The sequence below is a fragment of the Trichosurus vulpecula genome, chromosome 1, assembly GCF_011100635.1.
Source record: "Trichosurus vulpecula isolate mTriVul1 chromosome 1, mTriVul1.pri, whole genome shotgun sequence".
Lineage (NCBI taxonomy): Eukaryota > Metazoa > Chordata > Mammalia > Diprotodontia > Phalangeridae > Trichosurus > Trichosurus vulpecula.
In genome coordinates, this window is record NC_050573.1 from 526,775,178 (window position 1) to 526,900,110 (window position 124,933).

At 37.9% G+C, this 124,933-nt stretch overlaps 1 protein-coding gene and 1 pseudogene across 2 annotated transcripts; both read left to right on the plus strand.

Annotated features, from left to right (window-relative positions):
- Positions 1-822: 822 nt before the first annotated feature.
- Positions 823-1,506, plus strand: LOC118841277 (annotated as a pseudogene).
- Positions 1,507-19,550: 18,044 nt separating this feature from the next.
- LOC118833859 (cytochrome P450 3A4-like) lies at positions 19,551-94,865 on the plus strand. Of its 2 annotated transcripts, XM_036741275.1 has the most exons (13): positions 19,552-19,727; positions 29,983-30,076; positions 31,931-31,983; positions 48,515-48,614; positions 49,535-49,648; positions 50,108-50,196; positions 56,389-56,540; positions 57,105-57,232; positions 59,141-59,213; positions 64,067-64,227; positions 65,884-66,110; positions 92,493-92,655; positions 93,333-94,865. In XM_036741275.1, exons 1-13 carry the CDS (start codon positions 19,651-19,653, stop codon positions 93,426-93,428), a joined length of 1,527 nt encoding a protein of 508 aa, XP_036597170.1. In that variant the 5' UTR covers positions 19,552-19,650; the 3' UTR covers positions 93,429-94,865. The 2 variants fall into 2 exon arrangements, with proteins under 2 accessions (XP_036597171.1, XP_036597170.1); XM_036741276.1 differs by lacking the exons at positions 92,493-92,655; positions 93,333-94,865 and adding an exon at positions 73,060-73,123 and having other exon boundaries at positions 19,551-19,727.
- The last annotated feature ends 30,068 nt before the right edge of the window (positions 94,866-124,933 follow it).

The following is a 124,933-nucleotide window of genomic DNA, read 5'->3' on the forward strand; positions in this document are numbered from 1 at the left end:
CTAGTCCTGTAATATGGCAAATGGTACCTCTGGCCTCAGATCCTTCTTTAGTTATCCCCTCTGGCCTGGAACAGAAACCAAGACCTCCAGCCTGCTGTAAGTACCCACAGATAGATGCATCCCCACGCCACTGCTTATGCACTCACCAGGTGTCTACTGATTCCTTCTCCTCCAAGGCCATATCTCAGCAGCACATCTAGGCCTGGTTTCCTTTATCCATAAAAGTTCCCTCAATTTCCACAGATGCCTGGCTCTCCATACTGTTTGGGAGGTGAAGATTCCTGTGCCTGGGTCTGAGGCTACCTTCCAAACCAGCGAGCCCCAGGGCTCACCACTTGCTGTTTCAGCTGATCTAGGCTAGAGGTGTTTAGACTTCACAGGGGGACCAACTGATTCTGGAATTTTTCTTTGGATCTTCACTGGTTTTCCCAGGGGGACTACTGTACTGCCAAAATTCTTGATTTTTTGTTTGTTTGTTTGTTGTTACTGCTCCACATTCAACCTGAGGCAATATTTTGTCATATTTGTAGGGGAAATCTGCAGAGCTTGGAATTTTCTGACCTACATTGCCATCTTCTCAGAATTTTCTCCAAAGGTCTCATTGCTAAGATATGCAGGGAACTTATACAAATTTATGAGGACAGAGCCATTTGTAAATTGATAAATGGTTATATGATCTAAATAAGAATTTTTCAGAGGAATAAGACTATGCAATAAAAAGTCATATGAAAAATCCTCTGTCACCAATAATTAGGGAAAAGCAATTGAAAACAACTCTGAGGCTTTTCTGCAGCCATCTTGGATCTGTGTTCCTCTCTTAAAATGCCCAGCAAAAAAACAGAAACTGTCCCAGCCACAGAAAATGAGTTGCCACAGCCCTAGGCTGAGACAGGGCCTGGAACAGAATCTGGCAGTGATTAATTAGTACCAGAGCTTGAGGAACAGGATTCTACACAGACAACCACACAACAGGCCCAGCTGGCAGCAGCCACTGAGATCAATGAGTAACCAGTCAGTAAAGCAAAACAGTCAAAATGAAAAAAAGTAAGAAAGGCTATGTCCAAACTGGGACTTTGACAAGTGACAGGGGTTACTAAAGTCACTATCCAGTAATCTAAGAATATCCTCTTTGTAACCACAACATCAGATGTCTACAAGAGCCCAGCTTCAGATAGCTACATAGTCTTTGGCAGGGCCAAGACCGAGAATCTCTCTCAGCAGGCAAATCTAGCTGCTGCTGAAAAAATCAAAGTTCAGAGTGAAACTGTTTTAAACATACTGGAAAACACACAATCTCCAACTGTACAAGAAAGTGAAGAAGAAGAGGTTGATGAAACAGGTCTGGAAGTTGAAGACATAAAATTGGTCATGTCCTAAGCAAATGTATCCGGAGCAAAGGCTGTTGGAGCAGTAAAGAACAACAGTAATGATATTGTAAATGCCATTATTAATGATGTAACAATCTGGAGACAAAGACATTTTTTTCAGTGTTTCAGAGAAGATTAAATGCAAATTAATTTGAAATTTGTACTATTTCTATCAATAAATTTTTGGCTTCTTGTTGCATGAAAAAAAGAAAAAAAGAAAACATCTCTCAGTTACAGTCTTGTACCCATCAGACAGGCTGCATTGACAAAAGGGGGAATGTCAGATACTGGAGTGGCTGTGGGAATAGAGGTACTTTAATGCACTATTAGTGGAGCAGTGATCTGTTCTCATCATACTCTAAAGCTATTTGGAAGTATGAACAAAAAGCTATTAAACTCACCATATACTTCTAATTCTTCAATAGTGGCCCTAGGTCTATATTACAAAGAAATTAAAGAGTAAGGAAAAAGATCTACATGTACAGAAATATTTACAGAACCCCTATTTATGATAGCAAATAATTGGAAACTGAGGGGATATCAATTAATGGGGAATGACTGAACAAGTTTTGGTAAATCAATATGATGGAACAAATATTGTGCTGTAAGAAAAGATGATGGAGATGTTTTGAGAAAAACCTGAAAAGCATAGTTTGAACTCATACAGAGTGCAGTGAGCAGAATCAGTAGAACAATTTATGCCATCACAGCACTATAAAAATTCAACTTTAGGGCGGAGCCAAGATGGCGGCTGGTAAGCACTGACTAGAGTGAGCTCCGTACCCAAGTCCCTCCAAAAACCTATAAAAATGGCTCTGAACCAATTCTAGAACGGCAGAACTCACAGAACAGCAGAGGGAAGCAGGGCTCCAGCCCAGGACAGCCCGGATAGTCTCTGGGTGAGCTCTATTCCACACGGAGCTGGGAGCTGGGAACGGAGTGGAGCAGAGCCCAGCCTGAGCGGCGTGGACGATCCAGACCGGAAGCCGGGCGGAGGGGGCCCTAGCGCCCTGAATATGTGAGCTGCGGCAATTACCAGACCCCTCGACCCACAAACACCAAAGACTGCGGAGAAGGTTAGTGGGAAAAGCTGCGGGAGTGGAAGGAGTTCGTGGTTCGGCTTCCAGCCCCCGGGGCAGCGGAGGTGGGGCAGCTACAGCTGTTGTTACTTCCGGCTCCAGGCCCACCTGGTGGGAGGAATTAAGTGGCGGATCGCAGCAGGGGTGCACAGCCTGCCGAAGATCTGAGCCCAGTCTGGACTGGGGGTCCTTGGGGAAGGAGGAGTGCGGCTCTGACAGAGCTGGCACCTCCCCCCCAAACGTAGAACATAGAACTCTGTAATCTACAAGCAGTCATACCCCACTGAAAAACTCAAGGGTCAAGTTAGTTAGTTGGGAATATGGCCAGGACGCGAAAACGCGCCCAGATTCAGTCTCAGACTTTGGATTCTTTCTTTGGTGACAAAGAAGACCAAAACATACAGCCTAAAGAAGACAACAAAGTCATAGAGCCTACAACCAAAGCCTCCAAGAAAAACATGAACTGGCCCCAGACCATAGAAGAACTCAAAAAGGATTTGGAAAAGCAAGTTAGAGAAGTAGAGGAAAAATTGGGAAGAGAAATAAGAAGGATGCGAGAAAACCATGAAAAACAAGTCAATGACTTGCTAAAGGAGACCCAAAAAAATACTGAAAAATACACTGAAGAAAACAACACCTTAAAAAATAGACTAACTCAAATGGCAAAAGAGCTCCAAAAAGCCAATGAGGAGAAGAATTCCTTGAAAGGCAGAATTAGCCAAATGGAAAAGGAGGTCCAAAAGACCACTGAAGAAAATACTACTTTAAAAATTAGATTGGAGCAAGTGGAAGCTAGTGAATTTATGAGAAATCAGGATATTATAAAACAGAACCAGAGGAATGAAAAAATGGAAGACAATGTGAAATATCTCCTTGGAAAAACCACTGACCTGGAAAATAGATCCAGGAGAGATAATTTAAAAATTATTGGACTACCTGAAAGCCATGATCAAAAAAAGAGCCTAGATACCATCTTTCAGGAAATTATCAAGGAGAACTGCCCTGATATTCTAGAGCCACAGGGCAAAATAGAAATTGAAAGAATCCATCGATCGCCTCTGCAAATAGATCCCAAAAAGAAATCTCCTAGGAATATTGTTGCCAAATTCCAGAGCTCCCAGATCAAGGAGAAAATACTGCAAGCAGCCAGAAAGAAACAATTTGAGTATTGTGGAAACCCAATCAGAATAACCCAAGATCTGGCAGCTTCTACATTAAGAGATGGAAGGGCTTGGAATGCGATATTCCGGAGGTCAATGGAGCTAGGATTAAAACCTAGAATCACCTACCCAGCAAAAATGAGTATCATGTTCCAAGGCAAAATATGGAGTTTCAATAAAATAGAGGACTTTCAAGCTTTCTCAGTGAAAAGACCAGAACTGAATAGAAAATTTGACTTTCAAACACAAGAATCAAGAGAAGCATGAAAAGGTAATCAAGAAACGGAAATTGCAAGGGACTTACTAAAGTTGAACTGTTTTGTTTACATTCCTACATGGAAAGATGATGAGTATGATTCATGAGACCTCAGTATTAGGGTAGTTGAAGGGAATATGCATATATATATATATGTTCAAGTATATATATAAGTGAATGTGTATGTATGTATGTATCTATGTGTATATGTATGTATGTGTATGTATGTGTATATATAGATATGTAAAAGAGAGAGAGCAGACACAGGGTGAGTTGAGGATGAAGGGAAGATATCTAAAAGAAATAAAATGAAATTAAGGGATGAGAGAGTAACATACTGAGAGAGGGAGATAGGGAGAGATAGAATGGGGTGGATTATCTCGCATAAAGGTGGCAAGAGGAAGCAGTTCTTTGGGAGGAGGGGAGAGGGCAGGTGAGGGGGGAATGAGTGAACCTTGCTCTCATCAGATTTGGCCTGAGGGGGAATACCATACATACTCAGTTGGGTATCTTACCCCACAGGAAAGAAGAGGGAGGAAGATAAAAAAAAAATAATAAAAGGTGGGGGGATGATGGAGTGGAGGACAGATGGGGGTGGAGGTAATCAAAACAAACACTTTGGAAAGGGGACAGGGTCAAGGGAGAAAATTCAATAAAGCGGGATGGGTTGGGAAGGAGCAAAATGTAGTTAGCCTTTCACAACATGAGTATTGTGGAAGGGTTATACATAATAATACATGTGTGGCCTAGGTTGAATTGCTCAACTTCTTAGGGAGGGTGGGTGGGAAGGGAAGAGGGAAGGGAATTTGGAACTCAAAGTTTTAAAATCAGATGTTCAAAAACAAAAAAACTTTTTGTATGCAACTAAAAAATAAGATACACAGGCAATGGGGCGTAGAAATTTATCTTGCCCTACAAGAGAGGAAGGGAAAAGGGGATGAGAGGGGAGGGGGGTGATAGAGGGGAGGGCTGACTGGGGAACAGGGCAACCAGAATATACGCCATCTTGGAGTGGGGGGGGAGGGCAGAAATGGGGAGAAAATTTGTAATTCAAACTGTTGTGAAAATCAATGCTGAAAACCAAATATGTTAAAGAAATAAATTGCATTTAAAAAAAAAAGTATTTGCTACATAGTATAGCTATCTGGGTGGGGGATATATTTGAAAATGAAAGCAATTTTTAAAAGATATTAATGAAAATTAAAATGAATAAATTGTTAAAAAAAAATTCAACTTTAAGGGCTATGAAGCTCTGATAAGCACTATGACAATCACATCAAAAAGACTAATGATGCTGTACCTGTTTAGGAAACAGAGCTAGCAGACAGAGTGCAGATTGAAGCAGATTTTTTAAAAAAAAATTCTTTTTGATTTTTGTTTTGTGGATATGGCTAAGCTGGAAATTTCTTTGACATCAACATGCATAAGAGTAACTGATTTTGTTTTTCTTGCACACCCAATAGATAAAAGTGGAAGGAGAGAGTAGAAGGAGAGAATTGGAACTAAAAAGATAATAAAATTTAAATGAAAGAAAGAAAAGGGAAGGAGGCAGAGCCAAAATGGCAGAGTAGAAGCAGGGACTCAATTCAACTCTCATCCCAAACTCCTAGAAACACTTGTAAAACTAACTGTAAACAATTCTAGAGCAGCAGAAGCCATAAAATGATAGAGTAAAGCAAATTTCCATCCCAAACAATCTGGAAAGCCAGTAAGAAGGGTCTATCACACTGGGTTTAGAGCTGAGCACAGCCCAACATAGGTAGCAACAAAAAGATTGGAGCAAGCCTCAGGGCACTGAATCACTGGCAGTTGCAGTGGTTGTCAGACTTCTCAACCCACAAACACCAAAGACAACTTCAAAGTTCAGTGGGAAAGCTCTCTTACATGGGTGAGCAGGAGCAGGGTCCAGCCATAACCCCATCTCAAGCCCCAGGGCAGCTGCCACCACTTCCACATCAGAGGTTGCTTCTTGAGCTCTCAGCCTAAAGAAGGTGGGAAAACCAAGCAGCTGATCTGGGTCTCAGTCCTGGGTGGTGGTCCTGGGGTGAAGAGGAGCACTGGCTTAGCAGAGCTGGTGGTGGCTGTGGAGAGGGAACCCTCCTCACAGTTCCAGAGCAGAAAAGAGTGCTTGCGGTGGCTTGGGGACCACAGCCAGGCCAGTAGAGGAGTAAAGACCTCTTTTTTGATCATACCACTTTGGAGGAACTGAAAATTTACAGGTCTCTAGAGACATATCTGATAACAGCTGCACAAAACCCCTGAAACTTGGGGAAGTACCCGTGCAACTTAAAGGCTCAAAAGTCAAATAATTGTCTTGGAAAATGAGCAAATGGGGAAAAGAGTGAGACTATAGAAGGTTGCTTTCTTGGTAAAAAGATGTTTTCTTGCACACTTACTAACGAAGAGGATTAATGCAAACAGCTAGAAGAGGACAATGAGGTAAAGGCTCCTACATCCAAAGCCCTCAAGAAAAATTTGAAATGGTTTCAGGCCCTGGGAGGGCTGAAATGGATTTTGGAAATCAAGTCAGAGAAGTAGAGCAAAAATTAGGAAGAGAAATAAGAGTGATGTAAGAAAATCATGAAAAATGAGTCAGCGGCTTGCTAAAGGAGAGCCAAAAAATGCTTAAGAAAATAATACCTTTAAAAATAAACTAATCCAGGAGCACAGCCAAGATGGAGGCTGGAAAGCAGGGACTTGCCTAAAGCTCTCCCCCAGGACCCTACAAACACCTATGAAAATGGTTCTGAACAAATCCTAGAACTGCAGAACCCACAAAATAGCAGAGAGAAGGAAGGCTCCAGCTCAGGACAGCCTGGATAGTCCCTTGGTAAGGTGTATTGCATGGAGCTGGGAACAGCGCAGAGCAGAGCCCAGCATGGGCTGTGGCCAAACCAATCAGACCGGGAGCTGGGAGAAACAGGCCCTAGTGCACTGAATGAGTGAGCTGTGGCAGTTACCTGACTTCTCAACCCACAAACACCAAAGACAACAGAGAAGGTTAGTGGGAAAAAAACTGCAGGGACAGAGTGAAAGGAGTTCATGGTTCAGCCACCCCTGCAGGGGCAGAGGAGGTAGTGCTGCTACAGAACTACAGCTGCAGTTGCTTCCGGCCCCAGGCCCACCTGGTGGGAGGAATTAAGTGATGGATCAGAGCAGGAGTGCACAGCCTGCTCAGATATGAGTTGCGGTCTGGGTTGGCGGGTTTTGGGGGCGGAGGATCACTGGATTGGCAGAGCTGGCTCTGTGGAAAAAGCTCTGAAAACAACAGTGCAGCCCCTCAAGCTTGGGACAAAGTACTCTACACTCCACAAGCAGTCATACTCCAATGAAAAACTCAAGGGTCAAGTAGTTGGCTGGGAACATGGCCAGGGAGCGAAAATGGACTCAGATTCAGATTCAGAGTTTGGAATCTTTCTTTGGTGACAAATAAGACCAAAAAATATAGCCAGAAAAAGTCAACAAAGTCAAATTGCCTACATCAAAAGACTCTAAGAAAAACCTGAACTGGTCTCAGGCCATGAAAGAGCTCAAAAAGGATTTTGAAAAGCAAGTTAGAGAAGTAGGGGAAAAGTTGGGAAGAGAAATGAGAGTGATGTGGGAAAACCATGAAAAACAAATCAATGACTTTCTAAAGGAGACCCAAAAAACTAAAGAAAATAACACCTTAAAAATAGACTAACTCAAATGGCAAAAGAGCTCCAAAAAGCCAATGAGGAGAAGAAAGCCTTGAAAGGCAGAATTAGCCAAATGGAAAAGGAGGTCCAAAAGACCACTGAAGAAAATACTACCTTAAAAATTAGATTGGAGCAAGTGGAAGCTAGTGACTTTATGAGAAATCAAGATAATATAAAGCAGAACCAATGGAATGAAAAAATAGGAGACAATGTGAACTATCTCATTGGAAAAACCACTGACCTGGAAAATAGATCCAGGAGAGATAATTTAAAAATTTTTGGACTACCTGAAACCATAATCAAAAAAGAAGTTAGATATCACCTTTCCAGAAATTATCATGGAGAACTGCCCTGATATTCTAGAGGTAGAGTGTAAAATAAAAATTGAAAGAATCGACCAATCGCCTCCTGAAAAAGATCCTAAAAAGAAAACTCTTAGGAATATTGTTGCTGAATTCCAGAGTTCCCAGATCAAGGAGAAAATACTGGAAGCAGCCAGAAGGAAACAATTTGATTGTTATGGAAACACAATCAGGATAACACAAGATCTAGCAGCTTCTACCTTAAAGGATGGAAGGGTTTGGAATATGATATTCCAGAAGTAAATGGAGCCAGGATTAAAACCAAGAATCACCTACCCAGTAAAACTGAGTATCATGCTCCAAGACAAAATATAGATTTTTGATAAAATAGAGGACTTTCAAACTTTCTCAATGAAAAGACCAAAGCTGAATAGAAAATTTGACTTTCAAACAGAAGAATCAAGAGAAGCATGAAAAGGTAAACAAGAAAGAGAAATCATAAGGGACTTACTAAAGTTGAACTGTTTTGTTTACATTCCTACATGGAAAGATGATGTGTGTAATTCATGAGACCTCACTATTAGGGTAGCTGAAGGGAATATACATATACATGTATATATAGACAAGTGGCACAGGGTGAGTTGAATATGAAAGGATGATATCTAAAAAAAATCAAATTAAGGTATGAGAGAGGGATATATTGAGAGAGGGAGAAAGGGAGAGATAGAATGGGGTAAATTATCTCACATCAAAGTGGCAAGAAAAAGCAGTTCTCTAGGAAGGGAAGAGGGGGCAGGTGAGGGAGAATTTGTGAATCTTTCTGTCATCGGATTTGACCTGAAGAAGGAATAACATACACACTCAATTGTGTATCTTACCCCACTGGAAAGATGAGGAAGGAGATAAAAAAGGGGAGATGATGAAAGGGAGGGCAGATAGTGGGGGGAGGTAATCGAAAACAAACACTTTTGAAAAGGGACAGGGTCAAGGGAGAAAATTGAACAAAGTGGGAAATGATAGGAAAGCGCAAAGTATAGTCAGTCTTTCACAACATGAGTACTGTGGAAGGGTTTTGCGTAATGATGCATGTGTGGCCTATGTTTAATTTCTTGTCTTCTTAGGAAGGGTGGGTGGGGAGGGAAGAGAGGAGAGAATATGGAACTCAAAGTTTTGAAACAGATGTTCAAAAAAGTTTTTGCATACAAGTAGGAAATAAGATATACAGGCAATGGGACATGGAAATCTATCTTACCCTACAAGGAAGTAAGGGAAAAGGGGATGGGGGGGAGTGGGGTGACAGAAAGGAGGGTTGACTGGGGAATGGGGCAATCAGAATTTATGCCATCTTGGAGTAGGGGGAGGGTAGAAATGGGGAGAAAATTTTTAGTTCAAACTCTTTTAAAAATCAATGCTGAAAACTAAATATATTAAATAAATAAATTTAAAAAATAAATAAACTAATCCAAACGGCAAAAGAGGTCCAAAATTCCAATGATGAGAAGAACGCCTTGAAAACCAAAAATGGCCATGTGGAAAAGGAGTTCCAAAAGCTCACTAATGAAAATAATTCCTTAAAAATTGGAACAGAGCAAATGGAAGATAATGACTTATGAGAAATCAAAAATTCAAAAACAAAACCTAAAGAATTAAAAACAGAAGACAATGTGAATATCTCATTGAAAAAACCACTGACCTGGAAAATAGAAACAGGACAGATAATTTAAAAATTATTGGACTGCCTGAAAACATGATCAAAAAAAAGAGCCTAGACCTCATCTTTCAAGAAATTATCAAGGAAATCTGCCTTGATATTCTAGAACCAGAGGTTAAAATAGAAATTACTATCACCTACTTAAAGAGATCCCAAAAGGAAAAATCTTAGGTAAATTGTAGCCAAATCCTAAAACTCCCAGGTCAAGGAGAAAATATTACAAGCAGCCAGAAAGAAACAATCCAAGTATTGTGGAAACACAATCAGGATAACACAAGATTTAGCAGCTTGTACCCTAAGGGACTGAAGGGCTTGGAATATGATATTCCAGCGGTCAAAGGAGATAGGATTAAAACCAAGAATCACCTACCCAGCAAAACTGAGTATAATATTTCAGACAGAAAAAATTGAATTTCAATGAAATAGAGGACTTTCAAAGATTTTTGTTGAACAGACCGGAGCTTAACAGAAAATTTGACTACAAAGTAGAAGAATCAAGAAAAACATGAAAAGGTAAACAGGAAAGAGAAATCATAATGGACTTATTAAAATTGAATTGTTTACATGGAAAGATGATATTTCTAACTCGAGACCTTTCTCTGTATTAGAGTAGTTAGAAGGAGTACTCGTAGACCCACACATATTTATGTATATATGTATGTGTGTATATACATATACGTATGTGTATATATGTGTGTGTCTATATGTATATATGTGTGTTAGTATGTGTGTATATATGTACACACACACACACACACACACAAACATATAGACCTAGGACACAGGGTGAGACGAATATTAAAGGATGATACCTAAAAAATAAAATTGAGCATTGAGAAAGGGAAAAAGAGAAAGGGAGAAGTAGAACATAGAAAAACTTCTGACATAAAAAAACAAGAAAGAGTTTTAACAATGTAGGGGAAGAGGGGGAGGTGAGAAGGAATAGTGAGCCTTACTCTCATCAGATTTGGCTTAAGGAAGAAATAAATGTACACATTCAATTGGGTATGGAAATCCATCCTACCCTACAGAAAAGCAGGGGGAAGGAGGTAAGAGAGGGGCAATAACAGAAGGAATGGCAGTTTGGGGGAAGGGGCAGTCAGAAGCAAGCACTTTTGTGGAGTGACAGATCAAAGGAGAGAAGAGAATAAATGGAGGGCAGGACAGGATAGAGGGTAATATGGTTAGTCTTTCACAACATGGCTGTTATGGAAATACTTTGCATGACTACACATGTATAACCTATATCTAATTGCTTTCTTTCTCTATGAGGTTGGGTGGGGAGGGAGGAAGGGAGAGAATATGGAACTCAAGACTTTAAAAATGAATGTTAAAAGTTGTTTGTACATGCAACTTGGAAATAAGATATGCAGGCAATGGGGTATAGAAATCTATCTTGCCCTACGGGAAAGTGGAAGTGAAGGGGATAAGAAAAGGGTTTGGGAGGTAGTAGAAAGGAAGGCAGATTGGAGGACAGGTTATCAAAGTGCACACTGTCCTGGGGTTGAGGGAAGGGTGAGATGGGGAGAAAATTTGAAATTCAGAATCTTGTGGAGGTGAATGTTAAAAACTGAAAATAAATAAATTTATATCAAATAAAAAAAGAAATGTAATTGGGAAATATTTAATGAAACAAATAAAAATATAATAAGAAGGGGGGCGGAGCCAAGATGGCCGCATGAAGGCAGTGTCTTACCGGAGCTCTCTCACAAGGTCTGTCAGATTCCTATAAAAAAGTGAATTTGAGCAGATTTGAGAGAGTCAGAAACTGCGAGCAGTCGGCGTGGGGCAAATTTCCGAGTCAGGAGAGTTTGAAAGGCCGGAGGAACGAACCTGCAGGCTCGGAGAGTGCTCGGTGCCGAGCTGCTCCAGACCAAGGCGGAAGCGGCTGGCCGAGAAATCCACGTGGGAGACGGGCTGGGAGAAAGCTGGGCGCCCGAAACCGGCGGAGATCCCCAGGCCTCCCAACACAGGACGGCAGTCTGTGGGAGAGACGAGAGGCAGCGCAACGCCACCAGCCATGAAAACACCCACTCCTGACGCCTGCAAAACCCAGGAACGCGGCTTCTTGAACTTCCGGAAGACTCAATGGCCAGGTAAACGGCTCTAACCCCTCCCCCCCTCACCCAGAGAATTCCTCGGGGAAAAAAAAAAAGAGAACTGAAACAGAGGAGAGAGTAGTGGGGCCTCACAGGACAAATACTAGAAAGGAGTCAACGCCAGGAGCCCAGACGTAACCTTGCTCCCCCAGGGGAAGTGCCAGACATCAGCTCAAAAAACAAACAGCTGAGACCATTGCTGAAAAGCAAGTGCTGGAGAGCACCCACAGGGAGTGAGACGCCAGGGAGCCAGACCCCTCCCCCACACCTCAGGAAACTGAAGGTTTTAATTCTAGACTCACAACCCCCAGAATAAGAAAGCTGGGACAGAGAGCCCAAAGATAGAAATTCGTTGTAATGCCAGGAAAAGGGAAAACAATAAATATGAAGAAGAATACAAAAAAACCGAGGACAATAGATTCTTTTTATGGAGACAGGCAGAATCAAAATATCGACATGGAGGAGGACGGCATTGACACGGTAGATACATCAGATACCTCAAAAGCTAATATGAACTGGTCTCCATCCCAAAAAGCACTGCTGGAAGAGCTAAAGGAGGATTTTAAAAACCAAATTAGGGAGGTGAAAGAAAACATGGAAAAAATGGAAAAGTCCCTAAAGAATAAGATTGGTGAAATGGCTACGGAGATACAGAATTTAAAGAGAGAAAATGACACCCTGAGAGGTGAAATCAACCAATTGAAAATGGAGGCTCAAAAGCAAAATGTAAACACTAACTCATTTAAAATTAGACTTGAGCAAGTGGAAGCTAATGAATCTATGAGGCATCAAGAAGTAATAAAACAAAACGTAAAGAATGAAAAAATAGAAAAAAATGTGAAATATCTGATTGGCAAGACAACTGACCTGGAAAATAGATCCAGGAGAGACAATTTGAGAGTTATTGGTCTACCGGAAATCCAGGATGAAAAAAGGAGCCTTGACAGCATCTTCGAAGAAATTATCAAAGACAACTGCCCAGAGGTCCTAGAACCAGAGGGCAAAATAGTCATTGAAAGAATTCACCGATCACCCCCTGAAAGAGATCCCAAACTGAAAACACCAAGAAATATTATAGCCAAATTTCAGAGCTATAAACTGAAGGAGAAAATACTGCAAGCAGCCAAAAAGAAGCAATTCAAATATCGTGGAACTACAGTCAGGATCACGTAGGATCTCTCAGCTTCCACATTAAAAGACAGGAGAAATTGGAATATGATATTCTGAAGGGCAAAGGAGCTGGGACTACAACCAAGGATCAACTACCCAGCAAAACTAAGCATAATTTTCCAGGCAAGGCGATGGATATTCAATGAAATAAGGGAATTCCAGACCTTCCTGATGAAAAGGCCAGAACTCAACAGAAAATTTGATCTCCAAATACAAAACTCAAGAGAGACATAAAAAGGTAACCAGGAGGAAAACCCCACAAACCTCATTAACCAATAAGCTTAGGTTGTTTACATCTTTAAGTGGGATTATATCATCTTATGTATGTTTTCTATGTATATATATATATATATATATATATATATATATGTATATATATGTATATATATGTATATATATATATGTATATATATATACACACACATATAAGTCATTCTTGTGAATGGTACAACTATTATGACAAATGAAAGGGATATACATAGGTTGTGAATGCCTGTATAAATTAACCGATGTAAAGATATAAAATATAAATAAGAGATATAAAGGGAGGGCTATGAGGGAAGTGGTAAAGAGGTAGTAGAAAAGGGTAAATTACACCAAAGGAAGTGGCAAAAAAACATATTATAGTAGAGGGAAAGAAGGGAGGGAGAAGAGCACTATTTGAGCTTTACTGTCATCTGATCTAGTTCAAGAAGGGAATAACATACTCTGATAAGTTTAGAAATCTAACTTGTCCTACGGGAAGTGGAAGGGAAAGGGGGGGAAAAGGGAGGGGGGAGGGCAGAAGGAAGAGGAGAAGTAGCAAGTGGGTAACGGTTAGATAAGGGAGGGGAATAAAGAGGGAGGGTTAACTGAGGAAAGCGGTGGTCAAAAGCAAAACTTTGTTGAGGAGGAGAAGGGGAAAGGGAGAAATAAAAGCATAAACAGGGGCAATTAGGATGGAGAAAAAGACACAGATAGAAATCATAACCCTGAACGTGCAGGGGATGAACATTCTCACAAAACAGAAGCAGATAGCAGAATGGATTAAAAACCATAATCCTACAATATGCTGTTTACAAGAAACGCATCTGAAACAGGGGAATACACATAGGGTTAAGGTAAAAGGCTGGAGTAAAATATATTGTGCCTCAGCTAAAGTAAAAAAAGCAGGTGTAGCAATCCTAATCTCAGACAAAGCAAAAGTAAAGATAGATCTTATTAAAAGAGATAAGGAAGGACATTATATCCTGCTAAAAGGCACCATAAACAATGAAGCAATATCATTGCTTAACATATATGCACCAAGTGGTAAGGCATACAGTTTCTTAGAAGAGAGGTTAAGGGAGTTACAGGAAGAAATAGACAGCAAAATTATAATATTGGGAGACCTCAACCTCCCCCTTTCTGAACTTGATAAATCTAACCTCAAAATAAATAAGAAAAAAGTTAAGGAGGTAAACAGAATTTTAGAAAAGGCACATATGATAGACCTCTGGAGAAAACTGAATGGGGATAAAAAGGAATATACTTTCTTCTCCAAAGTACATGGCACATACTCAAAAATTGACCATGTACTAGGGCATAAAAACCTCACAATCCAGTGCAGAAAAGCAGAAGTAGTCAATGCATCCTTTTCAGATCATGATGCAATAAGAATCATTTTTAATAAAGTACCATGGAAAAACAAGCTAAAAACTATTTGGAAACTAAATAATTTAATTCTAAAGAGTGAGTGGGCCAAAGAACAAATCAGAGAAACAATTAATAATTTCATTCAAGAGAATGACAATAATGAAACAACTTACCAAAACTTATGGGATGCAGCAAAAGCAGTTCTTAGGGGGAGTTTTATATCTCTAAATGCCTACATGAATAAAATAGGGAAAGAGGAGATCAATGATCTGGGCATACAGCTGAAAAAGCTAGAAAAAGAGCAAATTGAAAACCCCCAATTAAATACCAAATTAGAAATACTGAAAATCAAAGGAGAGATTAATAAAATTGAAACCAAGAAAACTATTGAATTAATAAATAAAACAAAGAGCTGGTTTTATGAAAAAACCAATAAAATTGACAAACCTTTGGCCAATTTGATTAAAAAAAAGAAAGAAGAAAATCAAATTACCAGTATAAAAAATGAAAAGGGTGAGGTCACCTCTAATGAAGAGGAAATCAAAACAATAATTAGGAATTATTTTGCCCAACTGTATGCCCATAAATTTGACAACCTTAGAGATATGGATGAATATCTACAAAAACATAAACTGCCCAGACTAACAGAGAAGGAAGTGAAATTTCTTAATGACCCCATATCAGAAAAAGAAATTGAGCAGGCCATCAACGAACTCCCTAGGAAAAAATCTCCAGGGCCAGATGGTTTTACATGTGAATTCTATCAAACATTTAAAAAACAACTAATTCCAATACTTTGTAGACTATTTGGGAAAATAGGTGAAGAAGGAGTCCTACCAAATTCTTTTTATGACACAAATATGGTACTAATACCCAAACCAGGTAGAGTTAAAACAGAGAAAGAAAATTATAGACCAATTTCTCTAATGAATATTGATGCAAAAATTTTAAATGAAATATTAGCAAAAAGATTGCAGCAACTCATTACGAGATTAATACACTATGACCAGGTAGGATTTATTCCAGGAATGCAAGGCTGGTTCAATATTAGGAAAACTGTTAGCATAATTGACCATATCAACAACAAAACTAGCAGAAACCATATGATCATCTCAATAGATGCAGAAAAAGCCTTTGACAAAGTACAACACCCATTCCTATTAAAAACACTAGAAAGCATAGTAATAAGTGGAACCTTCCTCAAAATTATAAATAGCATCTACCTAAAACCATCAACAAGCATTATTTGTAATGGGGATAAACTAGATGCATTCCCAATAAGATCAGGGGTGAAACAAGGATGTCCATTATCACCCCTATTATTCAATTTGGTACTGGAAGCATTAGCTGTAGCAATAAGAGAAGAAAAAGAAATTGAAGGAATTAGAATAGGAAAAGAAGAAACTAAATTATCACTTTTTGCAGATGATATGATGATTTATCTAGAGAATCCTAGAGAATCAAGTAAAAAACTACTTGAAATAATAAACAACTTTAGCAAAGTTGCAGGATATAAAATAAACCCACATAAATCCTCAGCATTCCTATACATTACTGACAAAGCCCAACAGCAAGAGATTGAAAGAGAAATTCCATTCAAAGTTACTAAAGGCATTATAAAATATTTGGGAGTCTATTTGCCAAGACAAACCCAGGGCCTATATGAACATAACTATGAAACACTTTTCACGCGAATAAAATCAGATCTAAATAAATGGAGAAATATCAGTTGCTCATGGTTAGGCCGAGGTAATATAATAAAAATGACAATTCTACCTAAATTAATCTATCTATTCAGTGCCATACCAATCGAACTACCAAAAAATTTTTTTACTGAGCTGGACAAAATAATAACAAAATTCATTTGGAAAAACAAGAGGTCTAGAGTATCTAGGATATCAATGAAAAGACATGCTAGAGATGGTGGCTTAGCCACACCAGATATTAAACTGTACTACACAGCAGCAGTCATCAAAACTGCCTGGTACTGGTTAAGAAACAGGGGTGTGCATCAGTGGAATAGGATAGGTACACAAGTAGGTGAAATCAACAAGTTTAGCAATCTACTTTTTGATAAACCCAAAGAGGCCAGTTTCTGGGCTAATAATTCACTATTTCACAAAAACTGTTGGGAAAATTGGAAAATGGTAGGGCAAAAACTGGGCATAGACCAATATCTTACACCATATACCAAAATAAAGTCAAAATGGGTTCATGATTTAGGAGTAAAAGTTGATACTCTAAGTAATTTGGGAAAGCAAGGAATAGTTTACTTATCAGATTTATGGAAAAGTAAAGAATTCATGACCCAACAAGGGATAGAGAGCATTACAAAATGCAAAATGGATAATTTTGATTATGTCAAATTGAAATGTTTTTGTACAAAAAAAGCCAATGCAACAAGAATTAGGAGGGAAGCAGAAAATTGGGAGAAAATCTTTGCAACTAGTATCTCTGATAAAGGCCTCATCTCTAAAATATACAGGGAGCTGAGCCAAATATATAGGAATACAAGCCATTCCCCAATTGAGAAATGGTCAAAGGATATGAACAGGCAGTTTTCAGAGGAAGAAATTAAAACTATCTACAGGCATATGGAAAAATGCTCTGGATCGCTGCTGATTAGAGAAATGCAAATCAAAACAACTCTTAGATACCACATCTCTCCTGTGAGATTGGCTAAAATAACAAATCAGGAAAATGATAAATGCTGGAAAGGATGTGGGGAAATTGGAACATTGTTGCATTGCTGGTGGAGTTGTGAGCTGATCCAGCCATTTTGGAGGGCGGTTTGGAACTATGCCCAAAGGGCTATAGAAATGTTCATACCCTTTGACCCAGCAATTCCACTTCTAGGGTTGTATCCCAAAGAAATCACGCAAGCGGGAAAAGGACCCATATGTACAAGAATATTTATAGCGGCTCTCTTTGTGGTAGCCAAGAATTGGAAATCAAAGGGATGCCCATCAATTGGGGAATGGCTGAACAAACTGTGGTACATGAAGGTAATGGAATACTATTGTGCCATAAGAAATGGGGATGATGCAGACTTAATAACAACGTGGAAAAACCTACACGACATAATGTTGAGTGAGCGGAGCAGAGCCAGGAGAACGTTGTGCACAGCCACAGATATATGGATTCCGTGAGGACCAACCCTGACAAACTGTGCTTTTCTCAGCAACCTAAGGGGCAAGGACAACTCCAGGGGACTCACGATGGAGTATGCTATCTTCATCGAGACAAAGAACTGCGAAGTTTGAATACAGACTGAGGCACACTACATGCTCGCCTTTTCTGCTTCTCTTTTGTTTTTGTTTTTTGGGTTTTTTTTTTTTTGGTTCTGTTTCTTCTTTCTCATGATTCATTCCATTGGTCAAAATTCTTCTCCACGACTTGACTAGTGCATAAATTAATTCAATGTGAAGTTATACATGACAGTTATATGAGACTTCATGCCGTCTTGGGGAGGGAGGGGGGAGGGAGGGGAGAAAAACTGGAACTCAAAACTATGTAGAACCGTGGGTGGTAAACTAAAAATAAATAAAGAAATTTATTAATAAAAAAAATATATAATAAGAAACTTTAAAAATGCATGTTTGGTGCATTATATCTTGGTCAGAAGGTGGAAAGTATGCTTCCTATTGTGTTCTATGGAATTGTTATTGACCATTGTACTAATTAAATTCTTACATTTACAAGGTTGTTCATTTTTACAATGTTAACATTAAAAGTTAGTCTCTTGGTTCTATTCAAAAAAATAACAAAAAAGGGTATTAGGTGTTGCATGGGGAAGATATCAGTTATGCTGTCCTCCCTCCAAGTCATATCCAATATGCAATATTGTGTCAGTCATGGCCTCCATATTTGAGAAATGCCCCTTTAAGACAAAATATGTAAAGAAGGTCAACTAAGATTGGCAAGGAGCTTTAATTTATGCCATCTGAAGTTCAGTTAAAGGAAGGGAGGATGAATTTCTTGGGACAGTGAGAATTTAGGAAGGGGTGCTATCTGTCTTCGAATTCTAATTCCGGGTAAATCACCTCACCCTGTTATCTTAATTCCTCATCTATAAAATTAGGTAGGAAAGGAAAGAGCAAACCACTCCAGTATCTTTTATAAGAAGGCCCCAAATGTGGTCACAAAGGGTCAGACGAGACTGAAATGATACAACAAATAAAAAGAGAAAGGCTGGATGAGCACATGCTTGGTTTGCTGCAGACAGGAATTTGTTCTTGTGTTTGCTGCAGGAAGATGGCCTCTACCTATGTATGATTCCCTATGGATGATGAGAGAACATATGGTGGGCACTTCCCCCCTCCTCTTTAGCAGAGGGCAATCTTACTAATGGCTAATGTTAATATACCATTTAAAGTTTGAGAAGTGTTTTTTTACATTCTATTGAGTTTCACAAGAAACCTATCAGGAATGTACCATAAATGTCTATTTCAGATTTCTTATTTGATGAAGTTAAGGCACAAAGATGGCACACCCAGGACTTAGAGAAACCTCTGTGCTCTCTACGTTTCTCAATACTGATGTTAGATATTGTAATGTTAGATCATGCAAAGCAAATTTGCCTTGGTCCTAGAGGACATAGAGGGCAGACTTGGCAGACTTTAAGTTTAAACTTAAGCCTAATGAATCTGAGTTCACCTCTTTTTTCATGGTTCTATGACTCATGACTTTCCTGTGTTCATACATTTATTGTCACAGTTAGAATTTTCATCTGTGTATTTCAAGGACTAAGTGTGGCATGCTGAGGCACTTCATGAATGCTTGTTGACTGCTTTATTTGTACTTTAGACTTCTTTAAAACTTAAACTTTCCTTTAGTTTTGCAACCACTATTTGTGAGAAGGATTAAAGATTTTGTGTCATTACCCCGATACTTTTAAAATGTTGAGGTTAATTATTGTTATCTGAACCATCTGACCATCACAGAATTCCATGAACTTTTTTACCCTGTAATAGATCAATAATGATAAACTCTTGTGGCTCTGCAGATGAAGATTTGTGTAGGATCCAGAAAACTACCCAGCTGGATCATAGTTTCACTGGATGTCCCTTTAACTCCACCCCGCTTTTTTAACAGCCTATATATTCCTTTCAGAATTTGTCAGGGAATTACAAGAGCATTTAAAGTTGAGGCATTAAGAACAAAGGGTCAAGAGAGACGAGGAAAAGATACAGAAACAAAAAGCCAATCAGAGGGCATGACAATGAATATTGTCCCAAGCTTAAGTGCTGAAACCTGGGCACTGCTTGTTTGCTTCCTGACTCTCCTGTATCTGTAAGTGACAACCTCATTTTTCACCCTACAATTTATCAAGAGTTTAGACCAAGTTCCTTTGTGACTATCAAAGGACATTTCACTGTGACTGGTTTTCTAGATGCTCTTATTCCTTGCTTTACATAGATAGATAGATAGATAGATAGATAGATAGATAGATAGATAGATAGATAGAAAGATATAGATATAGATAGATAGATGGATAGATAGATAGATAGAAAGATATAGATATATAGATAGATACAGATAGATAGATATAGATACATGGATGTATCTGCTATTTAGTATTGCTGTAAATGAAAATACTGATTTTCTTTGTTTATATAAATGAATTGACATAGTTTACTAGGAAAAGTACCAAGGAAAAGTTATAAACTCCTTGATCAAAGCCTCTATTCTGTTTTCCCAAAAGAATTGACTTTGAAGTTATTCCTTTGGTATTGGTCATGTGATTCAAGAGCAAAGAAAATGCCTTAAAGAAACCTCAGTTCACATGAACTGTTGGTTTTTCTTATTACGTTTCCAATATTGCTCCCTATTATTTTACTTTTCACACTTGAAAAAGTATTTCATTATGTCCAAAAACTTATAGCTCATTTGTTAATGCTCATCTTCACCAAACACTGCAATCTTTTCTACCCACCTGTTCACAGGGATACTGCGTGACATATTGGTACATCTTCTTTTTGAAAGGCTTTGGGGTAGGTGTGTCATCAGATGTTTAGCATTCCTATTCTGCCCTATGCATCTCTTTTAGCTAATCACTGTCCTGGAATGGCAGAGAAGTAGAAAACTGACCAAAGTGTCAGAGATGGAGGCATTTTTGCACAAAAACACAGGTTGATCAATTATATCCAATGTCGCAATCCCCCCAAACTGATGAGTCCCAAGGATCACCCTGGCAGGAGAACAGGTAGAGACTCCACCTCAGATATTGCAACCTCCTAAATCTCAGCATTTACTGTCTTTATTTTTGGAGACTTCTGATGGTTTCAAGGTCTATCATCTAATTGTGCTGTGTAGCATATAGATGTTCTGTGCTTTTGTGATGCTACACTTAGTCAATGTTGGTTAACTTACCACAAAATGTGACAGTGATCACAGCTCAATGTTAGAGAAAAATTCATGAAAATTTGTACATTTTCTTTTATATTTTACTCCAGTCTCTGAATCATTCTAATTCATTCAGGTAGTAGAAGTTGATATTCATATGGTCCTTATGTACTATGATTTTGAAAATCCCCTGTAAATGAATAGAGAGTACTTGTTAGTAATTCTCCATAAGGATGTAAAATATGACCAGTTTTGAAAAAAAATGAAGTTATTATTGAACAGGGAGATAGTTTTATATCATAACCCAAGTATCCAGGTTTCTTCCTCAGAGCTATCACAAAACACTGGAAGGTCAAAAACCGAGGAAATACAAACACTAAATGCCACGGGATCCTTCTGCATTGATTCATGCTAAAATCACAGCAACCTGGGTGGCTTAGGAGGCTCCTAGCAAGGTACAATGATAATGTGCTCTGGAGTGAAAGGAACTAAATTCAGATCCTTTTCCTGATGCTCACTTACCTATGTGACTTTGGCCAAGGATCTTAGATTGCTGAGCCTCAGGTTCCTCATTCACATAATGAGGAGATTCGGAATATGGATTCTGAATCCTCCTAAAATTCTAGACTTATGATGCTATCATCTTAAATCCCATACTGGAAGTCAGAACAGCCAATGTGTGCTGCTTCGTGCCATTGCTGGCTGATGGTAATGATGTGCTACAGTATTTATAGGAGCATAGGATATGAAACCTAGGAAGGACCTTGGAGATCATCTTTTACAGCTCCCTCATTTTCTTCCTCACTTGACAGATGAGGAACTTGTGGTTAAGACAAGAGAAGGAGGCTGCTTGATAACATAATACAAAACAGCAGAAATATAACATAAAAAAACATAATATGACACAACAGATATGCTGAGCAAAAAGGAAGGGAAACTATATGAGGCAATAATATCAATATTAAATATACAGATGATTAATGGTATGTCAACTAAGTTCTTTTTTAAGAATTTTAGAAACTCTGTTATGAAGGCAAAACTTAATTAGTTTAGCCTTTGGAACAGTAGTCATAATCTTACCCCCACACTGCAGCTCATCTTGAAGCAGAATCAGGTAAAATAAGATAAATAACAAGGAAAGAAATAATATAGTTCCAATCCAGACTCACTAGAAATGTTTTCCATATTTGAACCCATTTTCCTTTCTTTGTTTCTTTTTTTTCTTCTTTGTCGTATAGGTCAAGTTATGGTGTAAGGGTGAAATCATTCTTGTTTCATTGATTTTGCCTACCTGATCTCATAATGGACCTTCCTTATTTCTTTGTGTACATTAACCATAATTATTATGGGAAATTCTATTTTACTTGATTATGATAATGTGCTATAATTAATGTAGCCAATTTTGAATACAATATTTGTATCCTAATTTTGCTTCTCAAAACAAAGAAGCAATGAATATGTTTTAAGTGCATAAGTAATTTCAAAATGTTATGTTTGTTTCTGTGATACTGTCCTGGTAGAAGAACTGCTTGATTAAAAGTCATATTCAGTTTCGTGACTCTCATAATGTATTGGGACATTGGTTTCCAATACATTTTCTTGATTTTGAAGTCCTACCGGCAATATATTAGGGTATCTAATTCATCATAACCTCACCAAAAGTGGATATGACCATTGTGGATCTAATTACAAGGTTCTGCAATGTATTCTAGTTTAGGACAATTAATTCACAGACATTTGTAAATGAAAACATGAGGCACCTAACCACTTACCATCTTGATTTGGACTCTGTTGCTGAATATCCTCCCTATCAATGTTAAACACCTTGAGCAAACCTCTCTCCTTATTCAGTGGAAAAGCCTTTTGAAGAATTGGAGCTGTGGGCCTCCCAAAGCATGTTGTATAGGTATATGATGGTCCTGAGTTAGCTGCAAGATATGATGAGGGAAGAAAGAAAGGAACTTTGGAAGGAAGGAAAGAAGAAAGGGAATATGGAAGTGAGAAAAAAGATGTTTCCATGCATGTACTGTATTCCAAGTACTGTGGCACACACTTTAGCAATATACTCATTTGTTCCTCAAGCAACACCGAAAGGTAGGCACCATTATTATCCCAATTTCACAACTGATGAAACTGAGGCAAATAGAAGTTAAGTAACCTGCCCATGATTACATATCTGCTTAGTGTTGAAAGTTGCATTTGAACTAAGGGTTTCCTTTCTGCAAGTCTAAACTTCTATCCACCAGGTCACCTAGCTCAGAAGAAGGAGTTGTACAAGAATATCATGAAAAAGGTATCTCATCTCTCCCCATGCCACCCTGATGCAATTACCTATTTTTCTTTGTATGTGTGTGTGCATAAATCTTGTTTCTTATTATCTATGAATATGTTAGAGATATTAAGGAGAAAGCATCCAAGAAGAAGGGGTGGTCAATATTGACAAATGGTACAGAAAGGTAAACTTTGAAAACTGAGGTAAACGTCATTAAATCTAATTTCACAATTAAGACATTGTTGTTGCCATTGGAGGAAATACTTTCAGCTGAATAGAGAGATCATTAGCTAAAATGCTAAGTTAAGTAAGTTAAGTAAGTCTGGAAGGGACCATAGATTCAGTCCCCAGACCAAGTGCAGAGCCTGAAAACAGCATCTAAAACTCTGGAGAATGTCAACAGCACATGAAAACCCAGAGATGATCTTGAACTCAGCTCAAATCCAGGCTAGCTACTTAGGCTTTGGGACAATCTGCTTACAAGGCACTCAGTGCCCAAGACCCACAAGTTAATATACTGTGGACATAATACCCTATGCAAGAAGCTGGATGGGAAACTCTAGAGGAGCTATCATGCCAGACTCAACTTCAAAAATTCTCCAAGCTAGATCTGTAATGCTAGATTGCTTAGAATAAATGAACGAAGTAATGACCACAGAAACAAACAAACAAAAAAGGTAAGAATTACTAAGAGACCAAGGTTACTCCAATAGTAAACCAAGAAGAAGAGGATATCTATCTATCTATCTATCTACCTAGCTACCTAGCTATGTATTCATTAAGAGAGACTTGAAGAAATCCAGAGCTAGCCTCACCAAAATACAATTAGAACCAATAGAATAAACAATGCAAGAACTACACAATCTAAACTAAAATGGTATTATAAATTAATTGAGCCTGACAGAGAAAAGAGTTGGAAAAGAAATGAGAGGTGTGGAGGACACATTTGGAGGGGCGATTAACTGATGTCATGGAAGGTAAAAAACCTTTGCAACTAACTGCCTCCTTGAAAATTAGAATGGACCAAACAGAAAATAGGGATTTTATGGGTGAAGAAGAAATAATAAAACAATATCAAAAGATTGAAAAATAGAAGATAATATAAGTTCGCTCGTAAGAAAAAACTGACTCGGATAACAAATCAAGGAGACATCATTTAAAAATCAGAAGACTACCCTGAAAACAGTAACCAGAAAAAAAAAGATCTCAGGAATCACAATTCGTGAAATCAGAGGAGAAATCTTCCCAGATTTAATTTAACTGGAGGGTAAAGTAAAGATTGAAAGAGTTTGCCACAGTTCTAGACAGAGATGTCTAAATGAAAACCCCTAGGAACGTCAGAACAAATATCCAAAGGTCCCAAAGCAAAGCAAATATTGAAAACACTGTGAAAGAAAGAATTTAAGTTATGAGTAGCCACAGACATGACCTTGTAAGATTTAGCAGCTTACATTAAAGAGAAGCAGAGAGTGTGGTATATGGTGTTCCCCAAAGAAAAAGACATACACTTGCAACTAAGAATAACTTACCCAGTACAACTGGTTTAGTTACACTGGAGGCAAAGAGAATAATGATGAAATAGGGAACTACCAAGCATTTCTGAAGAAAAGGCCAGCTGAAACTAGAAAATGCATTGTAAACTTGAGAGAAAAAAGATATAGGAAAAGGTGAGCAGTTGGAAAAGGCTAAAGTCTTTTAAGGGTGAAATGTTTGCATTCCAATTGGACAAGAGATAGGAGGCAACATCTGCCAGGAACTGTTGTGCTAAATGAGGTCACAGAAGAACCAAATAATTTTAAGGCCTTAGAAGTCATTTTTATAATGTTTTGATGATCTTTAAGGAAAAAGGAAAGGGAAGAGAGAAAGAATATGCTGGGTAAGAAAAGAAGAGAAATAGAGGGGGCATATCCCATAGTTGGAATAGAATTGAAAGTAGAAATTCAAGTAAATTATATTAGAAATTCAAAGAAATGAGGAAGGATAGGGGACGGGTATGACTAGAAATTCACTTTGAACTGAATGCAAAGCAAAGAGAGCAGAACCAGAGAATAATTAATATTCTAATATTTTTTAAATGGCCAATTTGGGAAATCCTAAGAACTCTGATCCTCATAATGATGAACTATGAGTCCAAAGGATCAGCAATTTAGAATGCTGTCGATCTCCTGAAAGAGGTGACAGACTGGCTATGCAGAGGAAGACATACATTTTTGGACATGGACAATGTAGGAATGTGTTTTGCATGACTGTTTATTTGTTACAGAGGTTTTGTTTTCCTTTTACTGGTGTGCATGTGTGTGTGTCTGTGTGTGTGTGTGTGTGTGTGTGTGACAAGGACATAAGCAGGTTGGACCAATGCTTGCTAATATGTAGTTATTATTTTTCCTGAAAAAGTGAAGCTAGAGCCTAAGAGGATACTGAATGGCAGTGGTTTGGGGATTAGAGCTCAAGGTAAAAATGAATAAGATTATGAAAAAATAAGATGTAGAGAGAAGAAAAATTGTAACATCTTGACAGACAAAGTAATTTTAGAATCCTTGTCCATAGAACCAGAATATTTGAGGTGTTATTGAGATAAGGATTGTTATTATCCCTGTGTGTACCTGATAGGAAATGAAGGCATAGGACATGGGATGTAAGATTAAGGAATAGAGAGGCCAGGGTGCTTTGGGAACTAAATAAATATTGATTTCACTTGGCATAAGGGCCAGGTTAGACTGCAGAGGAAGAGTAAGCCAGCAACACAAGTACTTGAGAAAAGAGAGCTGTAATCCAGTGTGTAACTGCTTCCAGAATTAGATTGGATAAGATATATCTGGGAAGACTGAAACTCAAGGGAATACAGACTGTTAAGTGATAGCAAAGGAAAGGTCTTGGAGTGGTAATTAGGAACAAGGAGGGAATGTTCTGAGTCCTCCACCAGGACTGGTAAATCTGAGGGCAAGAGAACCCAGGAGACGAAGGGAAATGGGTAATAGAATGCAGATTCAGACTACTCAATAGAAGAAATGGGGAGTGCTGGATTCCCACCTGAGAAGGGTAAGACTATAATGTGTAGGGATAAGAGAATTGGAAATGGAGGCAGGGGAATTGTGCAATTTTTTTAAATTTATTTTTTTAATTTATTTAACATACTTAGTTTTAAGCATTGATTTTCACAAGAGTTTGAATTACAAATTTTCTCCCCATTTCTACCCTCCCACCCACTCCAAGATGGCGTATATTCTGGTTGCCCTGCTCCCCAGTCAGCACTCCCCTCTGTAACCCCACTCCCCTACCATCCCCTTTTCCCTTCCTTTCTTGTAGGGCAAGATAAATTTTTACAGCCCATTGTCTATGTATCTTATTTTCTAGTTGCATGCAAAAACATTTTTGTTTGTTTTTGAACATCTGTTTTTCAAACTTTGAGTTCCAAATGCTCTCCCCTCTTCCCTTCCCACCCACCCTCCCTAAGAAGTCAAGCAATTCAACATAGGCCACATGTGTATCATTATGTATAACCCTTCCACAATACTCATGTTGTGAAAGACTAACTATATTTTGCTCCTTCCCAACCCATCCCCCTTTATTGAATTTTCTCCCTTGACCCTGTCCCCTTTCGAAAGTGTTTGTTTTTGACTACCTCCACCCCCATCAGCCCTCCCCTCCATCATCCCCCCTATTTTTTAATCTTCTTCCCTCTTCTTTCCTGTGGGGTAAGATTCCCAATTGGGTATGTATGGTATTCCCTCCTTAGGCCAAATCTGATGAGAGCAATATTCACTCATTCCCCCCTCATCCGCCCTCTCCCCTCCTCCAACAGAACTGCTTGCTCTTGCCTCCTTTATGCCAGATAATCCACCCCATTCTATCTCTCCTTATCTCCCTCTCTCAGTATGTTCCTCTCTCATCCCTTAATTTGATTATATTTCTTTTAGATATCTTCCCTTCATCTTCAACTCACCCTGTGTCCTCTCTCTCTCTCTCTCTCTCTCTCTATATATATATATATATATATATATACACACACATATATATACACACACACACATAGATATATACATACATTATACATACATATATAGATATATATATATATAGATATATACATATATATATACACACACACATAGATATATACATACATTATACATACATATATAGATATGTATATATATAGATATATATACATAGATATATACATACATATATACATACATTCACCCATATATATACATAAACATATATGTATGCATATTCCCTTCAGCTACCCTAATACTGAGGTCTCATGAATCATACTCATCATCTTTCCATGTAGGAATGTCAACAAAACAGTTCACCTTTAGTAAGTTCCTTGCAATTTCTTTTTCTTTTTCTTTTTCTTGATTACCTTTTCATGCTTCTCTTGATTCTTGTGTTTGAAAGTCACATTTTCTATTCAGTTCTGGTCTTTTTGCTGAGAAAGCTTGAAAGTCCTCTATTTTATTGAAAATCCATATTTTGCCTTGGAGCATGATACTCAGTTTTGCTGGGTAGGTGATTCTAGGTTTTAATCCTAGCTCCATTGACCTCTGGAATATCGTATTCCAAGCCTTTCGATCTCTTAATGTAGAGACTGCCAGATCTTGGATTATTCTGATTGGGTTTCCACAATACTCAAATTGTTTCTTTCTGGCTGCTTGCAGTATTTTCTCCTTGATCTGGGAGCTCTGGAATTTGGTGACAATATTCCTGGGAGATTTCTTTTTGGGATCTATTTGAGGAGGCCATCAATGGATTCTTTCAATTTCTATTTTGCCCTGTGGCTCTAGAATATCAGGGCAGTTCTCCTTGATCATTTCTTGAAAGATGATATCTAGTCTCTTTTTTTCATCATGGCTTTCAGGTAGTCCAATAATTTTAAAATTATCTCTCCTGGATCTATTTTCCAGGTCAGTGGTTTTTCCAATGAGATATTTGACATTTTCTTCCATTTTTTCATTCCTTTGGTTCTGTTTTATAATATCTTGATTTCTCATAAAGTCACTAGCTTCCACTTGCTCCAATCTAATTTTTAAAGTAGTATTTTCTTCAGTGGTCTTTTGGACCTCCTTTTCCATTTGGCTAATTCTGCCTTTCAAGGCATTCTTCTCCTCATTGGCTTTTTGGAGCTCTTTTGCCATTTGTTTTTTAAGGTGTTGTTTTCTTCAGTGTATTTTTCAGTATTTTTTTGGGTCTCCTTTAGCAAGTCATTGACTTGTTTTTCATGGTTTTCTCGCATCCTTCTCATTTCTCTTCCCAATTTTTCCTCTACTTCTCTAACTTGCTTTTGCAAATCCTTTTTGAGCTCTTCCATGGCCTGGGACCAGTTCATGCTTTTCTTGTAGGTTTCTCTTGTAGGCTCTTTGACTTTATTAATTTCTTCTGTCTGTATGTTTTGGTCTTCTTTGTCAGCAAAGAAAGAATGCAAAGTCTGAGACTGAATCTCGGTGCGTTTTCGCTGCCTGGCCATATTCCCAGCTAACTAACTTGACCTTTGAGTTTTTCAGTGGGGTATGACTGCTTGTAGACTACAGAGTTCTATGTTCCACGTTTGGGGGGGAGGTGCCAGCTCTTCCACACCAGCACTGCTCCTTCCCCAAGAAGCCCCAATTCGAACTGGGCTTAGATCTTCGGCAGGCTGTGCACCCCTGCTCTGATCCGCCACTTAATTCCTCCCACTAGGTGGGCCTGGAGCCGGAAGCTGCAACAGCCATAGCTGCCCCACCTCCACTGCCCCCGGGGCTGGAAGCCGAACCGCGAACTTCTTCCACTCCTGCAGCTTTTCCCACTAACCTTCTCAGCAGTCTTTGGTGTTTGTGGTTTGAGAAGTCTCGTAACTGCCGCAGCTCACTGATTCAGGGTGCTACGGCATACTCTGCCCAGTTGCTGGTCTTGTTGGTCCACGCCACTCAAGCTGGGCTCTGCTCCACTCTGTTCCCAGCTCCCAGCTCCCAGCTCCCAGCTTCGTGTGGGATAGACCTCACCCAGAGACCATCCAGGCTGTCCTGGGCTGGAGCCCTCCTTCCCTCTGCTGTTTTGTGGGTTCTGCCATTGTAGAATTGGTTCAGAGCCATTTTTTATAAGTTTTTGGAGGGACTCATTTCGAAGCTTATGCTATTCCCTGCTTACCAGCTGCCATCTTGGCTCCGCCCCCAATTGTGCAATTTTTGCATGGTCCTGTGGGAAATATAAAGTGAAAGAGTCAGTAGTAGGAGTATGATACTCATAGCAAACAGTCATTTCTCTTTCTAGTCTCAAGGAAGTAAGGACATTAGGAATGATGTAAGCAGTTCTCCCTGCATATAGGCCCTAACAACAAGAGGTGTGTTATCTAAGTCTTTGTTGTTACAGTAAGACATTGGAAACTGTGATTGTGGTTTGTGGTGTTATGGTTCTAAAGAGGAGTTGTGTGGTGTCTGAGGCTTGGTTGATTCCCAGAGAGAAGGACTTCTTGACTGATACTCATGTCCTCAGCTTCCTTGTTTGTATATGGTGTTTTGACCTTGGACTGGGTCTAGTCTAGCAACAGAGACTTAGTCTTACTCATTACACAATAGAAATAAGCTGTAGTAATGATGGAATAAGTCCAAACCAAGGGGTATTATATTTCAACAGCAATGCTGATGATGATTTACCTGAGGTTTGCTTAATGTGACTACACCTAATGTGTTGTCTCAGACCTTACTGAGTCCCAGATGAGACTATAAGGAATCTCAGATGGGTTGTGTAGTGTCTCAAGTTTTTCTGGGAGCCATGAAATATTTTTGGAAGTGCCCCCTTGACATCTGGTTCTAAGTGAGACAAGTCATACCTCAGAGTTGACTTTAAAGTTCCTCCCCTTCTGACTACTGAGAAGTGGGTTATACCATTTATGCCTTTGGTCTTTGCCTTGACTCTAGTATATATGGAGTTTTTTCCTTCATTTTACAGATATGGGACCTGGACACACAAGATCTTTAAGGACCTGGGAATTCCGGGACCAGCACCTCTTCCTTTTCTTGGAAATGTTCTTTCTTATGACAAAGTAAGTTTCTATAAGTTTTCCTTTACTTTCTTTGCACCATGGAAAAATCATTTGCTCTTGGCTTAGGAGTCTTTGGTACAATTGCTAGGTGTGATGGTTATTACCTATGTTACTCTGAACAAATCAATTCCTTTTAGGCCTCAGTTTCCTCATCTATAAAATTAGGAGTTTGGACTTTCAGCTCAAGGTGTAAGATCTTGTGATCCTTTGTAAGATCTCAGATTTCCCAAAGATAAGTTATAGTGCACTTGTCCAATAGTGTTCTAGGATGGAGTATGTAGCAATATTTAGGCCCTTTTTTCAATGGACAGAAGGCTTCATTAATAAGCCTTAGGGACTAAATCTTTTATACTAATTTCTACCTGAGTGGTTGTCAGGGTTATCAATACTCTCTGGCAGACTTAGTCATTGATTCAAAGGGAATTTCCATTTGAGCCGAGTACCTTTAGTGACTGAGGGGATAACAAGTAGATCTATGATATAACCGGCACACGAATTTGAAATTGAGGTAATGACTATCACCACCTCACTTTTTCCATAATATTCATAAATGCCCATGTGCCTCAGTGTAGCCAGGGTAAGCAGCAGACCCCAGCTGTTGGAACCATGATGTATTTCACCATAGTCCCAGGAAAAGAGCCATCCTTAAGTGGCCAGATTTCCACTTGCTTCAGCCCAGCCCTGGGCAATAAACAAATGCCAACCCTACAGATACCTAAGCAAATAGCCAGCAGAGTACCTAGCCTCTGCCATGCCTTTCAGCAATAGCCCTGTGTAGACAGGTAGATCACAACTCTATGGGAGCCAAATCAAACGTCCAACCCAGCCCTAGGCCACCACCACCAGCTTTAATATAGCCCCAGGGAAAATGGCATCCTCCAGGGTCAGGTCTCCATGTACTTCAGAACAGTTCAGGGCAAACAGGCAGCCTCCAGAGGCCTGACCTCTATGCACTTCTGTGAGGCCCCAGGAAAATGCAGATACATCCTCACCAGCCACAGCATATGCCAGACATCACCACAAGGACCTCAGGTCTGTACCAGATAAGGTGCCAGACCTCTGTGGTCTTTAGCAGGACCAGTCACCCCCTACTTCACCAGTCAGTACAAAATTAGACATAGGGGTTCTCTGTTGGCCTCAGGGCAACATCAGTGCAGCATGAGGTAGAAAGTCAGGGAAACCTGAGACCGTGCCCCTTCCACCCTGGGAGTAAAGCTCAAATTTAAAAGAAAAGAAAAAGTTTAGAAAAGGTGAGCAAAAAATAATAAAACAAGTATCTGACCATAGAAAGTTATTATGGTGACAGGGAAGACCAAGACACAAACTCAGAAGAGGAAAACAATGTCAAAACACTTATGGGCAAGCCTCACCCCCAAAATGAGAAGTGGTCACAAGTTCATAAAATATCATGAAAGAGCTAAAAAATTTATATATATATATATATATATATATATATATATATATATATATATATATATATATATATATATATATAAAATCTAAATCAAATTGTTTGCCTTCTCAATGAAGGTCGGGGGGAGGAAGGAAGGAAGATACAGAACTCAAAGATTTCAAAACAAATGGTAAAAATTGTTTTTTCATGCAACTGGGAAATAAGATATATATGCAATGAGGCATAGAACTCTATCTTGCCCTACTGGCAGAAGGGAGGGGAGACTGGGGGACAGGGTAACCAGAATGCACTGTCTTGGGGTGGAGGAGGGAAGACATGGGGACAAAATTAGCAAAAAAAAGATAATTGTTTTTTATTTAACTTCCTAATATAAGGCATTTTTAACATTATTCATCATTAAGAATTAATGCCAATAGCTGATTTTCAAATTCTTTTTGCAGGGTTTTACACATTTTGACATGGCTTGTTTTAAAAAATATGGGAAAACCTGGGGGTGAGTATTCCAAGTAATCTTTACATTATCCCTAAACATTTCAATGGTCAGTCACCCATAGCTCCCCACTCAAACAATTGCATTTGGTTAGATAGAGGTATTGTACATCTGTTTGATGCCACAGAATTCTAATTCCGACCTTGTTCATAGATGATGTAAGTATCCCCCTTTTTTAGTGCAGTGCTATGATAAGGTGAATGTTGAAGAATTAAACATTGCATAAAGTGCCTACCATGTAAAGGTCTGCTGAGCAATGAAAGATACATTAGTATAATTCTAAAATCAACATATAAACAAAATAGTAATAAAAATGATGATAAGACAAGTAAGAAAATGTAGGTTGATGAATGTAACCAATATTTCTTTGAGAATTAAGTTTACTGCAAAAGACTATTTTTCTACTTTACTGTCTAAAATCTTATTAGTTCTGAACTCTGAATTTGGACCCAATGAATTTGTAGTAGTTCACACTTAGTAAATATCATTCTTAGTGAGTATGAAGAGTTAAACGATAGTGGCATTTTTAGAAATGTTAGTAATATTTTGTGATACATGATTATACATACAACTGCAACACAATACAACATGAGCTAATTTCACTTTAATTTCCTTGAGTAACCAATGATATACTGGTTAACATTAGTGTAGTCCTTGGTACCCTGTGAGTCTGGACGCTCCTATTAGCTGCCCCAGATTGTAGATATTTGAGAAGATGGCCAGAATCCTCTCTAATATTAGCTCTTGAGCATTAACACTAATGTTTTACTTTCACTAGTCAGCCACAGGACACACAATCCATTAACAGAGAATGTAACTAAACAATAATGAAAGTTAATCAGTAACAGAACATGGCTTTCATAAACTTTGAGCTCACTCTCAACAAACATGCTAAAATTTAATGAGAATAAGAGATCTTCTTTGGAATTAGTCCAGGACATCTACAAATAGGTATATTTGTGAACCGATAAGTACATAGAGAGCATACATGAAGACATATAGATGTAGGGATACCTCATGTCTGCAAAGCTGCATGAATGTGCTTGCTGATGTTATTGTGTTATTTTATTAGACTCATTCCTCACCAATCATCTTCCACTAGGTCTTTCCTCATTGTATTACCTCTTAGTTGCTTTGGTACACCAAGATTCTAAATTCTTTCTTAAATTCTTAGGAGGGTAATCTCTTGATTGGTTCTGGGTAAGTATTCATAATCATGGTCATCCATGGTCACCTCATCACTTTATGTACAAGTACCCACAATGCTTCATCCTGAGTACTTTTTCTTATTATAATCACTCCAATTATTTCCCATGCACATTGCAACCCAATTTTTCATCACCTATTTCTTCTGTCCTTCAAAGAACCCTCATCCTATCACCTACCAGTTTTCCTACACATCTCTAAACTTATCAACCAGATTGATTTCTAATCCTTGGTTTAATAGAAACCTGGCCTTCTCTTAAAAACATATCTCCTAAAATGTTTTCTGCTCTGTCTCCTCCTCCCTCCAACTGCTACTTATATGGATGGAGAAGGTGTGGTGGAGCTAAGTTGGTGGAGTAAAAGCAGGGACTTACTTGAACTCTCCCGCAAACCCCTCCAAATATCTGTAAAAATGAATCTAAGCAAATTCTTGAGTGACAGAACCCACAAAATGACAGAGTGAAACAAATATCCAACCCAAGACAACCTGGAAGGTAGACAGGAAAGGTCTATCACACTGGGCTGGGAGCAGGATGCAGTGCAGCCTGGGCTGTGCAGGACATTCAGGGCTAGAACAGGCTTCAGGGGACTGAATCACTTGCTTTTGGGGTGGTTTCCAGACTTCTCAGCCCACAAACACCAAAGACAACATAGATGGTCAGTGGGAAAACTCTGTAGGACCTGGGTGAAAGAGGACTGTGGTCCAGCCCCAGACCCAGGGCAGCAGAGGTAGTGACAGAGGCAGTGGCAGCAGCAGGAAGGCCAGCTGGTTGCAGGGCTACAGGCCAAAAAACTGTGGCAGGATTGAGCAACTGAGCAGAGGGTGGTTGAATGGATCTCTTTCCTGGTGGTAAGACAGGATTCTATAGCTTTGTCCTCCTTGGATCTGGATCACAGTCTTTGGTGGATGTCCTAGGGTGTGGAGTACCACTGGCATTGCAAAGCTTGTAGTGGTTGTGAAGAGGGAATCCACCTAGCAGTTCCAAGGGAGAAAAGAATGATTGTGGTCACTCAAAGACCAGAGCACAGGCCAGGAAAGGAGTAAACACCTCTCCTTTGATCATACCACCTTAGAAAACTGAAAATTTACAGATACCTAGAAGTGTCTCTGAAAACAACTATGCAAACTCCCTGAAGCTTAGGACAGAGAACTCTCCACTCTGGAAGCAGAGTCCTACCTTGACAAAGAGCTCAAAAGTCAAGTAATTACCTGGGAAAATAAGTAAACAGTGAAAAAAATTCAGACTATAGAATCTTACTTTAGTGACAAAGACCACCAAAACATACAACCAGAAGAAGAAAACAAAGTCAAAGCTCCTATATCAAAAGCCTCCAAGAAAAGTATGCATTGGTTGCAAGCCATGGAAGAGCTCAAAAAAGATTTTGAAAATCAAGTAAGAGAAGTAGAGGAAAAATTGGGAAGCAAAATGACAGTGATGCAAGAAAATTTTGAAAAATGAACTCAATAGCTGGCTAAAGGAGACCCCAAAAATAGTGAAGAAAATAATGTGTGTGTATGTGTGTGTGTGTGTGTGTGTGTGCATGTGAGTGTATATTTGTATATATGCACATATATGTATATATGCATGTGTGTATGTTTACAAATGGCACAGAGTGGGCTGAATATGAAGGGATGATACCTAAAAAATAAAATTAAGTCTTGAGAGTAATGTACTTGGAAAAGTGAAAGGAAGAGGTAGGATGTAGTAAATCATGTCACATAAAAGAGACAAAAAGAGCATTTACAATGGAGGGGAAGAGGGGGAAGGTGAGAAGGAATAAATGAGTCTTACTCATTGGATTTGGCTGACAGAAGCAATAACATACACACTTAATTGGGTATTAAAATCTATCTTACCCTACAGGAAAGCAGCAGGGAAGGGAATAAGAGAGGAGAGATAGTAGAAGGGACTGTAGATTGGGGGAAGGGACAATCAGAGGCAAACACTTTTGTATAGGGACAAGTCAAAGGAGAGAACAGAATAAATGGAAAGTAGGACAGGCCAGAGGGTAATGTACTTAGTCTTTCACAACATGACTGTTGTGGAAGTGTTTTGCATGACTACCCTGTTTCAAATTGGTTGCTTTCTCAATGAGGATCCATTGGGAGGGAGGAAGAGAGAGAATGTGGAACTCATGCTTTAAAAATGAATGTTAAAATTATTTGTACACGCAAGTAAGAAATAACACATACAAGAAATGGGACAGAGAAATCTATCTTGCCCTACAAGAAAATATAAGGGAAGGGGAAAAAAGAAGGGGGGTAGGGGAGTAATAGAAGAGAGGGCAGATTGGAGGAAGGGCTAATCAAAATGCATGCTGTCCTGGGGTGGGGAGAAGGAAGAGATTGGCAGAAAATTTGGGATTCAGAATCTTGTGGAAGTGAATGTTGAAAAGTGAAAATAAATGAATGTTAAAAACTGAAAATAAATAAATTTTAAAAAGTAGATGGAGAAATCAAACTCCATTATCATCAGTGCTATTTCCAGATAATTCTTCCTCCACTGTCCTTTAAATACTTTCCCCTTTCTGTGCTCACTTCCAAGTAAGTTTCCCAACTATTTTTAACAGTCTTGTTGCCAGATTCACTATCTTCTCCTCCACATGCTATCTCCTCTTGGCTGCTAAAGGACATTTCAGCTGAAAGGCTGATCATCCAACTCCTCAACCTCTACAATTCCAAAGAGTTCCTTTTCCCACCTCTAGTCAGTAGGTTGACACCTTTGAATTAATAATCTCACCAATATCAAAATCTATAATTCAAATTACATAATTCAACCACCAAATTATTTCCTTTTATCTTATCCACTCACTCTCACCAAACCTAATAGTCTTCATTCTTTTTTAATCTTTCTATTCTTTATTTAATATTTTTTAGATTTCAACATTGATTTCCTCAAGATTTTGAGTTACAAATTTTCTCCCCATTTCTGCCCTCCCCCACCCCAAAATGACATATATTCTGATTACACTTTTCCTCAATCTGCCCTTCCTCCTATCATCCCCTCTCTATTATCCCCCCCCCCACTTTCCTGTGGGGTAACATATCCAATTGAATGTGTATGTTATTCCCTCTTTAAGTCAAGCCTGGTGAGAGCAAGAGTCATTCATTCCCTTTCTCCTGCCCCATCTTCCCTTCCAATAGAACTGCTTTATTTTCCACTTTTATGTGAGATAATTTACACCATTCTATGTCTCCCTTTCTCCTTCTCCCAATATATTATTCTCTCACCCCTTAATTGAAATTATTTGCTTATTTTTAGGTATCTTCCCTTCATATTCAACTCACCCTATGCCATTTGTCTACATATATATATATGTATATATATATATACACATGTATATGTATATATACATATTTGTATGTATATATGTATGTATATACATATGTGTATGTGTGTATGTATATATATATGTATATATACGGATGTGTATGTGTGTATATGTATATTCCCTTCAACTACCTTCTACCCTAATACTTAGAAAGGTTTCATGAGTTACAAATATCATCTTTCCATGTAGAGATGCAACCAAAACAGTTCAATTTTAGTAAGTCCCTTATGAGTTCTCTTTCCTGTTTAACTTTTCATGCTTTTCTTGAATCTTATATTTGAAAGTCAAATTTTCTCATCAGCTCTTGTCTTTTCTTTTTCAAGAATGCTTGGAAATCCTCTACTTTATTGAAAATCCATATTTTGCCTTGGAGCATTATACTCAGTTTTGTTAGGTAGATAATTCTTGGTTTTAATCCTATCTCCTTTGACCTCCAGAATACCATATTCCAAGCCATTCGATCCCTTAATGTAGAAGCTTCTAGACCTTGTATTATCCTGATTGTGCTTCCACAATACTTTAATTGTTTCTTTTTGGCTGCTTGCAATATTTTCTCCTTGACCTGGGAGCTCTGGAATTTGGCTATAATATTCCTAGGAGTTTTTTATTGGGATCTTTGTCAAATGGTGACCAGTGGATTCTTTCAATTTCTGTTTTACCCTCTGGTTCTAGAATATCAGGAAAATTTTGATGTCTAGGCTCTTTTTTGGATCACGGCTTTCAGGTAGTTCAATAATTTTTAAAATATCTCTCTTGGATCTGTTCTCTACGTCAGTGGTTTATTCTAACAAGATATTTCACATTCTCTTCCAGTTTTGATTCTTTTGGTTCTGTTTTATACTATCTTGATTTCTCACAAAATCACTAGCTTCCCTTTGCTCCATTCTAATTTTTAAAGTAGTATTTTCTTCAGTGGTCTTTTGGACCTCCTTTTCCATTTGGCTAATTCAGCCTTTTAAGGCATTCTTCTTTTCATTGGCTTTTTGGAGCCCTTTTGCACTTTTGGTTAGTCTATTTTTTAAGGTGTTATTTTTTCAGTATTTTTGGGTCTCCTTTAGCAAGTCATTGACTTGTTTTTCATGATTTTCTTTTTTTTAAATTTATTTATTTCACATATTTAGTTTTCAGTATTGATTTTCACAAGAATTTGAATTACAAATTTTCTCCCCATTTCTACCCTCCCCCTCACTCTAAGATGACGTATATTCTGGTTGTCCTGTTCCGCATTCAGCCCTCCCTTTTGTCACCCCACTCCTCTCCCATCCCCTTTTCTCTTCCTTTCTTGTAGGGCAAGATAAATTTCTATGCCCCATTGCCTGTGTATCTTATTTTCTAGTTGCACGCAAAAACTTTTGTTGTTTTTAAACATCTGTTTTTCAAACTTTGAGTTCCAAATTCTCTCCCCTCTTCCCTTCCCACCCACCCTCCCTAAGAAGTCAAGCAATTCAACATAGGCCACATGTGTATCATTATGTATAACCCTTCCACAATACTCATGTTGTGAAAGACTAACTATATTTTGCTACTTCCCAACCGATCCCCCTTTATTGAATTTTCTCCCATGACCCTGCCCCCTTTCCAAAGTGTTTGTTTTTGATTACCTCCACCCCCATCTGCCCTCCCCTCCATCATCCCCCATTTTTTATCTTCTTCCCTCTTCTTTCCTGTGGGGTAAGATACCCAATTGAGAATGTATGGTATTACCTCCTCAGACCAAATTTGATGAGAGCAAGATTCACTCATTCCCCCCTCACCTGCCCTCTCCCCTCCTCCCCCAGAACTGCTTCCTCTTCCCACCTTGATGTGAGATAATCCACCCCATTCTATCTCTCCCTATCTCCCTCTCTCAGTATGTTCCTCTCTCATCCCTTAATTTGATTTTATTTCTTTTAGATATCTTCCCTTCATCTTCAACTCACCCTGTGTCTGCTCTCTCTCTCTCTCTCTCTCTCTCTCTCTCTCTCTCTCTCTCTCTCTCTCTCTCTTTCTCTCTCTCTCTGTATATATATATATATATATATATATATATATATATATACACATACATAAATACATACATGCACATTCATATATATATATATATATATATATATATATATATATATATATATATGCATATTCCTTTCAGCTACTATGATATTGAGGTCTCATGAATCATATACATCATCTTTCCATGTAGGAGTGTAAACAAAACAGTTCAACTTTAATAAGTCCCTTGTGATTTCTATTTCTTGTTTACCTTTTCATACTTCTCTTGGTTCTTGTGTTTGAAAGTCAAACTTTTTATTCAGCTCTGGTCTTTTCACTGAGAAAGCTTGAAAGTCCTCTATTTTATTGAAACTCCATGTTTTGCCTTGGAGCATGATACTCAGTTTTGCTGGGTAGGTGATTCTAGGTTTTAATCCTAGCTCCATTGACCTCCGGAATATCGTATTCCAAGCCCTTCGATCTCTTAATGTAGAAGCTGCCAGATCTTGGGTTATTCTGATTATGTTTCCACAATACTCAAATTGTTTCTTTCTGGCTGCTTGCAGTATTTTCTCTTTGATCTGTGAGCTCTGGAATTTGGCGACAATATTCCTAGGACATTTCTTTTGGGGATCTATTTAAGGAGGCGATCGATGGATTCTTTCAATTTCTATTTTTCCCTGTGGCTCTAGAATATCAGGGCAGTTCTCCTTGATAATTTCTTGAAAGATGATATCTAGGCTCTTTTTTTCATCATGGCTTTCAGGTAGTTCAATAATTTTTAAATTATCTCTCCTGGATCTATTTTCCAGGTCAGTGGTTTTTCCAATGAGATATTTGACATTTTCTTCCATTTTTTCATTCCTTTGGTTCTGTTTTATAATATCTTGATTTCTCATAAAGTGACTAGCTTCCACTTGCTCCAATCTAATTTTTAAGGCAGTGTTTTCCTCAGTGGACCTATTTTTCCATTTGGCTAATTCTGCCTTTCAAGGCATTCTTCTCCTCATTGGCTTTTTGGAGCTCTTTTGCCATTTGAATTAGTCTGTTTTTAAGGTGTTTTCTTCAGTGTATTTTTCAGTATTTTTTGGGTCTGCTTTAGCAAATCATTGACTTGTTTTTCATGGTTTTCTCACATCCTTCTCATTTCTCTTCCCAATTTTTCCTCTACTTCTCTAACTTGCTTTTCCAAATCCTTTTTGAGCTCTTCCATGGCCTGGGACCAGTTCATGTTTTTCTTGGAGGCTTTTGGTGTAGGCTCTTGAACTTTGTTGACCTCTGTAGGCTGTACGTTTCGGTCTTCTTTGTCACCAAAGAAAGAATTCAAAGTCTGAGACTTAATCTGGGTGTGTTTTCACTGCCTTGCCATATTTCCTACCAACTAACTTGACCCTTGAGTTTTTCAGTGGGGTATGACTTCTTGTAGACTAAAGAGTTCTATGTTACACGTTTGGGGGGAATGTGCCAGCTCTGCCATACCAGCTCTCCTCCTTCCCCAAGAACCCCCAACCCAGACTGGGCTTAGATCTTCAGCAGGCTGTGCACTCCTGCTCTGATCCGCCACTTAATTCCTCCCACCAGGTGAGCCTGGGGCCGGAAGCAACTGCACCTGTAACTGCCCCACCTCTTCTGCCCCGGGGGCGGTGGCTGAACCGTGAACTCCTTCCACTCCCGCAGCTTTTCCCACTAACCTTCTCTGCTGTTTTTGGTGTTTGTGGGTTGAGAAGTCTGGTAACTGCCACAGCTCACTGCTCTGCCTGGCTCCTGATCTGGTTGGTCTGAGCCGCTCACGCTGGGCTCTGCTCTGCTCTGCTCCCAGCTCCCAGTTCCCAGCTCTGTGTGGGATAGACCTCATCCAGAGACCATCCAGGCTGTCCTGGGATGCAGCCCTGCTTCCCTCTGCTGTTTTGTGGGTTCTGCAGTTCTAGAATTGGTTCAGAGCCATTTTTTATAGGTTTTTGGAGGGACTTGGTGGGGAGCTCATGCTAGTCACTGCTTTCCAGCCACCATCTTGGCTCCACCCCCCCTCATGATTTTCTTGCATCACTCTCATTTTTCTTCCCAATTTTTCCTTTACTTCTATTACTCACCTTTCCAAATCCTTTTTGAGTTCTTCCATGTCCTGGGACCAATTCATATTTTTATTGGAGGCTTTTGATGTAGGCTCGTTGACTTTGTTGACTTCTGCCTCTATATTTTGATCTTCTTTGTCACCAAAAAGATGCAATAGTATGAGTCTTTAGCTGCCTAGCCATGTTCCCAGCCAACTACTTCACCCTTGAGGTTTTTGTCAGTGTATGACTGCCTTCAGAATGGCAAGTGCTTTGTCCCAAGCTTCGAGGCATTGAGCTGCTGTTTTCAGAGGGCAAGCTCTGCCACACCAGCACTCCTCTTCCCCCAAGAACCTCCAACCAGGACCGTGACCCAGATCCAAGCAGGGCAAATAAAGAGAACCTTGCATCTCCACCAGCAAAGTGCTCCCTGCACTCCCACTTTGATCTGCCACTTGATTCCTTGCTCAGGGCTTGGGGCAAGAAGTAACCACAGTTGGAGCTCTGGAAACAGCCACAGGAGCTTCCTGCTTCTGCAGCCACCATGCTGCACCACCTCCGTTGCACCTGGGCCTGGAGCCGACCACGCACTCCTCTCACCCAATCCAGCGTTTTTCCCACTGACCTGCTAATTTGTCTTTGGCGTTCGTGGGTTGAGACGTCTGGGAACTGTCACAGCTCAATGATTCAAGGCCCGATGGCCTGCTCTGCCAGATCTCCCCAGCACCTTTGTCTGTCTTGGTGCAGCCCAAGCTGGGCTGTGCTCCACTCCCAGCATGGCATGATAGGCCGTTCCCAGGATCATCCAGGCTGTCTTGGGCAGAAGACCTGCTTCCCTCTGTTGTTTCATGGGTTCTGTAACTCTAGAAGTTGTTCAGAGCCATTTTTACAGGCATTTGGAAGGATTTGAGGGAGTGCCTAAGTTAGTCCTTTCCTGCTGCCATCTGCTCTCCACCCCTAGTAGTCCTCATTCTTATTATACAAAGTTGTCCTTGACCATTTTCCTTTTCTGCTTCCTCCCTTTGGGTTTTATTTGCCTCAGTGTTTGGATTTGACCTTATTTTTTGATACATTAATTCTTTCCTACCTCCTCTTGTCATATCCCTCAAACTCTCTTGTTCTTGCAATCCCATTTCCAAACCCTCATTTTAGCTTGAATCCCAATAACAGATTGTTCTACTTCAATTACAGGATAAAAACCCAATCATAGAGAAATTGGGTCAGTTTCATCCAATTCAAATTCATGGTAGATAACCTTAGCCGTCAACCCAGGTGGCACATTAAAAAGAGTGTCAGGCTTGGATCAGGATGACCTGAGTTCAAATTCAGCCTCAGATATTTATTAGCTGTGTGACCCTGAATAAGAGACTTAAACTTGCTTGACTCAGTTTCCTCATTGCTAAAATGAGGTGGAGAAAGAAATGGAAAACCACTCCAGTGTATTTGCCAAGAAACACTGAATGGGTCATGATGATTTGAACTTGACTAAAATGACAAAGTAGAGGAACAGTATTGAATAATATTTGTATTTATTTTGTTAAACAATTTTCAATTTCATTTTAATCTGGTAACCAAGAATTTTAAATTTCCTTGTACATCAACTATGAGTTTGAAATCTCTGATACACATGATTTTATATTTTCATAACTTTGGGCTTTATATTCAGCTCCTTTTTCTTCCTCTTATCTCAGACTCCTTCAATTTCCTGGAATTTTCAATTCCATCTCTGCAACATCTCTCAAATTTGTTTGATATTCCTACTGCTGCCACTACAGGCATTAGTACCAGTTGTTATTACCAAATATACACAGTACTATTGTGGCCTGCTGACAGAAATGTTCTTGCCTACACTACCCCTTCTACTTGGTCTATTAAAAATGATTTATAGTGGAGCCAAGATGGCCATGCGAAAACAGCTTCTTATCGGAGCTCTCTCACAAGTTCTGTCAGATTCCCCTAAAAAAGTGAATCTGAGCCGATTTGAGAGAGTTAGAAGCCACTGGCAGACTGAGTGGGGCAAATTTCCAGATTACAAAAGGTCAACAAGATTGATCTGTAGGTTGGGACAACGCTAGGTGTGCAGAACTGCACCAGACAGCACCAAAGCAGAAGCAGCTGTGGAAACCAACCAGCAATCCAGGCTGGGAGAAAGCTGTGTGCCTGAAACTGGTGGAGTCTTCCCAACACAGGATGGGAGTCTGTTAAAGAGATGAGAAGCAGCAGCGCAATGCCTCTGGCTGTGAGACATCTACTCCTGGGGCTTGCAGCCCAAAGGATTGAAACGCACCCTTTTGAACTTCCAGGAGACATAAAGACCAGGTAAACAGCTCTAATCCTTCCCCTCCCCTGACCAAGAGAATTCCTGGGGGAAAAATGCTTTAATAGAGAAGACAGAAGTGGGGCTTCAGTGGCCAAACAGTGGGAGTTCCTGAGTCCCAGAGGGGCAGAGCCAGCATGGGTCAACACCAGGAGCCCAGACATACTCTTACACCCCCAGGGAAAGTAGCAGACCCCAGCACAGACAACAAACAGCTGAGACCTTTGCCAAAGAGCAACAATGCTGGAGAACAGCCCCCAGGAAAAAGGAGACTTCAGGCAGCCAGGCCCTCCCCCATACCTCAGGAAATTGAGGGCTATAATACACAAAGCCAGGAAATAGATGCACAATCACCAGAATAAGAAACCTGGGACAGAGATCCCTGAGCCTCAAAATCAGAAATCCACTGTAAAGCCAGGAAAAGGCTAACCGACATGAAGAGGAACATGAAAAAAACAAGGACCACTGATTCATTTTACAGAGACAGGGATGATCAAAATACCAGTTTGGAAGAGGATGGCATTGACACTATATCCACATCTGATACCTCAAAAGGAAATGTGAACTGGTCTCAAGCCCAAAAAGCATTACTGGAAGAGCTCAAAGAGGATTTTAAAAACCGAATTAGGGAGGTAAAACAAAAAGTGGAAATGGAAAAAAATGGGAAAAAAACATTGATGGAATCAAATCATTAAGAAATGAGATTGGTGAAATGGCTATGAAGATTCAGAATCTAAACAAAGAAAATGACACCCTGAAAGGTAAAATCAACCAACTGGAAAAGGATACTCAAAACAAAAATGAGGACAGCAATTCATTAAAAATTAGAATTGAGCAAGTGGGAACTAATGACTGTATGAGGCACCAAGGTGTAGTAAAATGAAATATAAAGAAGGAAAACATAGAAGAAAATGTGAAATATCTGATTGGAAAAACAACTGACCTGGAAAATAAATTCAGGAGAGAAAAACTAAGAATTTTTGGTCTACCGAAAATCCACAATGAAAAAAAAGAACCTTGACAGTATCTTAGATGAAATTATCAAATATAACTGCACAGAGGTCCTAGAACCAGAGGGTAAAATAGCCATTGAACGAATCCACCAATCACCCCCTGGAAGAGACTCCAAATTGAAAACTCCAAGAAATATTGTAGCCCAACTTCATAATTACAAAGTAAAGGATAAAATACTGCAAGCAGCTGAAAAGAAACTATTTAATTATCATGTAACTATAGTGAGGATCACATAGGATCTTTCAGCTTCTAAATTAAATGACAGGAGAAATTGGAACTGGGACTACAACCAAGACTGAGCATAATTTTTCAGGCAAGGAGATAGACATTCAATGAAATAAGGGAATTCCAGACCTTCTTGATGAAAAGGCCAGAACTCAATGGAAAATTCGATCTTCAAACACAAAACTCAAGGATACATAAAAAGGTGAACAGGGGGAAAAACCCCACAAACCTTATTAATCAATAAGGGCAAATTATTCACATCTTTATATAGGATTATATCATCTTATGAATGATATATATATGTACATATATATGTCAATCTTGGGAATAGTACAGTTATTATGATAATTGAAAGGGATACACATAGACTGTGGATGTCTGTATACAATAACTGATATAAGGATAAAAACCATTATTAAGAGATGTAAAGGGAGGGTTCTGGGAGAAGAGGTAAGGAGGTAGTAGAAAAGGATAAATTACATCACATGAAGAGGCACAAAAATACATTATGGTAGAGGGAAAGAAGGGAGGAGCTCTACTCGCATTGGATTAGGTTCAAGAAGGGAATAACACACCCTGATAAGTATAGAAATGTAACTTGTCCTAAATGCTGTAGGAGGGGAAAGGGGGAAAAAAGGGAGGGGGGTGGTCAGAAAGGAGGGAAGAAGTAGCAAGTGGAAAACGGTAAGATAAGGGAGGGGAATCAAGAGGGAGGGTAAACTGAGGAAGGCAGCAGTCAAAAGCAGAACTTTGTTGAGGAGTGGAAGGGGAAAAGGAGAAATAAAAGCATAAATGGGGGAAATAAGATGGATAAAAAGACACAGATAGCAATCATAACTGTGAATATGAATGGAATGAACTCTGCCATAAAACAGAAGCAGATAGCAGAATGGATTAAGAACCATAATCCCACAATATGCTGTTTACAAGAAACACATTTGAAACAAGAGGATACACACAGGGTAAAAGTAAAAGATTGGAGTGTATTGTTCTTCACCCAAAGTAAAAAAAAAAAAGCAGGGGTAGCAATCCTAATCTCAGACAAAGCAAAAATAAAGACCAATATAATTAAAAGAGATAAGGAAGGACAATATATCCTGCTAAAAGGCACCATAAACAATGAAGCAATATCATTTTTTAACATATAAGCACCAAGTGATATGGCATACATATTGCTAGAGGAGAGGTTAAGGGAGTTCCAGAGAGAAATAGACAGCAAAACTATAAGTATGGGAGACCTCAACCTCTTCCTCTCTGAACTAGATAAATCTAACCTCAAAATAAAGAAGAAAGAAGTTAAGGAGGTGAACAGAATTTTAGAAAAGGCAGATATGATAAGACCTCTGGAAAAAACTGAATGGGGATAAAAAGGAATATACTTTATTCTCAGCAGTACATGGCACATACTCAAAAACTGACCATTTGCTAGGGCATAAAAACCTCACAATCCAGTGCAGAAAGGCAGAAGTAGTCAAAGCATCCTTTTAAGATCATGATGCAATAAAAATTATTTGCCATAAAGAACCATGGAAAAATAAGCTAAAAATTAATTAGAAACTAAATAATCTACTTCTAAAGAATGAATGGGCCAAAGAACAAATCAGAGAAACAATTAATAACTTCATTCAAGAGAATGACAATAATGAGACAATATACCAAAACTTATGGGATGCAGCAAAAGCAGTTCTTAGGTGAAGTTGTATATCCCTAAATGCTTACATGAATAAAATAGAGAAAAAGGAGATCAATGAATTGCGAATGCAACTAAAAAAGCTAGAAAAGGAACAAATTGAAAATCCCCAATTAAATACCAAATTAGAGATACTGGAAATCACAGGAGAGATTAATAAAATTGAAATTAAGAAAACTTGAATTAATACATAAATCCAAGAACTGGTTTTATGAAAAAAAAACAATAAAATTGATAAACCTTTGGTTGATTTGATTAAAAAAAAAGAAAGAAGAAAGTCAAATTACTAGTATCAAATATGAAAGAGTGAACTCACCTCCAATGGAGAGGAAATTAAAACAATAATTAGGAATTATTTTGCCCAGTCGTATGCCCATAAATTTGACAACCTTAGGGACATGGATGAATATCTACAAAAATGTAAATTGCCCAGGCTAACAGAAGAGGAAATAAAATTTCTAAATAACCCCATCTCAGAAAAAGAAACTGAACAAGCCATCAATGAATTCCCTAGGAAAAAATCTCCAGGGCCAAATGGGTTTACATGTGAATTTTATCAAACATTTAAAGAACAATTAATTCCCATACTTTATAGACTATTTGGGAAAATATGTGAAGGAGTCCTACCAAATTCTGACATTGTTACATTGCTGGTGGAGTTGTCAACTGATCCAGCCATTCTGGAGAGCAATGTAGAACTATGCCCAAAAGGCTATAAAAACATTCATACCCTTTGACCCAGCAATACCACTTCCAGGGTTGTATCCCAAAGAGATCACACAAGTGGGAAAAGGACCCATGCATACAAAAATATTTATATCAACTCTTTTTTGTAGTAGCAAAGAATTGGAAATCAAGGGGATGCCCATCAATTGGGGAATGGCTGAACAAGTTGTGGTATATGAAGGTAATGGAATACTATTGTGCTATAAGTAATGGGGATGATATGGACTTCATAATAACCTGGAAAAACCTACACGATATAATGCTGAGTGAGGGGAGCAGAACCAGGAGAACATTATACACAACCGCAGACATATGGATTCTGTGATAAATAACCCTGATAGACTTCCCTCTTCTCAACAATACAAGGTGCAAAGACAACTCCAAAGGACTCATGATGGAGAGGGCTATCTTCATGTAGAAAATGAACTATGGAGTCAGATGCAGATTGAGACAAACTTTATGCTCTCCTTTTTTCTCCCCCTTTTTTTTTCTCTTTAGTTTTTTGTCTTTGTTTTTTTTTTTTTTTTGGTTTTGTTTCTTCTTTCTCATGATTCATTCCGTTGGTCATAATTCTTCTTTACAACTTGACTATTGTGTAAATAAGGTCAATGTGAAGTTATATGTAGAAGATATATCAGATTACATGCCACCTTGGGGAGGAAGGAGGAAAGGGGGGAAGGAAATCTGGAACTCAAAATTATGTTGAACTGAGTGTTGTAAACTAAAAATAAAAAATCTTAATTATAAAAAAGAAATGATGAGGAAGATAACTCCAGAAAAACCTGGAAAGATTTATATGAATTGAGGCAGAGTGAACTGAGCAGAAAGATAATATTGTAAACAATGACAAAAATATTGTACTATGAACAATTTTTCAGAAATACAATGATCTAAGAGAAAAAAAATAAAAATGATTTATATTTTAAAATGTTTATTTTTTAACTTTCCTTTAAAAATTTCCATTTTGAAATAATCAGCCCCTCCCTAGTCCCTCCTTGACCCACTGAGAAGGCAAGTAATATGACATCAATTATATATGTGAAGTCATGCAAAACAAACATCCACATTAGCATGTTCCAAAAAAGCTCCAAGAAAAAGAAAGTGAAAAACAGTATGCTTCACCAGTTCTCCCTCTGGTGGTGGAAGGCATTTTTCATCATGCATAGATTCTTTGGAATTTTCTTGGGTCATCTGTTCCATTCTTAATACAATTGCCAGGATAATCTTTCCGGTGTATAAATCTGTTTATGTTCACACCTCTGCACAAAAGTCCTCCCCAGCTCCCTATTGCCTCCTAAGTGACATTCAGAAACTACTTCCCATATTCAAGACTCTTCCTCACATGTTACCACCTCATCTTCCCAGCCTTACTTCCAGGAGTCCCCTTTATAAACTTTGTTCTTTATCCAAACTGGATGACTCTCTGGCTCCGAAACACACTTACCACTCTCACGCCACTAAGACTGCTCAGGCTGTTTGCTATCGTGAAAATGCCCTTCTCTCTTCCTTTTCCTACTGAGTCCCTGACCATTCTTTAAAGCTCAATTCAAATGTTACCTCCTCAATGAAACTGTTTCCTTTCCCCATCATGCCTAAGAAGAAAAAGAACAAGAACAGCGGTGATGAAATCTACTCATCAAGGTTTTTAAAGTATTCTAAACATGTCTTACTGATCCTCATAACAACCCCCTAAGGCTGATGCTATGCTTTTCCTCATTTTGCCAGTGAGGAAACTGAGTTTGAAAGAGGTTATTCACTTGCATGAGGTCACAGAGCTAGGAAGTGTCTGAGGCGGGATCCTAAATTTAGCATGCACTAAGTATTTCATAAATATTCTCAGATGAAATTTATTTTAGATTGTTGGTTTACTTCCTCATCTCTAATTAAAGCAAACATAAGGTAGCAGCGAGCTCATGGCTATCAATGCATAGTTTCTACTCGCAATCTCTGTTAACAACAGTGTTTCTTGGGGACTGATGCAATTTGTTTCATTTGGGGATGTAGGTTTTTTGAAGGCAAACAACCAGTACTGGCCATCATGGACCCAGAGACTATCAAAACAGTGTTGGTAAAAGAGTGTTATTCTGTCTTCACCAATCGTCGGGTAAGTAACAGCGCAAGAGTAATGCTGGCAGCAAGGGGCTAAGCACAAATGTTAAGGGTTACATAGTGTTTAGACCTTCTATAAACACTGTAGACATTCTTCACTATTGACATTCTTGCAGAATAGAGGGTAGGAATGACAGCGTAGCTGAGGGCAAAGCAGTTTAACTGGAGAGCAAAGGTGGCTTTTGTTGGGTGATTTCAACCCCCATCAACATCTTTTGGGCATACAAGACTTGGAAGTAGTGATGACCCCCCAACAACTAGCCTTGCTTATAATGCAGCAGCTGATAGGGCAACTCTTAAAGGAAAGGTCACTGTGAAAAGTAGCCTGCTTTCCTCTCCTCCATAGGCAGTAAATGTTGACAATTTGCTTCTAACAGACAGATGGGCTCAGGAGACCTAGTCCTGGAAGTGCCTCTAAGATTCCTTTTCTGCTTTTGACCTAGGCATTCCTAGTCATGGTCCTGTGGGGGGGGGGGATCTTGAGGAGGAGGTGCTGGCCATTCCCACCTATTGTCAAATAATTCTCTCAGGTATGGCAGGCCAGCCAGAATAACTGAACTAATTGATGCCATGAGGAAGAGATAGGAGGCAATCATGTCATATACTTTAGGGGACAGCTTAGGAGGTGACAGCCAGTATACATTGGAATAGGGCTGACTTTAGGCTAGTACACCCAGCCATAACTCTGGGAAGTAAACTTTGTAGTAGTGTTCCTGTAGATACAACTGTAACAGCTTTTAAGGAATCAGAAAAGAAAATTCTAGCCACCAAAGTCCATGAGTTATAATCAGTCAGATGAAAAACTATAGATATTTAGAAAGAATTAGTTTTTATACTGGCAAGTATAGAAGACTTCTAGTTCTGGTTCCACTAATTAATGCCTGAAAAGCCTCACCTTTTGCCTTTTTCTCCTAGCATGTTAGTCTAAGAGGGATTTTAGAGTCTTCTCTCGCATTTGCTAACGATGACCATTGGAAGAGGATTCGAACAGTGTTGTCTCCAACATTTACAAGTGGAAAACTCAAGGAGGTAAAGCAATGAACATTGGTCAATTTCTAGAAAACAAGCTGTGGAGAGTAAAAAAGAATACATTCCAATAATTTTCTCCAATTAAAGCTAACTAATACGCCCACAAGTTTGAGCTACCTAGAAGGGAATATTTTGTTTCCTACTTTTTGTGATACAGTAGAGGGGGCACGGAAACTGGAATTAGAGAACCTGATCTTCAATCTCACCTCTGATGCATATTACCTGAGTGACCATTGGCAGGGTACTTAACCCTTCTAGCTGCAGTTTCCTCTTCTTTAAAATGAAGTAGTTTGACTACATTCCCTAGAAGACCTGTTCTTTACATAGAAGTATGATTGTTTATATTCTAAAAGAAAAAAATGGGTTTTTGAAATATCAGTGTGCTTCTTCAGGCTTGGAGGTTCTGGTTTGTTCTGGAGCTGGGTTTTTCACGTGTAATTATTGTTATTTGGCATTTAGATGTTTCCCATCATTAACCAATATGGAGATGTGTTAGTGAAGAACATGCGGAAGGAAGCAGAGAAAAACAAGCCTGTAACTCTGAAAGAGTAAGTATGGGGTGACAGCTGTAGGAATCTAAGGAGCAGCAGGACACCCTGCTTGCCTAAGCCTCTCTCCTGTCATCTTTCCTCAGAAACCGAAGCATCCACTTTTAGAGTTTTTCTCTTGACTTTTTAGTTAACAAAATGAGTATAAAGGACAACATGGTGATAGCTTCCCCTCTGAGGCTAAATGCCTTGATTAAGCCATTGACTATTGATGACTCTACTTTTGCTCCTTTTTTCTTTATCTTTTTCTATTCTGAACCCTCTATAGTCTGGCTTCCAAATTTATCATTCAACCTAAACCTTTTAAAAAGTTTTCACAAAATGGCTCCAAAATTACTAATGATCTTTTTTTGTATTGATGAAAACATTTACAACTTTTTTATTAACCTCTTACTTTGTCTCTTCCAGAAATTGTATTTCAATTTGTGCTCAAGTTGTGTTTTCCACTGAGGCTTTGCTTGTTGATTTTTTTGAAGGTATTTTCTTTTGGGTTTGTGTTTTGACTGTCTTTGTCATGACAATAGCTTTTTTATTAAAGGACACTTTGTGTTTATTTTTTTTCATTTTTTCAACTTCCTGATCTTATATTTTATGTTACGTCTAGGTTCTACACACTTCTGGAGGGAATTTGTTGGTTCTGTTGTTGCTTTCTTGGGTTGTTTGTTGTTTTGTTATTCCGGGGTCCAAAGGAGATCTCATGCTGGGACTTAAAAGCTTTTGATGTTCTAACTAGTCTCATCCAGGGTAAAGACTCATCAGTTCCTTCCCCTTTCCCCTTGACCAAGTGAGGTCTGAGCTTTGTAAGTTCCTGACCTGTATTTGGGTGTGAGTAGCAATAGACTTGCTGGACTGAGGTATTACTATCCAGTGGGAAAACTTTCCTGGTTCAGAGTCATGGAACTAACTATAGGCTTCCCTCCCACTCTGATGTTCTTTTCATTATTATTCCTCAACGTGCTTCAGATTGATCTAAAAGCTAGAGCTGAAAACATGCTCTTTTCCTCGAGTCTCAGGCACGTTGCTGTTTCTTGATTCTGAAGTTTCTTCTTGCTTGACTGGGTCTGTGACTCATCCTTACATCTTCATAGTGGTCCCGTCCAATGCTACATCTGTGACCCAGAAAGGTGTAGGAATTGGAAACCTTCCAGTTGGCACCTTTAAAAGGAGTTCCCAGTGTCCCAGTATTTGTTTACAATCTTTTATTTCCCTTGGGCAAAGTCTCTAGTTTCTGGAATGTTGCATAGGGCTAATTTCTGCCTAGTATCTAAAGAGGTTTATGTATCCCTAAGCCAACCGGGTCAGTATAAATGACTCAATTTTCCCCTTTTCTTTGTTTTTCCAATCATTAATCTTTCTGGTCCAGTTTCTAGACTACTCTTTAGGTGGTGGGAGCTCTTTGTGATTCTTGCTTCTTTTCAATATGAACCACATTTGTATTAGTACTGTGTTATTTTTCATATCAAAGACTTCTTGTGCAAGTTAATCCTTGATGACCCCACTGCAGCATCTGACACTGTTGACCATCTTCTCTTTCTGGATGCTCTCTACTCTCTGTATTTTGTGATTCTGCTCTGTTTTTGTCCTCCTTCTGTCTCTCTGGCTGTTCTTTCTCAACCTCCTTTGCTGACGGTCCATTCATGGAATGCCTTCTAATTGTGGCTTAGTCAGTCAAGAATAATATTGTTATTTAATTTATTAAGAAAAAAACATGAAAAAGATGCCCCATTCAAAATAAATCTAAACAATCTAAAATAATTGGGAGTACAATCACCAAAACAAATTCAGGAGCTATATAAACAAAATTATAAAAATAATTTATATACAAATGAAATCACATTTAAGTAATTGGAGAAATATTAACTGTTCATGGGTAGCAGAGTGTATTGGCAATCAAGATGGGCTCTTAGCACTTATTCAACCAAGTGTCCTTGAAGAGTTTTGGCCTTTATTTCCTTGATTAAATTAGGTAACTAAGGTGGGGCTCCAGGTGGGGACCATGAAGGGAGGTCTGATTATATCTTCAATCCCAAGTAGGCCCCAAACCCCTGGCTATTGGGTGCTAAGTCAATGTAGGAGTGAAACCTTCAAGGTCCTAGGGGGAGGTGCTAACTCCAGAGTCAATAGTAAGAGCTTAAGTTCTGGACACAGATGACATTTGATGATGGCTAAAGAGTGCATAAAAAGAGAGGACAGAGCTATTGGCTTAGGGCTCTCACTCTTGGTGGTGCACTGATGTGGAAATTCCAGGCATCTGTAGTTAAGAGCCCTCCAGCTTGTAAACTCGGATGTTTGGACTTTGTTAAACTCCAGTAACTATGCATTGAGATTTGAATCAGACAAGGTCTTTCTGTTGATGTTTGCAATTTGTTTGAATCTGCTCTGAAGTTCAGGGTACTGGCTTTTTCCCCTGAACTAAACAAATGGTATTTTTATGTTGGATTAAAGTAAGATTAACCCATTAACATTGCTTTCCTTAGTAAAGCAGATCAAAAGAACCTGGGCTTGTGGAGTTCTGTGAGCTGGTTGTTGTTAGTTTTACACTGCCACAGCAGCTGCTAGCCAGATTGTTGCAACACAGGACCAATAAAATAAAAATGTCAATTTTACCTAAAGTAATTTATATGTTCAGTGCCATCCCACTTAAACTTCTAAAAACATTTTGCCAAATTAGGAAAAAAAATAAGATTCATTTGAAAGAACAAAAACTCAAGAATATCAAAGGAACTAATGAAAAAATGTAAAGTAAGGAAGTTTAGCAGATATTCAACTATATTATAATTACATCTATACAGGCAATGGGGAATAGAAATCTATTTTGCCCTACAAGAAATAAGGGAAAAGGGGATGGGGGAAGTGGGGTGACAGAAGGGAGGGCTGACTGGGGAATGGGGCAATCAGAATATATGCCATCTTGGAGGGGGAGGGTAGAAATGGGGAGAAAATGTGTAATTCAAAATCTTGTGGAAATCAATGCTGAAAACTAAAAATATTAAATTAATAATAATTTTTTAAAAAGAGATAGAGAAGAGTGATGTGTAAAAACAGATATATCAAATACAGCCAGTATCAGAAGGAAAGCAGAAAACTGGGGAAAAGTTTTATAGATAGTTTCTCAGATAAATTTCTCATATCTCTAATATATAAAACCTTTGTCAAACTTATAAATATATGAGTCATACCTCAATTTTAACTTGTCAAAAATATGAACAACTAATTTTCTAATGAAGAAATCAATTTATAGTCATATAGTTATATAAAAATCTCTATATCATTATTTTTACTCTTTTATTAAAGTTATCTGTGTCCCCAGTTCCTTCAACAGACCTTTTGTTTTGTATCACCTCACCATACTAGTCATTGTACACCCCTTACCTCCAGCTTATCAGCATCCTTCTCCAAATGTGATTTCCAGAACTTTGGACAAAATTAGGTGTGGTCAGATCAGGACAGAGTGCATCAGAACCATCACTTCTTTCATTCCGGATAATATGCCTTTCTTCCTGCATTCTAAATACCTATTAAGTTTCTAAATTATTATTTCTTAGAAAAATACAAATTGAAACAATTATGAGATATTGTTTTACAGCTACCAGATTGACAACAATGATTTGAGAGGATAGTGACACATGTTGGCGGACATGCATAAAATTTAGGGCACTGATTCATTATTGGTGGAATTGTGAACTGATCCAAACATTTTGGAGAACAAACTGGAATTCTGCCTAAAGAGGCATTAAACTTCCTATACCCTTTGACCCAGCAATAACATTACTAGATAAATTTCCAAAGATGATTAAGGAAAAAGGAAAAGAGCCTATATGTTCTAAAATGTTTATATGAGCTCTCTTTGTGGTGCAAGGAACTGGAGGTTGTACGGATGCTCATCAATTAGGGAACAGCTGAACAAATCTGGGTATATTATTGTTATAGAATACTACTATGCTTTGAGAACTGATCAACTCAATGATCTGAGAAAAGGATGGATAGGATTGGACAAAATAATGAAGAAGGAAATGAGCAGAATGAAAAGAATGTTGTATAGCCTAATAGTAATATTGTTTGAAGAACAACTTTGAGTAACTAAGAAATTTTGACTACTGCAAATGTCCAAATTAACTATGAAGGACATATGAAGGAAGAAATTATCTACATCTATGTAATAGTAATAAAGGTGGGACTTCTTGCTGTTCTTCTCTTAAGTGCCTTTGTGGATTGTTGCCTTTGTTTGAATGGGGCAGATAGAGTGGGGTTTTGCCTTGGAGTGTTTCTCAGCATTAAGACAATCAGAGAGTCATTGAATTGTATATGATATGATACTGGGGATGGGGAACTTTCCCACACCCAGCCTGGGTGATGTCAAAGCCTTCAGGGCTCTGAACGGGACATAATTGAGGAGAGTTTGGTCTTTGACTTTTGGGAAACACTCATGGAAGGAGTGTTGAGACTCCGTGCCAGCTGCAGACAGTCCCCCAGCTTTGCCACCCAGATGTTGGTTCTTCTCTGGTAACTGTGTATTGTGATTTGAATCAGACAAGGTCAGTATGTTGATATTTGTAATTTCTTTTTCTATTTGCCTTGAAGTTCATGGGGCTGTTTTTTCCCCCTGAACTGTGAATGATATTTGTATGTTTGATTATACTGAGATTGTTAACCCCTTATGGTTACTTTCCTTAGTAAAGCAGATCAAAGAACCTATGCTGGCAGCTTTCTGTGTGCTGGTTGTTGGCAGGTCTTACACCCCTACAGCAGATGCTAGCAGATTGTTGCTATAATCTAGAGACAGAATTGTTGGATAGAAGTATCTACAGAATGATTTTACACACGCAAACATACACACACAATTTTGTCTAATGGTAGCCATCTCTAGCTAAGGGTGGGCAAATGGAAAAAAGAAAGGAAACAGTAATTTTTTTTTGATAATTTTATTACATATTTGAAAAGGAATAGCAAGTTGTACATAATTGATATGTACCTTCATGTGCCTTTTTTTCTTTTACTATGTTATAGAAATGCTTGTTTTGACACACACAAATACAAACATATACACATACATCTTTGTGTCTAAGGATAACCATCTCTATGGTGGGAAGGGGAAGATAATCAAAGGAAAAAATAAAATTACATGTTCACTTTATTATATATTTAAAAAGAATAGCAAGTTGAAAAATTAGATTTGCACTTTCATGTGCAAGCATCTTTTTTTCTTATATCATGTTATGAAAATGTTGGTTTTATTATATGAATTGAAAATTAAATAAATAAAAATCTAAAAAAACATAAAGAAAAAACATGACAATCAGAATGGCAAGATAGTGTAGCTAATCTCAAGAAGACAGAAGAATATGTGATCAATGGTACACTGTGAGTACATTCTCTTATGTGTCCACCTAGCATTTCTTCTGTGTTTATCTTCTAGGCATTGATTTTTATATATATATATATATATATATATATATATATATATATATATATATATATATATATATATATATATATATATATGTATGTATATATGCATATATGTACATACAAGCCCTATTTTAATATAAGCTTCTAGAGACTAGAGTATGTTTTTGCATTTTTCTCTTACCTCCAGTGCTTAGAATAGTGCCTGATACCTTATTAATTGGAACTAGAGAGTATTCACACTATGGGGGAAGATGTATCCCTGGTTAAATGAGGGAAACCAAACATCCTCTAATAGCTTTGGAAAAGAAGTGATAACACCAATCACCATTGCTATGCATTTTGGCCCATGAATGTCCAAACTGTCATTCATTCAGTTATTCCCTCATTCATTTATAAAAAGCTTTTCAGACTTCTAGGTAGTTGATGAAAAGAATCAGTATTTTTCTGAAAAAAATCTCAGCTAGTAGATGGTACTGACCATTTCACCTCTGGCCCATCTGTCCTTCTGGCTTTAATGTAGAGCAAATAGGGCAAACCTGGCAAGATGACATTGAAATGTAATTGGGAAATAGTTAATAAGATAAAAATAGAATAGAATAAGGGTAATAGTTATATGTGGTTTTCTAATTTCAATATATGGCTCAAAATATCCTTTGGAATAGTTTAGTAACCTTGCTTTCTATTGAGTTTCACAGTATGCATTTAGAGCCTCACTTTATGTCTTTACTTGGTGATGAAAGATGTGGTTCCTTTTTTGAGTCATTTTTTGCTTTCTCTCCTCAGCATTTTGGGGGCCTACAGCATGGATGTGATCACCAGTACTTCATTTGGTGTCAATACTGATTCCTTGAATAATAAGAATGATCCTTTTATCAGAGAAATGAAGAAGTTAATAACTACATTTAATGTTCTTAACCCACTCAGATTTACAACAGGTAAGTTAGTTCTTCTTTACAGAAATGGATAATTAAAAATTCAGTGGTCTGAAAATTCCTGCAGATAAATTATTAAGTTGAATCAAAATAGATTTAGAGATTGACATAAATTTAGAAGCCACCAAGTCTAATCCTTTTATTTAACAGAAGATTAAACTGCTAGATAAATTACAACACAGTTCCATGAATTCTGGAAATTCATTTTTTTAAAATTTCTATATTTTAGGAAGGGAGTCCTTTCAGAGAGCAATTAACCAAAATTTTCATGGGAATTATTTGCTGATTGGTCAGTCATAGGTACCTTTGCAATTAATCTAGAAGACCAGGGATGGGCACAGGAAACCTGATTTTGGAGAGTGATTCCCTTCCATTGTTGGGCTTTTTGTTGACTCCTGCAAGTTCACAGATAATCAGAGGCCTCAAAAAGGAAATGAGTAAGCCATGTTACAATTTATACCTCTGCTACCATTTCTCCATCTACCCTCCAAAAAAAGGTGATAGAATCTTTCATAAAATTCTACAGTTTTGTGAGGATTTTGTTTTGTTTATCTTTCTTTTCCTCAGCGCTCTTTCCATTCCTTGTTCCTTTGTTAAAACAATTGGACATAACTGTATTCTCCAAAGAATCAACTGATTTCTTTGCAAATTCAGTTAAAAAAATAAAGGAAGAACGAAAGAAAAATTCACAGAAGGTAAGTCCCTCCAATGTTCAGAATAAGAATATGTGTCTATTAAAAATAGTTGTATTATTTTCCTTAGAGTACAGCAAACAAAACTTGTGTTCCATTTTACTTCATGGACATCTTTGCTCACTATAACTTTATTCAATTTCATTTGTCAGACCATTGTGACTCATGGAGAAATGTCACTGTATCCTCTAAGCTCATTACAACTCTAACTTTATGCTCTTATTATTAATATGTGTCAGACTTAGTGATCTGTGTCTATAGGAGTACAAAGGGAAAAAAAAACCACTGTCTCACCCCTCAAATATTTTACAACATATACCCAATATTATACTGTAAATATATATATATATATATATATATATATATATGTATGATGTGTAGCAGAAACCTAAGAAGAAGAAAGTACATTTCTCCTTTATTTTGCCCTCTCAAAACAGACCTTGCTACTAATCAAAAGGCTATATAAGAATGGATAAAAGTTATAATTGTGCCAGTAATATGGTATTCAAATTCTCAATGTGGATTCTTGGCCAAAATTCAGAACATTTTTCATTTTCCCACAAAGCTCCTCCTCTGAGTCCTGCTTCTGTAACAGCTATAACCCAAAATTCTTTTTTAAATTTATTTTTATTTATTTTTAGTTTACAATATTCAGTTCCACAAGTTTTTGGGTCCCAAATTTTCTCCCCCTCCTTTTCTTCCCCACCCAGAAAGCATAGTAATCTGATATAGGTTCCACATATACCTTCACATTAAACTTATTTACACAATAGTCAATTTGTAAAGAAGAATTATAAGCAATGGAATGAATCATGGGAAAGAAGAAACAAAACTGCAAAAGAAGGGGAAAAAAGAGAGAGCAAATAGTTTGCCTCAATCTACATTCAGACTCCATAATTCTTTCTCTGGAATGTGGATATCTTTTCCTGTCAAGAGTCTTTTGGGGCTGTCTTTGAACTTGTATTGCTGAGAAAAGCCCAGTCTATCAAAGTTAATCATCACGGATACCATGTGTCTGTAATTGTGTATAATGTTCTCCTTGTTCTGCTCCCTTCATTCAGCATCAAATCACGTAACTCTTTCCAGGTTAATACAAAGTCTGTCTGCTCCTCATTTCTTATAGTACAATAATAATCCATTACCTTCATATACGAAAACTTGTTTAGCCATTCCCCAATTGATGGGCATCACCTTGATTTCCAATTCTTTGCTACCACAAAAAGAGCTGCTATGAATATTTTTGCACATACATGTGATCCATATTTCATGAAGGCCAGGCAAGAAAAGTACAACCTATTGTGGACCCTTGCAAGCTACAATTTTCAAGTGTGAGCATGTTGGTTCATTGCAAGTTTGCTGACATAGAACCAATCTAGCTGAATTGGAAGAGGTATATCTATTGATTGACCACAGTGAGATCAATTTCTTTGCCTATAGTGATCCAGGGAAAGGTATTATAAGTTTTGAAGTTATTGTAAGATTTTGATCAGTGATGTCCACAATTATAAATAATTGAAGCATTATACTTCTATTCTTTCTGGCAGACTTAAAAGAATCCATTTCCTGAAATACTTAGTATTTTCTTTTACATTTTTCAGTGTTTGCTTCCTTTGCATAAACCTGGATTGGTGAATGGTGAATGGTTCAGATTCTTTTAATGTTTTGGAAGCTATTTTAAAGCCATTATTTCATTCATTTGAGTCTCAGGCTCTTTGACCATCCAGGGTCCTTTGTGGAAGTGCCCTGGGTAGAATTTAAATATTGCCACTGAGCTTAGATGACAATGTCTCTAATTATTTGGATCTTCACTTGTCTGTCCTCCAGTAGGCATATTAATCTGCTGTTTTCATGGCTAATTTCTGTGTTCTCAAGTGTTTTCTCAGCACTACTTTTTTTCCACTACTTTTGCAGCACCGGGTAGATTTCCTTCAGCTTATGATGGATTCTCAGACTTCTAAGAATTCAGAGACACACTCTCATAAAGGTAATTTGGGCAGGAGGATAGTCACTAAATGGAATCTTGAGGCCATTATCTGTAGAAGTATGAAATAATTTCCAATTTGCTTAGTTGATATACCAAATGACATTAATAATGACAATGGTGAGAAGGTGATGTTACAAGGTTTGAGATTTGCAGGGCAATTTAAATATATTGTTTCATTTGAACTTCTTCACAACAATTCTGTTTGCTTGGTGTTATTCTTATTTCTATTTTAGAGATAAGGAATCTAAGGCTGAGAGAGTTTAAGCAACTTCCACAGGAAAACTTTGAAATAAGATTTGAACTCAGCTCTAATTTACTTCTAAGTCCAACAAACTGTGGAATCACATAGCCATCTCAGAAAGGTGCTTGCCATCTGTAGGATGAGCTAAATGGAGACAGTTTTCAATTTTTACTTTACTTCACTTGTCAGGACTTGCTTGTCATAGGTAAAAGCAGGGCACTAGCCCATATGATCATTTAATTCTGTTCTAGTTCTAAATCCTATAATTTTACTCTTTTTCCTGGCCTAGACCATGTTTCTTTGTGCTTAGCTAGTTTGACAGAGAGGTGGCACATAGGATAGAGTGCGAGGCCTGGAGTCAGGAAGACTCATCTTCATGAGTTCAAATCTGGCCTCATGAATTTACTAGCTGTGTGACCCTGGGTAAGTCATTTAACCTTGTTTGCCTCAGTATCTTTATCTGTAAAATCAACTGGAGAAGGAAATCCCAAACCATTACAATATCTTGTCAAAGAAAACCCTAGCTGGGGGCACAAAAAGTCAGACATAACTAAAACAATTGAATAACAGCCACATAGGAAAGAAGAGAGTACAAGTTTCTCTTGCAATGAAAAAAAACTTGTGGGTAAATTTCTCAAATTGTTTTTTAATTAGCACAATTCCCGTTCAACCACAAGTAGCATATTAACTCTCCTTTGCTCTAGCTAAGCATTCTTACCAGAACTCAGCATGAGGGAGGCACTACATTGTAAGGGAAGGGGGAACGGGAGTTGGAAGTCAGAAGGCCGGATTCTAGTCTCAGCTTTAGCCACTTACTAGCTCAGTGATGTTGGAACACTCATCTTACTTCTCTGAGCCTCAATCATATTTTCTTTTTTTTTTAATCTAAATTTATTTTTTTAACATATTAGGTTTTCAGCATTGATTTTCACAACAGTTTGAATTACAAATTTTCTCCCCATTTCTACCCTCCCCCCCACTCCAAGATGGCATATATTCTGGTTGCCCTGTTCCCGAGTCAGCCCTCCCCTCTATCACCCCCCTCCCCTCTCATCCCCTTTTCCCTTCCTTTCTTGTAGGGCAAGATAAAATTCTACGCCCCATCACCTATGTATCTCATTTTTTAGTTGCATGCAAAAACTTTTTTTTTTGTTTTTGAACATCTGTTTTTAAAACTTTGAGTTCCAAATTCTCTCCCCTCTTCCCTTCCCACCCACCCTCCCTAAGAAGTCGAGCAATTCAACCTAGGCCACACATGTATCATTATGTATAACCCTTCCACAATACTCATGTTGTGAAAGGCTAACTATATTTTGCTCCTTCCCAACCCATCCCGCTATATTGAATTTTCTCCCTTGACCCTGTCCCCTTTCCAAAGTGTTTGTTTTGATTACCTCCACCCCCATCTGCCCTCCCCTTCATCATCCCCCCCATTTTTTTAATCTTCCTCCCTCTTCTTTCCTGTGGGGTAAGATACCCAACTGAGTATGTATGGTACTCCCTCCTCAGGCCAAATCTGATGAGAGCAAGGTTCACTCATTCCCCCCTCACCTGCCCTCTCCCCTCCTCCCACAGAAATGCTTCCTCTTGCCACCTTTATGCGAGATAATCCACCCCATTCTATCTCTCCCTATCTCCCTCTCTCAGTATGTTGCTCTCTCATCCCTTAATTTAATTTCATTTCTTTTAGATATCTTCCCTTCATCTTCAACTCACCCTGTGTCTGCTCTCTCTCTTTTACATATATATATATATATGCATATATATATATATAAACACACATATATACATACATACACATACATACATATACACATAGATATATACATACATACACATTCACTTATATATATACACAAACATATATATATATATATATATATATGCATATTCCCTTCAACTACCCTAATACTGAGGTCTCATGAATCATACACATCATCTTTCCATGTAGGAATGTAAACAAAACAGTTCAACTTTAGTAAGTCCCTTGCAATTTCTGTTTCTTGATTACCTTTTCATGCTTCTCTTGATTCTTGTGTTTGAAAGTCAAATTTTCTATTCAGTTCTGGTCATTTCACTGAGAAAGCTTGAAAGTCCTCTATATTATTGAAAATCCATATTTTGCCTTGGAACATGATACTCAGTTTTGCTGGGCAGGTGATTCTAGGTTTTAATCCTAGCTCCATTGACCTCCGGAATATCGCATTCCAAGCCCTTCGATCTCTTAATGTAGAAGCTGCCAGATCTTGGGTTATTCTGATTGGGTTTCCACAATACTCAAATTGTTTCTTTCTGGCAGCTTGCAGTATTTTCTCCTTGATCTGGGAGCTCTGGAATTTGGCGACAATATTCCTAGGAGATTTCTTTTTGGGATCTATTTGAGGAGGCGATCGATGGATTCTTTCAATTTCTATTTTGCCCTGTGGCTCTAGAATATCAGGGTAGTTCTCCTTGATAATTTCTTGAAAGATGGTATCTAGGTTCTTTTTTTGATCGTGGCTTTCAGGTAGTTCAATAATTTTTAAATGATCTCTCCTGGATCTATTTTCCAGGTCAGTGGTTTTTCCAGTGAGATATTTCAAATTGTCTTCCATTTTTTCATTCCTTTGGTTCTGTTTTATAATATCCTGATTTCTCATAAAGTCACTAGCTTCCACTTGCTCCAATCTAATTTTTAAAGTAGTATTTTCTTCAGTGGTCTTTTGGACCTCCTTTTCCATTTGGCTAATTCTGCCTTTCAAGGCATTCTTCTCCTCATTGGCTTTTTGGAGCTCTTTTGCCATTTGAGTTAGTGTGTTTTTTAAGGTGTTGTTTTCTTCAGTGTATTTTTCAGTATTTTTTGGGGTCTTCTTTAGCAAGTCATTGACTTGTTTTTCATGGCTTTCTCGCATCCTTCTCATTTCTCTTCCCAATTTTTCCTCTACTTCTCTAACTTGCTTTTGCAAATCCTTTTTGAGCTCTTCTATGGCCTGGGGCCAGCTCATGTTTTTCTTGGAGGCTTTTGTTGTAGGCTCTATGACTTTGTTGTCTTCTTTAGGCTGTATGTTTTGGTCTTCTTTGTCACCAAAGAAAGAATCCAAAGTCTCAGACTGAACCTGGGTGTGCTTTTGCTGCCTGGCCATATTCCCAACCAACTTACTTGACCTTTGAGTTTTTCAGTGGGGTATGACTGCTTGTAGACTAACGAGTTCTATGTTCCACGTTTGGGGGGGAGGTGCCAGCTCTGTCACACCAGCACTGCTCCTTCCCCAAGAACCCCCAGCCCGGGCTGGGCTTAGATCTTCAGCAGGCTGTTGCACTCCTGCTCTGATCCGCCACTTAATTCCTCCCACCAGGTGGGCCTGGGGCCAGAAGCAGCAGCAACTGTAGCTGCCCCACCTCCACTGCCCCCGGGACTGGAAGCCGAACTGCGAACTCCTTCCACTCCCGCAGCTTTTCCCACTAACCTTCTCCGCAGTCTTTGGTGTTTGTGGGTTGAGGAGTCTGGTAAAACTGCCGCAGCTCACATATTCAGGGCGCTAGGGGCCCCATCCGCCCAACTGCAAGTTTGGTTGTTCCAAGCCGCTCAGACTGGGCTCTGCTCCACTCCGTTCCCAGCTCCCAGCTCCCAGCTCCCAGCTCCGTGTGGAATAGACCTCACCCAGAGACCATCCAGTCTGTCCTGGGCTGGAGCCCTGCTTCCCTCTGCTGTTCTGTGGGTTCTGCCATTCTAGAATTGCTTCAGAGCCATTTTTTATAGGTTTTTGGAGGGACTCTGTAGGGAGCTCACTGTAGTCCCTGCTTACCAGCTGCCATCTTGGCTCCGCCCCTCTCAATCACCTTTTCTAAGAAATGGGGAAAAGCACTCTTGCACTAGCAAATTCACAGGTTGGTTATGGTAGTCAAATGAAATAAGGTAGATAAAACATAAACACTAGGCAATATGTAAGTGTAATCAATGTTTGCTGTTACTTTCTGGATGCCGTTCTCTTTATGGATAGAATGTAGTGGGGTACAGTGGGAGGAACATGGTCTTTGAAATTTGAGGACCTAGGTTCAAATCATAACTCTCTCACCTACGAGACTTTGGGAAAGTCACTTATGCCTCAGTTTACTAAACAGAAAAGTCAAGATGCTGGACTATATGACTTTTGAGTTTCCTTCAAGCTGTAGATGCATGATCTCCCTTCAAACATCATTCCTCTCTATTTGCTTCACTCCATGTACAACCACCATACCATAGGCACTTATCTCCTTTCCTTTGGATTATTGCTAGAACCTTTTAACGTGTTTGTCCTATTACACAGTGTGCTAGAAAGAAGAGAGAATTCCCTGAGATCGAATGTTACTTTTGTCACTTCCAGAAACAACAACTGAGGATGAGGCAGGTGTGTGAAAAAAACAGAAGACATAGGATAAAAAAGGTTGAGCAACCCTGGTTAGACTTAACCTCTATCCTCGTGATGACAGATTTCAGTGGAAAATTCCTGTCATATCACTGAATGCATTTCAGATCATTTCTAGATATTCTGGAGAATGAGATAGATGCCTTTCCTAAATTCTTGTGATGTGGCCAAATTATGTAACAATGGTAGGATAGCTTTGTCTGAATATTTCCCTGTCTCTTTTTCAGATCTGAGTGATGAGGAAATCCTGGCACAATCCATTATCTTTATTCTTGGTGGATATGAAACCACCAGCTCAACCATTTCTTTCCTTTTGTATAACCTGGCCACCCATCCTGAGATCCAACAAAAACTTCAGGAGGAGATAGATGCAGTTTTGCCCAGCAAGGTGAGTGGGTGAGAGGAATAGAGATATTCATACCCTTTCCAACTTACTTTCCATTTGTCCATTTGCCTCATCTCCTAATAGAAGCTTTCTCCACATCACCTTGCTGGTGAGTAGTTGTCCATTATTAAGGCATGGCTAGGTTTGAAAAGGCAAAGATAAATTGAAACACCATAGATTTACAAATGGAGTTTTGTTTACAGAGAAGGAAATCTCTCAAGAAATAGTGCCAACCCTTCAAAAAATACTGAAAAGCCCACTTGTCTACTATTCATCTAGCCATTTTGTAGCCATTCTTCCATTTACTGGCACTCATTTCTCATCTCTTTGGGTCTTCTCTCTACTGCTAACTTATTCTCATTACCCTTTCCTTCTTTCATATTCTCTTTTCTTGTCCCTTGCTAGTTCTACCCTTTGCTACTCTCCTCTTATCTCCTCTTTTCAGATTTTCATTCAGTCTTTGATGTGACTGATAACAGGGGTCAGAAAGTCTTCCTGGTGTCAGAAAAGAAAGGGTCTTATAAGTGGATATTTGAGTTTGTTCTTACCAAGGAACCTCTTTTTGATGCACCAGGATCACCTTTCTCCAACCCTTTTCGACCAAGCAGGAAAATCCCCATTATCAGAACACTTAAATACTTATTTTCCTATGACGTTAAGGCATAGCTATGAGAATGTATTCAAATAATCCTTTTAAACAGTGAGGAGTTATCAAGCTAGAGTGGTGGCGGTAGGAAGGTGGAGGAGATAAATTCTTATAAGTGTGTATTTAGATTTCATTCATCACATAGCAAACCAAACCTAAGCCCTTAATTAAAACACCCTCTTAGTACCATAATATTCTCTAAGCTATATAGAAGTGTGAGAATAGGATGATATGATCAGTGTTGTTCTTGTAAACAGATAACGGTCTTTGTTATTTGTTTGGATGGATGCTAGAAAAGCCTTTCTGCCCCCACCCTAAATATCTTCTAAATTCTACCAGTACAGATGCATCCCTTTGAGTCTTTTCTGTTGTGAAGTCCCTTGGAGGTATAAAATATGAACTCTTATGAAATAAAATCAGGGTATCTCAACATTGATGGTAAGATGAAAGTGAGAAATTCTAGAGTCTATATAGAAGTTAGTCATTTTTGGAAGGATAAGCAGAGATGACAAGAAATGGAAGCTGGGGAGCAATAAAGACACAGAAGGGCTCTTTTCAGGTTTCAAGTGTTTCTCAAGAAAACTTAACTGAGGTAGATTTTGTCTACTATTCCACTCTAGATTTCATGGTTTGTATGGTTTATTCTGAAAGACAATCCAGAAGAACAGAAGAAAAATATTCCTCTTAGCACAACTTCCTTCTACTGAGGTTCAAGAGTTTTGTCACAGGCTCAAAATGGCTCATTTTATGAAAACCTTTATATAGATGCAAATCTCATGCTGACAGATCTCAGAATTTTTGAGTCAGTTCATTAGCATGTTGATATAATAATGAATCAATAATAAAAATACATTTGCAGTTTTCCTCCAGAAGGTATTACCATAACATATGGTGACCAGGTGCACAATGGAATTAGTATAGACTCATTCTAAGACCAAGTGAGTAAGGATAGATGTGATATTTCACCTTGGTATTTAGAACTTAGTATTTAGAGCTGTTGGTTCTCTTTCCAGGAAGCAGTCACGTATGATGCCCTGGCACAGATGGAATATCTGGATATGGTGATAAATGAAACTCTCAGGCTGTTTCCCGTAGCTGCCAGGGTTGAAAGGGTTGCTAAGAAAACTGTTGAGATCAATGGACTGACGATCCCTAAAGGCACAGTGGTGGTCACCCCATCCTTTGCCCTTCATCATTACCCCCAATACTGGCCAGAGCCAGAGGAGTTCCACCCTGAAAGGTAAACACTTGTTTTTTTTGTTTGTTTGTTTTTTCAAATAAGGGATAAAGTTACTCTGTGTGATCATTTGAAGCACTTTGGAGATAACAATAAGTGGGAGACAGGACCAGGGTTTGAATCCTGCTTTTGTGTCTTGCTTAGATGATGAGTCTGGGTCTATAACTTGGTGTCTTGCAACAACCCTACATAATGCCTGTAGTTGCTATTTCTGTAGCTTGGATATAACCACTTTAGGCATTCTAGTCTCTATTTTAGAGATGACAGAATTGAAGCTTATATACAGTAGGTGACCTGGCATTCTCCCTTCAGCTAAGAAGTGTTAGAATCAGGTTTTGAATACTGATCTTTGTTAGAGTTTCCAAGTAGAAAAATGAGAGTTTTAAATGTATGCCAACTGAGATCCCTTCTTTCTTTAAATTCCCTAAGCTATGATTCTTTTAATTAGTTATTTTATAGCTTGTCTATTCCAGTGTCGATGCAAACGTGTAATTTTTTTTTCATGAATCTCTTATTTATACATTTCTTTAAGCCCTTAAAAGTGACTAAATTTTTTAGGGCTTATTAGGCAAAGGACATTGTACTACAATCCATAGTCAGGAAGACTGGAATTCAAAGTCCACCTCTGACATAACTTAGCTATATTGCTAAGGGCACTAATTATAACATTCTACATAGTGATTCTTCCAAACATGTGCTTGCCTCCTCACATGTCCCATTGCTCCCCATCTTTCCACTCTCTCAGCTGAGAATCTTCACTCATATTTTACTGGAAAAAAATTATTCTATTCCCAGTGAACTCCTTCTTTTTCCCTCTTCCTCAGACCCCATCACTCAGATGCTGAACTTCTGCTACTTGCCCCTCCATTATGTCTGTACCACATGATGAAGTAACTTTATTCCTCTACTTGTTCAAGTGATTCTGTCTCTTCTAATAGATTGCCCCATCTATCACCTCCACTCATATACTTGTTCTCAATCTCTCCCTGTCTACTGACTCATTTCCTAATGCCTACAAAAAGCCCATGTGTCTTCTACCTTGAGTAAACCCCGACTTGATCCTTCCCTCCCTGCTATTGTCCTATATCTCCTCTATCCTTTGTAGCTAACCTCCTCAAACAGTTTATAATGCAATAAAAAGATACAAAGGTTACTTACAATAGGTACCTCCACTTTTTCTCCTTTTACCTTCTTCATCTTTGGATTTTGAAAATTAATTTATAATCTTTTGTTGTTGTTTTCTTGTTGTTCAGTTGTGTCTGACTCATCACCCCATTTGGGGTTTTCTTGGCTCAGATACTGGACTGGTTTGCCATTTATTTCCCCAACTCATTTTTGCAGATGAGGAAACAAATGCATATATGGTTAAATGACTTTCTTGGGGTCATATAGCTAGTAAGTTTCTGAGGTCAGATTTTAATTAGGTCTTTCTGACTCCAGGTCTACTTCTTTATCTACTCTGCCACCCAGCAGCCCAAAAAGTGCAATGTTGTTGCAATAAGAGATCAACAGTCTCATTCCTCACATTTCTTAGTAATTAAAAGTTTAGCATTTCTAATATCTAAATAATATTAATATTATGATAGTTTGTTGAAATTTCTGCCTTTCACGCCTAGTTTGGAACTTTTAAAAATAACAAATAAAGCTTCATGATAAGAATGAATTGTCTGAAGACAGTCAAGTGGTGCTTTAGATGTTCTTACTATATTCTTGAAGCAGATCCCTTTATATCTACTTTTTCTCTCCTTTTTATTTTTACAATGATTTTTAAAATTTTGATTTTGAAAATTTATCCCTCCTTCTGGCCCCTCACTGAGAAGTCAATCAATATGAATCATTTTACCTGTGAAGTCATGAAAAAACATATTTCCATTTTAGCTTTGGGTCAAAAAGCAAGAAAAATAATGTGAAAACAGTGTGATTCAATGTGCACTCAGAATTCATGATTTCTCCTGGTGCAGGTGGGTGGCATTTTTCACCACGGTAATGTTGGATAATGTTAATCTTGGATCATTGTATCAAGCAGAGTAGCTAAGTCTTTCATAGTCGATCATAATTACAATTTTCTTTTTACTGTGCAAATTGTTCTTCAGTTTGCATCAGTTCATATTAGTCTCCCCATTTCTTTCTGAAATCATCCCTTTTATCATTTCTTACACCCCAATAGTATTCCATCACAAACATACCACAATTTGTCCAGTTTGTTCCCTTTTTGATAAGTATCCCTTCCATTTGAAATTTTTTGCTACCAAAAAAGTGCTGCTATAAATATTTTAGAACATATAGACTTTTCCCTATTCTTTGATCTTTTGGGGATACAGATAAATAGTGATATTGCTGAGTCAAAGGGTTTATAGTTTTATCTCCCTTTGGGCATAGTTTAAAGTTGTTCTCCAGAATGGTTGGAGCAGTTCACAAACCCACCATCAGTGTTCTAATATACCTTTTATTTTTTCCACAAGACCTCCAGTATTTGTCAATTTTCCCCTCAAATTAGCCAGCCTGCTGGGATTGATGTGGTATCCCAGAGATGTTGTAGTTCAAATTTCTCTAATCAATAGTGATCTAGAGTATGATTTCAAGTGACTATTGATAGCCTTGATTTCTGACAATTTCCTGTTCATATCCCTTGGCCTTTTGCTGATATGGTATTGGTCTTACTTTTACATTTTTGGCTCAATTCCTTATATATTTGAGACATGAGACCTCTGTCAAAATAACTTGCTATAAATTCCCCCCAGGTTCTGTTTTCTGCTTTCCTTCAAATTTTGGCTGAATTTGTTTGGTTTGTGCAAAACTTTTAATTTTCCTGTGATCCAAATTATCTATTTTACTTCCTGGGACCCACTCTGTCTCTTCTTTGGTCACAAAACCTTCCCTTAGACGTGCCTGAAAAATGATGCTTTTTCTCTCTAATTTGCTTGCCTTAGTTACTTATGATATCATCTTTTGTACCTAAACTATGCACACATCTTTTCTTTATCTGGCTACATAGTGTGAGATGTTTCTTTATGCCTAGTTTCTGCCAGATTGCTTCACAATTTTCACGGAAGTTTGTTGTTGTTGTAGTTTTTGGTTTTTTTTAATGTTGAGTTCTTGCCCTCAAAGCTTGCCTCTTTGGGTTTATCAAACGCTGGATTACTATGGTTATTTACTTGTGTATACTATGTACCTAATCCATTTTGCTGGTCAACCACTCTATTTATTATACAGTACCAGAATGTTTTGATGGTTACTGTTTTGCAAGATATTTTCTTCACTTTTTTTCCAATGATTCTCTTCATATTCTTGAACTTTTGTTGCTCCAGATGAATTTTGTTCTTTGTTCACTTAGTGCTAAAACATAGTTCTTTAGCAAAGTGATTGACATGCCATTGAATAATAAAATTAATTTTGGTAGAATTATCATTATTACTATGTTGTTTTGGCTTATTTGTGAGCAATTAATATTTCTCTAGTTATTATAGAGCTACCTTTATTTGTGTGAAAAGACTTTTGCAACTATGGTTTTATACTTCCTGTGTGATTCTTGACAGGTATATTCCTAAGTATTTCATATTTTCTACAGTTATTTTTAATGAAAGTTCTATTTCTATTTCTACCTGAATGCTGATGTGGATTTATTTTATATCCTGCCAATTTCTTTAAGTTGTTAATTGTTTTGAAGAGATTTTGTTAGTTAATTCTCCTGGGTTGTCCAAGCATACCAACTAATCATCTTCAAAGAGGGACTGTTTTTCTCCTCTCATTGTCTATGCCTATTGCTTCAATGACTTTTTTCTTATCTGTTGCTATAACTAACATTTAGTGCTATGCTGAGTAATAACGGTGATAAAGTACATCTTGTTATGGTCAATTGTAGTTTCCCTATTATTTAACCAGTCCTACATTCCTGTTATAAATCCTACCTGGTCATAATAATCTTTGTGATAAATTACTGTAGTCTTCTTTCTAGTATTTAAAATTTTTTCCATCAATATTCATTACAGAAATGTGTCAATAATTTTCTTTCTCTTTTTTTTGCTCTCCCTGGTTTAGATATCAACACCACAGTTGTGTTACAGAAAGAATTTGGTAGCACTCATTCTTTAGCTATTTTTTTTCAAGTTGTTTATATAGTATTGGAATTAATTGTTCTTTAGATGTTTGCTAGAATTCACTTGTAAATGCATGTAGTCATGTGTATTTTATCTAAGGGAGCTCATACATGGCTGGTTAAATTTCTTTTTTTAAGCAATGGTCATTTAAGTATTTTATTTTGTTAATCTGTGCAATTTATATTTTTGGTAAATATTCCTCTGGTTCACATGGATTGTCAGTTTTACTGGCATGTAATTGGAAAAAAAAAGTGCTCCTAATATTTGCTTTAATTTCCTTTTCACTCATAGTGCATTCATCATTTCCATTTTTAATACTGGTAATTTGGCTTTCTTCTTTCATCTTAAAAAAATTAAATTAAGCAATTATATATCTATTTTATTGATTTTTTCCAACAAACCTGGCTGACATTTATTTTTTAATTTAATGTTTTTTTTAATTTATAATTTTAAAATTCTCTTTTTTTATTTATGGGTTTTTATTTTTCTGTTTAGATAAAGATTTTTAATTTGTTCATTTTCTAGGGTTTTTTTAAACTTTCATTCCCAATTCATTGATCTGCAATTTCTATCTTTCATTGATGTAATGCTTTAGAGGTATAAAATTTTTTCTTCATGTTGCTTTGGCCCCATTCCATCCATTTTGAAAGTAGTCTCATTGTTGTCATTACCTCTAATGGAATTTTTTATTGTTTTCATGATTTGCACTTTGACCCATTGTTATGGTAATTACGGTTGGACTTTTTTTGGTTTTCTCTTTTAGAATGCTAAGGAGATTAAGCATCTTTAATGAGTCTCACCTTTCAAATGTAATGGCAAGCAAAGTAGACTTTTTGTTGTCTTTTGTTTCTTTGATTGAATCAAGAGTCTTTGACCTGAATAAGAAACAAGAAAGCCTAGTTCACATGGTTTTGAGTCACACGGTTGTGATACCCTCTGACCCTGAGAAGGGTATATAAGTTCTTAGGTAAGTGTTTTGTTTTGGAACTCTCACTCACTGGAAGAGTGTCTTGTGATTTGACCAGACGAGACTCTAGGTAGCCTTTGTTAAGAGCCCCCCAGCTTTGAAAACTCAGATATTGGTGCTTCTCTCTCTGGTAACTATGGATTCCCTGGTCGGGTGGCTAGAGGCCCATCTGTTGATTTCAGTGTGTGTTTGCTCTGTCTATATAATTTCTGCTTGCCGTTTCTGTTTATATTCTCTCTGAAGTTCAGGGTGCTGGCTTTTCACCCTGAACTAAGTGAATGGTATATGCATGTTTAATTAAAGTAAGATTGTAAAAGTTGCTTTCCTTAGAAAAGCAAATCAAAGCCCCTGTGCTAGCAGCCCTGCTGTGTGTTGGTCTTATTGGCCTTACACAGCTACAGTAGTGGCAAGTAGCATTGTTGTTACACTCATGCATTCTTTAGGATTAGATTACTTAGTTTTCACTTAATCTTTAGTCAATGGTTCAAATGCTCTTTATTGAGTTAATTTTTTTATTATGGTCCAAAAAGAGTGTGTTCAATATATTTCCTTTTCTGAATTTGTTTTGGAGGTTATTATGCCCTTTTACATGCTCAGTTTTTGTGAAAGAGCCATGTAGAACTGATGAAAAAAGTATTTTCCTTTCTATTCTCATTCAAGTTTCTCCAAAGGTCTGTCATTATTAACTTCGCAAAAATTCTATTCATATGTTCAAGTCATTTGTTATGACTTAAACTCTTTATCTTATTGATTTTATGAACTAGATTAATCTAGTTCTGGGTGGTAAATTGGGTAAATTGGTCAGCCCCAATAATTTAATTTCACCATGCCCCCCTCATTTAACTTTTCCTTATACATTTGAATATGTTTCCATTTAGTATATCTTTGTTTAGTAATAATATTACTTCATAATCTATGATGCCTTTTAGTATAATGTAGTTTCCCTGCTTGTCTCTTTTAATCAGGTCTTTGAAAAGTTTTCCTTTGTCTGATACCATGTTTGCAACCCTCCCTATTTTACTTAACTTGAAGTACAATAGATTTAGTTACAACATCTTATTTTTAAGTGCACATGTGTGTCTTTCTGTTTCAAACATTTTTCTTATGAACAACATAGTGATAGACTCTGATTTGTAATCTATCCTCCAAACCACTTCCATTTATTTTGTAAGTTTATCTCATTCTCATTCGCAGTTATGATCACTACCTGTATATTTTTCTTATTCCCTTTCTTTTGTTGTTCTTTTTGCTGTACTTCTTGTTCTTCTCTTTCTCCTTCTTCTTTTTCTCTTTTTCTTCTATTTTCCTTTTTTCCATTTTCTTCCTCTTCCTCCTGCTCTCTTTCTTTGTATCTCTTTTTTTTTCTTGACCATCCTCAAAAGTCTTTTTTGCTGCTTACTCCCTCTCTTAATCTACCTTTCCTCTTAACACTGCTGCTCCTTCTCTTAGTCATTTCTTCTTCTACTTCCTTTTTGATCAAGTATTTCCATAACCGACTGAGTATGTACATGTACTCTTTCTTTGTTTAAATAGTAAAAATGAGTGAGATTCAAGTATTGCCCTCTCCCCATCTTATTTTCTCTTCAGCTGGAAAAATTAAAACTCTTCCTCATACACCTACCTCAGGGGAGATAATTTTCTCCATTTTTTTCTCCCTTTCCTTTTGCCCCAGTGTATCCCTCTTTCTCAGTCTCCTATTTTTCTTTTGAGATCATCTCATAATTGGCACATACACATGCCCTCTGTCTAGTAAGACTGTTTCTAAACACTAAAAATGATAATAAAGTTCTTGCAGGTTCCAGTATTTTCTTCCCATGTGTGAATGTATTAACCTTTTTAATTTTATCATGATTTGTCAGTGATGTTTACCCTTCTATATTTCTCTCAGGTGTGGTGTTTTTAAGAGCCCATTTTCTATCTGGTCTTTTCATCAATGATGCCTGGAATTCCTTTCATTTTTGGCCTGTAAGGATATACTTAGTTTTGCTGGGTTAGTAATTCTTGGTATTATTTCAAGCTACTTTGTCTCCTGGAATATCATATTCCAAGCCCTCCATTTCTTTATTTTGCTATCTGCTATTCCTTTCATGATCCTGACCATGACTCCAATAATATTTGAATTGTTTCTTTTTGGATGCTTGCCTTGTTTTCTCCTTGACTTGGAGCTACAGAATTTGGGTATCCTATGTTTGGGAGTTTTCATTTTGGAATCTTTTCTGAAAGTGATCAATGGATTCTTTCAATTTCTACCTTCTTCTCTGGTTGTGTGATATCTGGGAAGTTTTCCTGTATTATTGTTTAAAATGTTATGTCTAGGCTCTTTTTTGATTATGGGTTTCAGGTAATCCAAGAATCCTCAAATCATTTCTCATTAATCTATTTAAGAGGTCACATGGTCTTCTGATGTGAAATTATATATTTTTTTCATTTTTTATTCATTTGACTTCATTTTATTTTTTCATGCATTCCATTTATTCATTAAGTTCCATATAGCCAGTTCTAGATTTCTTTTATTTGAATATGTAGTTATATTTTATTGAGGAAATTATAAGTAATAGAATATAGAAACAGTTTCTGTTCTGAAGAGTAGTATTAAATTTGTCACATCATAACCTATATTTTTTTCCTCCTTAAGTTTCTTTTCAAGTCATATAAAGCAATATTCTAACCGTGGTGTATTTTGAGTTACGACAAGTTTGGTTATTTCATTGGTTTGCTATATGTTGAGGGAAATTTTCAAATTATGAAAAATGCTTTATAAACCTTAAAGACCTTCTCTCCTCAAACACACACATATCAGTTATTATTATTGCCCATATAAACGTTAGTTTTGCACTTATCACCAGCCCTATATACCATATCATTGCTTTATTTTTTTTAAAAAAAAATATATTTAGTTTTTTATGCTTAATATTTTTTTTATTTTTAGTTTACAACACTCAGTTCACATAACTTTGAGTTCCACATTTCCCCCCTGCCCCAAGATGGCATGGAAACTGATACATCTTCTACATATAACTTTACATTGAATTTATTTACACAACAGTCAAGTTGTAAAGAAGAATTTTGACCGATGAAATAAATCATGACAAAGAAGAAACAAAACCAAAAAAAAAGAGAAAGAAAAAAATAGAAAAAAGTGGAGCATAAAGTGTGCATCAATCTGCATTGAGACTCCATAGTTCTTTCTCTGGATGTAGATAGCTCTCTCTGTCATGAGTCCTTTGAAGCTGCCTTTGTACCTTGTATTGCTGAGAAGAGCAAACTCTATCAGTGTTAGTCATCACAGAATCCATATATCTGTGGTTGTATATAATGTTCTCCTGCTTCTGCTCCCCTTGCTCAGCATTATGTCTTGTAGGTTTTTTCCAGGTTATTATGAAGTCTGTACCATCCACATTTCTTATAGCACAGTAGTATTCCATTACCTTCATACCTACAACTTGTTCAGCCATTCCCCAATTGATGGGCATCCCCTTGATTTCCTATTCTTTGCTCCTACAAAAAGAGCTGTTATAAATATTTTCATACATATGGGACCTTTTCCCACTTGTGTGATCTCTCTGGGATACAACCCTGGAAGTGGTATTTCTAGTGAAAGGGTATGAACGTTTTTATAGCCTTCGGGTGAACATAGTTCCAAATTGCTCTCCAGAATGTCTGCATCAGTTCACAACTCCACCAGCAATGTAACAATGTTCCAATTTTCCCACATGCTCTCCAGCATTTATCATTTTCCTGTTTTGTCATTTTAGCTAATCTGACAGGAGAGTGGTACCTAAGAGTTATTTTGATTTGCATTTCTTGAATCAGTAGTGATTTCGAGCATTTTTGCATATGGCTATAAATATCTTTAATTTCTTCTTCTGAAAACTGCCTGTTCATATCCTTTGACCATTTCTCAATTGGGGAAAGACTTGTATTCCTATATATGTGTATATGTATGTTTGTGTATATATATATACATATATATATATATATACATATATATATGTATATATATATATATTGCATTTTGTAATACTCTCTATACTTTGTTGTATCATGAATTTTTTGCTTTTCCATAAATCTGATAGGTAAACTATTCCTTGCTCTCCCAAATTGTTTATAGTATCAGCCTTTATAACTAAATCATGAGCCCATTTTGACTTTATTTTGGTATATGGTATAAGATATGGAGCTATGCCCAGTTTCTGCCCTACCATTTTCCAATTTTCCCAGGAGTTTTTGGGAAACTGAATTCTTAGCCCAGAAGCTGAATTCTTTGGGTTTATCAAAAAGTAGATTACTGTACTCATTGACCACTGCGTCTTGTGTAACTATCCTATTCCACTGATCCACAACTCTGTTTCTTAGCCAGTACCAGGTAGTTTTGATGACTGTTACTTTGCAGTAGAGGTTAATATCTGGTAAAGCTAGGCCACCTTCCCTAGCATTTCTTTTCATTAATTCCCCAGATATTCTAGACGACTTGTTCTTCCAGATGAAATTTGTTATTATTTTGTCCAGCTCTATAAAATAATTTTTTGGCAGTTCGATTGGTGTGGCTCTGAAAAGATAAATTAATTTAGGTAAAATTGTCATTTTTATTATATTAGCTCAGCCTAACCACGAGCAACTGATATTTTTCCATTTATTTTGATCTGACTTTATTCGCATGAAAAGTGTTTCATAATGATGTCTATGTATGCCATGGGTTTTTCTTGGAAGATAGATTCCCAAATATTTCATAGTGTCTACAGTAACTTTGAATGGAATTTCTCTTTCTATCTTTTGCTGGTGGGCTTTGTTAGTAATCTATAGGAATGCTGAAGGTTTATGTGGGTTTATTTTACATACTGCAACTTTGCTAAAGTTGTTTGTTATTTCAAGTAGTTTTTAAATTGGTTCTCTATAATTCTCTAAGTAAATCATCATATCATCTGCAAAAAGTGATAATTTAGTTTCTTCTTTACCTATTTAAATACTTTCAACTCCTTTTTCTTCTGTTATTGCTACAGCTAACATCACTAGTACCAAATTGAACAGTAAGGGTTAATAATGGACATCCTTGTTCCACTGCGATCTTATTGGGAATGCATCTAGTTTATCCCCATTACAAATAACACTTCTTAATGGTTTTAGATAGATGCTATTCATAATTTTAAGGAAGGCTCCATTTATTCCTATGTTTTCTGGTGTTTTTAATAGGAATGGGTGTTGTATTTTGTCAAAGGTTTTTTCTGCATTTATTGAGATGATCATATGTTTTCTGCTAGATTTGTTGTTGATATGATCAATTATGCTGATTTTTTTTCTAATATTGAACCAGCCTTGCATTCCTGGAATTAATCCTACCTGGTTGTAGTGTATTATTCTCATAAAAATTACTGCAATCTTTTTGCTAACATTTTATTTAAAATTTTTACATCAATATTCATTAGGGAAGTTGGCCTATAATTTTCTTAGGTATTAGTGCCATATTTGTGTCATAAGAAGAATTTGGTAGGACTCCTTCACATATTATCCCAAATTGTCTATAAAGTATAGGTATTAATTGTTCTTTAAATGTTTGATAAAATTCACATGTAAACTCATTGGGCTCTGGAGTTTTTTTCCTAAGGAATTCTTTGATGGCTTACTCCATTTCTTTTTCTGAGATGGGGTTATTTAGGAATTTTATTTCCTCTTCTGTTGATATGGGCAATTTATATATTAGTAGATATTCATCCATATCCCTAAAGTTGTCAAATTTATGGGCATACAGTTGGGCAAAATAATTTCTAATTATTGTTTCAATTTCTTCTTCATTGGAGGTGAGTTCACCCTTTTCATTTTTGATACTGGTAATTTGATTTTCTTCTTTCTTTTTTTTAAATTAAATTGACCAAAAGTTTATCAATTTTATTGGTTTTTTCATAAAAACAGCTCTTGGTTTTATTTATTAATTTAATAGTTTTCTTAATTTCTGTTTTATTAATCTTTCCTTTGATTTTCAGTATCTCTAATTTGATATTTAATTGGGGATTTTCAATCGGTTCTTTTTCTAGCTTTTTCAGTTGCATGCCTGATCTCCTTTTTCTCTGTTTTATTCATGTAAGCATTTAGAGATATAAAACTTCCCCTAAGGACTGCTTTTGCTGCCTCCCATAAGTTTTGGCATGTTGTCTCAATATTATCATTTTCTTGAATGAAATTATTAATTGCTGCTATGATTTGTTCTTTGCCTCACTCATTCTTTAGAATTAGGTTACATAGTTTCCAATTAATTTTAGCTTTTTTTTCTATGATTGTTTATGACAAATAATTTTTACTGCATTGTGATCTGAAAAGGATGCTTTGACTACTTCTGCCTTTCTGCACTGGATTGTGAGGTTTTTATGCCCTAGTACATGGTAAATTTGAGTATGTGCCATGTACCACTGAGAAAAATGTATATTCCTTTTTATCCCCATTCAGTTTTCTCCTGAGGTCTATCATATCTGCCTTTTCTAAAATTCTGTTCACCTCCTTAACTTCTTTCTTGTTTATTTTGAGGTTAGATTTATCTAGTTCAGAGAGTTGGTGGTTGAGGTCTCCCATTATTATAGTTTTACTGTCTATTTCCTCCTGTAACTCCCTTAACCTCTCCTTTAGGAATCTGCATGCCATACCACTTGGCGCATATATGATAAACAGCGACATTGCTTCATTGCTTATGGTGCTTTTTAGCAGAATGCAGTGTCCCTCCTTATCTCTTTTAACTAGATCTATCTTTACTTTTGCTTTGTCTGAGATTACGATTGCTACCCTTGTTCTTTTTTTTTTTTTACTTTAGCTGAAGCACAATATATTTTACTCCAGTCTTTTACCTTTACCCTGTGTGTATCCCCCTGTTTCTATTGTGCTTCTTGTAAACAGCATATTGTAGGATTATGGTTTTTAATCCCTTCTGTTCTTCATTTCTGTTTTATGAGAGAGTTCATTCCATTTGCAATCACAGTTATGGTTACTATCTGTGTCTTTTTCTCCATCCTATATCCCTTGTTTATGCTTTTATTTCTCCCTTTCCCCTTCCACTCCTCAACAAAGTTTTGCTTTTGACCACTGCCTTCCTCAATTTACCCTCCCTCTTGGTTCCTCTCCCTTACCTTACCATTGTTTTAATTTTTTTTATTTTTAGTTTACAACATTCGATTCTACACAATTTGAGTTCCAGATTTTCTTCCCTCCCTCCCCACCTTCCTCCCCAAGACAGCATGGAATCCAATATAGCTTACACGTATAACTTCACATTGAATTAATTTACACACTAGTCAAGTTATGGAGAAGAACAGTGATCAATGAAATGAATCATGCGAAACAAGAAACAGGACCAAAAAAAAAAAACAACACAAAAACAAAAGAGAGAAAAAAGGGGGGGAGGGAAGGTTAGTGTGAAGTGTGCCTCAATCTGCATTCGTACTTCATACTTCTTTCTCTGGATGTAGATAGCATTCTCCATTGTGAGTGCTTTGGAGTTGTCTTTGTACCTTGTGTTGCTGAGAAGAGCAAAGTCTGTTAGGGTTGGTTCTCACAGAATCCATATATCTGTGGTTGTGAATAATGTTCTCTTGGCTCTGCTCCACTCACTCAGCATTATGTCGCGTAGGTTTTTCCAGGTTGTTATGAAGTCCGTTTCATCCCCATTTCTTATAGCACAGTAGTATTCCATTATCCTCATATGCTTGTTCAGCCATTCCCCAATTGATGGGCATCCCTTTGATTTCCAATTCTTAACTACCACAAAAAGAGCGACCATAAATATTTTTGTATGCATGGGTCCTTTTCCCACTTGTGTGATTTCATTGGGATACAACCCTAGAAGTGATATTGCTGGGTGAACATAGTTCCAAATTGCTCTCCAAAATGGCTGGATCAGCTCACAACTCCACCAGCAGTGTAACAATGTTCCAATTTTCCCACATCCTCTCCAGCATTTATCATTTTCCTGCTTTGTTATTTTAGCCAATCTGACAGGAGAGATGTGGCATCTAAGAGTTGTTTTGATTTGCATTTCTCTACTCAGTAGTGATTTAGAGCATTTTTTCATATGCCTATAGATATCTTTAATTTCTTCCTCTGAAAACTGCCTGTTCATATCCTTTGACCACTTCTCAATTAGGGAATGACTTGTATTCCTATATATTTGGCTCAGTTCCCTGTATATTTTAGAAATGAGGCCTTTATCAGAGACACTAGTTGTAAAGATTTTCTCCCAATTTTCTGCTTCCCTCCTAATTTTTATTGCATTGGCTTTTTTGTACAAAAACATTTCAATTTACCATAATGAAAATTATCCATTTTGCATTTTGTAATGCTCTCTATCTCTTGCTGGGTCATGAATTCTTTTCTTTTCCATAAATCTGGTAAGTAAACTGTTCCTTGCTCTCCCAAATTACTTATAGTATCAACCTTTACTCCTAAATCATGAACCCATTTTGATTTTACTTTGGTATATGGTGTAAGATATTGGTCTATGTCCAGTTTCTGCTCTACTATTTTCCAATTTTCCCAACAGTTTTTGTGAAATAGTGAATTCTTAGCCCAGAAGCTGGCCTCTCCGGGTTTATCAAAAAGTAGATGGCCATAGTTGTTGACTTCTCCATCTTGTATTCCTATCCTATTCCACAGATCTACAACTCTGTTTCTTAGCCAGTACCAGGTAGTTTTCATGACTCCTGCTCTGTACTACAGTTTAATATCTGGTATGGCTAGGCCACCTTCTCTACCATTTCTTTTCGTCAATACCTTAGATATTCTAGACCTCTTGTTCCTCCAGATGAATTTTGTTATTATTTTGTCCAGCTCTGTAAAATAATTCTTTGGTAGTTCAATTGGTATGGCACTGAATAGATAGATTAATTTATGTAAAATTGTCATTTTTATTATATTAGCCCAGCCTAACCATGAGCCACTGTTATTTTTCCATTTATTTAGATCTGACTTTATTGGTGTGAAAAGTGTTTCATAATTATGTTCATATAGGCCCTGGGTTTGTCTTGGCAGATAGACTCCCAAGTATTTTGTAGTGTCTACAGTAACTTTGAATGGAATTTCTCTTTCTATGTCTTGCTGTTGGGCTTTGTTTGTAATGTATACGAATGCTGAGGATTTATGTGGGTTTATTTTATATCCTGCAACTTTGCTAAAGTGGTTTATTATTTCAAGTAGTTTTTTACTTGAGTCTCTAGGATTCTCTAAGCAAATCATCATATCATCTGCAAAAAGTGATAATTTAGCTTCTCCTTTTCCTACTCTAATTCCTTCAATTTCTTTTTCTTCTCTTATTGCTGTAGCTAACATTTCCAGTAGCAAATTGAATATTAGGGGTGATAATGCACATCCCTGTTTCACCCCTGATCTTATTGGGAATGCATCTAGCTTATCCCCACTACAAATAATGCTTGTTGATGGTTTTAGGTGGATGCTATTTATAATTTAAGAAAGGTTCCATTTATTCCTATGATTTCTAGTGTTTTTAATAGGAATGGGTGTTGTATTTTGTCAAAGGCTTTTTCTGTGTCTATTGAGATGATCATATGGTTTCTGTTAGTTTTGTTGTTGATATGGTCAATTATGCTAGGAGTTGTCCTAATATTAAGCCAGCCTTGCATTCCTGGAATAAATCCTACCTGGTCATAGTGTATTATTCTTGTGATAAGTTGCTGCAATATTTTTGCTAATATTTTATTTAAAATTTTTTGCATCAATATTCATTAGAGAAATTGGTCTATAATTTTCTTTCTCTGTTTTGAATCTTCCTGGTTTGGGTATGAGTACCATATTTGTGTCATAAAAAGAATTTGGTAGGACTCCTTCTTCACCAATTTTCCCAAATAGTCTACAAAGTATAAGAATTAGATGTTCTTTAAATGTTCGATAGAATTCACATGTAAAACCATCTGGCCCTGGAGATTTTTTCCTAAGGAGTTCATTGATGGCTTGCTCAATTTCTTTTTCTGAGATGGGGTTATTTAGAAATTTTACTTCCTTTTCTGTTAACCTGGGCAATTTATGTTTTTGTAGATATTCATTCATATTTCTAATATTGTCAAATTTATGGGCATACAATTGGGCAAAATAATTCCTAATTATTGTTTTGATTTCCTCTTCATTAGAGGCGAACTCACCCTTTTCATTTTTGATACTGGTAATTTGATTTTCTTCTCCTTTTTTAAACAAATTGACCGAAGGTTTATCAATTTTATTGTTTTTTTTTATAAAACCAGCTCTTTGTTTTATTTATTAATTCAATATTTTTCTTGGTTTCAATTTTATTAATCTCTCCTTTGATTTTCAATATTTCTAATTTGGTATTTAATTGGGGATTTTCAATTTGCTCTTTTTCTAGCTTTTCCAATATATTAGGAAGGCAGAATTTATGATTTCAAAGAGAATCTCATATGTGCCTAAAAGGTCCAGAACTGCAGGATATAAGGAATTCTCTAGGCAGAAGGCAGGAGAACTAAAGCATGTATTTACACTCCACAATAACAAGCCCACAAACCAGCATCCCCATTTTGATATTTTCATCAAAAGCTTCCAGGCCCAATAAGTCCGCCTTACAAGGGTAACCAGAAGGCCACAGAGAAGCGAGATGGTATAAGGCAAAATCGTATACATGCTTCCCCTCTACGGTAAGAAGATTACCCACTAGCCTCTAGTCAGCTCTGCTACCGGCAGCTCAGCTTCGGCTGTAGGTGTGTGTGGCTCCAACTGGAAAAGAAAAGGAGGATCTTCAAGCTGTCCTCTCCCCTCTTATAGAGTTTTTGATGTCATGAAGCGCCGCCTGAACAACCAGGGCCGATTGGTTCTTGACTTGGCCCTTCCCCCTAGCGTAGACCACGTTAACACACTTCTCCTCACCCAGCGCCATGACTCATCACACAGGAAGCTCTGGTCCTGCCCCGGAAGAGCAAACCCCAGCGTCCAGGGAAGCTCAACGAGGCAAGCTGAGTCATTCAAAGAAAACAAAGTCCATTCTGGCTACATCCAGCTGCATGCCCAGATCATTGATCTCCTTTTTCCCTATTTTATTCATGTAAGCATTTAAGGATATAAAACTTCCCCTAAGAACTGCTTTTGCTACATCCCATAAGTTTTGTTATGTTGTTTCATTATTGTCATTCTCTTGAATGAAATTATTAATTGTTTCTCTGATTTGTTCTTTGGCCCACTCATTCTTTAGAATTAGATTATTTAGTTTCCAATTAATTTTTAGCTTATTTTCCCATGGTTCTTTGTTATAAATAATTCTTATTGCACCATGACCCGAAAAGTATGCTTTGACTACTTGTGCCTTTCTGCACTGAATTGTAAGGTTATTATGCCCTAGTACATGGTCAGTTTTTGTGTATGTGCCATGTACCGCTGAGAAGAAAGTATATTCCTTTTCATTCCCATTGAGTTTTCTCCAGAAGTCTATCATATCTGCCTTTTCTAAACTTCTGTTTGCCTCCTTAACTTCGTTCTTATTTATTTTGAGGTTAGATTTATCAAGTTCAGAAAGGGGGAGCTTGAGGTCTCCCAACATTATAGTTTTGCTCTCTATTTCTTCTTGTAACTCCCTTAACCTCTCCTCTAAGAATCTGCATGCCATATCACTTGGTGCATAAATGTTAAACAATGATTTTGCTTCATTGTTTATGGTGCCTTTTAGTAGGATGTAGTGTCCTTCCTTATCTCTTTTAATTAAATCTATCTTTACTTTTGCTTTGTCTGAGATTAGGATTGCTATACCTGCTTTTTTTACTTTAGCTGAAGCGCAATATATTTTACTCCAGCCTTTTACCTTTATCCTGTGTGTATCCCCCTGTTTCAAATGTTTTTCTTGTAAACAACATATTGTAGGATTATGGTTTTTAATCGATTCTGCTGTCTGCTTTCGTTTTGTGGGAAAGTTCATCCCATTCACGTTCACAGTTATGATTTCTATCTGTGTCTTTTTCTCCATCCTATTTCCCCCTGTTTATGCTTTTATTTCTCCCTTTCCCCATCCCCTCCTCAACAAAGTTTTGCTTTTGACCACCGCCTTCCTCAGTTTACCCTCCCTCTTTATTCCCCTCCTTTATCTTACCGTTTCCCACTTGCTACTTCTCCCCTCCCTTTTGATCAATCCCCTCCTTTTATTCCCCCCTTTTCCCTCCTACTTCCTGTAGGACAAATTAGATTTCTATATTTATCAGGGTATGTTGTTCCCTTCTTGAACCTGATCAGATGACAGTAAAGCTCAAATACTGCTTTTCTCCCTCCCTTTTTTCCCTCTGCTATAATATGTTTTGTGCCTCTTCATTTGGTGTAATTTACCCTTTTCTACTGCCTCCTTACCTCTTCTCCCATAGCCCTCCATTTACATCTCTTAATTATGTTTTTTATCCTTCTATCAGTTATTTTATACAGACATTCACAATCTATGTGTATCCTTTTCAATTGTCATAATAGCTGTACTATTCTCAAAACTGACATAAACATGTATATATATGTATATATATGTACATATATATGTATATATATATATATATGAAAACATACATAAGATGATATAATCCCATATAAAGATGCAAATAATTTGCCCTTATTGATTAATAAGTTTTATGTTGGGTTTTCCCCCTGTTTACCTTTTTATGTCTCTCTTGAGTTTTGTATTTGGAGGTCAAATTTTCCATTGAGTTCTGGCCTTTTCATCAGGAAGGTCTGGAATTCCCTTATTTCATTGAATGCCCATCTCCTTGCCTGAAACATTATGCTTAGTTTTGCTGGGTAGTTGATCCTTGGTTGTAGCCCCAGCTCCTTTGCCCTTCAGAATATCATATTTCAATTTATCCTGTCTTTTAATGTGGAAGCTGAGAGACCCTGCATGATCCTGACTGTAGTTCCACAATATTTGAATTGTTTCTTTTTGGCTGCTTGCAGTATTTTCTCCTTGACTTTTTAATTCTGAATTTTGCCTGTGATATTTCTTGGTGTTTTCAGTTTGGGATCTTCTGGGGGTGATCGGTGAATTATTTCAATGACTATTTTGCCCTCTGGTTCTAGGATCTCTAGGCAGTTGTCTTTGATAATTTCTTCCAAGATACTGTCAAGGATCTTTTTTTCATTGTGGATTTCTGGTAGACCAATAACTCTTAAATTGTCTCTCCTGGATGTATTTTCCAGGTTAGTTATTTTCCCCATCAGATATTTCACATTTTTTTTTTCTATTTTTTAATTCTTTACATTTTGTTTTACTTCTTTTTGGTGCCTCCTAGATTCATTAGCTTCCACTTGTTCAATTCTAATTTTTAATGAGTTGCTGTCTTCATTTTCCTTTTCAGTCTCCTTTTCCAATTGGTTGATTTTACCTCTCAAGGTGTCATTTTTTCTCTTTAAATTCTGAATCTCCATAGCCATTTCGCCAATCTTATTCTTTAGTGACTTGATTTCATCAGTGGATTTTTTTTTCCATATTTTCTTTTAGCTCCATAATTTGGTTTTTAAAATCATCCTTTAGCTCTTCCAGTAATGCTTTTTGGGTTAGAGACCGGTTCACATTACCTTTTGAGGTATCAGATGTATCTATAATGTCGTTGCTGTCCTCTTCCAAATTGGTATTTTTATCATGCCTGTCTCCATAAAAAGAATCAATGGTTCTCAGTTTTTTTGTGTTCTTCTTCATGTTGGTTAGGCTTTTCCTGGCTTTAAAACAAATTTCTGCCTTTGGGGCTCAGGGTTCTCTGTACCACCTTTCTTATTCTGGGGATTGTGTGTCTAGTTCTTGTCTTTGTGAATGATAGCCTTCACTTTTCTGAGGTGTGGGGGAGGGGTCTGGCCCCCTGATGTCTCTTTCCCTAGGGTGCTCTCCAGCACTGTTGCTCTTCAACAGTGGTCTCAGCTCTTTAGTGTGTGAGCTGGTGTCTGGCACTTCCCCTAGGGGAGCAAGATTACGTCTGGGTTCCTGATGTTGACCCCTGCCAGCTCTGCCCCTCTGGGATTAATGAACTTCTACTATTTGGCCACTGAAGCCCCACTTCTATCTCCTCTGTTCCAGCATTCTTTTTTCTTCTCTGAGGAATTCTCTGGGTGAGGGAGGAGGGATTAGAGCCATTTACCTGGCCATTATGTCTCCCAGAAGTTCAAGAAGCTGTGTTTCATAACTTTGGGCTGCAAGCCTCAGGAGTTGGTATCTCATGGTCGGTGGCATTGTGCCGCTGCCTCTCATTGCTTCCACAGACTACTATCCGGTGTTGGGAGGCCAGGTGATCTCTGCTAGTTTTGGGTGCCCAGCTTTCTCACATGTTGGTTTCTGTGGCTGCTTCTGCTTTGGTGCTGTCTGGAGCAGCTAGGCACACCCAGTGCTCTCCCAGCCTACAGATTCATCCTGTCAGCCTTTCAGACTCTCCAGGCTTAGAAATTTGCCTTACTCAGTTTCTAACTCTCTCAAATCTGCTCAGATTCACTTTTTTATAGGAATCTGAAAGAACTTGTGAGAGATCTCTGGTAAGACACTGTTTTCACTCAGCCATCTTGACTCTGACCCCCTTCCCCCCAATCTTATTTCTTAAAGATTTGATTTCATCAGTGTTTTTTTTTTTCCATTTTTTCTTTTACCTCCCTAATTTGGTTTTAAAAATTCTCCTTTAGCTCTTCCAGTAATGCTTTTTGGGCTTAAGACCAGGTCATATTTCTTTTTGAGATATCAGATGTGGGTATAGTGTCAATGCCATCCTCTTCCAAATTGGTATTTTGATCAATGGTCCTTGGTTTTTTCATGTTCCTCTTCATGTTGGTTAGCTTTTTCCTGGCTTTACAATGGATATCTGCTTTGGGGCTTAGGGATATCTGTCCCAGGTTTCTGATTCTGGGGATTGTGAATCTGTTTACTGGCCTTGTGTATTATAGCCTTCAGTTTCCTGAGGTATGGGGGCGGCCTGGCTGCCTGAATTCTCCTTTTCCCCTGGGGCTGTTCTCCAGCACTCTTGCTCTTCAGCAATAGTCTCAGCTGTTTGTTGTCTGTACTGGGGTCTGCTACTTCCCCTGGGGGTGCAAGGGTGTGTCTGGGCTCCTGGTGTTGACCCCTGTTGGCTCTGCCCCTCCGGGACTCAGGAATTCCCACTGCTTGGCTAATGAAGACCCACTTCTGTCTCCTCTGCTGCAGCATTTTTTCCCCCAAGGAATTCTCTGGGTCAGGGGGTGAGGGATTAGAGCTGTTAACCTAGCCATTATATCTCCCAGAAGTTCAGGAAGGCACATTTCAATCCTTTGGGCTGCAAGCCTCAGGAGAAGATGTCTCACAGCCAGACACATTGCGCTGCTGCCTCTCATTCCTTCAACAGACTCCTGTCCTGTATTGGGAGGCCTGGGGATCTCCACCCATTTTGTGTGCCCAGCTTTCTCCCACCCTGGATTGCTGGTTGGTTTCTACAGCTGCTTCTGCTCTGGTGCTGTCTCGTGCAGCTCTGCACACCTAGCGCTCTACCAGCCTACAGATCCATCCTGTTGACCTTTTGTATTCTCCTGGCTTGGAAATTTGCCCCACTCAAACTGCAAGAGCAAGTCAACAGCAAGAGATAGAAATTCCATTTAAAGTTATTGTGGACACTATCAAATATTTGGGAGTCTACCTGCCAAGACAAACCTGGGGCCTATATGAACCCAGTTAGACGACACTTTTCACACAAATAAATCAGACCTAAATAAATGGAAAAACATCAGTTGCTTGTGATTAGGCTGAGCTAATATAATAAAAATGACAATTTTACCTAAATTAATTTACTTATTCAGTGCCACACCAATCAAACTCCCAAAAGATTATTTTGCAGAGCTGGACAAAATAATAACAGTATTCATCTAGAAGTACAAAATGTCCAGGATATCAATGGAATTAATAAAAAATGCTAGGGAAGGTGGCCCAGCCATACCAGATATTAAAATGTATTATAAAGCAGCTGGAAATAAAATTACTTGGGTACTAGCTAAGAAACAGAGTGGTGGATCAGCGGAATAGATTAGGTATACAAGACCCGGTAGGCAATGATTATAGGAATTTTCTCTTTGATGAACCCAAAGAATCAAGCTACTGGGTTAAGAATTCACAATTTCACAAAAAGTGCTGGGAAAACTGGAAAATAGTATGGCAGAATCCAGGCAAAGACCAATATCTTATGCCATATGCCAAAATAAAGTCAAGGCAGGCTCATGATTAAAGAATAAAAGCTGATACTATAAACAATATAGGAGAACAAATAATAGTTTACCCATCATATTTGTGGGAAAGGGAAGAATTCATGACTCAAAGAGAGAGAGAGTTACAAAATGCAAAATGGACAATTTCGATTATGTTAAATTGAAAAGTTTTTGTACAAACAAAGCCAATGCAATCAAAATTAGGAGGGAAGCAGAAAGTTGGGAAAGAATCTTTACAACCAGTGTCTGTGATAAAGTCTTCATCTCTAAAATATACAAGGAATTGAGTCAAATTCATAAGAATACAAGTCATTCCCCAATTGATAACTGGTTGAAGGATATGAACAGCCAGTTTTCAGAGGAAGAAATCTACAGTCATATGAAAAAATGCTCTAAATCACTATCAATTAGAGAAATGAAAATCAAAACAACTCTCAGGTACCACATCTCTCCTGTCAGATTGGCTCACATGACAAAACAGGAAAATGTTAAATGCTGGAGAGGATGTAGGAAAATTGTTACATTTTTTGTGAAGTTGTGAACTGACCCAAGCATGCTGGAATATGATCTGGAACTATGCCCAAAGGGCTATAAATGGACATACCCTTTGACCCAGTAATACCACTTGTGGGGCTGCATCCCAAAAAGATCCCACAATTGGGAAAAGGACCAGTATGTATAAAAATATTTATAGCAGCTCTTTTTGTGGTAGCAACATATTGGAAATCAAGGGGGTGCCCATCAAATGGGGAATGCCTAAACAAATTGTTGTATATGAAGATAATGGAATCCTATTGTGCTATAAGAAATGAGGCTCAGACGGACTTCATTATAACTTGGAAAGACGTGTATGAATTGATGCCAAGTGTGGGTAGCAGAACCAGGAGAAAATTATACGCGATTACAGACACATGCTATCTGCAAGGACTATCTTTGTTCTTCTCATCAAAGCAAGGTTCAAAGATAGCTCTAAAAGGTTCATGATGAAGAACTCTATTGGCATCCAGAGAATTAATTATGAAGTCTGAATGCAGATGGAAGCAAACTGTTTGCTCAACTTTTTTCTCCTTTTTTGGTTTCATTTCTTCTTTCTAATGATTCATTCCCTGGGTTATAACTCTTCTTTATAACTGGATTATTATGTAAGTAAGTTCAATGCAAAGGTATATGTAAAATCTATATCGGATTACACGCCATTTTGGGGGGAGAAGGGAGGAGAGGGAGGGAGAGGAAATTTGGAACTAAAAAACTCGTGGAACTTTCTCTTGTAAACTAAAAATAAAAAATAACTTAATTAAAAAAGAAGACCCCCAGCTTTCAAAACCCAGGTATTGTTGCTTCTCTCTCTGGGGGCTGTGTATGTACAGTTTTGGTCAGAAAGATAGAAGCCTGTCTCTTGATTTGTGTTATTTTGCTCTGTTTGTAATTTCTGCTTGTAATTTCTGTTTTTATTTGCTCTGAAGTTGAGGGTGCTGACTTTTTCCCCTGATGTAAGCAAATGATATATGTATGTTTAATTAAAGTGAGATTGTAACTGCCTTAAAGTTACTTTCCTTAGAAAAGCAGATCAAAGAACTTGTGCTAGTAGCCCTCCTCTGTGCTGGTGTTACTGGCCTTACACGGTCTCAGTAGTGGTAGGTAGCATTGTTGTGACAACTACCCTAATACTGAGAAAGGTCTCATGAGTTACAAATGTCATCTTTCCATGCAGGAATGTAGACAGTTCAACTTCAGTAAGTCCCTTATGATTTCTCTTTCCTGTTTACTTTTTATACTTCTCTTGAGTCTTGTATTTTAAAGTCAAATTTCCTATGCAACTATGTTTTTTTTCATCAAGAATGCTTGAAAGTCCTCTCTTTCATTGAAAATCCATATTTTCCCTTAAGTATTATACTCAGTTTTGCTGGGTTGTGATTCTTTGTTTTACTCCTAGCTCCTTTGATCTCTGGAATATCATATTCCAAGCCCTCTGGTCCCTTAATGTACTAGCTGATAAATCTTGTGTTATCTTGATTGTGTTTCCACAATACTTGAATTGTTTCTTTCTGGCTGCTTGCAATATTCTCTCCTTGACCTGGGAACTCTGGAATTTGGCTACAATATTCCTAACAGTTTTCCTTTTGGGATCTCTTTCAGGACACAATGGGTGGATTTTCTATTTTACCCTCTGGTTCTAGAATATCAGGGCAGTTTTACTTGATAATTTATTGAAAGATGGTGACTAAGCTCTTTTCTTTTGATCATGGCTTTCAGGTAGTAGAATAATTTTAAAATGATATCTCCTGGAACTATTTTCTAGTTCAGTCATTTTTCCAATGAGGTATTTCACAGTGTCTTGCATTTTTTTCATTGTTGTGGTTCTATTTTACAATTTATTGATTTCTCATAAAGTCATTAGCTTCCATTTGCTCCATTCTAATTTTTCAGGAATTATTTTCTTCTGTGAGCTTTTGTACTTCCTTTTCCAGTTGGCTAATTATGTTTTTTTAAGGCATTCTTCTCCTCATTGGCTTTTTGGTCTTCCTTTGCTACTTGGATTAGTCTATTTTTAAGGTGTTATTTTCTTCATCATTTTTTTTTTGGATCTCCTTTAGCAAGCCGTTGTCTGTTTTTTCATGATCATCTTGCACCAATTTCATTTCCATTACTAATTTTTTCTCCACTTGTCTTACTTGTTTTTCCCAAATCCTTTTAGAGCTCTACCATGGCCTGAGACAAATTCATATTTTTCTTGGAGGCTTTGGATATAGGAGCTATGACTTTGTTGTCTTCTTCTGGTTGTATGTTTTGATTTTTGTCACCAAAGTCAGATTCTATAGTCTGATTTTTTCCCCTGCTATTTGTTCATTTTTCTAGCCAATTACTTGACTATTTAGCTCTTTGTTAAAGTAGGTCTTTCTTTCCACTATAGAGGGTGTACTGTCCCAAGCTTCAGGGGTTTTGTGATGCTGTTTTCAGAGATATTTCTAGGGACATATATTTACATGTTTGATTAAACTGAGATTGTTAACCCTTAAAGTTGCTTTCCTTAGAAAAGCAGATCAAAGAACCTGTGCTGGAAGCCCTTCTGTGTCCTGGTCGTTGTTGATCTTACACAGCCACAGTAGCTGCCAGACCATAGCAATACATACACAGTTACCAGAGAGAGAAGCACTAACATCTGGATTTTCCAAGCTGGGGGGATCCTTAAAGACTACCCAGAGTCTCATCTGGTCAAATAACATGATACTCTTCTAGTGAGTGAGCCCCAAACAAAACGCCAACCTCAGAGTATATATACACTTCTTCCGTGTCAGAGCGCTTCACCCCTCCTGAGGGTTTCACACCTCTGGAGTGTTTCACACCACTCATGACCTAACTAGCAGAAGGGTGTGAGCCTTCCTACAAACAAAGGCAAGACTCAATTTTAGACACTTAATTGTCTCAGTGCTGAGAAGCAATCCAAAACAAAAGACAACAAAAAGTCACACTTTGCTTGCCATTACACCATGCTGGCACAGCCCACACTGGAAATTTGTTTCACTCTGTCATTCTGCAGGTTCTGCTGCTCCAGAATTTGGTTAAAGTCATGCTTACAGTTATTTGAAGGGGTTTGAGAGACACAGAGCTCAAGCAAATCCCTGCTTTTAATTCCCCATCTTGGCTCCACCTCCCCCTTGACTCATTTCTTAAATAGCCTTTTCAGTGAATAGGTGTTTCCTCACTCAAAGGGAGAAGTTGGAAAGACCTTAGCTTAAAAAGACCAAGGTGTCCTACTGTATCCTGGGCCAATGCCAGTCATCCCGATTATATCTGGTCACTTAAGCTAGATGACACTGGAGGAGAAAGTGAGGCTGGTGACTTTACACAACCCTGCTTCACTCAAATCCAATTCAATGAAAGTCCTATTATCATCTCCCTAATGTCATGGTCCTCTTTGAGAAGGAAGGGTAAAACCACAACCTTGTCACACGCACTTTGTTCCAGTTTCACTGGCAAACTGACTGTTCTACAAACAAGATGCTCCATCTCAGCTCCAAGCATTTTCTCTGGCTGTTCTCCTTGCCTATAATTCACACCCTGCTCTACTCTGACATCTGATCTCCCAAGCCTCCTTTGCATCCTAAAAAAAATTGCACCTACTACAGGAAAGCTTTCTTTGACCCCTCTTATTTCTAGTGCCTTCCCTCTGTTAATTCTTATTCATCCTTTATATAGCTTGCATTATATAGATTTCTTTTCATATTGACTCTCCCATTAAATTGTAAGCTCCTTGAGGGTAAGGAATATCTTTTGCCTCTTTACGTATCCATGGCAATTAGCACATTGCATGGCACATAGCTCGAACCAAATAAATGTTTATTAATTGATTGCTTGATGCCTTGTGTTGGTAAGCAAAATGGGCTCTTAGCACTCAGTTCAACCAAGTGCTCTTGAAGAGTTTGGCTTTTGTTTCCTTTGATTAATTCAGTGTATTTCATTGAGTCTCACTAGGTGCTAAGCCCCAGGCCCAAACCCTTATTAGGTGCTAAGCCTATGTGGGTGTGAAGCTCCCAGGGTACTAAGGGGAGGTGCTAACTCAAGAGCCAATCATAGGAGCCTAGGTTCTGGTCATTCAAATGATGTTTGATGATGTCTGAAACGGTATAAGAAGAGAAGACAGGGCTATTTGCTCAGGGCTTTCACTCTTGGTGGTGTGCTGATGCTTGATGTGAAGACTCCATGTGGAGACTCCGGCAGCTATTGCTAAGAGCCCTCCAGATCATAAACCCAGATGCTGGGACTTTGTTAAACTCTGGTAACTATGTATTGGGATTTGAATCAGACAAGGTCTGTCTGTCAATGTTTGTAATTTGTTTGTATTTGTTCCGAAGTTCAGGGTGCTGACTTTTTCCCCTGAACTAAGTGACTGATGTATGTACGTGGGATTGAAATAAGACTGTTAACCCCTTAATGTTGCTTTCCTTAGTAAAGCAGATTAAAAGAACCTGGGCTTTTGCAGAGTACTGGCAGCATTCTTGTTGTTGGGGTTGTGTTGGTCTTTCACCCCCACAACAGCTGCTAGCCAGATTGTTGAAACATGCCTCTATTGTGGAGTCAGATTCATTGTTCTTCTGAAAAGTCTTGGATCTTTCATCTTTCCCAACTCATTTCTTTTTTCCTGCCATTTTGAAAAACCAGGTTCAGCAAGGAAAACAAAGAGAAAATGAACCCCTATGTGTACCTGCCCTTTGGTGCTGGTCCTCGAAACTGCATTGGGAAGAGATTTGGACTTATGAGTATGAAAGTTGCAATTTGCCGACTCCTGCAGGAATTTTCCTTCAGAACTTGTAAAGAGACACAGGTGGGGAGTCACATCATTTGTTTCAATACCTAGGAAGGCATTTTATTCAAATGATTTTATTTTCAAGGTAGAGAAATGTCCTATGCCACATGGATAAAATTAATTCAACACAATTTGTCTATCAGGCTATTAAAGAGTTAAAACCTACCATTATTAAGATGCAAATATATAAAAGGCAAAGAGAGAAACAGTTATTGTGTTGTTGGCTACATAATTAATTTGATTTCGCTATAATAAAAATAATATTAATACCAAATTCTTGGTTGCAGTCAATGTAATTTTTGAAGACCAAAGTAAAGCATCCCCTTTTTAATTCCTTTGTTTTATGAGAAAAAAATATTCAATGTTAAAGATGATGGGAGTAAATAAAATATCTTAATTTCAGCAAGATTCTTAATTCTGTCTTACAAGAGACTAGTATTAATAAACGCTGAGTATATAGTTAATATATATTTAATATTTTGTAACAGTCTCTGGGGTTAAGCTTACATAGGGTCTCTATACATTGATCATATCAATCTAACTCTCCTTTGCATGATATTCTACCTAGTTAGTCTTCATTTGCATAATATTCTTTTCCTTAAGATATCATTAACATTTGTAACTACTTCTCTTTCTCTCTATTGTTGAGTACTGGTTGCTTTTTGAAGTCTAATAGTTTTTATTAATTCTTGCAGGTTCCTCTGAAACTGAGCAAAAATTCAATCCTTTCACCATCTGTACCAATTGTCCTGAAGGCTATACCAAGGCCCAAGAAGGCAAACAAACACTAGAAATTCTCCTTTTCCTTCTACACATCCCCAACTACAAGCACGCTCCTGATTTCTCTTCTATAACACAAAGACATTCAATCTTTCAAAATAACTTAATTTACCCTATGAACCATAGAAAAAGAAAGGAGTTTTTTTTTTGTTTTTCTTTTTTAATCAGTGAGAAGGAATACTAAGATTTTTCAGATGATCCGTGTTTGAGGCTATTGTATAATGTTCAGTGGTGTAAAGAGTCACATACATTGTTCATCAGATCATATGCCAAAAAAAATGGCCCACCAATAATTTATTACCACTTGATATCACTGGAAGAAAACAGAGAAAGCCATGAATTGAGCATCTATTCATTATTTTTATGAACAATTAAAGTGTTTGACAATAACAACAGGAGTGAACACAGTAATATTGTGGGAATCATATTACTTATTATTAATATTCTGCATTTGACTAAAGCATAGTATATTTTTCTTTTTTCATTTTTTTCCTTTGGGTCTGTATCTTCTTTCATAACACGAATACTATGGGAATATATTTTTCATGACTGAACATGTATAAGCTATATCAGATTGCTTCCTGTCTTTGGGAGAGGGGAGGTAAGGGAAAGTGAAAGAAATACAGAACTTAAAATTAGACAAAATTAATGTTAAAATTGCCTTTACATGTAAGTGTGAATAAATAAATATAATTTCTTCAATATTCTTCATTGGACTACTCTGCTGCTACAAACCAGAAAAGACATTTCTGCAGACCTCTTGCTTGATATCTAGTATCCCTTAGTGTCCTATCATTATCATTTAGTTGGATGGGCAGAGTATTGCTTTTGATTATCTTAATTATTTTGATCATACAGAAGTTCAGTTTATCCATTTTTAGCTAGCATGGTAAGTGGACAAATAGTTAAGTTAGTTCTTTTTTTCTTTCCTTTCTTTCCACAAAGATTTGACTATAAACACTGACAAAAACCTTGGGCTTAATTGGATCAATTCAGTCTTAGGGATTTCTTACAAGTCACCCTCTTTACATTGAGAATTTCACCCAAGAACATCAGCATTTTTTATGCAAATGGTAAAAAGGATCTCTTGTTATTCTTATTCTTATGCAAGTGGTACAAAGGATCTCCAGTTTCCACCTGAATATTATGCTAACAATTTACAAAATACAGAGTAGCCTTTCTTTCAGGTGACAAAACCTATAAAAGAAAGCATTTATACCTAAGCTTCTAAACAATCAAAACAACACTCCTTGCAGTTCTTGTTGGCTTCTATTTCACACAGGGATACCATGTGGTTGAGGCACAATCAAAAACAGAAAAACATTTGGGGCTATTATAAAGCCAACCCCTATGAAAGTTTGTTTCTCTTTATATGTTCAATGGCATTCTGTTATTGTAAATCTCTCTCCATTCCCCACCCCACAAATAAAATTTAAGTCCTTACCTTATTTAATGTGGAATCTTGAGTGTTTGAAAGAAAAGTCAGTGATGGACTATAAAAGAAAGTGGAAAGACTAGATGTCTTCCAGCTGGAACATTGTAAGATGTTTGATTCTTTTTTTTTTACCATCTCAAATCAGTAATCAGTTTTGATTTTGTAATGGCTCTTGTATTTGTTTAATCATTGCCATTCTATTTGACCACACCAGTGTAGCCCTACATTATCTGATTGCTGCATCCCTGAAATACTGGAGTAGTTTTGTAACTGGTGTCCCTCTCTTGAATTTCTCTCTATGTGAGTCTACCTTCTGGATTCATACCAGATTATTCTTCATAAAATTTTACTTGCAAAATGCCATTCCTCTATTGAATTTTTTTTTCATTGTCTACAGGGTTAAATAAAAACTCTTTGTATCTCATGTGCACATCTATCACTAAAAATAACCTCAACCACATTTTTTCCAAAGTGAATTTTACTTTGGTATAAAGGTGAAATCATATTAGCTGCTAGCTTGCATAGTGGATAGGATACTTGGCTTGAAATCAGGAAGACTTATCTTCATGAGTTCAAATCTAGCCTGAGACACCAGCTATGTGACCCTGGGCAAATCAATTAAAGTTGTTTACCTCAGTTCCTAATCTGTCAAATGGGCTGGGAAGGAAATGGCAAATTCTTCCAGTTCCCTCACCCCCCCAAAAAAACCCAAGTCATGAAGATTTGGACACAACTATAAGAGCTCAACAAAAACAAACATGGTGAAATCAATATTGTTGCAAAATTTGTGGATCCATATGATTTGTAACCATTGATAAGTCATTTTACTTTTCATGCCTCAATTTTATTTTCTATAAAATTCTGTAAAATGTTGAGAATACTTATTTTATTCTAACTTTTAAGATTATTATGAGGAAAGCACCTTTTAAGCTTAAACTTAGCCATGGGGATAGAGCCAAGATGGCAGCTAAAAAGCAGGGACTTGCCTAAAGCTCTCCCCCAGGACCCTCCAAACACCTATAAAAATGGCTCTGAACAAATTCTAGAACTACAGAACCCATGAAGTAGCAGAGGGAAGTAGGGATCCAGCCCACGACAGCCTGGATGGATGCTGGGTAAGGTCTATCACACTGTGCTGGATGTGAAGCTGAGCAGAGCCCAGGATGGGCCATGTGTGGACCAACCATACTGGTTAGCGTCCTGAATCAGTGAGCTGTGGCAGTTACCAGACTTCTCAACCCACAAACACCAAAGACAACAAAGAAGATTGATAGGAAAAAATAATTCAGGGACTGAGTGAAAGGAGTTCTCTGTCGGACATTGCCCTGGGGGTGGCAAAGGTGGTGCAGCTCTGAGGCTGCTTACAGAGCTACAGCTACAGTTGCCTCCAACACCAGGACTACCTGGTGGGAGGAATTAAGTGGCAGATGAGAGCAGAAGTGCAGAGCCTGCTTAGATCTGAGTAGTGGACCTGGTTGGTGATTCTTGGGGGAGGAGGAGCACTGGTGTGGCAGATCTTGCTGTGTAGAAATAGTTCTGAAAACAACAATGCAGCCCCTCCAGCTTGGAAAAAGTACTCTCTACTCTACAAGCAATCATACCTGTAATGAAAAGCTCAAGGGTCAAGTAGTTGGCTGGGAACATGAACAGGCAGTGAAAACGCTCTCAGATTCAGACTCAGACTTTGGAATCTTTCTTTGCTGACAAAGAACACCAAAACATACAGCCAGAAGAATTCAACAAAGTCAAAGTACCTGCATCAAAAGCCTCCAAGAAAAACATTAACTGGTCTCAGGCCACTGAAGAGCTCAAAAAGGATTTGGAAAAGCAAGTTAGATTAATAGAGGAAAAATTGGGAAGAGAAATGAGAGGGATGCCAAAAAACCATGAAAAACAAGTCAATGACTTGCTAAAGGAGACCAAAAAAAAAACACTGAAGAAAATTGCACCTTAAAAAATAGACTAATCAAAATGGCAAAAGAGCTCCAAAAAGCCAATGAGGAGAAGAATGCCTTGAAAGGCAGAATTAGCCAAATAGAAAAGGAAGTCCAAAAGACCACTGAAGAAAATACTACCTTAAAAATTAGATTGGAGTAAGTGGAAGCTAATGACTTCATAAGAAATCAAGATATTATAAAACAGAACCAAAGGAATTAAAAAATGGAAGACAATGTGAAATATCTCATTGGAAAAACCCCTGACCTGGAGAATAGATCCAGGAGAGATAATTTAAAAATTATTGGACTACCTGAAACCCATGATCAAAAAAGAGGCTAGATATCATCTTTCAAGAAATTATCAAGGAGACCTGCCTTGATATTCTAGAGCCAGAAGGTAAAATAAAAATTGAAAGAATTCACCAATTGCCTCTTTAAAAAGAACCCAAAAAGAAAACTCCTAGGAATATTGTTGCCAAATTCTGGAGCTCCAAGATGAAGGAGAAAATACTGCAAACAGCCAGAAAGAAGCAATTTGAGTATTGTGGAAACACAATCAGGATAACACAGGATCCAGCAGCTTCTCGATTAAGGGGTTGAAGGGCTTGGAATATAATATTCCAGAGGTCAATGGAGCTAGTATTAAAACCAAGCATCAACTACCCAGTAAAACTGAGTATAATGCTCCAAGGCAAAATATGGATTTTCAATAAAATAGAGGACTTTCAAGCTTTCTCAGTGAAAAGACCAGAGCTGAATAGAAAATTTGACTTTCAAAAACAAGAATCAAGAGAAGCATGAAAAGGTAAACAAGAAAGAGAAATCATAAGGGACTTACTAAAGTTGAACTGTTTTGTTTACATTCCTACTTGGTAAGATTCTGTGTATAATTTAAGAGACCTTCCTCAGTATTAGGGTAGCTGAAGGTAATATACATATACAGAGAGACAGAGGGCATAGGGTGAGTTGAATATGAAGGGATGATATCTAAAAACATAAAATCAAATTAAGGGATGACAGAGGAATTTATTGAGAGAGGGAGAAAGGGAGAGATAGAATGGCTTAAATTATCTCACATAAAAGTGGAAAGAAAAAGTGGTTTTGTAGGAAGGAAGAGAGGTCAGATGAGGGGGAATGAGTAAATCTTGCCCTTATCGGATTTGATCTAAGGAGGGAATAACATACACTCAATTCAGTATCTTACCCCACAGGAAAGAAGGAGAAAGAAGATAAAAAAGTGGGATGAAAGAAGGGAGGGTAGATAGGGGGAGGAGGTAATCAAAAGCAAACACTTTCAAAAAGAGACAGGGTCGAGGGAGAAAACTGAACAAAGTGGGATAGGATAAGAAGGAGCAAAATATAGTTAGTCTTTCACAACATGAGTATTGTGGAAGGGTTTTGCGTAACGATACACATGTTGCCTATGTTGAATTGTTTGCCTTCTTAGGGAGGGTGAGTGGTGAGGGAAGAGGGGAGAGAGGGGAGAAAACTACTTGAAATAATACGCAACTTTTTCAAAGTTTCTGGATATAAAATAAACCCATATAAATACTTGACATTCCTGTATATTATTAACAAAGCCAAACAGCAAGAAGTAGAAAGAAAAATTCCATTCAAAGTTACTGTAGACACTATAAAATATTCAAGAATAGATGTTCAAAAAAAAGTTTTTACGTGCAACTAGGAAACAAGATACACAGCAATGGGGCACAGAAATCTGTGTTGCCCTACAAGAAAGTAAGGGAAAAGGAGATGAGGGGAGTGGGGTGGCAGAAGTGACAGCTGACTGGGGAACGGCGCAATCAGATTATATGCCATCTTGGAGTGGGGGAGGGTAGAAATGGAGAGAAAATTTGTAATTTAAACTCTTGTTGAAATCAATGCTGAAAACTAAAAATATTAAATAAATAAATAATTTGAAAAAAACAAGAAGTGGGACAAGATAAGACTCATTTTCACTGTGTAACCCTGGTCAAGTCACTTAGCCCTGTTTGCCTCAGGTTCCTCATCTCTAAAATGAACTGAAGAAGGAAGTGGCTAACCACTCCAGTGTCTTTGGGGTCACAAGGAGCCAAATGTGACTGAAAACAACTGAAACAACAACAAAGAACAAAATAAGCAACTGGAAAATGTACTTGTTCATCCTTATAAAGGCATTTTTGAGAAAAAAAATAATTTAGAGACTTATGCTTTGTTCTATAACATTTGGATGATCCTTTCAAAAAGATGAGCCAGCAATATACGTTCACTCTCCTGAAAGGATGTTTTAAATATGCTTTTCTTTCAGAATCTAGCTGCATGAGAACAAGGACCCTGTGTTATTAATCACAGCATTTCTTTCCTAGCATTGTGCAAGCCACAGTACAGAAACTTAATAAATTTTTTGTTTAATGACTCCATGCACAAATGAGTCAAAGAAATATATAAAAAAACTCTACAGACAAAAAAAGAAAAATTAGCCACTCTAATCAAGACAATGATCCAACATAGCTTCAAAGTAATGATGATTAAGAAGTGCTCTCAACTTCCAAAGTGAGAATCAATGAAGTCAAAGTACAGATTGAAGCATACTTTTCAAAATTTCATTATAGTTTTAGCTTTTTATTGCTTTCTTTTTGCCACATGGATAACATGAAAATATGTTTTGGATGATTTCATGTCAATAACTGATATATTGTTTACCTTTGTAAGGGCTAGGATGGTAAAAAGAGGGAAAGAGAAGTTAGAATTCAAAAATTTTAAATAACAAATATTAAAGTTTTATTAAAAATGTAATTGGCTATGACCAGGTAGGATTTATTCCAGGAATGCAAGGCTGGTATTGGCATAATTGGCATAATTGATCATATCAACAACAAAACTATCAGAAACCATATGATTATCTCAATAGATGCAGAAAAAGCTTTTGACAAAATATAAAATCCATTCATATTAAAAACACTTGAAAGCATAGGGAGAAATGAAGTCTTTCTTAAAATTATAAATAAATAGCATCTACCTAAAGCCATCAGAAAGCATTATATGTAACAGGGATAAGCTAGATTTATTCCCAATAAGATCAGAGGTGGAACGAGGTTATCCCTTATTACCCCTACTATTCAATTTGGTACTAGAAATGTTAGCTTTAGCAGTAAGAGAAGAAAAAGAAATTGAAGGAATTAGAATAGGCAAAGAAGAAACTAATTTATCAGTCTTTGCAGATGATATGATGATTTACTTAGAGAATCCTAGAGAATCAAGTAAAAAACTACTTGAAATAATAAACAACTTTAGCAAAGTTGCCGGATATAAAATAAACCCACATAAATCCATATCGTTCCTATATCTTACTAACAAAGCCCAATAGTAGAAATAGAAATTCCATTCAAAGTTACTCTAGAAAAAATAAAATATTTAGGAGTCTACCTGTAAGACAAACCTAAGGCCCATATGAACAAAATTATGAAACGCTTTTCACACAAATAAGGTTAGATCTAAATAAATGGAAAAAAATCAGTTGCTAATGGTTAGGCTGAGCGAATATAATGCAAATGACAATTTTACCTAAATTAATATGCTTACTCAGTGTCATACAAATTGAACTACCAAAAAATTATTTTAAAGAGGTGGATAAAATTCTAACAAAATTCATCTGGAAAACCAAAAGATGCAGAATATCAAGGGAGTTAATGAAAAGGAATGCTAGGGTAGATTGCCTAGCCACACTAGATGTTAAACGGTCTATAAAGCACCAGACATCAAAATTACTTGGTAGTGGCTAAGAAACATAGTGGGTCAGTGGAATAGGTTAGGTAGACAAGATGCAGTAGTCAATGACTATAGCAACCTACTCTGTGATAAACCAAAAGAATCCAGCTTCTGGGCTTAGAATTCATTATTTCTTTTTTTTTTTTTTACATTTTTTTCTTATTTATTTAACACGTTTAATTTTTAGCATTGATTTCCACAACATTTTGAATTACAAAATTTCTCCCCTTTTCTACCCTACCCCCACTCCAAGATGACATATATTCTGATTTCCTGGTTCCCCAGTCAGCCCTGCCTTCTGTCACCCCACTCCCCACCCCCTTCCCCTTTTCCCCTCCTTTCTTGTGGGGCAAGATAGATTTCTATGCCCCATTGCCTGTATATCTTATTTCCCAGTTGCATGCAAAACCAACTTTTTGGAACATCTGCTTTTAAAACTTTGAGGTCCAAATTCTCTCCCCTTTTCCCTCCCCACCCACCCTCCCTAAGAAGGCAAGCAATTCAACATAGGCCACATTTCAAAATACTCATGTTGTGAAAGACTATTTTTCCCTCCCTCCAATCCTGTTCCCCTTTATTCAGTTTTCTACCTTGACCATGTCCTTTTTCCAAAGTGTTTGCTTTTGATTATCTCCTCCCCCATCTGCCCTCCCTTCTATCATGCCCCCTTTATTATCCCCTTCCTACTTCTTTCCTGTGGGGTAAGATACCCAACTGAGTGTGTATGTTATTCCCTCCTCAAGTCAAATCCGATGAGAGCAAGATTCACTCATTCCCCCTCACCTGCCCTCTCTTCCCTTTCAATGAACTGCTTTTTCTTGCTACTTTTATGTGAGATAATTTACCCCGTTCTATCCCTCCCATTCTCCCTCTCACAATATATTCCTCTCTCATTCTTTAATTTAATTGAATTTTTTTAGATACCATTCCACATATTCAACTGACCCTGTGCTCTCTCTCTTTCTCTCCCTCTCTCTCTCTCTCTCTCTCTCTCTCTCTCTCTCTCTCTCTGTATATATATATGTATGTATATATATGTATATATATATATATATATTTATATGTATGTATATATTTATACGTATGTATGTATGTATTCCCTTCAGCTAGCCTAATACTGCGGTCTCATGAATTATACACATCATCTTTCCATGAAGGAATGTAAACAAAACAGTTCAACTTTAGTAAGTCCCTTATGATTGATCTTTCTTGTTTACCTTTTCAAGCTTCTCTTGATTCTTGTGTTTGAAAGTCAAATTTTCTATTCAGCTCTGGTATTTTCACTGAGAAAGCTTGAAATTCCTCTATTTTGTTGAAAATCCATATTTTGCCTTGGAGCATGATACTCAGTTTTGCTGACTAGGTGATTCTTGGTTTTAATCCTAGCTCCACCAACCTCCAGAATATCATATTCCAAGACCTTTGATCCCTTAATGTAGAAGCTGCTAGATCTTGTGTTATCATGATTGTGTTTCCACAATACTCAAATTGTTCCTTTCTGGCTGATTGCAGTATTTTTCCTTGATCAGGGAGCTCTGAAAATTGGCAACAATATTCATAGGAGTTTTCATTTTGGGTCTTTTTGAGGAGGCGATCAGTGGATTCTTTCAATTTCTATATTACCTTCTGGCTCTAGAATATCAGGGCAGGTCTCCTTGATAATTTCTTGAAAGATGATATTTAGCCTCTTTTTTGATCATGGCTTTCAGGTACTCCAATAACTTCTAAAGTATCTCTCCTGGATTTATTTTCGAGGTCAGTGGTTTTTGCAATGAGATATTTCACATTGTTTTCCAGTTTTTCATTCCTTTGGTTCTGTTTTATAATATCTTGATTTCTTATAAAGTCACTAGCTTCCACTTGCTCAAATATAATTTTAAGGTAGTATTTTCTTCAGTGGTCTTTTGGACCTCCTTTTCCATTTGGCTAATTCTGCCTTTCAAGGCATTCTTCTCCTCATTGGCATTTTGGAGCTCTTTTGCCATTTAAGTTAGTCTATTTTTTAAGGTGTTGTTTTCTTCAGTATTTTTTGGGTCTCCTTTAGGAAGTCATTGACTTGTTTTTCATGGTTTTCTTGTGTCACTCTCATTTTTCTTCCCAATTTTTCCTCTATTTCTCTTACTTGCTTTTCCAAATCCTTTTTGAACTCTTCCATGGCCTGACAGCAATTCAAAACTTCCTTGGAGGCTTTTGATTTAGGCTCTTCGATTTTTTGACTTCTTCTGGTTGTGTATTTTTTTTCTTTTTTTTTAAATTAATTTATTTATTTTTAGTTTACCACACATGGTTCTACATAGTTTTGAATTCCAGATTTTCTCCCCTCCCTCCCCACCCCAAGATGGCATGGAAGCTCATATAACTGTCCTGTATAACTTTGCATTGAATTAATTTATGCACTAGTCAAGTTGTGGAGAAGAATTTTGACCAATGGAATGAATCATGAGAAAGAAGAAACAGAACCAAAAAAAAAAAACCCAAAAACAAAAACAAAAGAGAAGCAAAAAGGTTGAGCATGTAGTGCGCCTCGTTCTGTATTCAAACTCCACAGTTCTTTCTCTGGATGAAGATAGCATTCTCCATCGTGAGTCCCCTGGAGTTGTCCTTGCCCCTTAGGTTGCTGAGAAGAGCGCAGTATGTCAGGGTTGGTCCTCACGGAATCCATATATCTGTGGCTGTGCACAACGTTCTCCTGGCTCTGCTCCGCTCACTCAGCATTATGTCATGTAGGTTTTTCCGGGTTGTTACAAAGTCTGCATCATCCCCATTTCTTATGGCACAGTAGTATTCCGTCACCTTCATATACCACAACTTGTTCAGCCATTCCCCAATTGATGGGCATCTCTTTGATTTCCAATTCTTGGCTACCATAAAAAGAGCTGCTATAAATAGCTTTGTACATATGGGTCCTTTTCCCACTTGTGTGATTTCTTTGGGATACAACCCTAGAAGTGGTATTGCTGGGTCAAAGGGTATGAACACATCTATAGCCCTTTGGGCATAGTTCCAAACTGCTCTCCAAAATGGCTGGATCAGCTCACATCTCCACCAGCAATGCAACAATGTTCCAATTTCCCCACATCCTTTCCAGCATTTATCATTTTCCTGTTTTGTTATTTTAGCCAATCTGACAGGAGAGATGTGGTGTCTAAGAGTTGTTTTGATTTGCATTTCCCTAATCAGTAGTGATATGGAGCATTTTTTCATATGCCTATAGATAGTTTTAATTTCTTCCTCTGAAAACTGCCTGTTCATATCCTTTGACCATTTCTCAATTGGGGAATGGCTTGTATTCCTATATATTTGGCTCAGTTCCCTGTATATTTTAGAGATGAGGCCTTTATCAGAGATACTAGTTGCAAAGATTTTCTCCCAATTTTCTGCTTCCCTCCTAATTCTTGTTGGATTGGCTTTTTTTGTACAAAAACATTTCAATTTGACATAATCAAAATTATCCATTTTGCATTTTGTAATGCTCTCTATCTCTTGCTGGGTCATGAATTCTTTACTTTTCCATAAATCTGATAAGTAAACTATTCCTTGCTTTCCCAAATTACTTATAGTATCAGCTTTTACTCTTTAATCATGAACCCATTTTGACTTTATTTTGGTATATGGTGTAAGATATTGGTCTATGCCCAGTTTTTGCCCTACCATTTTCCAATTTTCCCAACAATTTTTGTGAAATAGTGAATTATTAGCCCAGAAGCTGGCCTCTTTGGGTTTATCAAATAGTAGACTGCTAAACTTATTGATTTCTCCTACTTGTGTACCTATCCTATTCCACTGATGCACACCCCTGTTTCTTAACCAGTACCAGGCAGTTTTGATGACTGCTGCTCTGTAGTACAGTTTAATATCTGGTGTGGCTAAGCCACCTTCTCTAGCATGTCTTTTCATTAATACCCTAGATACTCTAGACCTCTTGTTTTTCCAAATGAATTTTGTTATTATTTTGTCCAGCTCAGTAAAATAATTTTTTGGTAGTTCGATTGGTATGGCACTGTATAGATAGAATAATTTAGGTAAAATTGTCATTTTTATTATATTAGCTCGGTCTAACCATGAGCAAGTGATATTTCTCCATTTATTTAGATCTGATTTTATTCGCGTGAAAAGTGTTTCATAGTTATGTTCATGTAGGCCCTGGGTTTGTCTTGGCAAATAGACTCCCAAATATTTTATAGTGCCTTCAATAACTTTGAATGGAATTTCTCTTTCTATCTCTTGCTGTTGGGCTTTGTCAGTAATGTATAGGAATGCTGAGGATTTATGTGAGTTTATTTTATATCCTGCAAGTTTGCTAAAGATTTTTATTATTTCAAGTAGTTTTTTACTTGATTCTCTAGGATTCTCTAGATAAATCATCATATCATCTGCAAAAAGTGATAATTTAGTTTCTTCTTTTCCTATTCTAATTCCTTCAATTTCCTTTTCTTCTCTTATTGCGACAGCTAACGTTTCTAGTACCAAATTGAATAATAGGGGTGATAATGGACATCCTTGTTTCACTCCTGATCTTATTGGGAATGCATCTAGCCTATTCCCATTACAAATAATGCTTGTCGATGGTTTTAGGTAGATGTTATTTATAATTTTGAGGAAGGTTCCACTTATTCCTATGCTTTCTAGTGTTTTTAATAGAAATGGGTGTTGTACTTTGTCAAAGGCTTTTTCTGCATCTATTGAGATGATCATATGGTTTCTGCTAGTTTTGTTGTTGATATGGTCAATTATGCTAATAGTTTTCCTAATATTGGACCAGCCTTGCATTCCTGGAATAAATCCTACCTGGTCATAGTGTATTATTCTCGTGATGAGTTGCTGCAATCTTTTTGCTAATATTTTATTTAAAATTTTTGCATCAATATTCATTAGAGAAATTGGTCTGTAATTTTCTTTCTCTGTTTTGACTCTACCTGGTTTGGGTATTAGTACCATATTTGTGTCATAAAAAGATTTTGGTAGGACTCCTTCTTCACCTATTTTCCCAAATAGTCTACAACGTATTGGAATTAGTTGTTCTTTAAATGTTTGAAATAATTCACATGTAAAACCATCTGGCCCTGGAGATTTTTTTCCTAGGGAGTTCATTGATGGCATGCTCAATTTATTTTTCTGATATGGGGCTATTAAGAAATTTCACTTCCTTCTGTGTTAGACTGGGCAGTTTATGTTTTTGTAGATATTCATCCATATCTCTAAGGTTGTCAAATTTATGGGCATACACTTGGGCAAAATAATTCCTAATAATTGTTTTGATTTCCTCTTCATTAGAGGTGAACTCACCCTTTTCATTTTTGATACTGGTAATTTGATTGTCTTCTTTCCTTTTTTTAATCAAATTGGCCAAAGGTTTATCAATTTTATTGGTTTTTTCATAAAACCAGCTCTTTGTTTTATTTATTAATTCAATAGTTTTCTTGGTTTCAATTTTATTCATCTCTCCTTTGATTTTCATTATTTCTAATTTGGTATTTAATTGGGGGTTTTCAATTTACTCTTTTTCTAGCTTTTTCAGCTGTGTGCCCAGATCATTGATCTCCTCTGTCCCTATTTTATTCATGTAGGCATTTAGGGATATAAAATTTCCCCTAAGAACTGCTTTTGTTGCATCCCATAAGTTTTGGTATGTTGTTTCATTATTGTCATTCTCTTGAATGAAATTATCAATTGTTTCTCTGATTTGTTCTTTGGCCCACTCATTCTTTAGAATTAAATTATTTAGTTTCCAATTAGTTTTTAGCTTATTTTTCCATGGTACTTTATTAAAATGATTCTTACTGCATCATGATCTGAAAAGGATGCATTGACTACTTCTGCTTTTCTGCACTTGATTGTGAGGATTTTATGCCCTAGTACATGGTCAATTTTTGAGTGTGTGCCATGTACTTTTGAGAAGAAAGTATATTCCCTTTTATCCCCATTCAGTTTCCTCCAGAGGTCTATCATATGTGCCTTTTCTAAAATTCTGTTTACCTCCTTAACTTTTTTCTTATTTATTTTGAGGTTAGATTTATCAAGTTCAGAAAGGGGGAGGTTGAGGTCTCCCAATATTATAGTTTTGCTGTCTAATTCTTCCTGTAACTCCCTTAACCTCTCCTCTAAGAATTTGTATGCCTTACCACTTGGTGCATATATGTTAAGCAATGATATTGCTTCATTGTTTATGGTGCCTTTTAGGAGGTTATAATATCCTTCCTTATCTCTTTTAATTGAATCTGTCTTCACTTTTGCTTTGTCTGAGATTAGGATTGCTACACCTGCTTTTTTTACTTTAGCTGAGGCACAATATATTTTACTCCAGCCTTTTACCTTTACCCTATACGTTTCCCACTGTTTCAAATGCGTTTCTTGTAAACAGCATATTGTAGGATTATTGTTTTTAATCCATTCTGCTATCTGCTTCTGTTTTGTGAGAATGTTCATCCCCTGCATGTTCAGGGTTATGATTTCTATCTGTGTCTTTTTCTCCATCCTAATTCCCCCTGTTTATGCTTTTATATCTCCCTTTCCCCTTCTCCTCCTCAACAAAGTTTTGCTTTTGACTGCCGCTTTCCTCAGTTACCCTTCCCTCTTTATTCCCCTCCCTTATCTTACCGTTACCCACTTGCTACTTCTCCTCCCCCTTCTGACCACCCCCCTCCCTTTTTCCCCCCTTACCCTTCCACTTCCCGTAGGACAAGTTAGATTTCTAAACTTATCAGAGTATGTTATTCCCTTCTTTAACTAGATCAGAGGACAGTAAAGCTCAAATACTGCTCTTCTCCCTCCCTTCTTTTCCTCTACTATAATATGTCTTTGTGCCACTTCATTTGGTGTAATTTACCCTTTTCTACTACCTCCTTACCGCTTCCCTCATAGCCCTCCCTTTATATCTCTTACTCATATTTTATATCTTTACATCAGTTAATTTATACAGGCATTAATAACCTATGTATATCCCCTTCAATTGTCATAATATATATATACATACATATATATATATATATATGTATGTATATATATATAAAACATACATCAGATGATATAATCCCACATAAAGATGTAAACAACCTACCCTTATTGGTTAATAAGGTTTGTGAGGTTTTTCCCCCTGGTTACCTTTTTATGTCTCTCTTGAGTTTTGTATTTGGAGATCAAATTTTCCATTGAGTTCTGGTCTTTTCATCAGGAAGGTCTGGAATTCCCTTATTTCATTGAATGTCCATCGCCTTGCCTGGAAAATTATGCTTAGTTTTGCTGGGTAGTTGATCCTTGGTTGTAGTCCCAGCTCCTTTGCCCTTCAGAATATCATATTCCAATTTCTCCTGTCTTTTAATGTGGAAGCTGCGAGATCCTGCGTGATCCTGACTGTAGTTCCACGATATTTGAATTGCTTCTTTTTGGCTGCTTGCAGTATTTTCTCCTTGAGTTTATAGCTCTGAAATTTGGGTATAATATTTCTTGGTGTTTTCAGTTTGGGATCTCTTTCGGGGGTGATCGGTGAATTCTTTCAATGACCATTTTGCCCTCTGGTTCTAGGACCTCTGGGCAGTTGTCTTTGATAATTTCTTCGAAGATACTGTCAAGGCTCTTTTTTTCATCGTGGATTTCCGGTAGACCAATAACTCTCAAATTGTCTCTCCTGGATCTATTTTCCAGGTCAGTTGTTTTGCCAATCAGATATTTCACATTTTTTTCTATTTTTTCATTCTTTACGTTTTGTGTTATTACTTCTTGGTGCCTCATAGATTCATTAGCTTCCGCTTGCTCAAGTCTAATTTTTAATGAGTTAGTGTTTACATTTTGCTTTTGAGTCTCCTTTTCCAAGTGGTTGATTTTGCCTCTTAGGGTATGATTTTCTCTCTCTAGATTCTGAATCTCCGTAGCCATTTCGCCAATCTTTTTTTTTCCATATTTTCTTTTACCTCCCTAATTTGGTTTTTAAAATCCTCCTTTAGCTCTTCCAGCAGTGCTTTTTGGGCTGGAGACCAGTTCATATTACCTTTTGAGGTATCTGATATATCTACCATATCATTACTTCTTCTTCCATATTTGTATTTTGATCCTGCCTGTCTCCATAAAAAGAATCTATTGTCCTCGGTTTTTTGTGTTCTTCTTCATGTTGGTTTGCCTTTTGCTGGCTTTATAACGAATTTCTATCTGTGGGCCTCAGGGCTTTCTGTCCCAGCTTTCTTATTCTGGGGGTTGTGAGTCTAGAATTATAACCTTCAGTTTCCTGAGGTGTGGGGGAGGGGTCTGGCTCCCTGGCGTCTCACTACCTGTGGGTGCTCTCCAGCACTTGCTTTTCAGCAATGGTCTCAGCTGTTTGTTGTTTGAGCTGATGTCTGGCACTTCCCCTGGGGGAGCAAGGTTACGCCTGGGCTCCTGGCATTGAGCCCTGCTGACTCTGCCCCTATGGGACTAATGAACTTCTGCTATTTGACCACTGAAGCCCCACTGCTCAGTTCCAGCATTCTTTTTTTTTCCCCCAAGGGATTCTCTGGGTGGGGAGGGGAGGGATTAGAGCTGTTTACCTGGACATTAAGAACTCCCGGAAGTTCAAGAAGTCACGTTTAATACGTTTGGGCTGCGAACTTCTGGAGACGGTGTTTCATGGGTGGCGTTGCGCTGCCTCTCGTCGCTTCCACAGACTGCCATCCTGTGTTGGGAGTCCTGGGGATCTCTGCCGGTTTTGGGTGCCCAGCTTTCTCCCAGCCCGTCTCCCAGGTGGATTTCCCAGCCAGCCGCTTCCGCCTTGGTCTGGAGCAGCTCTGCACCGAGCCCTCTCCGAGCCTGCAGGTTCTTGCATCCGTCCTTTCAGACTCTCCCAGCTCGGAAATTTGCCCCACGCCGACTGCTCACGGTTTCTGACTCTCTCAAATCTGCTCAAATTCACTTTTTTATGGGAATCTGACAGACCTTGCAAGAGAGCTCCGGTAAGACACTGCCTTCATGCAGCCATCTTGGCTCTGCCCCTTCTTCTGGTTGTGTATTTTGATCTTCTTTGTCACCAAAAAAAGATCCAAATTCTGAGTCTGAATCTGATACCATTTTCTCTGCCTGTTCATTTTCCCAGGCAATTCCTTTACCCTTGAGTTTATTTTGTTGGGCTATGACTGCTTGTAGAGTATAGGGTACTTTGTGCCAAGTTTGAGGGGCTGTGCTCCTATTTTCAGAGCTACTTCTACACGGAAGCTCTGCCACACTAGTGCTCCTTCTCCCCCAAGAATTGTCAACCAAGGTTGCAGCCCAGATTTGCACTCCAACTCTGATCTGCCACTTAATTCCTACCAGCAGGTGTACCTGGGGCCAGAAGCAATTGCAGCTGTAGCTGTCTAAGCAGCCTCACTGCTGCATCACTTCTGCAGAGAATTCATTATTTCACAAAAACTGCTGGGAAAATTGGAAAATAGTATGGCAGAAAATGGGCATAGACAAAAAATGTATACAGTATTCCAAAATAAAGTCAAAATGGGTTCATGATTTAGGAATAAATGCTGATACTGTAAGCAATTTGGGAGAGCAAGGGATAGTTTGACTGTCAGATTCATGGAGAAGGGAAGAATTCATGACCCAACAAGAGATAGAGAGCATTACAAAATGCAAAATGGGTAATTTTGATTACGTTAAATTGAAAAGGTTTTGCATAAACAAAGCCAATGCAGCAAAAATTAGGCAGGAAGCGGAAAATTGGGAGAAAATCTTTACAACTAATGTCTCTGATAAAGGCCTCATATCTAAAATATACAGGGAACTGAGTAAATTTATAGGAATACAAGTCATTCCCCATTTCAGAAATGGTCAAAGGATATGAACAGGCAGTTTTTAGAGGAAAAAATTAAAGCTGTCTATAGTCATGTAAAAAAAATGCTCTAAATCACTATTAAGTAGAGAAATGCAAATCAGTACAACTTTTAGGTACCACATCTCTCCTGTAAGATTGGCTAACATGAGAAAACAAGAAAACGATAAATGCTGGAGAAGATGTGGGAAAATTGGAATATTATTACATTGTTGGTGTAGTTGTGACACCATCCATTCTTGAGAGCAATGTGGAACTATGCCCAAAGGGCCATAAAAATGAATACCTTTTGATCCAGCAATACCACTTCTAGGGCTGTATCCTAAAGAGATCACACAAGGGGGAAAGGGACCCATATGTACAGACGTCTTTATAGCAGCTCTTTCTGTGATAGCAAAGAATTGGAAATCCAGGAGATGCTCATGAACTGGGGAATGGCTAAACAAGTTGTGGAATATGAATGTAATGGAATACTATTGTGCTATAAGAAATGGGGAAGTTACAGACTTCATAATAACCTGGAAAGAACTATGTGATATGATGCTGAGTGAGAGGAGCAGAACCAGGAGAAGATTGTACACAACCACAAACATATTGATTCTGTGATGACTAACTTTGATAGACTTGGCTTTTCTCAGCAATACAAGGTTCAAAGACAGCTCCAAAGGACTCAAGATAGAAAGAGCTATCTACATCCAAAGAAAGAACTGTGGAGTCTAAATGCAGATTGAGGCAAACTATCTCCTCTCTCTCTTTTTTCTGTCTCTTCTTTTTTGGTTTTGTTTCTTCTTTCTCATGATTCATTCCATTGATCATGGTTCTTCTTTACAACTTCACTATTTTGTAAATATGTTTAATGCAAAGGTGTATGTAGAACATATATCGGATTCCATGTCCTCTTGGGGCACGGTGGGAGGGGCCTCAAATACTTGTGGACCTGAGTGTTGTAAACTAAGAATTAAAAAAATAATCAAAAAGACTTTGAATTATGAATTTTTTCCCTGTTTCTACCCTCCTCCCACCCCATTCCAAGATGCATATGTTCTGGATGCCCCGTTCCGCAGGAAGCCCTCCCTTCTGTCATCCCACTCCTCTCCCATCCCTTTTTCCCTTACTGTTTTGTAGGGCATGATAAATTTCTATGCCCCATTGCTTGTGTATGTTATTTCCTAGTTGCATGCAAAACCTTTTTTTTGAACATCTATTTTTACAACTTTGAGTACCAAATTCTCTTCCCTCTTCCCTCCCCACCCACCATCCCTAAGAAGGCAAGCAATTCAACATAGGCCACATGCGTATCATTATGTAAAACCCTTCCACAATATCCATGTTGTGAAAGACTAACTATATTTTGCTCCTTCCTAACCTATCCCCCTTTATCCAATTTTCTCCCTTGACCCTGTCCCTTTTTGAAAGTGTTTATTTTTGATTACCTCCTCCCCCTATCTGCCCACCCTTCTATCATCCCCCATTTTTTATCTTCTTCCTGCTTCTTTCCCATGGGGTAAGAAATCCACTTGAGTGTGTATGTTATTCCCTCCTCAGGTCAAATCTGATGAGAGCAAGAATCACTCATTCCCCTCCTCCACCAGCCCCCTCTTCCTTTCCTACAGAACTGCTTTTTCTTGCCACTTTTATGCGAGATAATTTGCCCCATTCTTTCTCTCCCTTTCTCCCTCTCTCAATATATTCCTCTCTTATCCTTTAATTTGATTTTTTTTAGATATCATCCCTTCATATTCAACCCACCCTGTGCCCTCTGTGTATATACATATATACATGTATACTTATATACATACATATATATATACACCTTCATTTACACACACATATATATACACATATATACACATACATACATACATACATACATACATACACGCACACACACATGCATATATATATATATATTTATATACATACACACATATGTATATTCCCTTCAGCTACACTAATACTGAGGTCTCATGAATTATACACATCATCTTTCCATGTAGGAATATAAACAAAACAGTTCATCTTTAGTGAGTCCCTAGTGATTTCTCTTTCTTGTTTACCTTCTCATGCTTCTCTTGATTCTTGCATTTGAAGTCAAATTTTCTATTCACCTCTGGTCTATTCACTGAGAAAGCTTGAAAGTCCTCTATTGTATTGAAAATGCATATTTTGCCTTGGTGAATAATACTCAGTTTTGCTGGGTAGGTGATTCTTGGTTTTAATCCTAGCTCCATTGACCTCCAGAATATTGTATTCCAAGCCCTTTTATCCCTTGAGGCAGAAGCTGCTAGATCTTGTGTTATTCTGATACTGTTTCCAAAATACTCAAATTGTTTCCTTCTTACTGCTTGCAGTATTTTCTCCTTGATCTGGGAGCTCTGGAATTTGGCTACAATATTCATAGGAGTTTTCTTTCTGGGATCTTTTGGAGGAGGTGATCTGTGGATTCTTTCAATTTCTATTTTGCCCTCTGGCTCTAGAATATAAGGACAGTTCTTGATAATTTCTTGAAAGATAGTATCTAGGTTCTTTTTTTGATCATGGCTTTCAGATAGTCCAATAATTTTAAAATTTTCTCTCTTAGATCAGTTTTCCAGGTCAGTGGTTTTTCCAGTGAGATAGTACACATTGTCTTCCACTTTTTCATTCCTATGGTTCTGTTTTATAATATCTTGATTTCTCATCAAGTCACTGGCTTCCACCTGCTCCAATCTAATTTTTAAGGTAGTATTTTCTTCGGTGGTCTTTTGGACCTCCTTTTTCATTTGGCTAATTCTGCCTTTCAAGGCATTCTTCTCCTCATTGGCATTTTGGAGCTCTTTTGCCATTTAAGTTAGTCTATTTTTTAAGGTGTTGTTTTCTTCAGTATTTTGGGGTCTCCTTTGGCAAGTCATTGACTTGTTTTTCATGTTTTTTTCACATCATTCTCATTTCTCTTCCCAATTTTTCCTCTACTTCTCTAACTTGCTTTTCCAAATCCTTTTTGAGCTCTTCCATGACCTGAGACCAGTTAATGTTTTTCTTGGAGGCTTTTGATGTAGCCTCTTTGACTTTGTTGACTTCTTCTGGCTGTATGTTTTGGTCTTTGTCACCAAAGAAAGATTCCAAAGTTTGAGTCTTAATCTTGGTCTGTTTTCACAGCCTGGTCATGTTCCCAGCCAACCACTTGACCCTTGAGCTTTTTATTGGGGTATGACTGCTTGTATCATGTAGTGTACTTTGTCCCAAGCTAGAGGGGCTGTGCTGTTGTTTTCAGAGGTATTTCTATACAGCCACCTCTGCCACACCAGCACTCCTCTTCCCTCAAGAACCATCACCCTGTACTGGACTCAGATCTTAAGCAGGCTCGGCACTCTTGCTCTGATCTGTCACTTAATTCCTCCCACCAGGTGGGCTTGGGGCTGAAAGCAACTGCAGCTGTAGTTGTGTAGCTGCACCACCCCTGCTGCCCCCTAGGCAGTGGCCCGAACCATGAGCTCCTTCACTCTGTCCCTGCAGCTTTTCACACTAACCTTCTCTGTTGTCTTTGGTGTTTGTGGGATGAGAAGTATGGTAGATGCCACAACTCACTGATTCAGGGCACTAGGGCCTGTTCCACCTGGCTCCTCATCTGGTTGGTCCAGGTGCAGCCCACACTGGGCTCTGCTCCCTCTGCTCCCAGCTCCATGCATGATAAACCTTAGCTAGTGACCATCAAAGCTGGCCTTTGTTGGAGCCCTGTTTCCCTCTGCTCTTTCGTATGTTCTTCAGTTCTAGAATTTGTTCAGAGCCAATTTTTATAGGTTTTTGGAGGGACGTGGTGGGGAGCTCATGCAAGTCCCTGCTTTCCAGCCGCCATCTTGGTTCCACCCCCCAAAAGGAAATTTGTATGCCATATTACAATTTGTTCTTCCAGTACCATCTCCTCATCTATATTGTAAATAAAGGCGATAGCATCTCTCATAAAATTCTACAGTTTCATAAGAATTTTTTTTCATTTTTTCCCTCAGCACACTTTCCATTCCTGACTCCTTTGTTTAAGAAATTCAGTGGAATGTCTATCTATTTCCAAAAGATGAAACAGAGTTCTGAGTATGAGCAGCTACAAAAATAAAGGAAGAATGAATGAAAAATTCACAGAAGGAAAGTAGGTTTTTACAATGATTAGAATAAGAATATGTACACTTTATAAATGGTTTTATTTATTATCCTCAGAATAGAGAAAAAAATCCAACAACTTGTATTACATTTCACTTGTGTTCTTCCATCCTGACTATTCATATTTTTATTCAATTTCAATTGTCAGATATTTTTGAGGACTTTCTGTAACATAAAAAAGTGTTACTTGGTGGCCTCTAAGTTAATTTCCAGCTCTAATTCTATTTGTTCCTATTATTTATTTTTTATCAGACCTTATGATCTATCTGTCTGGGAATACAAAGATAGAACAGACATCACCTGAATTCTCAACTTATTTACAACCTCATAGGTGATATAAGACTGATATCCAATATTATACTGCAAATGAGTATGTGATGTGTAGTAGGAACCCAAGGAAGAATAAAGTACATTTCTCCTTTATTTATACACTCTCAGAACAGGATTTGCTAAAAATATCAAGAACTATATAAGAATGGTCACAAAAATTTTAGTTGTGTCAGTAATGTAGCATTCAAATTCTCCATATGGTCTCCTGGCCCAAATTAGGAATATTTTTCATTTTTCCACAAAGCTTCTACTCTGAGGCCTTTTTATGGAAGGGCTATGACCTTAATTCTTAAATGCCAGGCCAGAAAAAAAAAAACAATTTATTATCAACCTTTGCAAGCTACAAAGTCTTCAAGTATGGGAGTGTTGTTTCTTTGCATGTTTGCTGACCTAAGATCAATCTAGCTGATTTTGAAGAGGTATATCTATTGGTTGATTTGTTGGTAAACTAAAAATGGGCTCTTAGCACTCAGTTCAAGCAAGTGCCCTTGAAGAGTTTGGCCTTTGTTTCCTTGATTAGTTTGAGAGTCCTTGGTGACCTCCTTGCCTCAGGGGAGGGCCTAGTTTACACATGGCTTTGAGTGACATGTTTGGGACATCAGAGGCTTTTAGATCACGTGGGTTTAAGTCACCTCTTTGTGATGATTTTAGGTCACATGGGTGAGTCACATGTGTGACTCACCCTTGACCCTGAAAAAGATATAAAACCAGGGGTTGGCTTTCCCTTTTTGGAACTCTTAACCACAGCCCTGGTGGCATGTGTGACTCTGGACCAGCCCTTGTTATGAGCTTTTGGGCTGAACTTAGATGTTGGTAACTATGAATTGTTTTTGGTCCATCTGTCAATGTTTGTAATTTGTTTGTCTTTGCTCCGAAGTTCGGGGTACTGGCTTTTTCCCCTGAACTAAGTGAATGGTATTTGTATGTTGAATTAAAGTAGGCTTGTTAAAACCTTAACGTTGCTTTCCTTAGTAAAGTAGATCAAAAGAACCTGGGCTTTTGCAGCATAATGATAGCATGCTTGTTGTTGGGCTTGTGTTGGTCTTTCACCCCCACAACAGCGCTAGCCAGACTGTTGAAACAGTTGACCACATGGAGATCAATTTTTTTGCCTACAATGAACATGGAAAATCAGCCAAGAAGTAAGATTATAATCAATGGTGTCCACAACAATGATATTATAAACTTGTGAAGTATTATCTTTATATCCTTTCTGTCAGATGTAAGAGAACTCATTTCCTGAAATAGTTTTTTTATTTAATTTATTTATTTTTAGTTTTCAACATTCCCGTTCTTAAATTTTAATTTTTCTCCCCATTCATCTTCCCTCCCTCCCCGAGAAATCATGCAATCTGATATAGTCTCTACATATATATTCCCATTAAATATATTTTCACATTGGTCATGTTGTATAGAAGAATTCTAACGAATGGGAGAAACCCTGAGAAAGACAAAATCAAATCAAACAAAACAAAAAACAAACAAAAAAGAAATAGTCTCCTTTGCTCTACATTCAGAATCCATAGATCTTTCTCTGGATGTGGATGGCATTTTCCACCATAAGTCCTTTTAAATTGTTTTACATTCTTGCATTACTGAGAAGGGCTAAGTCTTTCAAAATCAGTCATCACATACCACAGCTGTTACTGTGTACAATGTTCTCCTGGTTCTGCTCATTTCACTCAGCATCAGTTCATATAAGTATTTCCAGGTTTTTCTGAAATCCGCCTGTTCATCATTTCTTATAGCACAATAGTGTTCCATTCCATTCATAGTTCACAACTTTTTCAGCCATTCCCCAATTGATGGGTGTACCCTCAATTTTCAGTTCTTGGCTACTACAAAGAGAGTTACTACAAATATTTTTGAACATGTGAGTCCTTTTTGCTTTTATATTATCTCTTTGGGATACAGCCCTAGAAGCTGTATTGCTGGGTAAAAGAGTATGGATATTTTTATAGCTCTTCAGGCATAGCTCCAAATTGCTCTCCAGAATGGTTTTGCCAATTTTGCTTTTTAAACATTTGTTCTCCTCAGTGAATTTTTTTCCATATTTCCTTTTACCTCTCTAATTTGTTTTTTAAATTCCTCCTTGAGTTATTCCACAAATGCTTTTTGAGCTGGAGACCAGTTCACATTTCCTTCTGAGGTTTCACATGTTGGTATAGTGTCCATGCTGTCCTCTTCTGAATTGGTATTTTGATCTTCCCTGTCTCCATAATAAGAATCAATAGTTTTGCATTTTCTTCACTGATTTTTTATGTTGTTTGTCTTTTTCCTGGCTTCTAAAGTGGATCTCTGCTTCTGGGGCTCAGGGGTCCCTGTCCCAAGCTTCTTGTGCTTGGAGATGTCGGCCTGCTCACTGGCTTTATGTGATGTGGCCTCTGGTTTCATGAGGTGTGGTGGAGGGATGGTGTGCCAACTGTAAGTCTCCTCTTCTCCTAGGGCTGCTTTACAGCATGGATGATCTCAGCAGTTATTTCACTGTTGTCTGCTACCTCTCTGGGTGTACGAAGGCATGTCTGGGGTCCTGCTGGAGATGCTTGCTGATTCCGCCCCCCCCTCCTGGGGCTCAGGAACTCCCTCTGTTCTGCTGAGATGGGGCCTGCTAGGATACCTCTTTTCCTGCACTAGTCTGGCACTATTAGAAGGGCCCTCTCCCCAGTCGCCCAAGCTAAAAGGCCACTGAAGTGCCGCTTCTGGCTCCTCGATTCCAGGGTTTCTCCCAGGGGTGTATTATCTGTGGAGGAAGGGAGGGATAGACATCATGCTTCCTGGAAGTTAAAGAAGGTGAGTTTCAAATCTTTAGACTGTGAGCTGAAAGCCTCAGAGTTAGCTGCTCCTGTGGCTGCAGGCTTTCTGTGCTGGTGTCTCCCATAACTCCAACAGACTCCTGTGCTGGGCTGAGAGTCCTGGGGATCACCACTGTAGCTGGTACTTCCACCCTGGGCCTGCTCCTGCTCCTGCATTTTGCATGCCCTGCACTCTCCCAGCCCAGCTCAAAATACAGTTTTTTGAAGAGAAAAGGTCTTTGCTCTTGTCCTACTTGTGCTACTAAGTACTTGAGTAATCCTATCTTTTCATTTGTCTGGACTTCCTTTAGCTAAAAGCAGTGAATTAGGCCAGATGATCACTCAATTTTCATGCAGCTCTAAATTTTATTGTAATGCTCTATTTCCTGCCTTAGACTAATTTTTTTTTTTTTGTGCTCAGCTAGTTGGGCAGCTAGGTGGCAGTGTGGACAGTGTACCATGCCTCAACACCAGAAGACGTGAGTTCATATTTGGCTTCTGGTCTATCTGTGTGACTATGTTAATGTCAATCAACTCTGTAGTTGGGCAGCTAGGTGGCAGTGTAGACAGTGTACCATGCCTCAACACCAGAAGATGTGAGTTCATATTTGGCTTTTGGTCTATCTGTGTGACTATGTGAATGTCAGTTAACCCTATTTGCCTCAGTTTCCTTATCTTTGAAATGAAGTGGGAAGGAAATGGCAGACCACTCCAAGATCTTTGCCAAGAATATGCCCACTGGATTCACAAAGGGTTAGACAGGACTGAAAAACAACTGAACAGCAACAACACAGGAAAGAAAAAAGAGATTATTTTGAGATACAAGTTGCTCTAGCAATACAAAATTTGTGAGCAAACTTCTCAAACATAAGTAAGATAGATATAGAATATCCTATGCTATACCTAAGCATTTTTACAAAAACTCAGCCTGAGCAAGGTAGCATATTTTAAGAAGATTGGCAAATGGAGTTAGGAGGCAGAAGGCCAGATTCTAGGCTCAGCTTTAGCTACTTGATAGCTCAATGACTTTGAAACATTCATATTACTTTTCTGAGTCTCAATTGTCTTATCTGAAGAATGGAGAGGAACATCCTGGCACTAGCAATTTCACAGGCTTGCTATGGCTACTCTAATGAAGACAATGATTCAAGAGAATTTTAAAAGAACTATTATGAAAAGTGCTGCCACCTTCCAAAGTAAGTATTAATGAACCCTGAATGTAGCTTGACACATAATTTTAAAACTTTCATTACTATGCAAGACAAGTCTGAAGGAAATTATGATGAAAAATATCTCCATCCCCAGAGAAAGAACTGATGGTGTCTGAAAGCAGATTGAAGCATACTTTTTTAAACTTTATTTTTCTTGAAGTTTTTTTGGTCTATATTTGTTTTTGTTTTTTGCAACATGACTATTATGGAATTGTTTTGCATTACTATACTTGGATAACCTATATGAAATTACTTCCCTTCTCAAAGATGGAGCTAGAGTAGGAGGAATGGAGAGAATTTGGAACTAAAGTTTCTAAAATTAATGTTTGGATTGTTTTACATGTAACTAGAGAAAATAATATACTTAATATTAAACTTACATTATGTTTTATGCTTTCATTTACTTTCTTTTTGCCATGTGTCTAACATGAAAAATATTTTGGGTGACTTCACATCAATTTGCTTTAGTAAGGTCTGGGAAGGTGAAGTGAGGAAGCAGAAATTGGAACTCAAAATTAAAAAGAAAACTAAATGATAAAATTTTATTAAAAATCTAATTGGGAGGGTGGAGCCAAGATGGTTGAGTGAAAACAGGGACTTACCAGGGCTATCTTACAAATTCTGTCAGATACCTTTAAAAAAATGAGTCTGAGAAGACCTGAGAGAGGTAGAAGCCACTAGCAGTCTGTGTGGCAGAATTCAGGAGCAGCAGAGTCCTCAGCATTGACAGAATAGATCTGTGTGCTGGGAGAGCACTGGGAATGCAGACCTGCACTTGACCACACCAGAGCTGGAGCAGCAGCAGAACCTGGCTGGTGGACCAGGCTGGGAAAGCATTGAGCTTGTGGATCTAAACCATACCAGAGCAGGAGTGGGAGCAGCCAGGAGGCTAAATTGCTGGCTGTGGTTGTGATCTACAGGCCAACCAGTCCAGAAAGGAAGTCTATCAGAGCTAGGTGAGACAGCAGTGCAGAGCCTGTAGCCAGCACTCCTGAGACTTTTAGTCCGCAGTCTAAAGGTTTGAAACTCACCTTCTTGAACTTTTGGGAGCCATGATGGCCAGGCAAGATGGCTCTCATCTCTCCCTCCCCTTGAATGACTCAGAGATTACCTCCCTGGGGGGAAAACCCTGGAATAGAGGAGTCAGAAGTGGGGGTTAAGCACTCTTTTACCTTGAGAGGCTGGGGAGCCAGCCCCTCTTATGTTGGCAGAAGGAGACCAGCGCAAGAAGGGATGCATCCCAGCAGGCCCTACCTTAGCAGACCAGCAGGAGTTCCTGAGTCCCAGATTGGGGGGGGGGGGCGGGTTGAAGCCCACAAGCATCAACACCAGGACATCAGACACACCTTCATATAGACAGGAGAAGTAGCAGACACCAGCAAAGACAATGGCTGAAATTACCCATACTATAGTGCAGCCATAGGGGAATGGTAGACTTCCAGCAGCCAGACCTTTCCCATACCTCAGACCAGGAACTTCAGGGTAAACCAGAGAAAACTCAGAAAGACATCACTTGGCCTCGACCTTGGCGCACATCAGCCAGCTCCAGCTCAGCGCCAGGTGAGCAGTAGCATTATATAGTCTCTAGCTGACAAAACCAGAGGCCAAAACACACAAAGCCATCAATCAGGCCCCCAGTTCCCAGCACAAGAAGCTTGAGACAGAGCCCCCTGTGCCTCAGAAACAGAGATCCCCTTTAAAAGCCATGCAAAGAAGAAACCATTACGAAAAAGCAATCTAGAAAATCAAGGAACATTAATTCTTATTATGGAAACATGGAAGGTCATAATACCAATTCAGAAGAGAAAGGCATGGACACTATACCCACATGTGAAACCTCAAAAGGAAATGTGAACTGGTCTCAAGCCCAAAAAGCATTCCTGGAAGAGCTCTAGGAGGATTTTAAAAACCAAATTAGAGAGATGAAAGAAAAAATGGAAAAAAATCACTGATGAGGGCAAGTCTTTAAAAAGTAAAACTGGTGAAATGGTTAAAGAGGTACAGAATCTAATTGGAGAAAATGACTGCTTGAAAAATAAAATTAACCAAATGGAAAAGTCAGCATAGAAGCTAAAAGAAGAAAACAATTCATTAAAATTTAGAATTGGGCAAGTATAAGCTAATGACTCCAGGAGGCATCAAGTATCAGTCAAACAAAATATAAAGAATGAAAAAAATAGAGGAAAAAGTAAAATATTTCATTGGAAAACAACTAACCTGGAAGTAGATCCAGGAGAGGTAATCCAAGAATTATTGGTCTTCCAGAAAGCCATGATGAATAAAGGAGCCTGGGCAATATCTTCCAAGAAATCACCAAAAATCTGCGCTGAGGTCCTAGAACCAGAGCATAAAGCAGTCATCAAAAGAATCCACCAATTACACCCTGAAAAAGATCCCATATTGAACACTCCAAGGAATATTGTAACCAAATTCCAGAATTACCAGGCCAAAGAGAAAATACTGCAAGCAGCCAGAAAGAAAGAAATAAAATATTGCAGAATTACAGTCCAGATCACACAGGATCTTGCAGCTTCTATATTAAAATATTGCAGTGATTGGAATATGATATTCCATAAGGCAAAGAAGCTTGGACTACAGCCAAGGATCACCTACCGAAGAAAATTGAGCATAATTTTTCAGGCAAGGTCATGGATATTCAATGAAATAAGGGAATTCCAGACTTTCCCGATGAAAAAGCTACAGCTCAATGGAAAATTTGGTGTTCAAATACAAAAATTGAAGAGCCATTAAAAAATAAACAGGGAGAAAAAACCTTATCACATATGTCAATATTGAGAATAGCACAGTTATTATGACAATTAAAAGGGATCTACATAGACAGAAGGCGCCAGTATAAATTAACTGATGTGAGGATAAAAAACAATTAAGGGATTCAAAGGGATTGTTCTGGGAGAAGAGATAAGAAGGAAGCAGAAAAGGGTAAATTGCATCACATGAAGAGGCACAATAAGTATTATAGTAGGGGAAAAGAGGGAGGGAGAAGAGCAGTGTTTGAGCTTTACTCTCATAAAATTTGGTTCAAGGAGGGAATAACATACTCCCATGAGTATAGAAATCAAACTTGTGCTACAGGCAGTAGGAGGGGAAAGGGGAAAGAAAAGTCAGGTGTGGTTAGAAGGGAGGGAAGAAGAAGTAAGGGGAAAAGGGTAAGATAAGGGAGTGGGTTTATAGGGAGGAAAAATTGGGGGAGGCAGTGATCAAAAGCAAAACTCTTTAGAGGAGGGAAAGGAGAAGGGAGAAATAAAAGCATGACCATGGAGGGAAACAGGATGGAGAAAAGGACACAGAGAGTAATCATAATTGTGAATGTGAATGGGATGAACTCTCCCATAAAACAGAGGCAGATAGGAGAATGGATTAAAAATCATAATCTTACAATTTGTTGTTTACAAGAAACACATTTGAAACAGGGTGATACACACAGTGTAAAAGTAAAAGGCTGGAGTAGTATATGTTATGCTTCAGCTGAAGTAAAAAAAAAAAAAAAGCAGGGGTAGCAATCCTAATCTCACACAAAGCAAAAGCAAAGACAGATCTAATTAAAAGAAATAAGGAAGGAAAGTATATCCTGCTAAAAGGCAACATAGACAATGAAGTAATAGCATTACTTAACATAAATGCACCAAGTGGTATAGTATACAAATTCTTAGAGAAGTTAAGGGAGTTACAGGAAGAGATAGACAGTAAAACTATACTAGTAGGGGACCTCAACCTCCACCTCTCTGAACTTGATAAATGTAATCTCAAAATAAACAAGAAAGAAATTAAGGAAGTGAATAGAATTTTAGAAAAGGTAGATATGATGGACCTCTGGAGAATACTGAATGGAGATAAAAAGGAATATATCTTTTTCTCCGTGGTACATGGCACATACACAAAAATTGACCATGTAATAGGGCATAAAAACCTCACAATCTAGTGTATCCTTTTAAGATCATGATGCAATAAAGATTATTTGTAATAAAGGACCATGGGGCTGTTTTTTCTTTCTGTATAGCTCTGTGAAGACAAACCCCAGTCTTCTCCATTCCCATAGTAACTTTCTATAGTTGAGTTCTTTCTCTCTTGCCTGATCATTATTTTTTTTATTTGTAGCAATTTATTATTATGATCATCTCTAGTCCTGGAATATGGGGAATGGTATTTCTGACCTCAGATCCTCCTTCAGTTCTCCCCTCTGGCCTAGAATAAAAACCAAGACCTCCAGCCTGCTGTAAGTGCTAACAACCAGCTGTGTTCCTCTGGCACCACTTCTGCACTCACCAGGTGTCTGCTGGTTCCTTTTTATCCAGGATCATGTCTCAGCAGCACAGCTGGACCTGGTGTCCCTTATCAGCAAAAGTTCCTTCAATCTTCCCCCACTCAGGTGCCTGGCTTTCAACACTGTCTGGAAGGCAAAGATTCCTGTGGCTGAGGATGAGTCTACCTCCCAACCCAGATAGCTCCATGGATCGCCAATTACTGTTTCAGCAGAACTAGCCTAGAGGTGTTTAGACTTCAAATGGGCAAAACATCTATTCTGGGATTTTTCTTTGAATATTCTCAGGTGTCCCAGGAGGACAACTGTTCAGCCAAAACTCCTGGGTTTTTTTTTCTTTTGTAATTTTTTACTATACTCTATGTTTGCCCTGAGGTGCTGTTTTGTCTTTTTCTCTGGAGGGAAGCTGGAGAGCTTGGAATTTTCTGACCTAAACCGCCATCTTCCCAGAATCCCCACCAAAGGTCTCATTTCTAAGACATATAGGGAATGTAGTTAAATTTATAAGGACATAGACAGTTGTGAATTGATAAGTGGCCATAGGATGTGAATAAGCAGTTTTCAGAAAAAAAAATGAAACTAGGCTGTAAGTAGTCATATGAAAAATACTCTTAAGTCACTAATAATTAGGGAAATACAAATTACAACAACTCTGAGGTATCATCTTGTACCCATTAGATATGGTATATTGACAAAAGGGAAAATAGCAAATACCAAAGTGGTTTGGAAATATAGGTACTTTAAAGCACTATTGGTGGAGCAGCAATCTGCTCTAAACATTCTCTAAAGCAATTTGGAAATGTGAACAAAAAGCTATTAAACTCACCATACAATTATAACTCATCAATACTGGTTGTATATCTATAATCCAGAGAAATTAAAGAATGAGGAAAGTGACCTATATGTATAGAAATATTTATAACAGTTCTATTTGTGACAGCAAATAATATGAAAGTGGAGTATCAATCAATGGGGATTGCCTGAAAAAGGTCTGGTATGTCAATGTAGTGGAACAACTGTCCTGCTGGAAGAAAAGCTGAAAATGTTTTCAGCAAAATCTCAAAAGCCATGTCTGACCTGACACAGAATGAAGTAAACAGAATCAGGAGAACAATTTATCCAATCACAATATTGTAAAAATAGTCAACTTGACAGTCTATGAAACTGATAGGCACTATTGAATAATCATATGCAAAAGATTCATGAGGAAATATGCTATCCAGCTCTAGGGCAGAGAGGTAATAGACTCAGAGAGCAGATTGAAGGAAAGTTTTTTAAAATTTCTTTGCCGTTTTTACAATATAGATATGGCTAATGTGGGAATCTGTTTTACGTCAATTCCATCATTGTAATTGGTTTTGTTTTTCTTGTCTTCCCAATGGACGGAGGTGGAATGAACAGAAAGAGGGAGAGAATTTGGAACTGAAAATAAAATTGAATTGAGAAATGAAAATGTCCTGCATGAGGAAGATTTCAGTTGCACTGCCCTCTCGCATAGATGTATCCAATACGAAATACCGTGCCAGTCATGGCCTCCATATTTGAGAATAGATCCTAGGAAAGAAAACGTGTAAAGAAGGGCAACCAAGATTGTCTGGGAGCTTTATTCTATGCCATTTGAAGATCAACTGAAGAAAATGAAGTTGCTTTGCTTGGGGCAGAGGCAACTGAAAGGTACTAGTTGTCGTCCGTTTGTCACATTGAAGAGGGATTAGATGATTTACATGGCAGCAGAGAAAAGAACTAGGACCAACCATGAAAGTTACAGGGAGATAGATGCTGGCTTGATTCCTCAGGATTAAAACTGCACAGAATTGGAATTGGTTTGCCTTGAAATAGAAAGTTTGCTTTCTTTGGAGGTCTTCCA

Bases quoted from the DNA above. Each gene is read 5' to 3' on its own strand.
- LOC118833859 (XM_036741275.1), top strand. From the start codon at position 19,651: ATGACAATGAATATTGTCCCAAGCTTAAGTGCTGAAACCTGGGCACTG. The intron at 30,077-31,930 runs GTAAGTTTCTAT...TTCTTTTTGCAG, and splicing joins ATGTTCTTTCTTATGACAAA to GGTTTTACACATTTTGACAT. The intron at 49,649-50,107 runs GTAAAGCAATGA...TTTGGCATTTAG, and splicing joins CAAGTGGAAAACTCAAGGAG to ATGTTTCCCATCATTAACCA.